This window comes from Podarcis muralis, chromosome W, assembly GCF_964188315.1.
Source record: "Podarcis muralis chromosome W, rPodMur119.hap1.1, whole genome shotgun sequence".
In the NCBI taxonomy this organism is placed as follows: Eukaryota; Metazoa; Chordata; class Lepidosauria; order Squamata; family Lacertidae; genus Podarcis; species Podarcis muralis.
Window position 1 is genome coordinate 5064495 of NC_135674.1, and position 144179 is coordinate 5208673.

Genomic DNA, 144179 nt, shown 5'->3' on the forward strand with positions numbered 1-144179 from the left:
AGTGAAGGCAGCATGCTGCGTTGGGTCATCGACTCAGGAGCCAGCCATCACCTGAACTGTGGAACTGCAGGGCTGTTTCAACTGGGAAAACAGTTGTTCTCGCTGATGGCTCACAGAGACATTTAACCTCTGTTGCAAATGTGTTTGTGTCTTTTTTACAGGCAGAGCTGGAGGTCTACGTTGTGCCAGAAATGCATTGTTGTCTTTTATCTGTATCTGCTCTTGTAAAGGAGGGTTATAAGGTTTGCTTTGAAAATGATGTCTGTTCCATTTCCAGGGGTGGGGAACAACTGGTCAGTGTTGCATGTCAGAACAACCTCTTTGTTCTGGAGACACCTCTGGAGGGTAAGAGGGATGCCGAGACAGCACAGGCGAAGTGTGCTAATGTTCCCACTCATGATTCGTGTGCTCACTTGTGGCACAGGAGAATGTCGCATAGCTGTTGGAAATATATCCAGAAGTTGCCCCAATGCACTAAAGGTTGCAAGATGAAAGCATGTGATAAATTTCTGGATTGTAGGGCATGCAAAAGAGCAAAGGTAAAAAGGTGCAGTTATCCCAGGTCGGAGAGGGTAACCACAAAGCCTTTTGAGCTTGTGCACACAGACCTTTGTGGACCCATGCCAAAGAGTCTGGGCGGGGCCAGATTTGCGCTCACGCTGACAGATGATTTTACTAGGACCGGGTGGGTCTTCTCGCTGAAACAAAAAAGCGAGGCAGCGCAACTGATCAAAGACTGGGTTGCGGCGGTGGAACTACAGTTTTCCACCAAGGTACAGAGCTTTCAGAGTGACCGAGGCGGGGAGTTTACTGGGTCTGCTCTGCAGAGTTTCTTCCACCGGAAGGGAATACGTCACAGGTTGACGGTTGCTGCTTCTCCTCAGGAGAATGGCGTAGCAGAGCGCCGGAACAGAACGCTAGCTGAGGCAGCTGACGCTTTACTGTTTCACTCTGGTTTGCCTCAGAGTTTATGGGGGGAGGCTTGGATGACGGCCAACTTCACGTTGAACAGGTCGTTCAATTCAGTGGTAGGTGACACCCCGTATTTTCTACTGCACTGGAAGAAGCCTAATGTGCATTTCTTCCGTGTGTTTGGTTGCGAAGCTTGGGTGCTTGTGCCAAAAGCTCAAGGAAAGAAAGGTGACCCGAGGTCCCGGAAAATGATCTTTTGTGGGTACGAGCCTGCAACAAAAGGGTGGAGGTTTGCCTATCCAGAAGGTGATCAGTCCAGGATTCTAGTCAGCAGAAGTGCTGAGTTCTGTGAGCAGAATGGTTGGTCAAGGATACATGCGAATCCTGACATTCTCTCAGAATGTCTGTCCAACTCTGATGAGGAGGGAGAGTTAGAAGCTGAACCTGTTGATGAGGACCAGGGTCAAGAACAGGGTTGGGCATCTCCACAGGTTGTTAAAAGAGAGCCCAAGAGTGAGCCTTCGTCTCCCGTTAGAAAAGTGCAAAAGTCCCGAAGACGCAGTAAGTCAGAGGGGGAGTCTTCTGATGTCAGAGACACACTTGCTGACCCCAGTGGGTCAGAGAGAGCACCTGAGACAGTGCTCAGACGGTCCGCACACACCACAAAGGGGGTACCACCTGAGAGGTTTGAGGTCACCAGTGTGTGGGTTGGTTTCGCGCAGTGCGAACCTGAGAGTTTTGAGGAGGTTCAACAGTTGCCTGAGACAGACGCCAGGAAGGGGCAAGAGGCAATAGGAAAGGAGTTGAACTCAATGAAGTCTATAGATGTGTGCTCGACCACGAAGCTGCCAGAGGGCAGGCAGGCCGAGAGCTGCACACAGACAGATAAACAGGTGCAAGGTTTTGCCGAAGAGCTTGGTGAGAAGTTCCGGATGTTTGACTGTGCAGGGGTCAGAACGCCCATGGAGTCCGACTCTGTGAAGGGTTGTGTTTGGGGTGAGTTGTACTCACAGTTTCCCTCAGGATGCGAGACAAGAGGGGGTGTGAGGAGAATCAGAACTTACAGGCTTAAACAGTTCTGTGTGATGTCTCACATTCTGAGGCGTGGTTATGTTCACATACGGGAATCTATCTCTCTGTGTGAGTTCTCTTTCGTTTTTGGCTGAGAGACGAAAGGATGGCTGCTCTCTCGCCGGGCTAATTTATGATGTTTTTCTACGCATTAAAGACTGTTGGAGATAAGCAAGAAGTCTGCTGTCAGTCTGAATTTATTACCCACACACGGCAACAATTTCTCCCGCTGCTGAACTCTGCTAGGACTATGCTAAGAGAGCTAAAGTGAGCTCGGCACAGAAGCGCAGTGGCGCAGCAGAAACGTGCCGGACGCCATCTTATCTGCACAATGTGGTGGCCTTGTGAGGTAATTAAAAAGTTTTGGGAAGTCATTTACAATGAATTTTAAAAAAATATTTAAATATACCTTTATAAAAAAAACCCTGAAGCCTTCCTTTTGGGGATAATTGGTGAGGAAATCAAAAAGGAAGACCAAACTTTATTCCAATATGCAACAGTAGCCTTACGAGAGATGGCGCCCCCGGGTTTCTCCGTCCTCCACCAGTCACGGACTGTGGGCCGGGGGGGGGGGAGGGGTGGCATTATTAATCCGGGAAGATTGTCCTTTCGGGGCTCTACCATCGCCATCGATCCCCGGCATTGAATGTGTTGGCCTAGTGTGGGGCTCCGAGGAGAGCTTGGCTGTCTGGCTGGTGTACCGGCCACCTAGCGCACCAGCAGCCACCCTGTCAGGCCTATTGGAAGCCGTGGCCGGCTGGGCCTTGGAGTTCCCTAACCTATTGGTATTGGGGGACTTTAACATCCATGCTGATGCCACTCCCTCCTCACAGGCTCTGGACCTGGTGTCTTCCATGGCGACACTAGGGCTCTCCCAGTTTGTTTCGGGCCCCACACATCAAGCAGGCCACACGCTGGATTTGATCTTTGGTGTAGGTATAGATGTGATCATGTTTCCTTCGATGAAGGTGCCATGGTCTGATCACTACGCTCTGAAAGCCAGGATTGACTTTCCACCCCCACCCTGCTTAGGTGGCGAGCCGATTTGGGCTCGCCCGCAGAGGCTGATGGACCCTGATAGAGTCCGCCAAGCCTTGCGGGACCTTGCTCCCCCGGGCGACTCATTGAATGAGCTTGTTGAGGGCTGGAATACCCAGCTCCTGGCAGCCATTGATGAGATTGCACCTAAGCGCCCTCTGCGACCCCGCAGAAACCGGGCTCCCTGGTTTACCGAGGAGCTCCGGAAAATGAAGCGGGACCTCAGACGGCTAGAGCGAGTATGGTGGGGTGCCCGTGACGGAGCCTCAAGAACATCTTATAGGGCTTTTATGAAAACCTACGAGATGGCGGTGAAGGCTGCTAAGAAGTCATACTTCTCGGCCTCCATTGCATCCGCTAGCTCTCGCCCAGCACAATTATTTAGTATAATCAGGTCTTTAACGTCCCTTGAGGGACAGCCAAATTTAAATAACAATTTGACACACAGCTGTGAGGCATTTGCGAGCTTTTTTGCGGAGAAGGTCTTGTTGCTCTGCCATGACCTCCCTGCCAATTTGGATACAATAAAGGAACTGGAGGCCCCTCGACTGTCCTCGGGTCCAGTATTGGACCACTTCGACCGGATATCCCCAGCCGATGTGGACAGACTCCTCCGAGCTGGAAAGCCCACCACCTGTCCTCTCGACCCATGCCCGTCTTGGCTGATTAGAGCGTGTCCAGACGAGGTGCGGGCCCTCCTGGGGGATATCATCAATTTGTCCCTTGGCACGGGGACATTCCCAGGGGAACTGAAGGAGGCAGTGGTGCGCCCGCTCTTAAAGAAAACATCATTAGATCCTCTAGATCTATCCAATTACCGCCCGGTTTCGAATCTTCCGTTCCTGGGTAAGGTGATTGAGAGAGCGGTTGCTGAACAGCTTGGTGGGTTTCTGGATGAAACATTGGCTCTGGATCCATTCCAGTCTGGCTTCCGCGCTGGTCATGGGACCGAGACGGCTCTGGTTGCTCTAACAGACGATCTTCGTAGACAGCTGGATCGAGGTGGGTCGGGGCTGCTGATTCTTCTAGATCTGTCAGCAGCTCTCGACATGGTCGATCACGAACTTCTGGACCACCGCCTTGCCGACGTGGGGATCCAGGGCACAGTCCTTCAATGGCTGCACTCGTTTCTCTCTGGTCGGGGACAGAGGGTGGCGCTTGGGGGGGAACTGTCATCGCGCCACTCCTTGGTGTGTGGAGTGCCGCAGGGTGCGATACTCTCCCCGATGCTTTTTAACATCTTTATGCGCCCCCTCGCCCAGCTTGTTCGGAGTTTTGGGCTGGGTTGCCATCAGTATGCCGATGACACCCAACTCTATCTGTTGATGGATGGCCATCCTGACTCGCCCCCAGACACACTGACCAGATGTTTGGAAGCTGTGGCTGGATGGTTACGTGGGAGCCGGTTGAAGCTAAATCCTTCGAAGACAGAGGTCCTGTGGCTGGGACAGGGCGATATGGGATTGGGGGGGCAACTCCCATCTCTTGCAGGGGCGCAATTAGTGCCAGCACCGTCCGTTAAGAGTTTGGGTGTAATCTTCGACACCTCCCTTTCCATGGAGGCGCAGATTGCAGCTACAACAAAGGCGGCATTTTTCCATCTCCGCCAAGCTAAGCAGTTGGCTCCTTACCTCTCTCGCCCTGACCTAGCCACTGTGATCCACGCGACGGTCACCTCCAGACTGGATTATTGTAACTCGCTCTACGTGGGGCTGCCCTTGAGACTGACCCAGAAACTCCAGCGGGTGCAGAATGCTGCAGCGAGACTCCTTACGAGATCTTCGCTGCGAGATCACATTCACCCGGTGCTATACCAGCTGCACTGGCTCCCGGTGGAGTACAGGATCAGGTTTAAGGTGCTGGTTTTAACCTTTAAAGCCCTATACGGCCTAGGACCCTCGTACCTACGGGACCGTCTCTCCTGGTATGCCCCACAGAGGAACTTACGGTCTTCAAATAAAAACATCTTGAAGGTCCCAGGCCACAGAGAAGCAGCAAAAACTACTGGAAAGAAGCACTCCCTGGTGGTTATCGCAAATTGATATTTTAACAACAACAACAAAAATATTGAAGGTGAAAGATGGACATATGAAGATCTGTTAGTTAAAACAGAAAAAGGATGGAAGATCAGATCATATGAAGAGATAAGGAATAAGCTAACAGGTTGGATTCAATTTCATCAAATTAACGCTTTGTGGACCGAAGACAAAAAGATTGGGATGAATGAAAAGAAAATCCAAATTCCAAATAGAAATATTGGAAGGCAAATCAAAACTTCTATCCAAAATGTACAACCAATTGCTAGAATGGGACACTAAAGATGAGGAAATAAAAGAAGTAATGGTGAAATGGGCGATAGATTTTGGATACAATATAGAGTATCATAGTTGGAGGAAACTTTGGAATAAAGGTATGAAATTTTCAGCTTGCATAACACTTAGAGAGAATATGGAAAAAATGATGTACAGGTGGTACATTACACCTGTAAAATTGGAAAAAATGTATAAAAATGGCGATAAAACATGCTGGAAATGTAAAATGAAAGGAGGCAATTTCTTACAGGGTTAAGACCTTGGAGACAATTCAGAACTTACAGGCTTAAACAGTTCTGTGTGACGTCTCACATTCTGAGGTGTGGTTATGTTCACATACGGGAATCTATCTCTCTGTGTGAGTTCTGTTTCGTTTTTGGCTGAGAGACGAAAGGATGGCTGCTCTCTCGCCGGGCTAATTTATGATGTTTTTCTACGCATTAAAGACTGTTGGAGATAAGCAAGAAGTCTGCTGTCAGTCTGAATTTATTACCCACACACGGCAACATTTTCTCCCGCTGCTGAACAGGCTTGCTGGGGAGGATCTCATCTTCAGGACCGGGTGCCAGGAGGAGCTGCTGTTACGTGAGTAGGCTCAGCCCCGGGGGAGAAGATGGCAGATGGCCAGGAGTCATTCTCCGTCCCTTTCGAAAAATTAAATGGCAAAAATTGGGAGGAGTGGTCCCGGAAGCTGAAGGCCTGGCTGGTAGCCAAGGGTCTGTGGGGGGCAGTCCAAGAGCTCCCACAGCAAGCTGCAGCCGGAGCTGGAGCAGCAGATATTGAAGCTGCCCATGCCTCACAGAGGAGGAACCAGAAAGCCCTGGGAGCTATAGTGCTCAGTTTGGAGGGCTCACAGCTACCTTTGGTGGAGGGTCTTGACAGTGCCCAGGCTGTTTGGCAGGAGCTGGAGAGGGTTTGCCGAGAAACCACAGCGGAAGCCAAAAGCCACGTCCCCAGATGCAGTACAGCCTCAAGGAGAGCTGCTAGCAAGGTTGGGGGGGGGGGCAGAGAAGACCAAAGGCAAGTTTGCAAAGTTTCCCACTGGTCGTTTGTGTGAAGAGGAGGAACGCCGTCTCAGAGAGGGCTGAGCTGGCGCAGAGAGCCCTACCAGTTGCAGAGGGGGGGGGGGCAGGCCAGCAGAAGGCACAGTTCAGGTTTTTTCCACTCGTCGCTGTTTTATCTGTCGGTCTGTTGACCATCTGCGTCGATCGTGTCCGCGGAGAGCCAGAGAGGCCGGGCAGGATGTCTCCAAGGTCGCTTCCCATGGCAGTCAGCCAGGTTTCCATGGCAGCCAGTCTAGGAGAGGAGGCCAGCGTGGGAATGCGAAGGGAGGACGTGACACAGGAAGTGAGAAGGATGGTTCTTATCACCTAGTTGCCTCTATGGCAACGCTGAGGGACAACTCCAGTGAAGGCAGCATGCTGCGTTGGGTCATCGACTCAGGAGCCAGCCATCACCTGAACTGTGGAACTGCAGGGCTGTTTCAACTGGGAAAACAGTTGTTCTCGCTGATGGCTCACAGAGACATTTAACCTCTGTTGCAAATGTGTTTGTGTCTTTTTTACAGGCAGAGCTGGAGGTCTACGTTGTGCCAGAAATGCATTGTTGTCTTTTATCTGTATCTGCTCTTGTAAAGGAGGGTTATAAGGTTTGCTTTGAAAATGATGTCTGTTCCATTTCCAGGGGTGGGGAACAACTGGTCAGTGTTGCATGTCAGAACAACCTCTTTGTTCTGGAGACACCTCTGGAGGGTAAGAGGGATGCCGAGACAGCACAGGCGAAGTGTGCTAATGTTCCCACTCATGATTCGTGTGCTCACTTGTGGCACAGGAGAATGTCGCATAGCTGTTGGAAATATATCCAGAAGTTGCCCCAATGCACTAAAGGTTGCAAGATGAAAGCATGTGATAAATTTCTGGATTGTAGGGCATGCAAAAGAGCAAAGGTAAAAAGGTGCAGTTATCCCAGGTCGGAGAGGGTAACCACAAAGCCTTTTGAGCTTGTGCACACAGACCTTTGTGGACCCATGCCAAAGAGTCTGGGCGGGGCCAGATTTGCGCTCACGCTGACAGATGATTTTACTAGGACCGGGTGGGTCTTCTCGCTGAAACAAAAAAGCGAGGCAGCGCAACTGATCAAAGACTGGGTTGCGGCGGTGGAACTACAGTTTTCCACCAAGGTACAGAGCTTTCAGAGTGACCGAGGCGGGGAGTTTACTGGGTCTGCTCTGCAGAGTTTCTTCCACCGGAAGGGAATACGTCACAGGTTGACGGTTGCTGCTTCTCCTCAGGAGAATGGCGTAGCAGAGCGCCGGAACAGAACGCTAGCTGAGGCAGCTGACGCTTTACTGTTTCACTCTGGTTTGCCTCAGAGTTTATGGGGGGAGGCTTGGATGACGGCCAACTTCACGTTGAACAGGTCGTTCAATTCAGTGGTAGGTGACACCCCGTATTTTCTACTGCACTGGAAGAAGCCTAATGTGCATTTCTTCCGTGTGTTTGGTTGCGAAGCTTGGGTGCTTGTGCCAAAAGCTCAAGGAAAGAAAGGTGACCCGAGGTCCCGGAAAATGATCTTTTGTGGGTACGAGCCTGCAACAAAAGGGTGGAGGTTTGCCTATCCAGAAGGTGATCAGTCCAGGATTCTAGTCAGCAGAAGTGCTGAGTTCTGTGAGCAGAATGGTTGGTCAAGGATACATGCGAATCCTGACATTCTCTCAGAATGTCTGTCCAACTCTGATGAGGAGGGAGAGTTAGAAGCTGAACCTGTTGATGAGGACCAGGGTCAAGAACAGGGTTGGGCATCTCCACAGGTTGTTAAAAGAGAGCCCAAGAGTGAGCCTTCGTCTCCCGTTAGAAAAGTGCAAAAGTCCCGAAGACGCAGTAAGTCAGAGGGGGAGTCTTCTGATGTCAGAGACACACTTGCTGACCCCAGTGGGTCAGAGAGAGCACCTGAGACAGTGCTCAGACGGTCCGCACACACCACAAAGGGGGTACCACCTGAGAGGTTTGAGGTCACCAGTGTGTGGGTTGGTTTCGCGCAGTGCGAACCTGAGAGTTTTGAGGAGGTTCAACAGTTGCCTGAGACAGACGCCAGGAAGGGGCAAGAGGCAATAGGAAAGGAGTTGAACTCAATGAAGTCTATAGATGTGTGCTCGACCACGAAGCTGCCAGAGGGCAGGCAGGCCGAGAGCTGCACACAGACAGATAAACAGGTGCAAGGTTTTGCCGAAGAGCTTGGTGAGAAGTTCCGGATGTTTGACTGTGCAGGGGTCAGAACGCCCATGGAGTCCGACTCTGTGAAGGGTTGTGTTTGGGGTGAGTTGTACTCACAGTTTCCCTCAGGATGCGAGACAAGAGGGGGTGTGAGGAGAATCAGAACTTACAGGCTTAAACAGTTCTGTGTGATGTCTCACATTCTGAGGCGTGGTTATGTTCACATACGGGAATCTATCTCTCTGTGTGAGTTCTCTTTCGTTTTTGGCTGAGAGACGAAAGGATGGCTGCTCTCTCGCCGGGCTAATTTATGATGTTTTTCTACGCATTAAAGACTGTTGGAGATAAGCAAGAAGTCTGCTGTCAGTCTGAATTTATTACCCACACACGGCAACAGTTTCTCCCGCTGCTGAACTCTGCTAGGACTATGCTAAGAGAGCTAAAGTGAGCTCGGCACAGAAGCGCAGTGGCGCAGCAGAAACGTGCCGGACGCCATCTTATCTGCACAATGTGGTGGCCTTGTGAGGTAATTAAAAAGTTTTGGGAAGTCATTTACAATGAATTTTAAAAAAATATTTAAATATACCTTTATAAAAAAAACCCTGAAGCCTTCCTTTTGGGGATAATTGGTGAGGAAATCAAAAAGGAAGACCAAACTTTATTCCAATATGCAACAGTAGCCTTACGAGAGATGGCGCCCCCGGGTTTCTCCGTCCTCCACCAGTCACGGACTGTGGGCCGGGGGGGGGGAGGGGTGGCATTATTAATCCGGGAAGATTGTCCTTTCGGGGCTCTACCATCGCCATCGATCCCCGGCATTGAATGTGTTGGCCTAGTGTGGGGCTCCGAGGAGAGCTTGGCTGTCTGGCTGGTGTACCGGCCACCTAGCGCACCAGCAGCCACCCTGTCAGGCCTATTGGAAGCCGTGGCCGGCTGGGCCTTGGAGTTCCCTAACCTATTGGTATTGGGGGACTTTAACATCCATGCTGATGCCACTCCCTCCTCACAGGCTCTGGACCTGGTGTCTTCCATGGCGACACTAGGGCTCTCCCAGTTTGTTTCGGGCCCCACACATCAAGCAGGCCACACGCTGGATTTGATCTTTGGTGTAGGTATAGATGTGATCATGTTTCCTTCGATGAAGGTGCCATGGTCTGATCACTACGCTCTGAAAGCCAGGATTGACTTTCCACCCCCACCCTGCTTAGGTGGCGAGCCGATTTGGGCTCGCCCGCAGAGGCTGATGGACCCTGATAGAGTCCGCCAAGCCTTGCGGGACCTTGCTCCCCCGGGCGACTCATTGAATGAGCTTGTTGAGGGCTGGAATACCCAGCTCCTGGCAGCCATTGATGAGATTGCACCTAAGCGCCCTCTGCGACCCCGCAGAAACCGGGCTCCCTGGTTTACCGAGGAGCTCCGGAAAATGAAGCGGGACCTCAGACGGCTAGAGCGAGTATGGTGGGGTGCCCGTGACGGAGCCTCAAGAACATCTTATAGGGCTTTTATGAAAACCTACGAGATGGCGGTGAAGGCTGCTAAGAAGTCATACTTCTCGGCCTCCATTGCATCCGCTAGCTCTCGCCCAGCACAATTATTTAGTATAATCAGGTCTTTAACGTCCCTTGAGGGACAGCCAAATTTAAATAACAATTTGACACACAGCTGTGAGGCATTTGCGAGCTTTTTTGCGGAGAAGGTCTTGTTGCTCTGCCATGACCTCCCTGCCAATTTGGATACAATAAAGGAACTGGAGGCCCCTCGACTGTCCTCGGGTCCAGTATTGGACCACTTCGACCGGATATCCCCAGCCGATGTGGACAGACTCCTCCGAGCTGGAAAGCCCACCACCTGTCCTCTCGACCCATGCCCGTCTTGGCTGATTAGAGCGTGTCCAGACGAGGTGCGGGCCCTCCTGGGGGATATCATCAATTTGTCCCTTGGCACGGGGACATTCCCAGGGGAACTGAAGGAGGCAGTGGTGCGCCCGCTCTTAAAGAAAACATCATTAGATCCTCTAGATCTATCCAATTACCGCCCGGTTTCGAATCTTCCGTTCCTGGGTAAGGTGATTGAGAGAGCGGTTGCTGAACAGCTTGGTGGGTTTCTGGATGAAACATTGGCTCTGGATCCATTCCAGTCCGGCTTCCGCGCTGGTCATGGGACCGAGACGGCTCTGGTTGCTCTAACAGACGATCTTCGTAGACAGCTGGATCGAGGTGGGTCGGGGCTGCTGATTCTTCTAGATCTGTCAGCAGCTCTCGACATGGTCGATCACGAACTTCTGGACCACCGCCTTGCCGACGTGGGGATCCAGGGCACAGTCCTTCAATGGCTGCACTCGTTTCTCTCTGGTCGGGGACAGAGGGTGGCGCTTGGGGGGGAACTGTCATCGCGCCACTCCTTGGTGTGTGGAGTGCCGCAGGGTGCGATACTCTCCCCGATGCTTTTTAACATCTTTATGCGCCCCCTCGCCCAGCTTGTTCGGAGTTTTGGGCTGGGTTGCCATCAGTATGCCGATGACACCCAACTCTATCTGTTGATGGATGGCCATCCTGACTCGCCCCCAGACACACTGACCAGATGTTTGGAAGCTGTGGCTGGATGGTTACGTGGGAGCCGGTTGAAGCTAAATCCTTCGAAGACAGAGGTCCTGTGGCTGGGACAGGGCGATATGGGATTGGGGGGGCAACTCCCATCTCTTGCAGGGGCGCAATTAGTGCCAGCACCGTCCGTTAAGAGTTTGGGTGTAATCTTCGACACCTCCCTTTCCATGGAGGCGCAGATTGCAGCTACAACAAAGGCGGCATTTTTCCATCTCCGCCAAGCTAAGCAGTTGGCTCCTTACCTCTCTCGCCCTGACCTAGCCACTGTGATCCACGCGACGGTCACCTCCAGACTGGATTATTGTAACTCGCTCTACGTGGGGCTGCCCTTGAGACTGACCCAGAAACTCCAGCGGGTGCAGAATGCTGCAGCGAGACTCCTTACGAGATCTTCGCTGCGAGATCACATTCACCCGGTGCTATACCAGCTGCACTGGCTCCCGGTGGAGTACAGGATCAGGTTTAAGGTGCTGGTTTTAACCTTTAAAGCCCTATACGGCCTAGGACCCTCGTACCTACGGGACCGTCTCTCCTGGTATGCCCCACAGAGGAACTTACGGTCTTCAAATAAAAACATCTTGAAGGTCCCAGGCCACAGAGAAGTTAGGCTGGCCTCAACTAGAGCCAGGGCTTTTTCGGCTGTGGCTCCGATCTGGTGGAACACTCTGTCACAAGAGACCAGGGCCCTGCGGGACTTGACATCTTTCCGCAGGGCCTGCAAGACAGAGCTGTTCCACCAGGCCTTTGGCCAGGGCACAGCCTGACTCTCTCCCTCGCCAATCTTCGCGGAGCTCTGGCGCAATGGTTACCAGAGGCTTGATTTAATTAATTTTATAATTAATGATTTTAGAATGTTGTTTATGCTGTACTTTTGTACTGTTTTATTGTTGTTAGCCGCCCTGAGCCCGGCTTCGGCTGGGGAGGGCGGGATATAAATAAAATTTATTATTATTATTATTATTAGCTGCTAGAATATTAATAGCACAAAATTGGAAGACATCAAAAATCCCAACTGTAAAAGACTGGCAAATTAAATTATTTGAATACATAGAATTGGCAAAAATGACACAAAAAAATCAGAAACACCCAAATCCTCCAAAGGAAATCTTATCACACCCAAATCCTCCAAAGGAATCTGCCAAAGTGCTTTTCCAGGCAAAAGGGGGCAGAGGGAGAGAAAACAAGAACCTCAAATTCACTAGACCAGGGATGGGGAATTGTGTGGCCCTCTAGATGTTGTTGAATTCCATCACCCCTGACCGTCGGCCATGCTGGCTGAGGCAGAAGGCCATTGGATCTGGCAATATCTGGGAGCCCACAAGATTCCCAGCCTCCGCCCTACACAAACAACCAGGCACTCAGCTGTGAGGCACGCCTCTTACCGGAGGGAGGGTCACTCCAGAGGCAGCTGTGGCATGAGGGTGCTGGATCATGCCTTTGTGGGCACATCTGAGGATTTAAGTGGAGTCCCTAGGAAGCATACTTGGAGATCTTCCTTACCACGTGGCTCTCTGGCAAAAACACAACAGTACTAAGGGCCATATGGAACCACACCTCAAAGCTGGATCAGACTTCCCAGATCCTGTAGCCTACATCAGGAGGAAGACTGGGGCAGAGGGGCCTAGAGTGGGAGTCAGAGCTGCTCTTAGGGCTGCATGTCTGAAGCATGGGCAGAAATCTTTGGGTGTGAGGTTGCATGGGGCTGTCTCTTTGTGTCTTGGTGATGCCAAGCCGCCAGCCAGCCAGAGGCAGGCAACCAACTGGCTTCAGGGGCAAGCTCCTTTGCAAAGCCATTCTGATTTCACTAAATGCAATGGCAGAGTGACCATTCGGCCCGTGTTCTGCTTCGCTGTGAAATGGCGTGTGTTCCTCAACCCAGAGAACCTCTTTTTCAACGTCAAGCTGGTCTAAGGAAGAAAAGCATAAGAGTTAGTCTTGAATCCTCACACACATGTGCTGGGAGATGCCTGCACACCACACATGTAAAGCACATCTCCTCCCACCCACACCCAAAAAGTCCTGGGAACAATGGTTTGTTAAGGGTGCTGGGAATCGTAGCACTGTGAAAGGAAAAGTAAGGTTCTTAGGATGCTTTGGAGGGGGTGGAATGTTGAATACACAGCGGCCACATGGACGGACGGACACACCCACCCACACCCACACCCACACACCCCCAGCATAGCTTCAACTTTTAGCACAAAAAGTCTTCAGCCAGATGTCATGCAACCCTTGGGCAGGGGCAACTTATCATTTTATTGATTTTCCATAACAGCAATTAAAAAGGCGGACAATCTTGCAAAGGAGTGTTGCCATTTAAACTGCTGGTGTGACGTAGGAACCCGAACAAAGAGAAGGAACAAACTACCCAGAGTCTGCTTCCGATTGCCCTTGTTCTCCACCTCCCTCTATGCTAATCAGCCGCAAACAAGAGTTCAGATTTGAAAGCCTTGTTATCACCTCATTCCCTTCAATTAGCCAGCTGCTCTGGCAGATGACATCAGTTCCTTCCCGCTCCCAGTATTCCTGCTCCTAACCTGGTTAGCCATAGCCCGGAAGCTGAATCTCAGGGGAACGCCTTTGGGCTGCGAAGGGCTCATCTTTTCTGGGCCTCTTTTCCCCCTCAGGAAGGGGTGCTTGGCTCCTGGCCTGTGAAATGTGCTCAAAATGTAAAGATGCCTTCTGTCCAGGGAGCCAAGGAAGAAGGATGGAAATTGAAATACCTCCAAACCTTCCCACTTCAGAGATGCAGGAGTTGCGTTACCTCCAACTTCCTCAGGGATGAAGCAGCTGCGAAAAACGAAACATCTCACCTGGGCACGGTTTCTGAGAGAGCAACAGCAGAAGACCCAGACTCTGGCAAGATGAGCATTTGCCCAGTGGATTCTGGCCGGTCCATGAGGGCAGACAGGGGATGGCTGCGGTGGCCGACAGCCCCTTCCCACTCCATCTCAGATACAGAACGCATTTGCTCTGCCACTCCTTGGCTCTGGTGCCACCTACTGTTGGCCTCCTTGCCTTCCACCCTCCCAGTCCCAATGAGCACCATCCACCCCTGGTCCAGAGGCGCAGAGCAGTAGTTAGGTGATCTTGAGCCCCGGCAGAACCGTCCAGATTGCGCCCCCAGCCACGGACAAGTTAGCTCTTCTTTCTGACTCTCCTTCAACCCCCCCTCCTCCACCCATTCAATTCACCCTGGAAGTACAAGTATCGAAAAGTAAAATGTTAGAGGTTTCCCCCCCCCCCCCCATAGCAATATAATTGGATTCAGCTAGCTGGTCAGTCTACGTTCGGTTTCACTCCTGGCTCCTTGTTAAATTAATACTGCATCAGAAACCTCCCAAGCAGATATCCAAAGTTCTTTGGCATTAATGAGATGTCTCTTCTAGTCCAGGGGAGTCTTTTGATCTTCTTCCAGGAAACCAAGAGTGCAACTTTAGTCTCCCTTGCTTTCCTGCTGACCTTCAGCTTAAAGACAAACTGCTCTGGAGTGAGAAAAACCCATCACACTCAAAAAGCCCAGCTGGAGGGACCTGGAAGTGTGAGGGAAAGAGCAATTTTGTAGTGGGTTTGTTGCGTGGCGAGTTCCCGCCCCCCACCAGGAAAATAAAGACACGAGACACCATAATTTAAGGTTAAATGGGCGAATTAGGCCACAACTTTATTGAATTCAGGAATGAGAGGCATTGGCTTAGGCATTGGTGCTATCGACTATCCGGCTCCAGCCCATTTGCTGGAGACACAGGGAAGGGTTAACACTATATCAGGGGAGTCTCCTGCCGAGGCACGTCGACTAGGAGCTCCCCCGGGTCACCGCTCTGGGGCGTGCCTTTGGCCCACACCTCCATAGGCTTCGGACAGGGCCACGCCCCCCGGAGTCCTTTAACGGACCACCCTTCGCTCACTGGGGGGAGGTGATGGCGTTCCTCCCCCCCCCCCACATCCTCTTAACCCCTTCCTACCAATGCCTACCGCCACACGAGCAATCGCTCGCTGCCAATATATCATGCCTGAAACCAATTTATTATCCCCTTTGCTATATCCATCAGCCAAATATCATTTCCAGCATCTGAAAGATGCACGCCATCACACCGGTAGAGGGCCTCACAGTTGAAACGTATGCCCGGGTGTCCAATGACCTTCCCACCCAGGGCTGCCACTCTACGCACCACCGCCCGATCCAAGGCTTTCGAAGCCCTATTCATGGCTATCGGGCACCTGCAATCTCTCCAGACCCACCTCTCCATCAACGAGGCCCAAATAATTGTGACATTCGGGTAAGAGGCCTTAAGCTCCTCAAAGTCACTAAATATGTGCCACTGCAAATCAACTGCCTTTCTGTAAGCCAGGTCATTCTCTCCCAATTGTATCAGTAAAGCATCTGGGGGGCCCTCCGCTGCTGCTCTGGTCTTAATTGCGGGCAGCATCTCGGCCCAGCGCATTCCCCTCCGAGACCCAGGATATAGTGATGCCGGACGGTAAGCCAAGGTGCGGCCCGAGACCGGAGTTGATGGCGCGGACCCTGGCCCAATGCACAATGCTGTACCCGATTATCCAGACGCGCACCCCCATATCTCCTGTAAGAAATTGAAAGGACAGGCCATGGTCAGTCAACCCCAGTTGAACCGTGATAAAGAACCGTCATAATTTTTTCCTAACATAGCGTTTATAAGCATCCGATTTCCAGCGGCCTAAGTCCTTAATCCTCTCAGCAGTAAGGCCCAGGTGCATTGCTGTGGTGGCCGCTCCTATCCTGAAAGAGTGCGCCGCGAAATCTGCGGGGGGGGGGGGGGGGGGAGGCCGCATGCTGCCAGTGCTAAGCGCATGACATGAGTGAACTGGTGACGCGTCAGGGGTAAGCCATCCGCATGGATCAATAGTGGCCCTGCCGAATTAGCCCTCAGTGGACTTGCCGAATTAGCCCTCAAAAATAAGAAGCGCCTGGTGTCCTTAACTAGACATGGGCCTGGTTTACCGGTAGCCAGGAGCCGGACCAGAGCCCCCCTCCCGTACTGATCTGTTTTGGAGTTGAGTATCCGCAAAACCAGATCCTCCCGTGAAAGCGTAACATCACTTAAAAGCAAACCGCGGGAGGAACCGCACTGACCCTCTTCTTCTTTTTTTTTTTTAAAGATATTTATTAAGATTTTCAAAGTATTACAAAATGAAAAAAGAAAAAAGAAAAATACAAAATAAAAATAGTTAAAAACAATTCCATCTTTCCATTACTTATCTTTCATTTGTTTTTTCCCCGGACCTCCTCACACCTCCCTTTTTTGTATTCCAGTTCAATTTGTTAGTTCAGCAAATCCTTTCCCTCTTTGTTTATCCTAGTCTTTAATCTTAAAATATTATAACATTAAATTTTTACCTGTTAATAATCCATTTTTTCATATTCCTTATAGCATTATAGCTAAAAACCACTTAACTTCTTATCCAACATCATTCTAACATTCATTAATTTTATAGTATTTATGTAAGTAGATTTTAAACTTTTTCCAATCTTCTTCCACCGACTCTTCTCCCTGGTCTCGGATTCTGCCGGTCATTTCCGCCAGTTCAATATAGTCCATCACCTTCATCTGCCATTCTTCCAGAGTGGGTAGATCTTGTGTCTTCCAACACTTTGCGGTAAGTATTCTTGCTGCTGTTGTGGCATACATAAAGAAAGTTCTATCCTTCTTTGACACCAATTGGCCGACCATGCCCAGGAGAAAGGCCTCTGGTTTCTTCAGAAAGGTATATTTAAATACCTTTTTCATTTCATTATATATCATCTCCCAGAAAGCCTTAATCCTTGGGCACGTCCACCAAAGGTGAAAGAATGTACCTTCAGTTTCTTTACATTTTCAACATTTATTATCGGGCAAATGATAGATTTTTGCAAGCTTGACTGGTGTCATGTACCACCTGTATATCATTTTCATAATATTCTCTCTTAAGGCATTACATGCCGTAAAGTTCATACCTGTAGTCCATAACTGTTCCCAGTCAGCCATCATAATGTTATGTCCAACATCCTGTGCCCATTTAATCATAACAGATTTCACTGTTTCATCCTGAGTATTCCATTTCAACATCCTTGACAAAGTCTTAGTTTTGGAATCTAACAATTCTGTTTCCAATTTTGATTTTTCCACCTGGAATCCAATTTTTTTGTCCAAGTTGTATGCCTCCATTATTTGATAATAATGAAGCCAATCTCGCACTTTGTTTTTTAGTTTTTCATAACTCTGCAATTTCAGTTTGTCTCCCACTTGTTCCAAAATTTCCCAATATTTCGGCCATTTGGCCTCCATATTGAGCTTTTTCTGAGCCTTCGCTTCCATCGGTGACAACCACCTTGGGGTTTTATTTTCAAACAAGTCCTTATATATTATCCAGACATTAAACAATGCTTTCCTGACAATATGGTTTTTAAATGCTTTATGTGCTTTGACCTTGTCATACCACACATATGCATGCCATCCAAATACATTATTAAAACCTTCCAAATCCAAGATGTCTGTATTTTCAAGAAGTAGCCATTCTCTCAACCAGCAGAACGCTGCTGATTCATAATAAAGTTTAAGGTCTGGCAGGGCAAATCCACCTCTTTCCTTTGCATCCGTTAATATTTTAAATTTTATTCTGGGCTTCTTGCCCTGCCAGACAAATCTAGAAATATCTCTCTGCCACTTCTTGAAACAATCCATTTTATCCAGAATTTGCAATGTTTGAAACAGAAATAACATTCTTGGCAATACATTCATCTTTATCGCAGCAATACGGTCTAGCAGTGAAAGCTTCAAATTTGACCAAATTTCTAAATCTTTTTTCACTTCCGACCAGCATTTTTCATAATTGTTTTTAAATAAGTTCCCATTTTTAGCTGTCATATTAATCCCCAGATATTTCACTTTCTTAACCACTGTTAAACCTGTCTCATTCTGAAACCTCTCTCTTTCAATCGCTGTTGTCAGAGACTGCCTCCAGGTCCCAGCTCACAGAGGACCAACGCTAGCCAGTAGTAATGTACAAAAGTCTTTATTGCAGTACAGTTTCCATTTTCAAGCCCTAGCGTGCGTCTCTACGTCTAGAGACTAGACCGGCGAAGCTCCGTCTGAATCTCCGCCCCCTGTACACCAGCTTAAGACTCTAACCTTGCTCCACCTCTTCCGTCTCTCCTTCCGCCTCTGGGTCCTACTACCCCCCGGGGTCCCTTCCTTCCTGGACGCTTCGGACGCGGACCCCTCTGACTCTTCCCCCTCCCTTCGGCGGGCTTTAGGACCTGGCTCCCTTTCCGGGCTGCTCACTGCGCCACCCTCTTGTACGTTTGAACTTGGCGTGCGCGCCCAGTCTCCGACCTTCCTTTTGACCGTTTCCTCGCTCTCTGATGCAGGCGTGGCCAATCCTGACTCATGTCCTTCCGCTGACGGAGAGCTGCCTGATGCCGATACCTGGGACTCCTCCCCCCTACTGCTCTTTGGTGGGGAAGCTGGTCCCGATTTCCAACTGCTGCTCTCTGAGTCCCCTCTGGCCCCTCCTTCCTGGGGTGTTCCCCTTGGCAACCCCTTTGCTCTGACCACGGGAGCCCCTTTCTGTGAATCCTCCGATTCACTGGAAAGACTTAGAGACCTAGGGCGGCTGTCATCGCTAACCTCTCCCTCGGATTCCTCCCCCTCGGTCTCTATCTCCTCCCTTTCCTGTGCCTCTGCTCCTGAACCCCTGACAGCTGTTAAATTTTTCTCTAAAACCTTTGTTTTTAATTTATTCAGTTGAAATCCTGCAACCTGACCGAAATCTTTAATCTGTTCCAAAACTCTTTTAGTACTAGATTCTGGCTCCTGTAATGTCAATACTATTTTTTCCCCCCATAGATATTTATTGAGATTTTCAAAATATTACAAAATATAAAAAGAAAAAAGAAAAATACAAAATGAAAAATACAAAATAAAAATAGTTAAAAACAATTCCATCTTCATTTACTTAACTTTCATTTGCTTGTTTCCCGGACTTCCTCACCCCTCCCTTTTTTGTATTCCAATTCAATTTGTTAATTCAGCAAATCCTTTCCCACTTTATTTATCCTAATCTTTCATTACATTACCTTAATCTATTTTCATCATTATCTTATAAAAAAACCCCTTAAAATTCAAAACTTAAATCTTATTTTTACTAACTTCTCATAACCATTGTATTCTTTCCTAATCCTTTAAACATTTCTACTAAAGCCAGGCAATTTCATTTCAAACATCGTTCTAACATTCATCAATTATGTAAGACAGTCCTAGTAACAAAATAAAGAGAAAAAGAAATAAAGCAATCCAATCTTCATCCAACGTCCCTTCCTCCTGGTCCCGGGTTTGTCAGTCCATTTTATCTCATTGAACTAGCACATTAACCTGGTAACCTTATATCCGAGGCCCTTAAGTCTCTACCATGTCCCTTCCACGATTTTTCTTCATATTCTCCTTTCACTCGTGTGAACTCCAACTTAATAATGTTTTTGTCCCTTTTCAACAAATCAGCCCCTTTTCCACAGTCCAGGCTGAACTCCATGTAGTATTTAAAAACATGTTTCAAAGTCCCTCCAAAATTGGGAGCCCCCATAACTCCAAGCCTCTCACGGCCCATTGCCAGACTCGGAAAGTCCATAGATCCCTGCTCAGGGGGGTCAATCCAACCCCCCATTTCCAAACCAGTCCAAACTTTATCTTTCCAAGTCTGATTTTTTCGAAGATCAATTGTCAAGTCCAAAAGCTCATGTTCCTGCAGGGCCGCAACTTCCTCCATCTCTGGCTCCATCTCTGGCTCCCAAGATTCAGCAGCGTCCTCTTCTTTCGTCTGTTCTGTCAGGGCAGACTCCTGGTTTGATTCCTGGGTAGGCTCCATACCTTTTCCCACTGCCTGTTCCAAATTTCCCACTGCCTGCTTAAGATTTCCAACCAAGTCAATCATCAAATTCGTTCTCTCATGTAATTCTTCCAGTAGGGCATTTGTTTTGTAAAAAGCACACAACAGCACTTCTGAATACATTGTCCTTCAAGGTCACCAGTCAATTCCCACGATTATAATCTGTAGCGGCTGGAAACTCCCTGGAAATAGTTACAATTTCACAGTCTCCCTCTAGGGGGAAAACTTCTATTGCAAATCCAACCACAAAGTTTCTTTTTTTTTGAGATACTTTGTCAATATTTGTTCCTTTAAAATGCGAAAGGAAACAGTGGAATCACAATGTTTCTCTTCTTTTAGCCATCTGTCAAAAGACTTCTGTCTATGGTCAATGAGCTTCAAACGTCAGTCCTGACACCCGCTCCAGGGTCAGGACGGTGGAAAGTTACTTTACTTTAAGCTTACTTCTGCAGGTTTAAACAGTCCAAAGAAAAGCTCCCCCTTCTCCTCCTGCTACCGAAGGGGGGGGGGGGTTCAACTATTTTAGATGATGAAATCCAGTCCTTTAATAGTGATTTTCAAGGCTCTAGTTTACTTTGTCTTTGCTTCGTTCAGTCTACAAAGAAACGGAAGGCTGACTTCCTGTTTAGACCTTCCCGTTTCAGTACCAAATTGAAGTAAATTTTAAAGACCGATTCTTTTCTGTTCCCAATTCCTTATTTAAAGTCCAATTGTTCAAAGTTTTGTTGGCTTTTTGCAGTTTGGTAGCGCTGCAGAGAGCTTGCTGGGGAGACCATGCATTAAAAAGGGACTCAAAAAGTACTTAAAGAAGGTTTTAATAAGAAAAACAAAAACTCAATTTACACTAAATACATCAACAAACCAGAACCAACCACCAACCCATCCCCCAGGGTAATGGGAGAGCTAGGTGCTGCTCCTTATATACTACACCCAAATGCTGACACACCTTAATCAAATACAACTCAGCAGCACCTGCTATGTTTCACAGCTGTAAAGCTGGGTCTCGTTATCTTGCTCTGGCCCTTGCTCTGGCCCCTTAAAGACATACACATCGGGTGGAACAATGATGAACCTTTACATTTAAAGAAACCATTCAACATTTCCCCTGCGGTTCATCATTGTGGAACAAAAACATAAAGCATACTTTGTACATGTCTTTCATCTGTAACCTTTGGAAGTGCTTTAGTAAAAATGTCCACAATTTGATTGTCACCTGGAACATATTCAAATACAATCATTTCGTCAGCAATTAGTTTCTTTACAAACTGTAAACGTAACCTTAAGACTCTAGTGCGCTGCGTATTGGTCTCTGAACACAGGATAGCAAGTCCGCTCTGGGAATCAAGGTGAACTTTTACTGGTAGTGTTACTTGCATCTGTAGGTCTGCAAATACTTGCAGATACCATTCTACATCACGAGTGCCCTGAACGCATGCACATAATTCACTCTCTGTTGTGGAGAGACAAATAATGGATTGTGTCTGGGACTTCCAATCAAATGGACAACCGTTATAAGAGAGAGCCAGTGTGGTGTAGTGGTTAAGAGCGGTAGTCTCGTAATCTGGGGAACTGGGTTCGCGTCTCCGCTCCTCCACATGCAGCTGCTGGGTGACCTTGGGCTGGTCACACTTCTCTGAAGTCTCTCAGCCCCACTCACCTCACAGAGTGTTTGTTGTGGGGGAGGAAGGGAAAGGAGAATGTTAGCCGCTTTGAGACTCCTTAAAAGGGAGTGAAAGGCGGGATATCAAATCCAAACTCTTCTTCTTCTTCTTATAACAAAACACCATGGTTTGTGTCTGGGACTTCCATTCAAATGGACAACCGTTATAACAAAACACCATACCAGACACACCCCTGCAATTATTTTGTTCCCCTGCATGAGATGCATCGCAGAAAATTTCAAAACCTTTGTCAATACTTGATGTAAACAGCAACCTATAATGTTTGGTATGTTTAAGGTACATTGCCACTCTCTTAAGAGCAGAGAAACATTGCATAGTGGGCTTTTCCACATTGTGATGCATCTTTTAACAAAAGCTTAACTGTTTCATATTTTACACTTAGTGAATAACACAAAACATAATCTTCACCTGGAATTTGTTGAAAACCCTAGCAACTATCTAGCCTTGTACCTTACAACTTCACTTTTGTCATTCTTTTTAACTCTATAAACCCATTTTGAATCAATAACTCTCATATCTGGGGTTTGTGGTACAAGAGACCAAGTGTTATGCTCTTTTAAAGAAGCTATCTCTGAGTTCATAGCTTTATACCAATTTACAGCTTGTTGCTTAGGTAATTTCTGAACATCGTTGTAGCTTTTTGGCTCAGAAACCGCCTTATTGGCATACACAGTATTAAAATGTTCATCTGCAAATCGTTGTGGCTTCTGCCTCTTTCTATCTGAACGTCTCAGTCCGGAAGGAGAGTCAGACTCCTCAGACTTAATGGGACTAAGTGAACCACTAGTTTCAGGTTGTAAATCATTGTCAGATTGAAGAGATGCCTGTAGGCTAAGATCACGGTCAGAAAAATCAAGAGAATCTAACCTCCCCTCGGGTGCCTGTGACTTTAAATCATCAAACAAATCAGATTCAACAGACTTTTTGTCTTCTTCCATTAATTCAGAAGCACCATTTCCTGCTGCTGCTGCTGCTTCCTCTTCTTCCTCAGTATTATCTATACCATCAGTATCTTGGAAGACAGCAACTCCATTCCAATTTACAGTTTGTATCATGCTTCTGGTAATATGAAATTTGCCAGTTGCTGGTATGTAAATTCTGTACGCCCCCTGCTGGTAGCCCATTAATTTTCCCTGGACACTACGTTCACCCAATTTCTGCTTAGCGGGATAATGCATAATTACATCTGAACCCCAAATGCATAGGTATTTCAGATTAGGGCATTTTTTAAGCAGCTTCTCATAGGGGGTGACATCTAAACCAGAATGATAACTGCGATTTCTAACATAACAAAATGCATTAAGCTCTTCAGCCCAAAAGTCTTTGGGCAGGTTAGCATCGTGCAGATAAGTTTTAACCCCTGCCTGTAGGTCACGCTGCACAACTTCAACAAGCCCATTTTCCCAGGGACTTTGGGGGCAAGATAACTCATGAGTAGTCCCCTGCGCTTCCAGGAAATTCTCAAAATCCTCAGAAACAAATTCCCCGCCCCGGTCAGAAAACAGGTTCTTAATTGGTTTGTTAAAGTGCGTTTTTACCCAGTTGCAAAAAACTTTGTACTTCTCAAATGCTTGGGACTTCTCAGCTATTGCATAAGTCCAACAATATCTACTATACTGGTCTATCAGAGTGAGCCAGTACTTAGAACCTCCTAATGATGGTGGGAGTGTCCCAACTAAATCACAATGTACACTCTCAAATGGCTCAGTTACTTTCCTATCTGAGCACCTACCCTTGCGTGCAACCTTAATCTTATTCTTGCAACAGGATAGACATTGCATAAAGAATTTACATGGTTTTAAGTTGAGGCCATTAACAATATTCTTTGTCTTAATTACATCAGCAAAATTCAGGTGTCCCAGAATTCTGTGTGCCTCATGGACACACCCGGAATGAGGCCTTACATTCCTCAACCCCTGGCTTGACTGTGCTGCTCTGCAGTTTATAGGCAATTGTGAGTAGGTGCGAAAATACAGTCTATAGAAACCATCAGAGTCCTGGGCATACAATAGACGTTTGTTCCCCTCAAAAAACTCACACATTGAATTTAAGAAACGCACAGTTATGCCTTGACGAGCAAAGCACCTTACTGACAATAAATTGTCCACTGACGGGCAGTAAATGCAGTTCGCTATTGTAATGTTTAAAGAGTCAAGTTTAACGGTACCCCTGCCAAGCAACTGCAAGACTTGTGAATTGGCTAAATGTACATTACCAGTTTCCTCTTCGAAAGAAATAAACAAGCTTCGATCGTTGCAAATGTGCTGGGATGCACCTGAGTCCACAATAAAAAAATTCCACTTGGCACCTTTAATTCTTTTACGATCTGTAGTCCGAGCATGAAAAGCTCGCGGCTCGTTTCTGTCTTTACGGTACGATGTCGGCTGCTGGGCTGACGACCGTGACTGACGAACAGAAACAGACTTGGGAGTATTTTGCTTTCTTTTGGCTCTGCAGTCCTTTGCAAAATGTCCTTGCTTATTGCAGAACCAACAACGCTTGGCAGCTTTAAATGCAGTCGTATCACCACAAGTTTGCATATGGCGTTCCTCATTACTTCTGGAAATAGGAGTGCTTATGGCACAAGCCTCCCTTCTATCCAACTCGCCCATTAATCTTGCCGTTACCCCTTCCACAGTTAATTGTGCTGGTGGAACGGCAGATATCTGGCTAGCTATACCATCAAAGTCCTCATTAAAGGAACATAGAATGATAAAAACATACTGAATATCAGGTATGTCCATGTCCCTTCGAATTAATTCGCCGCGTATTGCCTCCAGATGTCTCAAGTGTGCTGCCAAATCACCACCAGGCTGCAACTTCGTCTGGTACAGCTGCTTGAAAAACGTCAATGCAGATGCTGACTCTTTTCTAACATGCACTGCTGCAAGACTGTCCCACATTTCTTTGGCAGTTTTCTTATTTCTTATATAGACTGCTTGCTGGTCGCTGACTGCCAAATTAATTATCGCCCTGGCTTTTTCATCTCCTTTCGACCAAGCATTAGTCACAGGGTCAGGAGGGTCATCAGTTACATAGGTCCATACTTCTCTAGAGGTCAAAAGCGCCTCCACCCAAAAAGACCATAAACTATAGTTCTCATCTGTTAGCTGTGCGAAGACCAGAGCCTTCTCAGCTTCAGGAACCCGGTCAACCATTCTGGAACTCTTCCAGACCCACAGAACTACGCTAACAGGAGAAGGAGTTTTCAAACCTTTCTCAGAGTCCAAAAATATGCAGTCATCCACTCAGCAGCTGGGCCCATAACCAGTTGTTCAAAGTTTAAGTACTCACGGGTGATTATTTTTAAAAGCCAAATTGTCCCAAGAAGAAGGCAGCGCTCTCCGGCAACGGCTATGCGGCTTCGCTCCACGGAAAGAGCAGTTGACTCACAGCACCGCGCCACTTTCCCCTCATCGCTTCAGAGCCCGTTAGTGGGTTCCTTTGCGGGTTGGGGGGGCGATAAGGGTGCCCGCCGAGTCCCACGGTCACAGGCTTCATCCGCCTGTGATTTTTGAAGGGTCCCCGCTTCGCCGTAGCGGAAAGGACCTGTTTTGCGCGGAGCTTGTCCCTCCAGTTCAGAGGGAGTCCGCCATTGCCGATGGCGCCACCCCATTCTGTAATGTCAATACTAAATCGTCTGCAAATGCTCTCAATTTATACTGTTTAGCTCCGACTTGTATACCTTTAACCAACTGGTCCCTTCTAATAATATTCAACAAAACCTCCAGGACTGATATAAAAAGCAATGGGGAAATTGGGCAACCTTGTTGTGTTCCTTTTTCTATCTTAAATTCCTCCGTCACCTCATTGTTAACAATTAATTTGGCCTTTTGTTCAGAGCAAATTGCACTTATACCATTTCCAAATCCTTCACCCACCCCCATCCCCTGTAAGTTCTTCTTCATAAAACTCCAAGAAATATTGTCAAAAGCTTTCTCCGCGTCCACAAATATCAAAACTGCCTTAGTATTAATATTCACTTCTAGTTTTTCCAAAATGTTAATTATATTCCTCAAATTGTCAGACAAGTGTCTACCCGGAAGAAAGCCTGCTTGGTCCTTATGAATCTCTTCCACCAACACTTTTTTTAATCTTTTGGCCAAAATATCTGCAAAGATTTTGTAATCTACATTAAGTAATGATATGGGGCGGTAGTTCTTAATTTGGGGCGGTAGTTTTTAACTTGGGGCGGTAGTTCTTAAGCTGACCCTCTTCATATACCACCTCACCAATGTGCATAGCGCCGAAAAAGGCGATGGAGTATGTCGCTGAGAATAAGCGCGCCTCATACTTCGACCAGCAGACCGTTCTCAACTTTTTATGAATTTGGAAAAGGATGTCAAATGATATTGGCCTCCTCATATCGCAACTTGGGGGCTGCAGCCTACGCCAGCCCTCTAAGGTCTTCCGTATGACAAAATCGGCACATGGATCAGAGGAAAATACCACCTTGCAAAAGAATGATATTGCCGAAGCCTGTAAGTTGAGGGTTTTAGGGGCGCGGCCCAAGCGTCTCAAGTATACTAAGTAGGATAAAACCTCTTACTTGATGGGAGGGGCGTTACTTCTGGCGGCGCAGGTTTTAACGCGGAATTATAAGAAATCTGACCAAGCTCTCTTATAAGATCTTAAAGTGGAGGGCACCAATGAGGCTAATACTCCCTGAATCACTTCTGGTTCCCAAGACTCTGGTCCCCAAGACTCCACAGATGTTCCGGGAACGGCTGAGGAAGCGGCTGTGCGTCCGGTGCTAACGAGCGGAAGCGGTCCATCTGAAAACGAGACAGGGCAGGACTTCCGGGATGCCGCGGCCGCGGAAAGGAGCGCGAGGCAACCCTCCGGGGGGGTCTCGAACAATACGGAGGTCTAGAGGGGACACGAAGGCTCCGTGAACCCCGAAACCGCAGGAGGAATATCCTGGGGGACGAGGTACCCAGCGTTGCTGCGTGTGCTCGCCTGTGTTGCCGGCGTTTAACAAGGCTGGAGCCGCAGCGTGAAGGGGTAGCAACAGACTCCATATTGTGAAGCCTCAGGCTCCGAGGGAAAGCGGCGGACCTCCAACAACAGCGGAAAAGCTGGGAAATAGCTGCCAAACACTGCGGAGGAAGCAGTGGGAAACAAATGGAAAATACTGAAAAATAAAGGAGCTAAGACCAAAGGAACTATAAGATAAGAACCCAGCGGAGACCAGATATATGGCGAAAGGAGGAGGAATTCACCACTGGCGGTAAGGTGAAAATAGAGTATAACAAAAGGCTGGCAGACAGGAAGTAAGAGTAAGAAGTTTGCCGCTAAGTGAGTGTGGAGGAAAGACCTCGGACACAAAGTATAAAGAGTCGGAGGCAATGTAACAGCGAGATTTCTTAATGGACTAGAGAGAAAGGAAAGGAACTTTTCTGCTACACTGGGACGGAGAACGCTACAGCTGGCTGGGGGGTTTTGCGGACGGCTTTTCGTCCTTAATTGTTTACAAACTTTCTCAGTGTGGCGTTCAGGAGGGGAGTGGTTTAAATGGCGAGTGGAGCCTAGGCTTTCTGCTAATCCTCATTGTTAATTACGGAGGAGTAAAGGACAGAGACTGCGTGATAAAAACTTCTGCTGCAAAAACTTCTGCGTGACACTGTTATATTTGAATAGGCAGGGGAGGAAGCAAACAGCCGGGGACTCTGTTTCATCATCCTGCTTCGCAGCGCCTTTGTTTCCTCTTTCGCAACGCCTTTGTCTCCTCTTTCGTGATTTAAAGAGATACACCCAAATATTTGAACAAGGGAAGACTGAGCCCAGTTCCTAGTTTAAAAGAGCACCTCTCTGCAGGACCTTGCTCCTCCGCTTGGACGCGTTTTTTGTGGTTTGAGGCTCTCACTATACTCTTACTCCCAAGACCTTAAAGACTTAAACACGTGTCACCATTTAGTTGCAGTTAAATCGGTGTTAACATCTGGCATCTTATTCTAACACCACCCTCTGTATTTCATTAAACCAATAGAGGTAAATTTTGGACATAGATTGTAATATCTGAGAGACGCTAGTTTTGTTATTTTTATACTCTATTTCCCCGGCGCTAAAGGAGGAATCAACATCAAGTATACAAAATGACAAACGGATCGAAAAAGGGGGTGGCAACACCAGCGGAAAGGAGGTCATCGAGACAAGAAGAGGGGAAGGAAGCGAAAGAAATTAGAGACTATGACAGCTTGATGGCCGAAATAAGAAAAGAATTTAAAAATAATGAACAATATATTGAAAGAAAGCTAATAGAAGTACAAAATACCCTAGACAAGAAATTGGAGGGGGTGGTGGGGGAATTGACAGGAAAAGTTAAGGACCTATCGGTAACAGCTAAGGTTCTGGAGGATTCAATGAAAAGGGTGCAAAAAGATATGAAAGACAGTAAGAAGGAAGTGGACAGGATTAGAGTAGAAGTCAAAGAGATAGGAAAGACACAGGAAGAGTTGTTGGATAACATGGCTATGACGCAGATGAGACAAAACCAATCTAACCTGAAATTTAGAGGAATACCAGAAAATCTAAACGAGAATATTAGAGCTAAAGTGGTGAAAGAGTTGGCAATTTGGTTAGACAGGAAGGAAGAAGAGATAAATCACTACTTGGCAAATATTTTCCGAATAAGACCAAAATCGGCTAAAGCCAAAGGGGAAAAAATGCCAGGAGATGTAATAGCCATGTTTAACTCGCTGGAGATAAGAAATGAAATACTGAAACAGAATTACATTAAAAGACTATATATTGAAGGAAACTTAATCATCATTTTTAAAGAGATCCCTTCGAGATTTCTTCGAAGGAGAGATCCATATAAAAAATTAACAAATCAATTGAAGAAAAATGGGATCTTGTATAGATGGGAGTTTCTGGAAGGTATTTCATTTTATTTTAAGGAAAAAAGGTTCAAACTGTCTACCATTTCAGAACTTCAAAAATTTGCAAGGAGATACGAGAAAGATCTGGGAAAGATGGGGGGGGAGAGATGGGGGAGCAGCAAGGGGAGGAGGGCGAGGGTGAAGGGAGTGAAGAAGAAGAAAGAGGGGAGAGCTCAGTAGAAGAAAGGGAAGAAGTAGATCAAGAAGACAAGGAACAGTAGATCTCACTTAGATTTGATAAATCAACATTACACAACAGATGACTTTAAAAATACTAAATTGGAATGTGAATGGGTTGAACAATAAAAATAAAAGGAACCAGATTGCACATATACTACTGAAAAAGAACTGTGATCTAATTTGCCTACAAGAGACTCATGTAATAAACAAGCATAAGAGGGTATTGAGGAATAAGAGATTAGGAGTGGACTTTGTGACATCAGATAAAGTTAAGAAAAGAGGGGTGGTAATATATATAAAGGAAAAATTTGACCCACAATTATTGTATAAAGATGATCAAGGGAGACTGATTGTAGTTCAGATGGTGTTTCATGGAGAAAAAATAATTGTTGTTGGAATATACGCACCAAATGACAAAAAGTCAGCTTTCTATTCAGAATTAGATAATAAATTGATGGAATGGATGGACCAAAAAATGATATTGATGGGGGATTTCAACGGGGTGGTGTCCCCAAATTTGGACAAGTCAACAAAAAAGCAAGAGACGAAACAAGGTAAACTACCCCGATCTTTCTTTGATATGGTAAACAACTTGGGATTAATCGACGCATGGAGACTTAAAAACCCCACGATAAAACAATATACTTTTCTCTCAAATCCAAACCAGAGCTGGGGGAGAATAGATAGTATCTGGATATCGAAGGAATTGACACAGAATTTAACTAAGTCTGAAATTCTCCCACGAACCATATCTGATCATAACGCGGTCTCCATCGAGTTAAAGGGTAAGGATGTTAAAACAGGCAGATGGAGAATGAATGAATTTTTATTTAACGATCAGAAGATCATAAATAAGGCTATAGAAACAATCGAAGATTACTTTAAGTGGAACTTAAACGGGGAAACTGCTATAGAGATGGTATGGGATGCAGGAAAGGCAGTGATGAGGGGGTTCTTGATTCAGAAAAATAGTCAACTAAGAAAAGAAAAAGAGACAAAGAAAGAACAGGTTTTAACACAGATTATGGAAAATGAAAGAAAATTAACCATCAACCCTAGTGAGGAGACTGCAAAACAGAATATAATGATATTACAAGCCAAATTTTCTACAATAATTAACCAAGAGATAGAATGGAAAATTAAAATGATGAATCAGAAGAATTTCGAATCTGCAAATAAGATAGGAAAATATTTGGCGTGGCAAATAAGAGAAAGGAGGAAACAAAATATGATCTGTAAGATAAGGGAAGGAGAAAGGACTGTGGAAGAACCAAAAGAAATAAAAAGGATATTCCAAAAATACTATAAGGACCTATACAAAAGAGGAAAAGAAACAGAACAAGAAATAGATCGCTTTTTGCAAAAATATCACCTGAAACAAATTTTAAAAGAAGAAGACTTCCGGGTTGGTGCGAACAGCTAATGGCGGATTCTCTCCGAGCTCCGGAGGGAATCGGCTCCGCTGGGGACGGGTCTTGCCGCGACGGCGACGCGGAGACCCTCAAAAACCGCAGGCGCGGATGCCTGCGGACTTGGTGACTCGGTGGGCACCTTAAGCGCCCCCCCGACCCACGAAGAGCCTTTTTAAAGGCTACGGAGAGGGTACGGAGAGTGGCGTGGTGCTGGGAGTAGACCGCTACCCCAGCGGAGCGAAGCCGTGTGCCATGGCTGAAGAGCGCTGACTTTTTTCCTTAAATTCGGACCCGAAAAGAAGCAACCCGTGAGTAGATTGGAATTCGGACTTTAAAATATTTCCCTGTGAATTTGATACGACCGGGGGATGTGTCAAAGGGAAGTCCGCACCCCCCCTCCTGCAGACGATTTAAAGCAAGAGCAGGAGAACTAAGTTGGAGAGCCTACCCCTTTGGGGTGAGTTAAAAAGACATTAACTTTCACGATTTGACAAAAGAAGTTTTGAGCTGGAGTGTAAGAGTGGAATTTTAGAAGCTTTTCTTTTGTTGTATGTAACCCCCCCCCCCCCGGGCCCGGGAGCATCCTGTTTTTGAGCCTGCTGTAGAGGGAAGGAGTTTGACAGCTGTCAAAGCTGTCAAACGGGCAATTTAAAGTGAAAAAGCGTGTTACTTAAGATTTCCTTGGATTAAATGTGATACAATTGAATTAAAGTGGTTGGAAACAAAGAAACAAAGAACGAGGCAAAGGACTGTTGGGAAAAGATTACTAAGTAACCAGATTCCCTCTAGGGGGAACTCTGGACATTACAATGGCTGCGGATGGAAATTTACTAGTTGAAATAAAAAGAATGTTCCACTTGGTGGGAATTTTACAAGAGCAGAGTCTGGCTATGAATAAACAACTCACGACCTTGACTTCTGGAATAAGCAGCTCTGCTGAATGTGAGAAAAAATCTGCAGCTGAATTGGAAGAGATATCTCAAGAACTGAAGGAGACTAAACAAGGAAAGTAGAAAGTACAGATGGAAAGCAACAACCAGAAGCCTATACATGTGGATTATAAACAAGAAGACCCTTGGATTACATGGAATATAAATCTGCAAAAGATGCGAAAGACGAAGGAGGAGCCCCCTGGAGTACCTGGAATTCAAGAACTCAAAAGAAAGAAGAAATATGATTGGGGCCTCCATTCTGAATATGAAGGACTGGTGGAACTTTTGCAGCAGTTGTTTCTAAGTTTCCTTGTGGGAAGAAAACCTGGCTTGATTGGGATAGAACTCCTTCGAGACCCAAAGGCCAACATAAAGGACTACCAACAAAACCGGCGGAGAGGGACTGAAAGAGACTTGAAAGCCTCGGATGTCAGGAATCCAGGCTAAGAACTGTTATTGTGGACAAGTACTTGGGAAGGGACGAACCGGGGATGGGAGGGGGGGAAAAACAGAATGTTTTTTTCTTTTTTCTTTTTTCTTTTTTCAAAAATACTAATGATTTTTGGGTCTAGTCAATATGATTGATGTTTAATAAAAAATGGGAAATCGATGGAAGGGAATTTGAGTCCAACTTAGGACAGAACTATTTTTTTTTTTTTTACAAAAGATGTAATATTAACATGGTAAGGAGAGAAAACAATAACTTGCTGACATAATTATGGGAATTGGGATGTATGAAGGGGGGGTGGGGGGAAGTCAAGGACCAAAGTTAAGAAAGTAAGATTTTCGAAATTATACATGTTCTTTGTCTTTGTCTTATACGTGTGTGTTATGTCTTTATAAAATGTGAAAAAACAATAAAAATTATTTGAAAAAACAACAACAAATTTTAAAAGAAGAAAAAGAGACATTAGATCAGACAATTACACAAGAGGAGATAAAGAAAGCTATAAGAAAGATGAAAATTGGGAAAGCGCCGGGGCCGGATGGCCTTCCGGCCAAATACTATAAAACATTAAGTAATCAATTATCTCCAGTGTTAGGTGAGGTGATGAATAATATATTAAAAGAAGGAAGGATCCCGAATACCTGGAAGGAAGCATATATCACATTGATCCCTAAAAAAGATGTAGACACTCTGGAAGTGAAGAACTACAGGCCAATTTCATTATTAAATAATGATTATAAGCTATTTGCAGATGTAATGGCAGAAAGATTAAAAAAGGTTTTAAACAATAAAATACATAAAGATCAAACAGGCTTCCTTCCAGGGAGACAACTAAGGGATAATGTTAGAAATTTGATAAATATCATCGAATATTTGGATATGAAAATAGATAGACAGGCGGCCCTAGTATTTATAGATGCCGAAAAGGCATTTGACAATATTTCGTGGGACTTCCTAAGGAAAAGTTTGGAAAGGATGGGAATGGGAGAAAAATTTAGAAGAGGCATAGAAGCAATATATAAGGAACAAAAGGCAAAACTGGTAATAAATAATACCACAACAGAATATTTCAGCATACACAAAGGAACTAGACAAGGCTGCCCCTTGTCTCCTTTATTATTTATAACAGTATTGGAAATACTCAATGAGAGACTGAGGGAGGCAACAGAGGTTAAAGGGGTTAAGGTAGGAAAGAGGGAATATAAAATCAAAGCTTTTGCAGATGACATCGTATTAACCCTAGAAGACCCAAAGTATAGTGTAAAAGAAGCTTTACAAAAAATTGAAGAATTTGGAGCGGTGGCAGGACTCAGGGTAAACAAAACCAAAACCAAAATGTTGGTTAAAAATCTAACTAAGGAAGAAACGATAGATCTAGAACAAAGGGCAGAAATTATGGCAGTTAAGAAAGTGAAATATCTTGGAATATGGATTACGGCTAAAAATTTAAATCTATATAAGGATAACTACGAGGCCACCTGGAGGAACATAAAGAAAGGGACTTCCGGTTTGGATCGCCTGCGGTATGGGAGCGCGGAGAGGTTGCTCTCTGACTTCTCCGAGCTGAACGGGGCTTTTGAGGGGCAACGCAAAGGCACTGCGTCCCCCAAAACCTCAAGGGGGGCCCCCTTGAGGGAAGTGCAACCAGCAGCGTCGGAATGGCCCGAAGCTAAGTGGATTTTACCAGGAGCGACGGGACCAAGGAGACGCAACCGGTAAGCTCTGCCGACCCCGCACAGTTATGCCTCAAAGCTCCCGCTGAAAGGGCGACAAATCTCCGCAAACTTAAGAAAAGCAACCCTTGGGGCTAAATGAACTATGCTGAAATTAAAAATTGGAAAACAGAGCCCAAGGAGCGATGGATGTTTATAGATTTAATTACGGAGTCCGTTTGGTTTTGCGGGACTAAGATGGCGCTGGGACCTCAGTCAGAAGAGTGATATAAGGAAACGAGTACTAACCTGTTGTAGAGTCGCGGAAAGGGAAAGCCCTCGTCGGGAGTTTGACGAGGCGAAATAACCAACAGAAAAGCAATAAAACGGGAAAATAAAAATTCAAAAGACTTTGCATGATACAGGCGGCTAGAGAAAGATTGTGGAGAGTCTAAGGAGAATATTGAGAAGCCGGGAAGGAGGTGGTAGCCGGAAGCGGAGGAAGACAGAGGGAAGGGTGGAAAGCTGACTAGCCTGGGACATAGAAAACGAGGAGGCAGCAGCTACGAAAAGTGGTCTTTGCAGAAAGGAATATACCCTTCTCTTTCATATAACTTTGGAGGGTGGTGTTAAGAATAAAGACCAAGCTAGCCACGGCACTCCTCCCTTCAGACGCTCGCCCTCCCCCCTCCCGAAGACTACGGAGCTTTCTCGAAGTCCGCCGTTTTCGACCTCCCTCTTCCGCATATCGTGGGCAGCGGGAGGAGAGACCTTTGTAAGGATTGCGAGGTGAAGCCATTAGCTGAAATCCGATTGAAACCCACGCTACGGAGCCGGCGGTCCCCCTTCTGTTGTTTTCTGCCTCTTCGGTTTTTGCGTTGGAACTACAGTTCTTAGCGGACTATCCCTATTTTCACCGTGCCTCCGGAACTTTTACTCCTACTTGGATTTGGACTTTGCATCTCCCCTTGCTGGCATACCATACTTCTGGTTCTACTCGCCCCCCCCTGCCCTTCCCCCTTCTCTTGCCCCTTTTCTGTCTTCCCCAGCTTTGGAGGTACCCACAGAGAGTGAGTGAAAAGAGAGGCGAAATACTGCCCATAAAAGATACTTACAGACTAAGCCAAACAAGCGGCTGGAAGTCTTATAAAAGAAGGACTCTTAGTAGGTGACAATCAGAAGGAACACTCTTACCTTTTTTGACATTATCTCCCTCCTACCAATATACTTTTCTGCCCTCTTCTGTTTCCCTTTTTCTGAGCTTACTCACTTATACCTATCCTTTTCTAGGTTGTTCTTTCCCCCCTCCTCCCATTCTCTCTCCTTATTATCTTTTCAACTTTTCACCCTTCTCTCTATCTCCTTGTTTTTTCCTCACCTATCCCCTTTTTTATTGTGGATTTACATCGCAAACTCTCTCTCTAAGTACAATCTTTTTGGCAAATCTCCCTAAAAGTGGTTACAGAAAATCCCCAGAAGGTGTGAGAGAGAGTTTGGTTGTGGGAGAATAACTAATAGTAATCCCACCTGAGAGAATTAAAGCTATAGGTGGAGTATTCTCAATTAAATATACAAGATTGTGAGCCCGTTAAGGGAGAGACACAGTATTTCCAGGTGTGTAAATTGCTAAAGACAGGGGGGGGACGGGAGGAGAGAGAGGATGATGGGTAAGGATGGGAAGAAAGTAGCAGGAACGCCAGCAGATAGGAAAACTTCAAGGCAAGAGGAGATAAAAGACCTGGATGCATTATGGTTAAAAATAAAAGAAGAATTTAGACAGAATGAAACACATATGGAGAAAAAATTAGGAGAGATGCAGGAATCCTTTGACAAAAAAATGGAGGATATAGCAGGGGAATTATCAATCAAGATAAAAGACTTAGCAACCCGAACAAAATCCCTAGAAGACTCAAATAAAAGAGTGCTAAAAGAAACCAAAGACCAGAAAAAAGAGGTCGAGAAACTTAAAGAGAATTTTGGGGAGCTGAGTAAGAGCCAGGACCAAGTCTTAGACAATCTAGCCATGATAGAAATGAAACAAAAACAGTCAAATCTAAAATTTAGAGGAGTAGGGGAAGAAAGGGAGGAAGACATTAAGGGAAAAATGATCAAGGAACTGGCAACATGGCTAGCTCTGACAGAAGAGGAGGTTGCGCAAACAATAGAAAATGCCTTCAGAATTAAAATGAAAACTAAACAAAACAGATTGAAAAAGATTCCAGGAGACTGTCTAGTGATTTTCAAATCAGTAGAGATGAGGAATATAATTCTGAGAGAAAGCTATCAGAGGAGACTGATAATTGACGGAAAACCAATTATCATCTTTAAAGAAATTCCAATCAGGCTCCTTCGTAAGAGAGAGGGCTACAAACAAATAGTAAACATACTAAAAAGGAATGGTATAAAACATAGGTGGGAATTCCCAGAGGGGATTTCTTTTTTTTACAAAGGGAAGAGGTTTAAGATCACAGACAGCCAGGAAGTCAGTAAATTTTTACGCAGATATGAAAAAGATTTCGGAGAGATAGAGGAGAGAGTGGGAGGAAGGGTTGCGGAGAGAGAGAGGAGGGACGGCATAGGACTGGAGGGGAGGGGGGGGGAGGGAGGGGAGACGGGGGGAGGGGGTGGAACGGATAAAGAAGAGGAAGAGGAGGAAGAAGAAGGGGTTGAGGAAGAAGAAGAAACAGAGGACAGACTAACCCGAATCTAAACTAGTTAGAACTCTAATTGATAATTTACTGACCCAACAATGAACCTAAAAATACTAACATGGAATGTAAATGGCATGAACGAAAAAACTAAAAGGAATAAAATTGCAAATGTGTTGAAAAAGAAAAAACTGGATGTAATCTGTATGCAAGAGACCCACGTAGCCAGAAAGCATAAGCATGTTTTAGTAAATAAGAATTTGGGAACAGAATTTATAAACTCCACGATAGAGAAGAAAAAAGGGGTAGTAATGTATGTCAATGAAAAATGGGAACCCAAACTGATATATAAAGATGAAGATGGAAGGATACTGGGGGTCCAAATCAATTTCCAGGGGGAAAAGATTAACGTGGTAAACATCTATGCTCCAAACTCAAACAAAGCAGAGTTCTTCAAAAAATTAGAACAAGTGTTGCTAGAACTTGAAAATAATAAAACGGTGCTATTAGGAGACTTTAATGCTGTCCCGATATGGGAAATAGACAGACAAACGGAAAAGGGAAAACATAAACAGGGGAAATTACCGAACTCATTCCAAGACCTAGAAGAAAATATGGCCTTAATGGACGCATGGAGATACAAGCACCCAACAGAAAAACAGTTTACCTTCTTTTCGGAAGTGCATAAAAGTTGGAGTAGAATAGATCAAATATGGATCTCGAGGGATCTTTCATTAAGGACCACAAAATGCGAGATACAACCAAGAACCTTTTCGGACCACAACTCATTAGTAATAGAAATAAAAGGGACAACCCAAGGAGGCTTCAGATGGAGACTGAATGAATGGTTGTTAGATGACGATGAGGTCATTGAGAAAGCTAAAGCCACCTTAAAAGAGTACTTTGATTTTAACCTTAACAGTGGAACAAACATAGAAGTGGTGTGGGACGCCAGTAAAGCGGTCTTAAGAGGCCTCTTCATTCAGCAAAACAATTATAAGAAAAAAATAAGGCAGCAAAAGATGGAAGAAATTTTGAAACAGCTAAAGGAGAGCGAGAAAAAACTAACAGCAAACCCAAAAGATGAACAAAGTTTACAAACAATAAAATTATTACAAACACAATATTCAATGTTGACGAATCAAGAGATTGAAGGTAAAATAAAGATAATGAGGCAAAGATATTTCGAGTCAGCGAACAAAATCGGGAAATTTTTAGCGTGGCAATTAAGGAAAAAACAAAAACAGAACGTGATTAATAAGATAAGGGTAGGGGATGAACTGATCGCGGATCCGAAAAGGATACAAAAAAACTTCCTCAATTTCTATGAATCGCTGTACAAGAAAGGAGAAGAAGACCCAATCCAAATAGAACGGTATTTAGAGAAATGTAAAGGGAAGACCATAACAGAAGAAGAAAGACACCAATTAAATAAACCCATAAATATGGAGGAGATACAAAACGCGATAAAAAAGATGAAATTGAGGAAGGCACCGGGGCCGGATGGCCTATCGGCCAAATATTACAAGGTCTTGGGAAACCAAATGTTAACCGCGCTATGTAACACCATGAACAACATCCTAAGAGGAGGGAAAATTCCAGAGTCTTGGAAAGAAGCCTTTATAACATTAATTCCCAAACCAGACACAGATAAATTGAACATCAAAAACTACAGGCCAATATCCCTGCTAAATAACGACTACAAAATTTATGCTGACATCATGGCAAGTAGACTGAAAAAATACTTAACAAATTCAATTCACAAAGACCAAGCGGGGTTTTTACCTAACAGGTTTCTAAGAGATAACGTGAGGCACGTTATTGATGTAATAGAATATCTAGAAATCAAAAATGAGATACCTGCAGCGTTAATTTTTATAGACGCAGAAAAGGCGTTTGACAACGTCTCTTGGTCTTTCTTGCTAAAAACCATGGAAAGGGCAGGGATAGAGGGTGAATTCCTGAAAGGAATACAGGCGATATATTCAAACCAATCTGCCAAGCTGGTTATAAATAACAACATTACAAGTAGATTTAAAATAGAGAAAGGAACGAGGCAGGGGTGCCCTCTTTCCCCACTCTTGTTCATAATGGTTCTGGAAATTTTGGCGAATAAGATAAGAGCGAAGCCGGAGATACAAGGGATTAAAATAGGCTCAAAAGAGTATAAACTTAAAGCCTACGCGGATGATCTGATCCTATCTTTGGGAAAACCACAAGAAAGCATTAGCGGAGCCCTGGAGACATTGGAGGAATATGGGAAATTTTCGGGTTTTAAATTAAACAAAGCCAAAACAAAGATGTTGACAAAAAATTTGGATAATGATGAAAAGGAGAAATTAGAGAGAGAATTTGGAATTAAAGTGGTTAAAAAAGTAAAATACCTAGGAATTTGGCTTACATCAAAGAATATAAATTTAATTGAAGACAACTATTCGGCAACATGGAACAAAATCAAAAGAGATCTGGACGTGTGGAGCAGAATTAAACTTTCATGGCTGGGCAGGATGGAAGCTATAAAAATGAATATATTACCCAAGATGCTGTTCCTATTTCAAAACATTCCGGTTATAAGAGGATCCAAAATATTTAAAGAATGGCAAAAAACTCTCGCGAGATTCATATGGCAAGGCAGAAGGCCTAGGATCAGATTTAAATTACTTACAGATAGAAAGGAGAGAGGAGGACTTGCTGTTCCCAATTTAAGACTCTATTATGAAGCAACCTGCTTATGCTGGATTAAAGATTGGATAACTCTGGAGAATACTGACCTACTGGACCTAGAAGGAGTAGACAATAGGTACGGCTGGCATGCCTACCTTTGGCTAAACAAAGGGAAGGTACACAAAGGATTTGCGAGCCACATCATTAGAGGCTCCCTTTATGAAGTCTGGGAAAAAAACAAAAAATTGTTAGAGTGGAAAACACCTTGGTGGCTATCCCCTACAGATATTTTATCAATCAAGAAGATAAATTTGGAAGAACAAAAACTGACATATGAAGACTTATTAATAAGATCTCAGGACAACTGGAAATTAAGACCTTATGAGGAGTTGAAGGAGAAGTTGAAGGACTGGCTACAGTATCATCAGATTAATGCATTATGGACAGAAGACAAAAAATTAGGAATGAATGAAAAAAAATCCAAATTTCAAATCGAAATAATTGAGAGTAAATCCAAATTAATATCCAAAATGTATAACATCTTATTAGAATGGGACACAAAGGATGAAGAAATTAAAGAAGTCATGGTTAAATGGGCGATAGACTTGGGGCACAATATTGAATATGAAAAATGGTTTAAACTTTGGAATGAGGGAATAAAATTTACGGCAAGCGCTGCAATTAGAGAGAACCTAGAGAAAATGGTATACAGATGGTATTTAACACCGGAAAAATTAAACAGGATGTACAAGACGGGTAATAAGAAATGTTGGAGATGTAGAATAAAAGAAGGCAATTTTATACACATGTGGTGGACATGTGAGGAAGTAAAAAAGTTTTGGAACCAAATATATGAGGAATTAAAAAAAATACTAGGATACACATTTTTGAAAAAACCCGAGGCATTCTTGTTGGGGATGGTGGGAAAAGAAATACGGGACAAAGATAGAACCTTATTTCAATATTCAACAGCAGCGGCCAGAATGTTAATCGCTCAAAATTGGAAAGGAACAAATTTACCAACAGTAAAGGATTGGCAATCAAAATTATATGGCTTCATGGAATTGGCAAAGATGACACAAAGAATTAGAAATCAAAAAAAAGCAAAGTTAAAAGAGGAATGGACTAAATTTTCAGCTTATATGGAAGGCAATCTTAGAAACTTACCAACTATAGCAGGTTTATTATAAAACTTCTGATGTGCAAACCAAAAACCAACACCAGCAGTAAATTATAATGTATAAAAATAAAACCCGAAATCAATACGGAAGGAAGTAGAGGTCGTTTGTTAAGTGTAGTAGGTAATTTTCGGGTGTTTTTTCTTTTTTCTTTTTTCTTTTTGTGTTTATGACTTTTGCTATTTTTTATGTTTTGTCTTATGTACTGTATTCTGTGTATTTTCTTTTCTTTATTGTAAAATTTTTTGTTGGTGTATTGACAAAGGAAACTCAATAAAAAGATTAAAAAAAAAAAGAAAGAAAGAAAGACTTGGAAACCTGGGGAAGGTTGAAATTCTCCTTTTTGGGGAGGATAGCAGCTGTAAAAATGAACATTCTGCCCAGAATGTTGTTCCTGTTTCAAACTATCCCCGTACTCAAAGGTTTAAAACAGTGTAAAGAGTGGCAGAGAGCCCTGGCGAAATACATCTGGCAGGGGAAAAGACCACGGATAAAAATGAAAATATTGATAGATAAAAAAGAAAGAGGGGGTTTCTCTCTTCCAGATTTGAGCTTATATTATGAAGCGGCGTGCCTACTTTGGTTAAAAGACTGGATAAAATTGGAGAATAGAGACATACTGGACCTGGAAGGCTTTAATAACAGGTACGGGTGGCACTCGTACCTGTGGTACGAGAAGGTGAAGGTCCACAGGAACTTCCTAAACCATATTTTCAGGGGACCAATCTACCAGGTATGGGAGAGAAATAAAAATCTCCTCGAAAGGAAAACCCCCTGGTGGATATCACCAATAGAGGTCCTAACGACTAGGAAAACAAATTTGGAGGGGAAAAATGCCACCTATGAAGAACTTCTAAGAAAAACAGAACAAGGGCCCAAACTTAGACCCTACGAAGAGATACAAAGCCTACTCACTGGCTGGTTGCAATATCACCAGGTGAATGATTTGTTAAAAGAAGATAAAAAGAGTTTAGGTTTTGAAGATAAAAAATCAAAATTTAACGTAGAGGTTGTAGAAGCCTTCCTGCTGGGATTGACGGGTAAAGAAATTAAAAAAGAAGACAAGATAATATTTCTTTACGCCACCACTGCAGCAAGAATCATGTTGGCACAAAATTGGAAACTGGAAACCATGCCCAGCATAAGTGATTGGCAGGTCAAAATGGTAAATTACGCCGAGCTTGACAGACTAACAGGTAGAATTCGAGATCAAGATGAACAGAAATTTCAGAAAAATTGGAGTAAATATTGGAAATATATTGGAACAAATTTATAAAGTGAACTGGCGGGGTTAGAAAAACTTTATCAGCGATTAACTCTAAGATCAAAAATTAATTACGTAACTATGGAATTTATTCGATACTTACCAAAAGGGTGGAGGGGAGTCCAAGGCTCGATAGAGCCTAATATATTATGATTTCTTATGACTATTTTATTTTTCTCTTTTCGGTATAGTTTGGGGAAGGGAAACAATAATTTATGTAAATGAACTATACTTATACCTATTTCTATATTGATATAGTCATGGGTATATTTATGTTGGATCTTGAGTGTTTATATGTACTTATATTGTTACACTTTTTGTATTTTGATTTTTTTTGCTTTTTGTATAATATGAATAAAAATGTATTGAGGAAAAAAAAAATGAAAACGAGACAGGGCATCCGCAATGTCATTGTTAAAACCAGGCACAAATTTGGCGGAGAAGTGGATATTGAGTTCTAAACACCGGAGAACGAAGGAACACAGAAGGGCACCTACCCTTGGGGACTGCGCAGCCTGCCTGGAAAGGACTCCTACTACTGCCTTGTTGTCGGTGTGGAAGCAAACCCTATGGTTACAAAAGGCTTCAGACCACAAGTGCACTGCCACTACGATCGGAAAGAATTCTAGGAAGGTTAAATCTCTGGTTATGGGGCCCCCCTGCCAGGCTGCAGGCCAGCGCTGGGCACACCATTGCCCCCTAAAGTAACGTGGGGGCTGGAATGGGAACTAAGATGGCGTCGTTAGTGGTAGCTCTATTTTGTGCTCCGCGTTGATATATAGATTTATCAGTATTTATCAGCACTTTTAAAGCTTTTTTTTTTTTTTCCTCTTTTTTAACCGAGCTTAGCAGTTTTAAATTATCACTCTTTTTTATTAACTGCCAAAGGCCTATTTTTATCCAAAAGAGGCTCAGCAAGCCGCCCTATCTTCACGAAGCTGGTAATTAGCAGACGGGGGAGGCCAGCTACTCCTTTGGAAGGACGCCGAGCTTTTTATCTATAAAAAAAGGAAGGAATTGAAGCTGCTATAACCCCAAGAAACACAAGGCAAGTTCAACCCGATAATTATTCCAAGGGACTTTTGTTTTCTTTTTTCTGCTTCGTTATACTGCCTAGCTACTTTACTGGTTACGTCGTGAGGCTGTTGAATGAGGGAGAAAGACCTAGTTGAATTTTAAACGAAACAAGGCACAGTATGAAAGCTTAAGACCAGTAATATTTTCTAACATTTTAAATGACTGATACCTCACAAGCCCCGATGTAAATTGCTGGAGAAACTAACAAGTTGGAGAGGTTGGAGAGGTTTAGGAGGCAACTTCCACAAATCGGCACTTCTGCTACTGTTTACTCCAGCTTAGAACAAAAGATAAGCCGCCGTTAAGCAAGCACCCCCTACCACACATCCATATATACCCATATACCCACTATGGTCCTCACCAGGAAAAAATACAAGGACCAAGGAATTTTGCCTAATTCACCACAGAGCCCGATGGAGCGACTAAGGAGACAAAGTAAAATTACCAGCTACTTTCCTCAAAAAGACTCGAGCAAGAGAACTCAGAATGAGAGTATCCTAGATGTAGCTATGCCTTTGCCACTCACAGTGTTGGATTGGTCAACACAGCTAAAGGACTTGCAAACAAACAACAAGAGGACAAACCATCCAACAAATCTGGCCCAAGAACTTGCCATAGCAGAGAATGCTACAAAGGCTAACACAGCCAACACACCTGATGCCAATCCTCATTTGTCACCGCTGGAACTTGGAGGTAATCTTTCAACCCATTGGTTGAAAGCCAATGACTGCGGAACAGAAATGTGGGGTGATTATCTTCAGGAGCAGATATACCAGATTTCTAAGGATCTCCTTAACGTTAAAAATTTTTTAGCGATAACAAACGGGCTGCTCCTGTCCCTAGTGGATAATTTCAAACAACATGTGAGCGCTTCAGACCAGAATACAAATCCCCTAGCCAGCCCGGATCCACCACTCCCCAGCAAACCCCGGAGGAAAAAAGCTGAGCCTAAGATGAAGAAAAGCAAAAACATGAAAAACCTAAGGCGGCTTAAGACAACTCACTGTACCTGTAAAAAATATTGGCAGAAGCTCTTTAACCTTCTTCCATCCCTTTCCACAAGTGGAACAAACAAATCCAACTCGAGTGCCATCAAAGAGACACGTAAAGTAGATACACCCATAAAAGAATCTAAATCAAGTTTTGAAGAATCAACACCGAGCTGGGACAAAGGAACTAATCCATCTGCAGTTATACCGCCCCAGAGTCCTCTTATGGCCAGCACAGAATCTGTAGACAGAGGTGAGCAGGCGACCCAAACTATTGAGGGGAACCACTCCTCCCAAGTTCGACAGATGTTGTGTCCCAAAAGAGAATGGAGTTTAGTCCTAATCCCACAAAAGCTTGTCTTTGCTAATTACCCTAAACCGCCTAGATTTTATGCAGGGTTGGACCGTATAGACCACTTTTTGTCCATTATAAGTGGCATTTTACCGGGGGTAGTAAAAGCAACTGACATAGCCGCTATAGAGTATCTACATCAAGATGATTGCTCGGTACGAGCATTGATTACTTTTTTAGATCATAATCTGGCCAGTTTCATTTTTAGAGCTAAAAACCTATTCAAAAAAGAAAGAATAGTCCTATTAAGAATATTTGAAAATAGAGCACCTGCAACCTCTCTGATGGGGCCCAAGAGCATAGGAATGGAAGTTCACAAAAGGGAAAAAACCAACCACCAAAACCATCGAAATAGAAAGCATAAGTTCCAGCAGGATCATCCCCACCAAACAGCACCAAATGAAAAAAAGGAAGCCTCACATCCAACTGGCGTCGGGCCTCTCACGTGGGATAGTGAGGACTCCGCTTGGGAGGAAGAACTCTCGCTGATAAAGCGATTCTGGTCACTGCATTCTCCAGCTCAAACTGAGATCCTGAAAAGACTTGATTTACTTCGAAGCAGACTAGAAAAAAAGGATGATCAAGGTGAGACAATGAAGGACCCTTATGTGCAGCCCATATCTCCCAAATGTCTGGTGGATAAGAAGACAGTGGGAGGCACCTTTAAATGTGTAGACGTGGAATTACAATCTGAGCCCCCTGTGATGTACAATAAAGTAAGACCAAATCAAGGTGTGAAACCTCAAAGCTCCTGGCACAGCTATCTTAAATTGTCTCCGAATGAATTAGCTTCCCCCCCAACTCCAAAATCTAGCCCCAAATCACCAAGAAAAGAGGATCACTACACTCTCTCCAAGCAGTCAGCCTCGAAAAGAGCCAACGGGTGTGTTTTTTTAGACACCAAAGAATTGCTGGACATGGTGGTGACATAGATCCAGCTCCCCGAAGGGCCCGGGGCCTAAAAGTGCTGTCTTGGAATATCGCGGGTTGGCACGCCAAGAAAAATAATCAACAATTTTTGTGTTACCTTAAGCAATTTGACATCATCTTCTTTCAGGAGACATGGCAGAATGACCCTATATTTCTTAATGGGTATAACTGCCACTACCTGCCTGCCTCTCCATCTCTAAGGGGCGGCAGATCTAGTGGTGGCCTAGCTTGCTTCATTTCCACGGAGCTGGCGCATTCTCTAACAGCCCTACCCAGCTGCAATTCTTTAGCAACAGCCGCTCTACTTAGCTTCAAGAGAACTACTCTCTTGCTGGTCAATGTCTATATTCCCCCAGGCAAAAAAAACCCCGTTGTCAAGGCTACATGGGCTGAGCTAGAGGCGTTTTTAGAGCCTCTCGAATCTACTTACCCGTCTGCCCTGACTATTGTGTGTGGAGACTTCAACGCTCGTATAGGAACAGATGACAACAGTCTATACACTCATTTCAACCAATTTATGGACCCTGAAGAACAGACGGATATTGGCGCGACACGACTGTCCAAAGATAGTAGAAGTAATTTCCCAGGTCTCTGCTTAGTGCAGGCTGCCAGACGGAGGGAACTGCTGATATTAAACGGCAATATAGAGGGGGACCGCCCCGGGGAATATACCCATTTCTCCAAGGCTGGGGGAAGCGTTATAGATTATATCTTAATCTCAAGATTTGCTCACAGCTTTGTAAGGAAGTTCCAAGTGGGCCACAATACTCTGAGTGATCACCTACCTCTAATTTTAGAGCTTGCAGGTCGGCCTTTTGACTATTCTATTGCCGAGCCACAATATATACCTTCTGTAAATTTGGATATACCTGCCCCCAAAAGACTCAAATGGTCCCCAATACTGAATGAAAATCTAACCCTCCTTCTTCAGTCAGTGGAGTTAAAGCTTATTCGCTCCGCTATTGTATCAGGCAATTCAGTAGCTGCGATTATGGAACGCTTTAAATTACTTTTGGAAAGATTGAAACCCCATTTAACAACAGTGATACATAGCTCCGCTACAAAGAGGGCAAAGGACGGAGCTAGCTGGTTTGACCTGGAGTGCAGGCAAACAAGGAGACAAACGAGAACAGCCTACCGGAGATACAGGAAATCAGGGACTGCCCTCCTACTTAATGCTTATATTTATCTGAGACGGTCTTACAAACAATTACTAAGGAGAAAGAAATTGGAAGCTGAAAGAGCCGCATGGCACAGTTTGGTTAAGGCATCGCACGAGAAAGATACTACTTGCTTTTGGCGAACCATATCTGGTCTACTGGACCAGGAGCGTACTAATTCCATCTGTACAGTGGAACCAATGGAGTGGTTGCACCATTTTCAATCTTTGTTCTATGACCAGGAAGCCCAACATTACAAACTATGCATTCAATTGGAGGACCTACCTCATTGGCCACCAGTAACTGCGAAGGAAGTTGAGAATTTAATCGCACAATTAAAGAACAACAAGGCCCCAGGGAATGATTACATCCCTGCCGAACTTCTGAAGTCCAACATTGGCTGGTGGGCCCCCCTGCTGGCGTCTTTATTTTCTTGGATCGACTCAACGGGTTTACTCCCAGATGGTTGGACTGAGGCAATAATTATCCCAATCTATAAAAAAGGACCCATGACAGACCCGGCGAGTTATAGACCAATCAGCCTTCTGCCTATACCCAGCAAACTATATGCCAAACATCTTTATACCAAGCTAACTAGCTGGCTGGAAACTGAAGCTATTCTAGCGGAAGAGCAAGCGGGTTTCAGGCAAGGCAGATCCACCATAGACCATTGCTTCACCCTAGCCTATTTAATTGACAAATATGCCAAAAAATCCCGTGGGGTGTTATATGCAGCCTTTATCGATCTAAAGGCTGCTTTCGATTCAATTCCACGTGTAAGACTCTGGGATAAATTGAGCACATCAAGTATAGACAAAAGACTATTATTTCTGATCAGCTGTTTATATAAAGACACGGTGCTGCATGTAAGAACTTCGTTAAATGGCCATCTTATAGGACCAGTTCCTGTCAGTAAGGGGGTCAAGCAAGGTTGCATCCTGGCCCCAGTTCTATTCAACATCTACATCAATGATATGGTTAACTGTTTGTCATCTCCGGACTTCCACGCCCCCAAACTGGCTGACAAAGCAATATCAGTGCTTTTGTACGCTGACGATGCGATACTCCTATCTCGAACAAGAATAGGCTTAAATAGGCTCATAGGTGAATTCTCAGCATACTGTAGGAGAGAGCAACTTGCAATAAACTATCAGAAAACCAAAATTATGGTTTTTGCAAGGAAACACAGACAGTACAGCTGGAGGATGGATAACCAGACAATTGAACAAGTCAAAGCCTTCAAATATCTGGGTATCGTTTTCCAGTCGACCGGGTCCTGGGATGTCCATCAAAAATGTGCCAAAGAAAAAGCAGCTCAAAGTATCAAGATGCTGTCCCGCTTCTTCTACACGAAGGGGGGCAGATACATCCCAGCAGCCCTTGAAGTTTTTCAAGCAAAACCTCTGGCGCAGTTACTGTACGGGGCGCAAATCTGGACGGGGAACCACTGCTCCAGTCTTGAAACTGTCCAGTCTAAATTTCTAAGGCAGATATTCGGCGTCCCCTCCTGTGTTCCAAACGCAGCATTACGACTCGAGGCCTGCCTTCCATCTGTGGAAACTCGGACCTGGCAGAGAACATTCAACTATTGGCTTCGTCTTAATCTGAATCCACCTGGTCTACTGCCTCTAGTAATGCAAGACCCTCACAAAAGCAAGTGGTTCAAAACTGTGCATCAAAAACTCCTTACATGCGGTCTGCACTCACAGTCCCTACTATCAATGGGCCTCATTAAAGCAAAGAGTCTAATAGGCCAGCGCCTGAAAGACATTGAACGACAAAACAACCTGACTATCTTAAAGAAACTGTGCCCATGGTATACCTACTTTCCCCCTTCTCATTTTGACTCTCCAGCTTCATATTTGTCTAAACTAACCATCCCAAAATACAGACGTGCCTTTACATTGGCTAGATGGGATGTTCTTCCCTCTGCTGTACTCGAAGGTCGTTACCAAAAGACTCCATTTGAAAAACGACTCTGCCCATGTGGAGATGGTAACACGGAAACAGTGTCCCACGTCCTTCTTTCTTGCCCCCTATACAAAGACCTAAGGAATGAGATTATTACTCCACTCATTCTCTCCAACCCCGGCCGTTCACCAGACATTACACTGTATTTTCTATTATCTGATACGGATAGTCAGATAACAGAGAAGGTCGCGAGGTACATCGAGAGAGCTGCGAAATTGAGGGCCACCATCTGAGTGACAGACTTGTTCATCCGACGGACCTCCTTTTGCCTGTTCTTTTCTTCCTTTTATCCCTATTTTCACTTTTAACTCTTGTACAGCTGTGGCCTGTTGGCTTTGCTAATAAAGTTTTGATTTTTTGATTTTTTAACGTGGGGGCTAGCCGGCGAAAAGAGGGCGAGCCCCCTCTGCGCCGGCCCTAAATAGGGCAGGCCACGCCCCCCCAGCCAATTGGCTGGCTGGGGGGCAGACGCGGCCGGGATTCCCCTGTTCTCGTGGGGGCTGAAACCAGCCCCCCGCTCACGTGGGGGTGGGCGTGAAGCCCGCAACCCCACCTCCTGGGCAGGCCGGAAGTGGCTTTGTACAGGAGCACCAAGTTCACTAACTGGCTGATTCAGATTGAATCACATTCAAAAAGAGTGCAATGGTGTGTGTTTTAGCCAGCCATCTGGCTGCTGCAACTATTCCCTGGGTGCCACCACACTGTCCTGTGTGTTTGGAAGGGAATGGGAGCTATGCTCCCCCCGGAGACACTCCACTCCTTCTTCCTTAGCTGTGTTGCTCAACAGTTGAGGCAACCTTCACAGTTCTGGGATGCCAATGCCAAAGACCTGGAAGTGTGCTGTCAATATATTTACAGTGCAGGGGTTCCTCCGGAGGAGACGACCACTTGTTTGTTTTGCGTTCATTTCTTGCTTACCCAAAACTTACAACAGTGGTTAGACTCTACTAAGAAAATGGTCAGAGTGCTTTAATCCATTCTCATTGGAAAAGCTGAAGTTCTGGGCTGGACCTGAATCCCTCCCACAAAATACTGACAGTCTGGAAACACCCTGGGTGCAAACGTGTTTTACTGGGGAAAGGATCTTTGCCTCTTCCTCCTTCCTAACCTGCAGCAGCGCCCTGGCAAATCACAAAGTGCAGGCTCCCTTCATGGTACTCACAGCCACAGCGCTTCTAAGGTTATACAAATTTAATATATCAACAACAAATAAACACAATAAGGCTATAATGATACAATCTGAATCATTAGGGGTGCATTGCAGCAGTCATTGCAAATCTCCATGAGTCGCCTTTCAGCCAGAAGCTCTGCAGCACAGGTGGTTCTGATGATTCCCCTGTAAGGAAGGCTTACAATGTAGGAGGCTTTGGGGCTTTGCGAGAGGGGAGAAAGTGAGGACATCATAGAAGTATGCGTGATGTGGGAAAGGTGCAGAGTGATGTTTTCTCCCTCATAATATCAGAACCTGGATCTCTTTAAGAAAGAGGAATGATGGCAGATTCAGGTCAGACACAGAGTGCCTAGTGACACTGAAAATTCCTCCTTCCAGGGGCACTGAGGGGGATGGCTTTAAGAGAGGATTCATCAAATTCATGGAGGGTTAGACCATGTTGCACCTCCAGCCGCAGAGGCAGTCTACCTCTGCCTACCCATTGCGGGTGTCCCCAGTGGGGAGAGTGGGGCTGCATTTGGAGTCTGCTTGGGGCTTCCCTTGGACATCTGCTGGGCTGCTGAGAGCTGGACTAGATGGGCCTTGGTCTGATCCTGCAGGGCTGTGACAATAAGAACCTGGAGTATGGCTGCTTCGCGAGCAATTCAGGGAACAGTAGTGCAGAGTTGCATCTCCCTGGGAAGGGGCACGTGCTCAGCAAAGCTGTCTCTTGCTTCTGGTCCTAAGAGTTGGGGTGGGGACATGGAGGAAAGGGGTGCAGCCTTCTGTAGAGGCCGGAGTCTCTCCCCTGCCTTTCTCTGCCACCTCTGAGGTGCCCGAAAAGGCAGATAGCAGAGGAAGCGAACCAATAGTCACGTTCATCTGTACTGCCTCAGTATGACCTATTCTGACAGATGCTGCCTTTCATATTCACGCCCAAGAGCCTTTCTGCTCCAGAGATCTGGGGCTGAACCCGGGATCTGCACGCCAAGGCTGGAGTAAGAAAGAGCCCTTGCCAGCTGGCCACCTTGGGTGCCTGCCTGGAGAGTGGAAGCCGGGGGTTGGAGGGACATCGTGCTGCTCCTGACTGTTAGGATATTTCCGTTCCACCTTAAAAGGGAGCAGGCTGTGAGTCACAGAGTCTGCGTATTTCCTGTTGCACAGGATGTTTATGTTTTCTGTTGCTTTCGTTTTCTTCTTCGTGCCTGAACGCTGTAGCAGGCGGTCATGTCTTTTCTTTGTTCTGACCAACGTTGAATAAACTGTAAATATGCTCTCCTGCTGTGCATCTTTTGCTGTGTGAATTCTGCTGAAAGAGTGTGCACCAGCCTAAGAATGTGGCAAGCTATTTCTGAGGCTTCGTGTCGCTAATTGCTGATACTGCGTGACTGCGTGACTACGGGAGATCGATGGATCGTCCGGCAGCCGGCTTGGGGGCTCAGATGGACTTTATCTCCCTGGCAGTATCCCAACAACAGGTTATGGGCCCAGTACGCTTCCGCTGCGCCACTCTGCTTGGGTTGGTTGAAGGTTTGAACATCAAACCCTGTAAATTTCACATGAAATGTGTATCTTGTGCAGAGAACAAGGTGAAGGTTGCTCCAAAAGGCAAGGAGTCTAGCAGGCAGGCTTCCAAACCCTACCAGCTAGTGCACGCAGACCTGGTTGGTCCTCTTGCACCCTCTTTGGGAGGAGCAAGGTACTTCATGGTTCTAATTGATTCTTTTTCCAGGTACATTCATGTGTTTATGCTCGAACAGAAATCGCAAGCGTTTCCTAGGTTCAAGGCATTCTGTGCTTGGTTGGAGAATGCTCACGGTAAACGTATCGGCTGTCTGTTTACTGATCAAGGTGGGGAATTCACTTCTCAGCAGTTTGAAGCTTTCCTGACCGAGAAGGGAATCCAGCATGACTTGTCAACGCCTAGATCACCATGGATGAATGGGCTTGCGGAGCGAGCAAATCAAACGTTGCTGCAAGGACTAAAAACCTTGTTGCATGATTCAAATCTCCCTGAGAAGTTTTTGGGGGAAGCTCTGTCGACGTTTGTTTATTCTTTTAACAGGAGACTGTCATCACCTATTGGTTGTACTCCCTACGAGAAGATGTTTGGTAAGAAACTGAACGTCAAGCACATGAGAATCTTTGGTTCTGACATGTGGGTACACACCCCACAGAGCAACAAGCTTGGGAAGCGTGGGGCACATGGTTTGTTCATGGGGTACGAAAAAGGTGCATACAGGGTATGGATGACTGACTCTAAGTCCATTAAGTTCACAAGGAGTGTTGAGTACAATCCTAAGTGGGGGGAAAATGTGGGAATTTTCCAGAGTTACCCAGAGGAGGATGAAGGTGATGTGAAGAAAGCAGATCATGCTGAGAAAGCTGAGGAAACTGAGGAGGATGATGATGATGATGATGATGATCAGAGTTCGGATTCCAGTTCAGTGGGCGGCGCTGCTGGTGGTGTCAGTGACAGTGATGACACTGCAGACTACAAGAGCGCAAAGGCCTCAGTCAGACCATCTGATGCATCTGACAATGAACTGGAAGAACCACTGTTCACCATTGGTCACTTTTCTCCTAAGAAAGAGGAGATGAGTCCAGAAGACTTGCATCTAGTACATAGGTCTGAGAGAGCCACGAAGGGCAGACCTCCGAAGAGATTTGCTGATGCATTTGCTAAGACGGCAACTGCTGTTCTTAGTAGCTCAGAGAAGGTGTGGGAACCTTCAAGCTTCAAAGAGGTTCAGGAGTTAACCTCTAAAGATGCTGAGCCTTGGCTTAATGCCATGAAGGCTGAAGTTGATTCCTTGAACAGGAACCAAACTTGGGAACTGGTACCGGTAGTCCCAGGTATGAGACTGGTTGGCAGCAAATGGGTCTTCAAGGCCAAGACAGACCAGAATGGCAAGGTTGTTAGACACAAAGCCAGATTGGGTGCCAGAGGTTTTTCACAGGTACCAGGACAGGATTACCATGAGACCTACTCACCCACCGTCAAATATGAGAGCATTCGGCTGATGCTCAAGATCGCTGCGGAGGAGAAACTGCATGTTTCCCATCATGACATTAATACAGCTTTTTTGTACGGGATTTTGAACGAGGAGCTGTTTATGCTTCCACCTGACGGGATGCAGATACAGAAGGGAATGGTCTGTAAACTGCGGAAATCCTTATATGGTCTCAAGCAGAGTGCCAGGTGTTGGAAAACAAAACTCACTGAGACGTTGCTTTCTCTAGGTTTTCACCAGGGCAAAGCTGATCCGTGTGTGTTTGTCAAGGAGGAGGGGCAAAACAAACTGTATTGTTTATGTTTTGTTGATGATCTTCTGATGTTTTGGAAGAATCAGGCTTTCTACCAAAGCACCCTAGCTCAGCTGAAGGAGCACTTTGACATGAAGGATCTTGGTGAGGTATCCAACTATCTTTCTCTGCAGGTGGAGAGGGACCAAGCAGGTAATTTTCTGGTACACCAAACACAGAAAATTGCTGATGTATTAACCAGGTTGAATTTGGTTGATGCAAACCCAGCAGACACACCGATGGTGACAGGTTACCAGGTAGATAGTACTGCTGAAGCGTTTTCTGACACTACGCTGTACAGATGCATTCTAGGCAAGTTGAATTTCATTGCTAGATGCTCAAGACCTGACATAGCTGTAAGCACTAACCTGCTTAGCCGACATGCTAACAATCCTACTGTTCAGGATTGGAAAGCTCTGAAGCGCATAGCCCGCTATTTGAAAGGGACTTTGCACTACAGGCTGAGGTTCACCAGTCAGAAGACTGGAGGTCTTGAAATCTTTGCAGATGCAAGTTTTGGAAGTGACACCACGGATGGTACAAGCACTTCTGGAGTATGCTACATGTACAACCACTGCCTGTTTGACTGGTTGTGCAAAAAGCAGACGACAGTGAGCCTAAGTTCCTGTGAAGCAGAACTCAATGCTCTGTCATTTTCACTCATGGATTGTGAATGGTTGATGCAACTGTTTAAGGACATCGGGGTTTCTGTGAAATGTCCTATACAAGTGTATCAAGACAATAGATCTTGTTTGGCTTTGCTGAACTCGGAGAGTTGCAAGCAAAGGACCAAGTACTTGCAGATTAAGCTACATCGTGCAAGAGAGTGTATTCAGAAAGGACTCATTCAGGTGTCCTACATGCCAGGAAATGAAATTCCTGCTGATCTGTTGTCTAAGGTTGTTAACAGAGAACAACTTAAGGTTTACGTACAAAGGTTGCAATTGGGTTGAACCACAGGTACTACAGGTTACACGGAAAGGGGGAGGATGTTAGGATATTTCCGTTCCACCTTAAAAGGGAGCAGGCTGTGAGTCACAGAGTCTGCGTATTTCCTGTTGCACAGGATGTTTATGTTTTCTGTTGCTTTCGTTTTCTTCTTCGTGCCTGAACGCTGTAGCAGGCGGTCATGTCTTTTCTTTGTTCTGACCAACGTTGAATAAACTGTAAATATGCTCTCCTGCTGTGCATCTTTTGCTGTGTGAAGTCTGCTGAAAGAGTGTGCACCAGCCTAAGAATGTGGCAAGCTATTTCTGAGGCTTCGTGTTGCTAATTGCTGATACTGCGTGACTGCGTGACTACGGGAGATCGATGGATCGTCCGGCAGCCGGCTTGGGGGCTCAGATGGGCTTTATCTCCCTGGCAGTATCCCAACACTGACAACCCCCACCCAACCCGACGTCCTCCTCCGCCTGAATCCCGTTTCCGCTGGGACGCACTTCCCATCCTGGAGCGAATGGGGGGGAGCGCTCCCCACCCCCCTTTCCAGACCCCACTCTCGTTCTTCTTCATGCCTTGGGTGTTTTCCTGAGTGTATCTTCAGAACAACCCTCTGTGAGGGAGGCTAAGCTGGCCCAAGGACTGGCCCAAGAACTGGCCCAAGGTAGCTCAGCCAAGTTGCCAAGGCCAGCGTTTACGACCACGCACCCTTTCCCCTCGGATGAGAAAGCCGGGATGAGTCATGCTAGCAGCCTGTGGTCTTGATGGGCTTTGAGGCAGCCCAGAAGAAGAAGAAAAAGAAGAGTTTGGATTTGATATCCCGCCTTTCACTCCCCTTCAGGAGTCTCAAAGTGGCTAACATTCTCCTTTCCCTTCCTCCCCCCCAACAAACACTCTGTGAGGTGAGTGGGGCTGAGAGACTTCACAGAAGTTTGACTGGCCCAAGGTCACCCAGCAGCTGCATGTGGAGGAGCGGAGACACGAACCTCCTGGGAGGAGCAGCACTTTTCTCTTGGGACAGAAGCGCATGACTTCCCCCTCCCACTTGCCGCCCGCCCCAGTCTTTCTCCGGCGGCTCAGTTTAGCGGCTCATCCCAGGTGGGAATTCGGGTGGCGCTGCTTGCAGAAGGAGAGGTGGCTGGTACTAGCGGAACCTCCCATCTCAGGTAGGACTTCCGGGATCCAGACGAACGTTTTACCAAAAAGGATGGCTCGACTACCGATTTCCCATTTCAAGGATGGCAAAAAGACCTAAGTTTGGAGGACAGGTGAAAAAACCCACGAATTACATTTAAAGTTCTGCGAGATGCAAAGGAAAGCTTGCATTTTAAACTTGCATTTTACAGCTTGTTGCTTGGTGCGGTTAACGGAATGGGGATATTGAGAAAGAAGAGACTTGGAATTAGAAGGTTAGGATTTCACGGTTAGATGGCTTGGATATTTGTGGTAGATAAAATCAGAGAAAATGCGCACCTTGAGAACCACTGTATTAGACGTGCGTGGAGTATTAAGAATCTGAAAATAGATATAAAGTTAGTTTATACACAAAGACTCTATTTTGGGTTTCACCAGAAGACACTTTTTTTTAAAAAATAATTTTTTTATTAAAGTTTCAAAAGCTTTTTATAACAACAAAAACAAAACAAAACAATACAATATACATAACAAACAAAAAATATAAAAAACAGGTATAATTTCAACCCTTATTTTCTTATAACTTACTTCCCCGACCTCCTCATACCTCCCCTTTCTGTATTCCAATTTCTCATTAAATTTTCAGCAAATCCTTCCCTTACTTTTAACTTCATTTTAATCTTATTTTTTTCCTTTTAACTTATCCATTACCGCTAATAACCACATATTCTCTAATCCAGCGTCATTTTAACATTCATTAATTTTACAATATTTCTTTAAATAATCCTTAATTTTTTTTTCCAATCTTCTTCCGCTGTTTCTCTTCCCTGGTTTCGGATTCTGCTCATCATCTCTGCCAGTCCCATATAGTCTATCACCTTCATCTGCCATTCTTCCAAGGTGGGTAGATCTTGTGTTTTCCAATACTTTGCGATGAGTATTCTTGCTGCTGTTGTAGCGTACATAAAAAATGTTCTATCCTTCTTTGACACCACTTGGCCGACAATACCCAAGAGAAAGGCCTCTGGTTTCTTCAGGAAGGTATATTTAAATACCTTTTTCAATTCATTATAAATCATTTCCCAGAACACCTTAATCTTTGGGCACGTCCACCAAAGGTGAAAGAATGTACCTTCATTTTATTTGCATTTCCAACATTTGTTATCAGGCAAGTGATAAATTTTTGCAAGCTTGATTGGGGTCCTGTACCACCTATAAATCATTTTCATAATATTTTCTCTTAAGGCATTACATGCCATAAATTTCATCCCGGTGGTCCACAACTTTTCCCAGTCAGCAAACATGATGTTATGACCAATATCCTGTGCCCACTTAATCATTGCTGATTTAACCGTTTCATCTTGTGTATTCCATTTCAACAGCAAGTTATACATTTTTGACAGATTTTTAGTACTGGATTCTAGCAATTCAGTCTCCAATTTTGATTTTTCCACCTGGAAGCCAATTTTCCTGTCCATCTTAAAAACCTCCATTATTTGATAGTAATGAAGCCAATCTCTCACTTTTTCTTTTAGTTTCTCAAAACTCTGCAATTTCAATCTGTCCCCTTCTTGTTCCAAAATTTCCCAATATCTCGGCCATTTAGACTCCATATTAAGCTTTTTAACAGCTTTTGCCTCCATTGGCGACAACCACCTTGGAGTATTATTTTCCAACAAGTCTTTGTATCTAGTCCAGATATTATATAGTGCTTTCCTGACAATATGATTTTTAAAGCCTTTATGAGCTTTAGCCTTGTCATACCACAGATATGCATGCCACCCAAAAGTGTTGTTAAAACCTTCTAAATCCAAAATGTCTGTGTTCTCGAGAAGTAGCCAGTCTTTCAGCCAGCAGAAAGCTGCCGATTCATAATATAGTTTAAAGTCTGGCAGGGCAAATCCCCCCCTTTCCTTTGCATCAGTTAAAATCTTAAATTTTATTCTGGGCTTCTTGCCCTGCCAGACAAATTTAGAAATGTCTTTCTGCCACTTCTTGAAACAGTCCATCTTGTCCACTATTTGCAATGTTTGAAACAAAAACAACATTCTAGGCAATACATTCATCTTTATAACCGCAATTCGACCCGACAAGGAAAGCTTCAGATTTGACCAAATTTCTAAGTCTTTTTTCACTTCTGTCCAAGATTTCTCATAATTGTCTTTAAATAAGTTCACATTTTTAGCTGTCATATTTATCCCCAAATACTTCACTTTCTTAACCACAGTTAATCCTGTCTCATTCTGAAACCTTTCTTTTTCAAAAGGTGTTAAATTTTTCTCCAATACCTTAGTTTTTGACTTATTCAATTTAAATCCTGCCACTTGACCAAACTCTTGAATTAATTCCAAAACCCTTTTCGTACTAGATTCAGGCTCTTGTAGTGTAAGTACCAAGTCATCTGCAAATGCTCTCAATTTGTACTGTTTAGCTCCGACCTGCACTCCTTTAACCAACTGGTCCCTTCTGATCATGTTCAGCAAAACCTCCAGGACTGATATAAAAAGTAATGGAGAGATTGGGCATCCCTGACATGTCCCTTTTTCTATCTTAAATTCTTCCGTAACCACATTATTTACAATCAACTTTGCTTTTTGTTCAGAATATATTGCACTTATACCATTTTCAAACCCTTGGCCTACCCCCATCCCCCGGAGATTCTTCATCATAAAGCTCCAAGAAATATTGTCAAAGGCTTTCTCGGCGTCCACAAATATCAGAACTGCTTTAGCGTTTATATTCACTTCCAACTTTTCCAAAATGTCAATTATGTTCCTTACATTATCTGACAAATGCCTCCTCGGGAGAAAGCCCGCTTGATCTCTGTGAATCTCCTCCATCAAAACTATTTTCAGTCTCTTTGCTAAAATGTCAGCAAAAATTTTGTAATCCACATTTAATAGCGAGATGGGGCGGTAGTTTTTAAGTTGAGTCTTTTCAGTCTCTGTCTTCGGTATAAGTGTAATATAAGCCTCTTTCCACGTATCTGGTGCCCTTTTCCCCTCCAAAATTTCATTACAAACTTCCTTTAAAGGTTGTAATAACCACTCCTTCAAAACTTTATAGTATCTGGAAGTCAGTCCATCTGGTCCTGGAGATTTGCCCAATGCCATGTTTTGAATGGCACCTTCTATTTCTTGTTCTGTTATTTCCTGGTTCAAGATTCTTTTACTTTCCTGTGAAATCTTTTTCAGTCCATTTTTTCCAAGAAATTGTTCTATGTCCATATCTTTCTGCGGCCCTTGTGAATAAAGTTGTCTGAAGTATCTCTGGAAGCAATTCCTAATCTCAGTTGGATTATAAATGTTCTTTCCATCCACTTCTAAGTTTGTAACCGTATTCAATTTTTGTCTCTTCTTTATTTGCCAAGCCAACAATTTACCACATCTATCTGCTGATTCAAAAGTCTTTTGTCTCATTTGTTTAATTTTCCATTCTATTTCTTGATTCATCAATTCCATATATTGTGTTTGATATAACTTAATTTCTCTCAGGGTCTCATGCGATTTTGGTTTTGATCTTAATTTCCTTTCCCCATCTTTTATCTTCTCCAATTTTTTTTTCTTTCTTTTCATTTTGGCTTCTCTTCTTTATTGCATTTTGTTGTATCAAGAATCCTCTCATCACAGCTTTGCTTGCGTCCCAGATTACTCTTTTTTCTACATTAGTCTTCATATTAAATTCAAAATAGTCTTTCAAAGTTTTTTGGGCCTTTTTACAAACTTCCTCGTCTCCAAATAAGGTGTCATTCATCCTCCATCTGAAGGTGCCAGCTGTTTGCTTCATCACCATCTTTACAGCATTGTGGTCGGAGCAAGTTTTTGGGCAGATTTCAACTTTTTTTTATCTTTGGTGCCATTCCTCTAGTAACCCAAATTTGGTCAATCCTAGTCCATGTCATTTTGGCTTCAGAAAAGAAGGTTCCCTCTCTTTCAAGAGGGTGTTTTATTCTCCAAATGTCAACCAAGTCCATATTGTCAGTCATTTCAAAATAAGTTTTTGGTAGTCTTTCGTCTTTTGTGACTACCTGTCTTTGTGCTTTGTCCATATTTGTCGATACTACTCCATTCATGTCACCCATCAAAATTAAATTATAGTCCATATAATCCAACAATATCTCATGCAACTTCTTAAAAAACTCAGCTTTCCCTTCGTTTGGTGCATAAATTCCCACGATCAAAAATTTCTCTCCTTGAACTTGAATGTCAATTGCCAAAAATCTTCCTTGGTCATCTTTAAAGATTAATTTCGGCAGCAATCTTTCCTTTGCATATATCACCACTCCTCTTTTTTTTACTCTGTCAGAGGATATAAATTCTTGTCCCAATCTTTTATTAATAAGTATTTTCCTGTGTGACCTCGTCACATGCGTCTCTTGTAGACAAATCAAGTCCAATTGCTCTTTCTTTAATATGTGAAAGACACTTTTTCTCTTCCGGGGAATGTTTAGGCCATTACAGTTCCAGCTTAGAAGTTGCAGAGCCATGATGGGGCTATTTGTTTTTCCCTCCTACTGCTCCAAGTTGTTGTTCTTCTGTCGGTGGTTTTAGTCCGTATGGTAAGTTTGCTATGTCCAATATTCCTTTTCCTGAATGAACTGGTTCTTGTCCCGAATCCGCCTCCTTCTGAAGATCCTCTTCGTGTTCTCCTAAGAACTTATCTTTATCGCTCACTGTCTTTATTCTTCTTTTCCTTCCCTTGTATTTAAAAGATAGGCCTTGAGGAAATTCCCACCTGAATGGTATGTTGTTTCTTTTCAGTAGTACCACCAGATCCTTGTACTGACCTCTTGCATCCAGGATATGTTTCGGGATGTCTTTAAAAATTTCCACAAAAGAATCTTCAATTTGCAAAGTTCTTTGATAGTGCATATTCAAAATTTTGTCCCTCTCTTCCTTTGATCTTAAAGTTATCAAACAGTCTCTTGCCTTGTTCCTTCTTTGTCTTGTAAGGTAAAGGTAAAGGTACCCCTGCCCGTACGGGCCAGTCTTGACAGACTCTAGGGTTGTGCGCCCATCTCACTCTATAGGCCGGGGGCCAGCGCTGTCCGAAGACACTTCCGGGTCACGTGGCCAGCGTGACAAGCTGCATCTGGCGAGCCAGCGCAGCACACAGAAACGCCGTTTACCTTCCCGCTAGTAAGCGGTCCCTATTTATCTACTTGCACCCGGGGGTACTTTCGAACTGCTAGGTTGGCAGGCGCTGGGACCGAGCAGCGGGAGCGCACCCTGCTGTGGGGATTCGAACCACCGACCTTTCGATCGGCAAGCCCTAGGCGCTGAGGCTTTTACCCACAGCGCCACCCGCGTCCCCTCTCTTTGTCTTGTACCAAGTCTAAATGCACTCTCTATCTTGAATTCTTCCTTCTCCAAATCCTGTTGCCAAAAATCTGAAAACTCTTTTGTTAAATAGTCCACCAGGTTGTCCCCTTCACTTTCAGGTACTGATCTGATCCTTAAATTTCTCTCTTTCCTTTGCATCTCAATGATGGACAATGTCAGATCATGGTCCTCCAATTTTCTAAGGACCGGTGGGAACCTTTCCTCAGTAGCAGTTGCATTTTCTTTAGCCTCCTCAGCAATCTTTCGAGTGGTGGACGATTCCTCGAGCAATTTTCCAATTGACTCTGTATTAGAATTCACCTTGTTTCCAAGTTCAATTATGCTTCTGGTATTTAAGTCAATTTTTCCTGAGATCTCAGCTACTTTCTTGTTGGTTTCAGCAACTTGTTTACTAGTCTCTGCGCCTTGCTTTGTTAGCTGTTCTAAAGAGTCATTAATTTTCCCAAGTGCTTTTGCAAGCGCATCTTCAGAAGACATAGCTCTTGCTTTTATCTGTGGGACAGCAGCTGTTCCAGTGGCTCCGGATGTAGAAGCCCTTCTTTGTTTCAAAATATCAGTCTTATATTGTCTGCCGGATCTCAAGATTTTTTCCTGTAATTCTCCTTTCTCTTTGTCATCTGCCATAACACTATCTTACCAAGTCAAGGTCATTCCCACACTCATAAACTTGTTTCCCAATAGCTCAGCAGGCTGTAATCCAATTGTTGCTGCAACCATCCAAGTCTCCTCTAGAGGGAGAAATATCTAAATTCTCTTTGCAACTTTTAACATAAAGACGTTCTTTACAGAGAAAACAGTCCCCAAGTCTCTTAAAAGTCTCTTAAAGAGCCACAATGTTAATGTCCTTCAAAATCCATCCAAATGCAACAAAGTCTGAGTATATTCCAGGGACAATGTATCCTTCCAAACTCAGAGTTAAGTTCCCAGTTACTTTTTAACCTTAACGTACTGACAGTCTGCAGCCGGCTTCCCTTTTCCGGCAGTCCGTTCCCAGGGTTGAAATACAGCGGTGTAGAATTTAATTCCTTTCTGTAAATGCAGGCATATAATGTGCACTTTCCTTCCCCCCACTCCTGCCTGTGGGGGAGAAATCCCAGTCTCTTTAACAGTGGATTGCTTATCCAAAGGCAAAATCTTCGAAAGTTACAGCTTAACAGTCTTTTTGCTTTGATCTTACTGCAGAGCGGAAAGGCAGACTTCCTTTTTAATCCTTTTCCGTCTCAGTGCCGAAATTCTTTAAATTTAACTTCAAATTAATCTTTAAGTCTTTATCCTACTCACGGATAGTAGTTTCTTTTACATCCAATTCTCAGGAAGAAATCAGCGCTCTCCGCTAATGGCGACGCGGCTTCACTCCACAGGCTGGGTAAACGACTCTCAGCACCGCGCCACTCACCCACTGCTGTTTCGTAGCCTTTAAAAAGCAAAAGGTGCCCACCGAGTCTTCAGTTCACAGGCTTCGCACCTGTGATTTTTAAGGGTCCCCGCTTCGCCGTAGCTGCAGGATCCGAACCCGCGGAGCAGATCCCCTCAGGAGCTCCGAGGGAAATCCGCAATTAAGCGATGGCGCTGACCGGAAGTCCGACCCACCAGAAGACACTTTTTATAGACAAAAGGGTGACGGATAAAGAGAAATGGTTAATCTATTGAGAGTTCTTAAAGTGGAAACGGGGAGATTGTAAAATTTAAACAAGGGGTTTCTCTTTTACACTTAATAAAAGAGGGTTGGGGTGTTGTTTATGGGTTCTTTTTCGGGGGGGTTGCTGTTGCTGATGATAATTTTTTATCTTTTTAGTTTGGATTATATGATTTACGTGGAATCTTATTATTTATGTGGATTTTATTTCAATTTCATTGTGTACTTTTTGATATTTTGTTCATTGTTTACGACTAGTTTTGTTATGTTTGCAGTTATGGAATATTTTATTTTTTTTGTAAGCTGCCTTGCACATGGTTTGAAATTTGGAAAGGCAACATACAAATAAATAAATGATTGATTGATTGATTGATTGACTGAGAGATTCTAGTTGGAAATGAAGACTTGGGGTATGGAAATGAAGACTTAGTGGTAACATATGTGGACTAAAGAGTTAAAATATACATTGAGTTATGACTTAAAATAGACTTTTAAATATATATATATTGTCAGAGCTGCCCCAGGTCCCAGCTCACAGAGGACCAACGCCAGTCCGTTGTTATATTAAATAGTCTTTATTGAAGTTCAGTTTCTCATTTACAGCCACGGCGCGCAGCTCTACGTCTTAAACCCTAGACCGCCGAAGCTCCGTCTGAGTCTCCTCCCCCCAGACACCAGTTTAAGACCCTAGCCTTGCTCCACCTCTTCCTTTGTTCTTTCCTCCTCTGGGTCCGCCTGTCCGCCGGGGTTTTCCCCTTTCTAGACTCTTCTGACGCTGAGTCCCCCGAGTCTTCCCCCTCCCTCCGGCGGGCTTTAGGACCTGGTTCCCAATCCGGGCTTCCTGCTGTCCCGCGCGCCTGTACATTTGAAATTGGCACGCGCGCCCAGCGTGCCACCTTCCTTCTGACCGTTATACTGCTCCTGTCGCTGCTCCCCTCTTCGGGGACACTAGCTGGGCCTGACTCCTCCTCCCTGCTTGCCGGAGGAGACGCTGACTCTGACCTATGGGGCTCTTCCCCCCCACTACGCTCTGGTGGGGAAGCTGGCCCTGATTTCCAGCTACTGCTCTGGGAGTCTCCGCTGGCCCCCTGCTTCTGGTGTGTCCCCCCTGGGACCCCCCTTGCCCTGGCCATCGGCGCCCCCTTCTGGGAATCTTCTGATTCACTGGAGAGGCTCATGGAATCTCTCGGGTCACTGTCATTCTGCCCTCCGCTGCCCTCAGATTCCTCCCCCTCGCTCTCCATTTCCTCTCTCCCCTGTGCCTCTGTTCCTGAGCCCCTGACATATATATTTAAGTATTGTTGGTATCTAACTCCCGATAAGTTATTTAGAATACATGAAAACATACCAAATGTTTGTTGGAAATGTCAAGAAGATGAAGGGACATTTTCTTGTGCTTGGTGGACATGTGAAATAGCTTAAAACATGAGATACAAATACATACATTGTTTTTGAAGGTTCCTATTCAACTGTTTGGACTTACCGATATACAGAAAGCCTTTCCTGACTATAGCGCTGCAGCAGCTCCCAGCCAAGTGCTAGGAAATGTTCCCCAGCAGATGCCATGCTGGGAGGTCCTGCACCAATGGGTTTTTCAAGTATTCAGAGAAATTGTGGATTTTAGGACTTAGAAATGGGTCAGTAGCTTCATTTGGCACTGCCAGAAAAGACTGCCCCTTCAAATTCTGTTTCTGTTTAGGCTGGGTGTTCATCAGTATGCGGATGGTACCCAGCTCTACCTCTCCTTCAAGTCAGAACCAGTGAAGGCAGTGACGGTCCTGTGTGAGTGTCTGGAGACGGTTGGAGGATGGATGGTGACTAACAGATTGAAACTGAATCCTCACAAGACAGAAGTACTGTTTTGGGGGGGACAGGAGGCGGGCAGGTGTGGAGGATTCCCTTTTCCTGAACGGGGTAACTGTGCCCCTGAAGAACCAGGTTCGCAGCCTGGGAGTCATTTTGGACTCACAGCTGTCCATGGAGGCGCAGGTCAAATCCGTGTCCAGGGCAGCTGTTTGCCAGCTCCATCTGGTACGCAGACTGAGACCCTATCTGCCTGCGGACTGCCTTGCCAGAGTGGTGCATGCTCTGGTTATCTCTCGCTTGGACTACTGCAATGTGCTCTACGTGGGGCTACCTTTGAAGGTGACCCAGAAACTACAACTAATCCAGAATGCGGCAGCCAGACTGGTGACTGGGAGCGCCCGCCGAGACCATATAACATCGGTCTTGAAAGACCTACATTGGCTCCCAGTACGTTTCCGAGCACAATTCAAAGTGTTGGTGCTGACCTTCAAAGCCCTAAACGGCCTCAGTCCAGTATAGCTGAAGGAGCGTCTCCACCCCCATCGTTCTGCCCAGACACTGAGGTCCAGCACCAAGGGCCTTCTGGCGGTTCCCTCACTGCGAGAAGCCAAGTTACAGGGAACCAGGCAGAGGGCCTTTTTGGTAGTTACGCCAGCCCTGTGGAATGCCCTCCCACCAGATGTCAAAGACAACAACAACTACCAGACTTTTAGAAGACATCTGAAGGCAGCCCTGTTTATGGAAGCTTTTAATGTTTGATGTATCACAGTATTTTAATATTTTTTTGGAAGCCGCCCAGAGTGGCTGGGGAAGCCCAGCCAGATGGGCGGGGTATAAATAAAGTATTATTATTATTATTATTATTATTATTATTATTATTATTATTATTATTATTACTACAATAATTTAATACTAATAATTTTTTATTGTTTCTACCCGGCCCATCTGGCTGGGTTTCCCTAGGCACTCTGGGCGGCTTCCAGCAAAAGATTAAAAATACATTAAAACATCAGTCATCAGGATGAAACGGTGAAATCAGCTATGATTAAATGGGCACAGGATATTGGTCATGATATTATGTTTGCTGACTGGGAACAGTTGTGGACCACCGGCATTAAATTTACGGCATGTACTGCCTTGAAAGAGAACATAATGAAAATGATCTATAGGTGGTACATGACCCCAGTCAAGCTTGCAAAGATCTATCATTTGCCCAATAATAAATGTTGGAAATGTAATGAGACTGAAGGCACATTTTATCATCTTTGGTGGACCTGCCCAAAGATTAAGGCCTACTGGGAAATGATCTATAACGAAATTAAGAAAGTCCTTAAGTGGACATTTGCAAAGAAACCGGAGGCTTTTCTCTTGGGCATGGTCGGTCAACTGGTACCAAAGAGGGATAAGACATTTTTTATGTATGCAACCACAGCAGCAAGAATCCTGTTGGCAAAGTATTGGAAGACGCAAGAACTACCTACTCTGGAAGAATGGCAGACGAAGGTGACGGAATATATGGGACTGGCAGAGATGACCGGCAGAATCCGTGACCAGAGAGTGCCTGGCCCAGGGTCACCCAGTGAGCTTCAGGGCTGAGTTTGAATGCCTGCCCCCAGCATTCCTCCTCTGCAAGGCCTGCCTCCTCCCATGACAAAGTCTGCTCACACACTCTCAAGCCCCCATGGATGGCTGAGGCAGGTAAGGTTGCCTGTGTTGGAGGAGGGCAGGAGCAGGCAAGGTGAGCCATGCCCCAAAAGGAGGCAGCTGCAGCAGCCCCCTCCTCCAGGAACAGGGCGGGGAGGGACCAGCCCCCAGGAAGGACATGTTTGCCTCCCTCTGCAGTGCTCAGAACAAGAGGGGAATGAGGCCACCCAGGCCCTCTGGAGCACAGAAGGGCTCACCATCCTTGACTTTCCCCCTTCAACTGCCTTTTTACCCAATCCCTCATTTTGAGGAAGTCTCCTCTTTTGAAGTCAAATGTGACTGTTCTGGATTTCCTTAGCAATTGTCCACTTCCATACTGTGTATGTTGAGTCTGATAGCACTGTGGTCACTGTTCCCATTTGATTCAGCCACACCTACATCTTGTCAGTTGAGAGCATCAGGCAGAGCACCCAGCACCTACCGAATCCATTTTTTATTCCAGCAGGTCTTTTTAACGGAAGTCTGATGTCATCCATGTTAACTTTTTCTGCAATGTATTTCTCGTGTGTCACTTCAGAGATGATTATAGTCAAGTGGTGTATAAGCTGTTTAAATAGTAAATGGTTGAATGCAATTTTAAAAATAATAATTGTATAACAAGGGGGGAAGCATACTTGTATCTGACCATATCTTAATGGACACAGACTTTGATAAATAGCATCCTAGCCATAGGCTAATTTTGTGGAGTTTAAAGCTAAGCATGCAAGTTCTGAAAGCATGCTTTGAAAGCCATATGAACTCTAGTATGCTGTCGGGGGAAGAGGAAGGATGTGATTGGCTGAAATGAAGTCCGATCCTGTACAGATAAATCACTAATGGAAGTGCCAACAGAAACATGTACAGATTCCACACGATCATGAGGAAGCCTGAATCTGGGCAGGACCTTGTCTCTTTGCCTGTCATTTGTGGCTGCTCCACCCAGGTCTGAGATGCCTTCCGGAGTGAAACAGTGATCGGGGGGCGGGGGAGGCAAGAGGATGGAGCCGTCTAAACCCCTCTGTGGGTACTTTGAAAACAGACTCCTTTTGTCTGGATCTTCCCCGTGCAAAGATGGGTCTGTATGCATTTTGAGCAGAGGAGGAGGGTCTGTGGAACTGCCCACCACTGCGGTGTATTGTTCCCAGGATAGGTAAAGATCATTCAACAGTTTTCAAATCGAAAAACGGTGTTTCATTTTGAGACCCTTTGTAACACCATCCAGTTCATTTAACCACAACCTACGACCCTTGAGGTTTTTACTGAAGCAAAAGGATTGATTCCATCCCTGTATCAAACAGCTGTGATTTGAGGATCGTCTGTTTCATAGCAGCTCCTGTGCCCCTTCCCTCTGCTGCATTTGGCATGAAATTGCCGGTGATTTCCCCAGGAGTAAAAAGGCCTACCTACTCTGGGCTTATTCTTGGGAATTACTTTGCAACAAAGAACAAAGCTTTTCGTCTTCTGTTCTTTTCATTTTTATGTTTTCAAAATGCTTGATATCTGACACTGATTTCTGTATATTGTGTTTTCTTTGTTTTTCAAGCTTTCATAAAAAATAGCCTTTGAAACCAGCTGGTACAGTGGTCAGAAGACTTCGTGTCCACAGAATGGAGAAGAAAAGTTCGCCCAACGAATTCCTAGGTGCGACCACAGAGACCTCCGGCTCCCACCTGGCTGAGCCTTCTCATTTCCAGCTCACTTCGATGCCCTCTGTTCCCAGAGATACCACTGGAAGAGCTGCTTCCCTTAGCCAGGAAGAGTCGGGGTCCCAGCAGCCTTCCCAGCAGGCCTCCCACATTTCCTCCTCCTTGGGCAGTGCTCCATTGCAGGTCCCCGAGCAGCTTTCCAAAGAAAGGCCCCATGGCACTGGCCAAAGTGCTTCCCTCCCATCTCTGGATGAGGTTTCTTCTTCCCAGTGCACCACCCAGGGAACGGGTCACCAGCGTGCAGCGACGATCTCTAGCCTGCAGTCTGGGAGTAGCATCTCCTTTGAGAGTGCTCTCCAGGGGACCCAGGCTGTTTCCTCTACCTCTAAGTCTCCAGAGGGGTCTGTCCCAGCTCCGAGCACAGCTGATCTGGCTAAAGGCGGCCAGGGGCAAGGCCAGGTAAGTCCAGATTGAGAGGTAGGGAAAGGGCTTTGAGGCTGTAATGCCCTCCTTGAGTCTCTCCAGCTGGTTTGGACAACTGCCCCAATCCCTGACCCCTGGCCATACCGCCTGGGCCTGGTGAGAGACGGAGCCCCAGAACACCTGGAGTGCACCAGGCTGGGGAAGGATGTCGTGAGGTGGAAGGCAAAAGGAAGGCAGACAGCCCATCCCGGGGTCGGTCCTTTTCCTCCTTCTAGCTTAATGGCTCACCTGAGCCGCCATCCTTTAAACTGGGGAAGCAGCAGCGGCTCATCAGAACTCACAAGTTAGGAAGTCCTATGTTATAGTGCCCATCTTCTTGTTATGTCCTGTTGGTGGGGAGAATCGTGCCGTTTTCCTGTGGGTGGGCAGCCATCCAGCAGCAGGCTGGCAGGCGGGCCCAGGGAAATGGCTTTGTTGGGGGAGCCTCAGAACTCGTCCTCTGCATGTTTGTTCCCTGTTGCCCCAAAGTGGGAACTGTCTTGCAATTCAGGCTTGTGGCACACAGGTAGAGAAGGGAAGCCGTTTGTCTCTTCAGATGCCTGGGAGAAGAGAGCAGTGGGTGGGGGCAGCCTCTGCTCCCCCTTCTAGAAAGGAGGCCTTTGCCAACATGGGTGCAATTCTGCTCCATGTGGGGAAAGTGTTTATCCATCATGGACTTGGGGGGATGCTGCTGCCAGCCAATATGGGCTTTGAAGGATATTTTTTTTACTGTAGGCCTGTTTATTCTGCTGCATTTCAATGTTTGCCTATTTTCTGACCTAGTTGTAAAGTACCTTGAGATTCCCACATAATAGGTTGCAGGTAAATACTCTAAAAATAATAACTCCCCCCCCCATCATATCACAAAGTCAATTGACACAGAGCCTAAAATAATGCCAACGAGCTCTTCTACCTGGAAGTGCAACATCAGCCCTTCAACACATCAGCATGGTGTGCAGTTGTCACACGGCTACGACTCATAAGCCTTGAATGCAGGTCTGAATAGTGCTCCTTTGGACCCCCCACCCTCCATGCAGAAAAAGAGCATCTGCCCCTGAAATCCTTTCAGTATAAAGTGTATGAATGACAGGCAGCTAAAAAACTGTCTCCTCGGCTATTTGGCTCATGTGTCTCATAGACACTTTGTGGGAGAGCTTGCTTGCAGATAGGGATAGCGCACGGTTGGAGAGCCTTTTATTTGTAATTGCTCTGGTTTCTTAAAAGGGTAGTTGGCGGATGAAGTGAATCAAGTCAACTTTAATCATTTAACCTGCCAGAAAAAGGGCCAGTTTAAAACAGCAGCTGTCTAGTTCACAGAGTTCCTGAACAAGCATGCATGGAAACACCGGTTTCTATAATAACTGAAATGTGCTTCATTTGCAACTAAGTAGAGCCTCTCTGCTAATGCAGAGCACAATCCAAAGCTTCAGGCAAGGCCATTTATATACCCAGAATCCAGAGCAGCCTTTTCTCATACGCCTCTGAAGTACCACCACTGCAACACCAGTGCTTGGCCTTCTGGCACCTGCAGGCTAGGGAAAGAGCTCTTTAGCACCCTGGGGTGGAGCTCCTTCTCAGCAATAGCACTGTCTGCTCATTCCCAACTTCTTCAACCAGTGCCTCTGTGCCTTCTGTAAATGTCTGGAGTAAATGTCTAGCAGGAAGTGTCTGTCCTCTCCAGGATGTTGAAATACTGAAGAAGGCGCCCAATAGCCCGAAGACGGGGGCGGAGACAGTACTTAAGGATGATCAAGCATTGCCTATGAAGGTCCAGGAGCTTGAAGAAAACCTCCAGCCATTGCCTGCAATACTCCAGGATCCGCAAGGAGGAGGTATTTTTGAGAATCCTGTCTTCTCAAATTCCGGGGACATGGCCCTCCCAGTGTTAAGGTGGGGAGTTGGGGTTGGGAGTTTGCAGATAAGAGTCCAAAGTTAAAAATGTAAAGGCTAATGGAATTCTATTTAAAAATCAAAAGTCGCTGTGGTGATTCAAGTTATAGTGTGAGACAAAAGACAAGATGGAAAAGAAAAGATAAGGAAAAGAGAAAAGAGATAGAGAGAAAAAGAAGAAAGAAAGAAAAAGAAAAGGAAAACACAAAAAATCCTACTGAAAAATGGTTGGTTTGTTTGTTCAGAAAAGAGAAGGGGGGGGGGGGACCCATTGTAATAAGTAAATAGAAAAAGTGGGGAGTGGGGATGGAAAAGTAGATATATATATAGAATTCTTTAATGAGAAATTAAAAAACCTTTTTTAAAAAAAGAAGTGAATAAAAATGGATGAATAATGAGTAATAATGTATTAATAAAAAAGGGAGGGTTGTGTGTATAACTAAAGAAGAAGGAGGAGGGGGGAGAGAGAGAGAGAGAGAAGGGAACAAGAAAAGGGGGCAGTTTGAATTCTCCTGTGGGACCCCCAGGGCTTGGTGTCGGGTCCCTAGATCGGGGCTGAGGCGGCGGTTCCAGGAAATGGGCTCCAATGGTTCAGGCCGCCTACCTGGGTTCATAGGGTTTGAAAATACTGATAAGAAATGGACTGAAAATAAACTCAATAACATAAAGCATGGTTTTTGCTGTGCCCCCCTGCACTGGCAGGGGAGGGTCCACGCCGCGTTCTTCTAGCCCCCAGCCGGTCCCCGGTGCGCGGTTCCTCTGCTCTTTTGCTCCAGCCGCTGGCGATATTGGCTTGGGGTCGGACCTGGGCTAGGTGGTGCATTCCGTCCGGGCTTCCCTGTCTCTCCCGATCCCCTCCTATCATCCCCCCCCCATGTTACCTGTGGGGGCACCTTACCAATACAGTTGTACCTTGGATCCCAAACGCCTTGCGACTCGAATGATTTGGCTCCCGAACGCCACAAACCCGGAAGTGAGTGTTCCGGTTTGTGAATGTTCTTTGGAGCCCAAATGTCCGACGGGGCTTCCGCGGCTTCGGATTGAGTGCAGGAAACTCCTGCAGCCAATCGGAAGCCGCGCCTTGGTTTCCGAATGTTTTGGAAGTCAAACGGACTTCTGGAATGGATTCCGTTTGACTTCCGAGGTACCACTGTATATCTTCTTAGAGCAGGGGCAATCCCATTGCCGCCTTCAGTTCTGGTAAAGCTAAGAATTGCTTGTGCAGATCTTGATGCCTTCAAGGCCGAGGCTGTCATCTGATGAGACCCAGTACTCCTATCAGAGAAGCAAATCCTCAAATACAGTCATACCTCTTGTTCCGCTCGGTTCAGGTTACGTCTTTTCAGGTTGCGTCCCACGGCGACCCGGAAGTAACGGAACGGGTTACTTCCAGGTTTCGCTGCTCGCGCATGTGCAGACGCTCAGAATGACGGCACACGCATGCGCAGAAGCGGCAAATCGCCACACGCGCAGACGCGGGTTGCGTTCTGCTCATGATGCGAACGGGGCTCCGGAACGGATCCCGTTCGCAACCAGAGGTACCACTGTAGTTGAAATGCCTGGCTTGTTCAATGGCTTGTCCATTTAGGAGCCATCCTTTGTTCTTTTTCTCTTTGCTGTCTGATGCTAGAGAGAGAGGGAGCCATGTTGCAGTGCTCCGTGTGTGTGTTGATATGTAAATAAAGTAGATTAGCCAAAATGCTGAGTTGCTGAGGTCTGTCACGCATGATGCACAAACTCTGCGGATCCCTAAGTGTGCCAGTGTTGGTTGGCATCGGTCGCTGTGATGTTTGGGCTGAAGAAAGCTTATGAAGCTCCCAAACGATCGACCAGGAGGGAGGGAACATGCCAGTCGGGCACGTGTCTCTGCCAGGGTGCTACTCGAGTGTAGGCTGAACTCCTGACAGAAACTACGGAAGGGGAGGTTTTATTCATGGGGGTTTCACCATGCTCTGAAAAGGAAAGCAATGATTTCAACAGCAGGCCTGCACAGCAGCAATCTACTCGCCTGCGAGTCTCATCATGATCAGTGGGACTTCTTCCCGAGCCGGCGGTGCATAAGATGGGCTGCACCCCTTGCACCCAACTTGTACCTAAAACTCTGCACAAGCCTGCACCAGAGAAGAGTGGAGTTGGAAGGGACCCCTGAGGGTCATCAAGCCAACCCCCCTGGGGCAATGCAGGAATCTCAAGTAGACTATCCCTGACCGATGGCCCCCCGTCTTCTGTTTTTCCTCTCAGCCAGGACACACAACAACGGAGACTGGAGGTGGGGGGAAAGATAAATTTTGACGAAGGAAAGGCAATGGGGCAGATTTCTCAGGCACACACAGGCACAGCTTGAAGACTTAACGCAGAGAGGAACCCCACACGGGAGACACAGATACACAAGCACACAGAAGTCAGTAACCCAAGAGTGGCTTCTAAGTGGGGGGTTGGCTGAGGACAGGGTTGGGCGGAAACATGTGGAGCTTTGCAGAGGGGAGGCAGAAAGCGTTTGTCAGAGGGAAACTCACTTTCCCTTTTTAGAAACCGGCCAAGATCCCTTCTGCATTTGCAGCGCTGCCCCCAAAGTGACCCTTTCAATCCACTTGATAGTCCAGCTGTAGGCGCTGGTCTTCCAGGCAGAATGAAAGGCGCACCCACCGATCCCGCTTCCTTCCTCTCCCCTTCCTGCCCCCCTCCGTTCTTTGCTCACCTGCCTCCTTCCCGTCCTCTCCCCTGCCTGCCTCCTCCAGCCGGGAACGCCCACCCACGACCCCCAGCTTCCCAAGCCTACAGTGAATGTGCCCCCCCCCCCAGGATGACCCCCACCTTGCTCCGCCACTGCTCTGGAAGAAGCTGCTCTGCTGAGAGCAGAACATCTCTGAAGACTCGGCTGGGGTTCTGTAATCTCTGGTGATACATCCCACTGGCTGAGGTGTGGTGAGCTGCAGACTGACTCCCACAAGTCACCAGCTGAGAGGTCCATAGTCCAGATGCCACTACACCCCTAGGTGCTGAAAAGTACCAACTTGAATGGCTCTGAAAGGAAATCAGACAAATTCAACGTTGAGATTTATATGCAGTAAAACACCCCAAAATCTTTCCTGTACCGAAGCCAATTAGATTGACTGTTGAATCTTATTCCAAGTACTTTGGAAAGGACAGGAGCTTTCCCTGCAGTTGAGAGCAGTCAGCTAACGTAGGGGTACAGGCCAGGCCACAGGGCACTCCCAGCTCAATCCCCTCACCTCAGCATCGGCCGCCTGAGGCAGCTGCCTCACTCTGGCTCATCAGAGGTCCGGCCATGCTTGGGAATATGAGTGGGAGAGGGTGTTGGGATTCGCAGGATACTGGGTAAGTCTGCAGGCTTCAACAGGATGATGCAATACTCTGTGAAGTGCTGGGTCAGAGCGACTCAGCAGGAATGTGATTAATGTGATTGGCTATCACCTGTTTTAAAAAGGAAAGCCTGTTCAACAGTAACTGTGGTGGTTGTGCTGTGGTGTGGTGGTGCTGTGGTGGAGAGTATTCATTTGCCTTAAGGAGCAGGTGCCTCATTTGCCTTAAGGAGCAGGTACTCTGTATGGACTGTTTTTGTAAATACTTGTATATAGCTCACATTAAAAAGACTGCACTGAAAAGAAACCTGGGACTCTGAGCGTTTCGCTAAAAAGCACCGCGAGGAATTTGTGACAGGGTTATGGGCCCAGCACGCTCCCGCTGCGCAAGAGTACAGGTGGCAGTTATCTAGCCGTGGGTGCTGGAGGTGAGCTGCAGGGATGGAGCAGTCCAGAACTGGCGTGTTGCTGGAGAAGCTGATGGCCACGAACTACAGCACCTGGTCGGTCCGCATGCAACACTTCCTCAAGCGTGAGGGCCTGTGGAAGGTGGTGGAAACTCCACCGCAGCCCCCTGAGGAGGATGAGGACGACGATGAAAAGCTGGCACTAGCAGAGGCCCAGCTAGAAAAGGATGAGAAAGCTTTGGCTACGATTATTCTTGGAGTGGACGACAGCCAGCTAGTCTACGTAGCTGATAAGGTGACGGCAAGTGAGGCGTGGAATGTGCTCAAGGCTGTCCATGTGCGAGAGACAGCTGGCTCACTGATAACACTGACCAGGAGACTGTACCGGTGTCGGAAGAAACTGGGGGACTCCCTGGTGAACCACCTAAAATTCCTAACAGGCTCTTTCCAGGAGCTAGCCTTAAGAGGGAGGCCTGTGGGGGAAGAGGACAAAGTCTTTATAGTCCTGAGTTCCCTTGATGACAGCTATGATATGCTGGTCAATTCCCTCGAGTCTGTAGAGACTGATAAGCTGACTCTGGAATACGTTACTGGACGGTTGTATGCAGAGGAGGACAGGCGTGCAGAGCAAAAGATGACCTCAGCCCAGCTGTTGGAGCATCCCAGAGGGAACAACAGCCCGGAAGAGCAGAGGTGTCGTGAGCCGGAGAAACAGCCAGGAGGAGCTGCTGCAGACCAGCCGGTGGTCAACAAAGTAAAAAGGTGTTTTTGCTGCAAGTCCAGTGGACATCTGCTGCGGGACTGCCCGAGAAAACAACAAAAACAGCAGAAGCACAGGAGGCAGCAGAGAGAGTCTACCGCTTGGGTGTCTGCAGATGGTCAAGAAAATGAAGAGCTGTCGATTCTGGACAGTGGAGCTTCTCAAACCTTTTGTAAAAGAAAAGGATTGCTAACTGATGCTAGGGCTTCAAACAAAAAACATGTAAGTCTTGCTACGGGCCAGAAAGCTAATGTGGTTTGTGAGGGGGAGGTTGTGTTCCCACAGCTGGGACACACATTCAGGAATGTGTTGTGTGTGCCTAGTTTGCAAAACAATCTCCTGAGTATTCCAGACTTGGCAAAAGCAGGCTTTGAAGTAAACTTTGTGGGAGATCAGTGCCAGATAAAGAAAAATGGGCAGTGTTGGCAAATGCTAACCTTAGAACTAATATGTATGTACTGCAGTGTGAGTCTAAGGTTGCGAATGTGCAAAATGTCCCAACCCATGATATGTGTATTCATCTCCTGCACAGGCGTCTGGCTCATGCTAGCTTTAAGGTGCTGAACAAAACATTGGAGTTGTGTGGGGGGATGAAAAACATTAAAAGTTGTGATAATTACTTAGACTGTAATATCTGCAAGGAGGTTAAAAGCAGGGCTTGCCCAGTAGCAAGAGCAAGCCAGAGAGAAACCAAAAAACCACTGGAGTTGATTCATGCTAATGTAACTGGTCCTTTTCCACCAAGTGTCTCCCATAACAAGTACTGTTTGATCCTAGTGGATGACTATTCTAGATTTGGCTGGGTCTATCCATTAAAGCAAAAGTCTGACGTTGCCCAAACTTTGAAGTTCTGGGTAAGAAGGGTAGAAAGGCAACTTGGCGAAAAGGTGTGCTCTGTTCAGACAGACAGGGGAGGAGAGTTTATGGCAAGCTCCCTAAGAAACTGGTTGCGTTCCCAAGGGATTAAACATAGGCTTACCAATGTGGCGACGCCTCAGGAGAACGGAGTAGCAGAGCGTAGGGGAGGTGTCTTGAAGACACAAATGAAAGCATTGTTAGCAGATGCAAATCTTCCAATTAAGTACTGGGCTGAGAGTATTAAGACTGCGAATTATATTGGGAATCGCTTGTGGTCAAGGGTACTAGATGACATACCCTATAAAATTCTCTATAACAAAAGTCCCAGTTTGCAACATTTGAGAATCTTTGGGACAAAGGCATGGGTTGACATACCTGTAAAGAAGCGAAGAAAAGGTGGGAAAAGGGCACAGCAGTTGCTAATTCTTGGGTATGAAAGTGGTACGAAAGCCTACAGGTTTGAAGATGATAAAAATCTTTTGAGTTATAGTCAGTCAGCCAGCTTTAATGAGCAAAGAAATTGGCCCAAGATACATGCAAACCTGCTGCCAGAAAAGTTTTACTGCCGAGCGTACCTGATAAGGCAGTTGAAACAAAGCTAAGAATTGGCAGCTCTCCCAGAGAAATTGAAAGGGAGGAGGTAAAGGTTGAGCATTTTTCTCCAGCTGCTAGCATGGAGCAGGGGAGAGAAGAAAGTGCAACAGGGACAGGAGGAGGTAGAAGTAATAAAGGTCAACCTCCAGACCGTAATGGGTTCCCAGCCACCATAAACCAGGTTTGTGTAACTGAGCCAGAAAACTTTGAAGAAGTGCAAGAGTTACCTACTCTAGAGAAAGAGGCGTGGTTAAAGGCAATGCAGACAGAGTATAACTCTCTGCTAAACAACAAAGTGTTTGTACCTGCAGAATTGCCTGAAGGTAAAAAGCCCATAAGCTGTAAGTGGGTTTTTAAAGTGAAAAAACTGGATGATTGTAGTTGTAAGAGGAAAGCCAGGCTGGTTGCAAGGGGCTTTACACAAAGAAAAATGATACATTATGATGAAGTGTTTGCCCCAACAGCAAAGGCTGAAACAGTAAAATCAGTTTTAGCAATGGCAAGTCTGAGAGGGTTAAAAGTTAATCATTTTGATGTTGCCTCAGCATATTTAAATGCTCCTATTGACGCCGAGGTGTATTTACAGCAAATACCAGGTTATGAGCTGGAAAAAGACAGCATGGTGTTAAAGCTGCAAAGGGCACTATACGGTTTACACCAAAGTGCACGTCTATGGCATGAATGCATAGACACAACTTTGAAAAAGATGGGTCTCAAACAAAGCCTGGCTGATTCCTGTTTATATTCAGCAATGGTGCAAGCAAGTGTTTGTTATTTACTTTTGTATGTTGATGATATCTGTCTAATAACAACTGCACAAAAGCAAGTGTCTTGGTTTATAAACAGCCTAGGTAACAAATACAAACTAAAGTATTTGGGAGAGATTCAGAATTACTTAGGAGTAGAGGTTCAGAGAAATGAAGAGGGCGTCTACTCTCTGAGTCAGAAGGAAAAAATCGAAAAGTTACTGAAGACATTCCCATAACTACCCAGTACAAAAATGAACCAGAAGGACAAAAATGTGAGAATGCAACAGCATTTCATTCTCTGTTAGGTTCTCTGTTATATTTAAGTTGTTGGACAAGACCCAACATAACATTGGCAGTGCACATGTTAAGCCAAAGAAGTGCAGACCCGGCTCAGAGAGATTGGGTAGCACTTAAAAGAATCCTAAGGTATCTGAAAGGCACAAAAGATTACAAACTGATGCTGGATACAGGATATGATCAGCAAGTGTATGCATACGCTGATGCCAGCTGGGGGGACAGAGAAAATGGAAAGTCTACCACTGGCTATGCCATATATATTGGAAATGCCCTGGTTCAGTGGAAATCCCAGAAACAAACATTTGTTGCCACAAGTACTTGTGAAGCAGAGTACTCAGCCATAAGCGAATGTGTGTCACAAATAGAGTGGTTTGCTTGCCTAACAAAAGAGCTTGGAATACCTTCTAAAATGCCAATCACTGTGCTAAGTGACAACATGGCTGCACAACAGCTTGCTAACCAACAGAACTTTAAGAGCAAGAGTAAACATATTGCTATAAGATACGGAGAAGACACTGATGCTGGGAAAGATGGAGGGCACAAGGAGAAGGGGGCGACAGAGGACGAGATGGTTGGACAGTGTTTTCGAGGTTACCAGCATGAGTTTGGCCAAACTGCGGGAGGTAGTGGAGGACAGAGGTGCCTGGCGTGCTCTGGTCCATGGGGTCACGAAGAGTCGGACACGACTAAACAACAACAACAACATAAGATACGGAAATGTGAAAAATGCTTTGGAAAGAAATGTGTTAAAGGTACAGCACTGTAACACAAAATGTAATGTGGCGGATTTGTATACAAAATGTTTGGATGCTCCTAAATTTCGAGACTTAAGAGAATTATTAGGTCTCAAGCCTTTGACTTAAGGAGGAGTGTTGGGATTCGCAGGATACTGAGTAAGTCTGCAGGCTTCAACAGGATGATGCAATACTCTGTGAAGTGCTGGGTCAGAGTGACTCAGCAGGAGTGTGATTAATGTGATTGGCTATCACCTGTTTTAAAAAGGAAAGCCTGTTCAACAGTAACTGTGGTGGTTGTGCTGTGGTGTGGTGGTGGAGAGTATTCATTTGCCTTAAGGAGCAGGTACTCTGTATGGACTGTTTTTGTAAATACTTGTATATAGCTCACATTAAAAAGGCTGCACTGAAAAGAAACCTGGGACTCTGAGCGTTTCGCTAAAAAGCGCCACGAGGAATTTGCGACAGAGGGCCATTGCACTCAGGTCCTGCTTATGGGCTTGTTGTGAGCCTCTGCTGGGCAACTATGGGGAACAAGGTGCTGGACTAGATCATCCATTGGTCTAATCCAGAAGGACTGTTCTTACATCCGGGCTGGACTGGAGGCAACTCCAACTTGCAAAAAGCCCTGGAACACCAAGAATTGCAGACTCCCACACTCGCAAGCAAATGAGCTATTGCTTCGCTTCTTAAACCAAAAGAAAAAAAACAAACCCACGTCCAGTAGCAAACAGACCAATGAAAGTTGCATTTTTGCGTGGGTAGGAAGGGTGTCATTTTCCTTTGGCTGATTTAGGTCCTCGGCTTTTAGACTCCAGAACTGGCACAAACAGGGATGGAACTCTGCTTCAGTTCAAAGGGAGGTATGATTGGCAGGCAAGGTGACACAGCCAGTTATGTGGAAGGGAGGAGGGTGGGGAGGTCACAAGGGAGGAAAGAGCTCTGCACCTCAGCTCGGAATTGTTTTGGAAGAGTGGAGGGGAACAGAGGAAACCTTTCTTCCCTTTCAGTCTCTTCTCTCCCCCTCCCCCTTTTTCCTTTTTTTCCTTTTTTAAGAATATGCTATACGGAATTTCCGAGGGGGAAATTCGCTACGGATCTCGCCTTCCCCAGAAACCCCTCCACATAGCTAGGGCGCGAGACAATGAGCTCAAGAAAGCCCTTTCCTTCCCCTGTCGCACCAAGCACCACATCTTTTTTTATGAATAAAAGACCCTGCTTCCCTCTTTCTGGTATGAAAGCGTATCAATATGAACGGGGACTTGGGGATGAACTCTGTATTTACATACTACTGCATATAGACCAATCAAAAGCATCGGATTTGGACAGCTAGCCAATAGCGCTTAGTGGATAGCGGCCTCTAGTGGACAGAATCTTTCTTGTGCCGCTGCCTGTTTCCGTTTTGCAGAGCAGCGGAGCTTCGCCAGCTTGACTGAGCTCCTGAGTGGCCGCCTGCTGAGAGAACAATGGACTCAGTCCATCAAAAGCCCATTAACTGGTTTCTATTGCAAAAAGTGATCCTTTGTTGCAAGAAATCTGTCAAGCCACTTCCCTTACGGACTGCCAGTTTAGGAAAAGCCCCTCACTTCAGAAAATCCTCGAAAATCAACCCCCTGCATCAATTTCCTCCATTCCAACGCCATTCTTGCTCTTAAGGAAAGGACTCTTTCCCCCTCTATCTCCCGCCATAATCCCTCAAGCGTGAGGACACGTGTACACCCCGCCCCCCACCCCACCCCACCCAGGGAAGTGCCCAAAGGTGACACTTACTGAGCAGTTAGTTGGCCAAAGAAACCAAGAGCCCATCCCCAGACTTGCCCCAGGGTATGGATGTGCAGGAGGGACGCGGGTGGCGCTGTGGTCTAAACCTGGCGCTGTGATCTGTTGGTGAAAACAGTACCAGGAGACTCTTTCAGGTGGTTCATAGTCTAACAGAACCACCTTTGCCATCAGGGTCTAATACAGAGTCCAAGCTCTCCTGTAATGACTCCTGTAATGAGTTTTTTTGCAGATAAAATTGCTCAGGTTTGGAAAGAGGTAGACTCCACCAAGGTAGGAGGGTGCCAGAGCTCTGCCTAGTCAGAGACATAGGATGGCTTGCCAGTTCCTGGGGCCACGTGGAGGAGGGGGTAGGAGGAAGGGAAACAGACGGAGTATGCATGCGCATTCGACTGCCTAATGGCATCCACATCACCCAGGGGATCACAGCCACAGAGATAAGAAAAGAAGAGCCATCCCATTGTCTGGAGAGGTCACTTACCTGATCGCATGGACAAGCTGTTGTCATCGGACCCCAGTGATGGAAGCGTGCAGCTGTATTGAGGCAGCACCAGGTGCTGAAATTGTGCACCTCTAACAATTTTGTGCCTGGGGCAACTGCCCCTGTGCCCCCACAGCCCACTACGCCACTGGGTCTAGTCAAGTTGGATGGGATCCATTACAACCTGTTGCCTCTGAGGATGTGAACAGACTTGAACGAGTGAAACCTACCACCTGAAGAAGTGATTGTTCAACTGCTTATTAAAAAGACATATTTGGACCTGGCCATTATGTCCAATTATTGTCCAGTCTCAAACTTTCCATTCCTGGGCAAGGTGATTGAACAGATGGTCACTGAACAACTCCAGGCATGTCTGGAGAATAATGCAAAATATAGATGTCTTGGTAAAATCTCAGGATATACTATGTAGTGGTTTGGAGTTACTCGTGCGTAAACCGACCCCATTTAGGTGCTTGGTTGCCTGGTTAAACCCTTCGGACTGCACAGCCCATCTCCGCTTGACTGCCTCAGTCACTGACAGAATCTGTCTGTGGGCATTTCTTAAACCTCTGCCAGCATAAAAGCTGTTTGACACCTAATCGTCTCCGCCTCTCATTGCGCGGGAATCTCCTGCGCAGGGTGGGCGTGGGTAGCGGAGTGCCTGGGCTCTCTTCACTGACTTCCAGGGAAGAATCCCGGAGCCCTTCCACCTCCTCTTCCCCTTGCTCTCCTGGACTCTTGGTGTAACGCGTATGTCAGAGCTGCCTCAGGTCCCAGCTCACAGAGGACCAACGCCAGTCCGTTGTTATATAAAATAGTCTTTATTGAAGTTCAGTTTCTCTTTTACAGCCACGGCGCGCAGCTCTACGTCTTAAACCCTAGACCGCCGAAGCTCCGTCTGAGTCTCCTCCCCCCAGACACCAGTTTAAGACCCTAGCCTTGCTCCACCTCTTCCTCTGCTCCCTCCTCCTCTGGGTCCGCTTGTCCGCCGAGGTCCTGCCCTTCCTAGACTCTTCTGACGCTGAGTCCCCTGAGTCTTCCTCCTCCCTCCGGCGAGCTTTAGGACCTGGTTCCCAATCCGGGCTTTCTGCTGTCCCGCGCGCCTGTACATTTGAACTTGGTGCGCGCGCCCAGCCTGCCACCTTCCTTCTGACCGTTATACTGCTCCTGTCGCTGCTTCCCTCTTCGGGGATGCTAGCTGGGTCTGACTCCTCCTCCCTGCTTGCCGGAGGAGACGCTGACTCTGACCTATGGGGCTCTTCCCCCCCACTACGCTCTGGTGGGGAAGCTGGTCCTGATTTCCAGCTACTGCTTTGGGAGTCTCCGCTGGCACCCTGCTTCTGGTGTGTCCCCCCTTGCCCTGGCCATCGGCGCCCCCTTCTGGGAATCTTCTGATTCACTGGAGAGGCTTATGGACTCTCTCGGGTCACTGTCATTCTGCCCTCCGCTGCCCTCAGATTCTTCCCCTTCGCTCTCCATTTCCTCTCTCCCCTGCGCCTCTGCTCCTGAGCCCCTGACAGCGTATTTCCTTCCCCTTCCACCGAGCTGAGTCTCCCCCTTGTGCTAGGACCTTCACCTGCAGAATCTGAGACCCTCTCCTTCTCCCGTGTCTCTGATGTCAGTTCCCTGACATCCACCTCCCCCCCAGGGCCCCCTTCACTCCCCGTTCGACTGGTGGGCTCTCTCTCTTCCTCTTCTCCAGTCGGTGAGACAGGAAAACCCCGGAAGGAGCTGTCCTCCTCCTCCGTGGGTGCGAAAACCTCTTCCCACCTGCCGAGGTTCCCACCCATGGGGTGACCCTCCCAGTCCGATTCTTGCTCGGATTCTGAAAACCCTTCGAAGCTCTCTTCTTCATCTGTGGTGCCAAATTGTTCCTCCCAGAACCTCTCTAAGGGTTTGGGCTTATCCGGGAACCTGCGGTGGAACACTTCCACCATATGCTCGTCACCCACTGCTCCCGCTGGCACCCACGTGTTTTCCGACCAGGGCTCTCCTTCCCACGCCACCAAATACTCCACTTGCCGACCTCTCCACCTTGAGTCCACTATTTCTGCGGCCGAGTTTTGGTGTTCCCTTTCTTCTACCTGTGGTTGTGGCATGACTTCTACTTCTCGCCCCACGAACTCCCTCCCCTCTCTGTGTGGTGAGAGCAAGGACCTGTGGAACACAGGATGTATTTTCATACTCTCGGGCAACCTGAGCTTGAATGCCACGGGGTTTATCTGTTGTGTGACTTCAAATGGCCCCAGCCGTCTAGGCTGCAACTTCTTGCACCCTCCCTTAAAGGGTAACCCTTGAGTGGATAGCCACACTCGATCCCCCACCCGTATGGTTTCCCCTTCCCTGCGGTGCTTATCTGCTTGCTTCTTGTAATTCTCCTTGGCCCGCTCTAGGTTCATCTTAAGTTGTTGGTGTATAGCTTCCATTTCTTCCACAAACTGTTCAGCAGCGGGCACACTCCAGTTTTGTCCCTCACTCCCCGGAAATGCCCTGGGATGACACCCATAGTTGGCCATAAACGGACTCATTCCCGTGGACACATGTTCAGCGTTATTGTATGCAAATTCCGCTAACGCTAGTTTTTCTACCCAATCATTCTGCCTCTCGCTTATGTAACAGCGCAAGTATTGCTGGAGTATGCTGTTTGCCCTTTCTGCTTGCCCATTGGTTTCTGGGTGTCTCGCTGTCGAGAAACTCACCTCGACTTGAAGCAGACTCATGAGCTTCCTCCAGAACCGGGAAGTAAATTGTTTCCCGCGGTCGGAGATAACCCTCAAGGGGGCGCCATGCAACCTAAAAATGTGCTCTACAAACAACCGTGCCGTTTCTTCTGCCGTCACCGCGTGTGAGCAGGCTATGAAATGGCACATTTTGGTTAGCAAGTCGACTACTACCATTACTGCTGTTTTTCCCCTTGATTTGGGCAAATCCGTCATAAAATCAATAGACACCACCTCCCAGGGTTTGTTTGGTGTGGGTAAGGGTTCCAGCAACCCCGCTGGTACCGTGCGTTCCCCTTTGGCCCTTTGGCATCGGTCGCACCCCCGTACATATTCTCGTACATCTTCCCTCACCTGTGGCCACCAGAATTGCCTGGTCAACAACATCATAGTTTTGTGTTGTCCAAAGTGTCCCGCTGTGGGGGTGTCATGTAGTTGTTTGAGTACCCTTCTTCTTAGAACTTCCCCTGGTACGTACATTGCCCCCCTATAGTACAACACCCCTTCCTTCTCTTCAAACCCTTCTGGTGCTCCCCGCCCATCTCGGAGTTCCCTGATTTTTGTTTGGGCGAATTCATCGTTCCTAGTGAGCCCTGCCAGTTCTCTCGTGCCCACCAGAGTTCCCACACACACCCATCGGTCCTCCGGTATGACGTGTTGTGTCTCCGGCGGCCCCTCTCCTTCGAAGTACTCTGGTTTCCGCGAAAGAGCGTCTGCTCTCACGTTTTGCTCCCCTGGCACATACCGGATTTCAAAAGAAAACTTGGAGAATTCCTGCACCCAGCGAATTTGTCTCTGGTTGAGCACTCGTGCTGTCCTCCAGTATTCCAAGTTCTTGTGATCTGTGCAAACCTGGATCTTGCGCTGCGCCCCTATCAGCAGATGGCGCCACCGACGGAAGGCAGCGTAGATTGCGAGCAGTTCTCGGTCGTACACAGTGTAGTTTTGCTCCGACTTGCTCAGCTTCCTCGAGAAAAAGGCACACGGTTTCCATTCTTGCTTGCCCAGTCCTGGCTGCAAAAGAACAGCTCCGATGGCTCTGTCTGATGTGTCCGTCTCCAACCTCAGTGGTTTCTCCAAATCCAAGTGTAATAGTTGCTCTTCCGACGCGAACGCCTTCTTCAAGCTTTCAAAGGACCGCTGGGCTTCCTCCGTCCACACAAACTTCCTTTTACTACTGAGACAGTCCGTGATTGGTGCTGTCAAGTGGGCAAAGTTCTTGATGAACTTCCTGTAGAAATTGCTGAAACCTAGAAACCTCTGTACGTCCTTCCGTGTCTTGGGGGGTTTCCACTCCAATACTGCTTGCACCTTGCTTGGGTCCATCGCTAGGCCTTTGTCAGACAACTTGTACCCCAGGAACTCCACCTCTCGGGCATGAAACTGACATTTCTCTAGCTTGACCCACAACTGGTGTTTCTGCAATCGTTGTAGCACTTCCCTGACATCTCGCACATGTTGCTCCTCGTTTTCCGAATAAATCAAGACGTCGTCCAGGAATGCTACACAGTTCTTGTAAAGCAGAGACTCCAACACGTGGTGCATGAAACCTTGAAAACAGGCGGAGCCTGATTGTAATCCAAAAGGCATAACTAGATATTCAAAGGCCCCCAGGGGTGTGAACATTGTGGTCTTCCATTCATCCCCCTCCCTCATCCTGATCAAGTTGTAAGCCCCTCTTAGGTCGAGTTTGGTGAAAATCTTTCCCTTCCTCACTCTCGTCAGAATGTCGTCAATTCTGGGCATAGGGAAAGTCACGGGTTCAGACACCAAATTGACGGCCCGAAAGTCCACTACGAGCCTGGGCCTATCTGAGTCTTTCTTGTCCACAAAAAATACTGGACTGCCCCCCACTGCCTTTGATTCTCTTATAAATCCTCTCTTTAGGTTCTTGTCGATAAATTCCCGTAACTCCTTCATCTCCCTGTCTGACATGGCATACAGCTTACCCACCGGCAGCTGCGCCCCAGGGAGTAAATTGATTTGGCAGTCAAACGGTCTGTGGGGGGGCAGCCTATCTGCCTCTTTCTCACTAAAAACCTCCTTTAGATCAGCATATTGTGGCGGCACCTCCCCTCTCCGTTCCACTGCCATGCTTGCCACTCTGGCTACACTCATCCTTGGCGTTTCCCCTCCTAGGCAGTGCTGCAGGCAGTAGTCTGACCCAAAGCTGACTGTCCTCTGGTACCACGCCACCACAGGATCATGTTGCGCTAGCCAGCTCATTCCTAATATTATTGGGGGACCCGCTAATGAGGCAACGTGAAAGGCGATCGTCTCTGAGTGCCTAGACACTCTCATTCTCATCGGAGGGGTCTGGTGGGTCACTTCTCCCCCAATCAGTTCCCTCCCATCAATTGTGGTAACTGCAAGGGGTGCATCCAAAGGTAGCAGGTGAAGCTGATGCTCTAAGGCAAAGTCCTTGCTGAAAAAGTTGCATGAACTCCCCGAGTCCAGCATTGCCTGCACCTTGACTGGGTGGCCATTCGGGAGTTCTAGCACCACCTCTATGGCGATGGCTGCTCTTGGAGAATCTGGTTTGGGCACGTTCACTGGTTGTTGGCCTGGCTGCTGTGCCCGCTGATTGGCAGCCAAGCGTTTCCGTTTCCCTGCTCCTGGGTCGGTTGCTCCTCCTCCTCTCCCCCCACGGCCCCCACCATTCCTTGCCAGGCCTTTCTTTGTGGGCAGACTCTGGCAAAATGTCCTGGCCGCTGGCAAAGGAAACATTTCTTGGTCGCTTTTACATCCTTTCCCTCCCTTTTGCGACCCTCGCTGGAGTTTGAAACCTCCTGGGCGCGCGCACCCCCTATTTCCATTGGCTCCGCCGCCGGGGAAGGTTGCCTAGGCATCTTAGGAATGCGGTAGTCATGGCAACGCTGCTCTCTCCCTTCCTGCCTCTCTTGAGCCCGCGCTTCTTGCCTTACACCTATCGCAAGGGCAGCTTTGGTCAGCAAATCCATAGACTGTGGGCGGGGCGCGCGCGAAAGCTCATCTTTGACCGTTGGAGACAGGCCTTCCTCAAATAACATTTGTATGGGTTCCGATTCCAGCTGCCACCCCAGACGGTGAACTATCATTGAAAAACTTGACCAATAGTCTCTAACTGACCCGTCTCCCTGCTTACAGTTCATCAGTTCTCTTTTGGTCACACTTTGTTGCACATCACTAGAGAACATCGCGTCCATGGCCTGGAAGAATTTCGGGAGATCCTTCATGGCATCATTTTGCGTCGCCATGAGCGGCCGGATCCACTCTCTAGCCCCGTCCTGCAGGTGCCCCACAATATAAGCAACCCACGCTGCATCATTTTCAAAATCGTGCTGCTGCAGCTTCAAGGCATATTCTATTTCTGTTCTAAACGCCCCATAATCTTGAGGCTTCCCCCCAAACTTGTGCACCAGTCCCGGTACCTTCCTTGCTATGGGGGTGGGTTTCCCCTGAGCATCTAAAGACCGTCGTTCGTCTAGCCTCGCCGTCAGGATGGCTATATGCTCTTCCAAGTCGCGGTTTCTCTCCTCCAGCGATTGGCCTCCAGCCGCTCCTTGCGTGGCTCCGACTTCTCCGGTCTTACTCATGATGCCTCCTGCTTGTTGTGCACGAGCAACTTTCGATGTCAGACAGATTGCTGTAGTGGTTTGGAGTTACTCGTGCGTAAACCGACCCCGTTTGGGTGCTTGGTTGCCTGGTTAAACCCTTCGGACTGCACAGCCCATCTCCGCTTGACTGCCTCAGTCACTGGCAGAATCTGTCTGTGGGCGTTTCTTAAACCTCTGCCAGCATAAAAGCTGTTTGACACCTAATCGTCTCCGCCTCTCATTGCGCGGGAGTCTCCTGCGCAGGGTGGGCGTGGGTAGCGGAGTGCCTGGGCTTCCAGGGAAGAATCCCGGAGCCCTTCCACCTCCTCTTCCCCTTGCTCTCCTGGACTCTTGGTGTCACGCGTATTTCCTTCCCCTTCCACCAAGCTGAGTCTCCCCCTTGTGCTGGGACCTTCACCTGCAGAATCTGAGACCCTCTCCTTCTCCCGTGTCTCTGATGTCAGTTCCCTGACATTCTATAAATAGGTCCAAATCAGAATTGATGTTATTAGGAAATATATATTTTTGTTCAACTGTTTAAATAATACCAATTTCATACTTGTACATAAAATGTTAATTATCTGGGCACATTACTACCATGAGATTTATCAGCAAAGTATTCCCCTCAGCTCCTCCTCCTGACTAGGCGGCTTCTGTGGGAGAAGAGAGCTGTCACGTGCCTTGCCCGCTACCTTTCTAACAACCCAGCTGACCTCAGTGCATTTTGTCCTTTCCCTCAGGCAGCAAAATGTCTTAGGCTGGCCTTGGGCATAAGTACTCGCCAAGTTGCAATGTTTTGTTTCAGAACCCACTTGCATAAATTAAAAAAGGAAAAGAAGGGAATGCTTTTTTTAAAAAATGATGTGCCCAGAACTCCTTTCTCTGATCAGTGAATAAGCCCAAACAGCTCCCACACATCTGGCCTTAGGAATTCCAGAGCGGATGTGTGATCCCAAGTTATTGTTTGACATGCCATATTTTTTGTTTCAGAATTGGAGCGCTGTTGCAGAGACTGTCCCTTTGTTCAGAAGGTCACAGGCCCAGAGTGAAAAACTGACACTCCTAATTTCAAGCTCAGGCCCTCCAGGTGTTTCTGGACTCCAGATCCTATAATTCCAGACCATTGGTCATGATGGGGATGGGCATTGGAGACCAGCAAAATCTGGAGGGACACAGATCAACTCTGAGCCAAAAGTTTGGCTTTTGCTATTTTTTGACCCCCTTCATGGATCACTGCCTTGCCGTGGCGAAGGGGCTTGAAGAACTCAGAGAAGCTATGAACTACGCCGAGCAGGGCACACAAGATGAACAGGTCATAGTGGAGAGTTTCGACCAAACGTGATCCACCTGGAGGAGGAACCGGCAAGCCACTCCAGTATCCTTGCCAAGAAAACTCCATGGACAAAGACAACAGGCATATAAAAGTTATGAGGCTGGAAGATGAGCCCCTCAGGTCGGAAGGCGTCCAACATGCTACTGGGGAAGAGCGGAGGGCAAGTACAAGTAGATCCAGAGCTGATGAAGCGGCTGGGCCAAAGCCGAAAGGACGCTCAGTTGCGGATATGCCTGGAAGCGAAAGGAAAGTCCAATGCTGTAAAGAAAAATATTGCATAGGAACCTGGAATGTAAGAACCATGAACCTGGGTAAGTTGGAGGTGGTCAAAAATGAGATGGCAAGAATAAATATTGACATCCTGGGCATCAGTGAACTAAAATGGATGGGAATGGGCGAATTCAGTTTGGATGACCATCACATCTACTACTGTGGGCAAGAAACCCGTAAAAGAAATGGAGTGGCCCTCATAGTCAACAAAAGAGTGGCGAAAGCTGTACTGGGATGCAATCTCAAAAATGATAGAATGATCTCAATACGAATCCAAGGCAGACCTTTTAACATCACAGTAATCCAAATTTATGCACCAACTACTGGTGCTGAAGAAACTGAAATTGACCAATTCTATGAAGACTTACAACACCTTATAGAAGTGACACCAAAGAAGGATGTTCTTCTCATTATAGGGGATTGGAATGCTAAAGTAGGGAGGCAAGAGATAAAAGGAACAACTGGCAAGTTTGGCCTTGGAGATCAAAACGAAGCAGGGCAAAGGCTAGTAGAGTTCTGTCAAGAGAACAAGCTGGTCATCACAAACACGCTTTTCCAACAACACAAGAGACGACTCTACACATGGACATCACCAGATGGGCAGCATTGAAATCAGATTGATTATATTCTCTGCAGCCAAAGATGGAGAAGCTCTATACAGTCAGCAAAAACAAGACCTGGAGCTGACTGTGGCTCAGATCATCAGCTTCTTATAGCAAAATTCAAGCTTAAACTGAAGAAAGTAGGAAAAACCACTGGGCCGGTAAGATACAATCTAAACCAAATCCCTTATGAATACACAGTGGAAGTGAGGAACAGGTTTAAGGATTTAGATTTGGTGGACAGAGTGCCTGAAGAACTATGGATGGAGGCTCGTAACATTATACAGAAGGCAGCAACGAAAACCATCCCAATGAAAAGGAAATGCAAGAAAGCAAAGTGGCTGTCCAATGAGGCCTTACAAATAGCGGAGGAGAGAAGGCAAGCAAAATGCGAGGGAGATAGTGAAAGATACAGGAGATTGAATGCAGATTTCCAAAGAATAGCAAGGAGAGACAAGAAGGCCTTCTTAAACGAGCAATGCAAACAAATAGAGGAAAACAACAGAATGGGAAGAACCAGAGATCTGTTCAAGAAAATTGGAGATATGAAAGGAACATTTCGTACAAAGATTACCATAATAAAGGACAAAAGTGGTAAGGACCTAACAGAAGCAGAAGACATCAAGAAGAGGTGGCAAGAATACACAGAAGAATTATACCAGAAAGATATGGATGTCTCGTACACCCCAGGTAGTATGGTTGCTGACCTTGAGCCAGACATCCTGGAGAGTGAAGTCAAATGGGCCTTAGAAAGCACTGCTAATAACAAGGCCAGTGGAAGTGATGGTATTCCAGCTGAACTATTTAAAATTTTAAAAGATGATGCTGTTAAGGTGCTACACTCAATATGCCAGCAAATTTGGAAAACTCAGCAGTGGCCAGAAGATTGGAGAAGATCAGTCTACATCCCAGTCCCAAAGAAGGGTAGTGCCAAAGAATGCTCCAACTACCGCACAATTGCACTCATTTCACACGCTAGCAAGGTTATGCTTAAAATTCTACAAGGAAGGCTTAAGCAGTATGTGGATCGAGAACTCCCAGAAGTGCAAGCTGGATTTAGAAGAGGCAGAGGAACCAGAGACCAAATTGCAAACATGCGCTGGATTATGGAGAAAGCTAGAGAGTTCCAGAAAGACATCTACTTCTGCTTCATTGACTATGCAAAAGCCTTTGACTGTGTCGACCACAGCAAACTATGGCAAGTTCTTAAAGAAATGGGAGTGCCTGATCACCTCATCTGTCTCCTGAGAAATCTCTATGTGGGACAAGAAGCTACAGTTAGAACTGGATATGGAACAACTGATTGGTTCAAAATTGGGAAAGGAGTACGACAAGGCTGTATTTTGTCTCCCTGCTTATTTAATTTATATGCAGAATACATCATGCGAAAGGCTGGGCTGGATGAATCCCAAGCTGGAATTAAGATTGCCGGAAGAAATATCAACAACCTCAGATATGCAGATGACACAACCTTGATGGCAGAAAGTGAGGAGGAATTAAAGAACCTTTTAATGAGGGTGAAAGAGGAGAGCGCAAAATATGGTCTGAAGCTCAACATCAAAAAAACGAAGATCATGGCCACTGGTCCCATCACCTCCTGGCAAATAGAAGGGGAAGAAATGGAGGCAGTGAGAGATTTTACTTTCTTGGGCTCCATGATCACTGCAGATGGTGACAGCAGCCACGAAATTAAAAGACACCTCCTTCTTGGGAGAAGGGCAATGACAGGCCTAGACAGCATCTTGAGAAGTAGAGACGTCACCTTGCCAACAAAGGTCCGTATAGTTAAAGCCATGGTTTTCCCAGTAGTGATGTATGGAAGTGAGAGCTGGACCATAAAGAAGGCTGATCGCCGAAGAATTGATGCTTTTGAATTATGGTGCTGGAGAAGACTCTTGAGAGTCCCATGGACTGCAAGAAGATCAAACGCATCCATTCTGAAGGAAATCAGCCCTGAGTGCTCACTGGAAGGACAGATCGTGAAGTTGAGGCTCCAGTACTTTGGCCACCTCATGAGAAGAGAAGACTCCCTGGAGAAGACACTGATGCTGGGAAAGATGGAGGGCACAAGGAGAAGGGGGCGACAGAGGACGAGATGGTTGGATAGTGTTTTCGAGGTTACCAGCATGAGTCTGACCAAACTGCGGGAAGTAGTGGAGGACAGAGGTGCCTGGCATGCTCTGGTCCATGGGGTCACGAAGAGTCGGACACGACTAAACGACTAAACAACAACAATTTTTTGACACCCTTGGTCATGAGCCAAGTGTGATTCTCGAACTCTGAATGCTGACTTTGCCAAATCCATACAGGCCCTTTTCATCTCTCATGCTCCGCAAGTAGCAGCCACAGCTCGGGGAAAACTCAAGACTTTTAATCTTGTCTTATTTTTATGCAAATTGGGTGGTCCAAAAGAAGGAGACTTATATCTGCACCCTCTCTTTAGCACAGATGGCCTGCAGGAGAATTTCCTGTCCTTAAAAGTAAAACTGAACTTTTTTGGCAGTGCAACTGCAGGGAAGGCATTGTCTGCCACATTTGCAGTTGAAGACAGAGCTGGGGGGGGGGGGCAGGAATGTTCAGCAGAGGGCAACCAAAATTATCAAGGGGCTGGAGCAACTCCCAGATGAGAAGCTAAAACATTTGGGGCTTTCCAGGTTAAGGTGGAAATGAGTAAGGGAGGACACGGTCAGGGGTACACGCATAGTGTAGAGAAAGTGGAATGCGGTAAGTTTTTCATCCCTCCATAATTCCAGAACCCAATGGGGCCATCCAATTGTGGGTTACTGGATGGTGGTTGTTTTGATTTTGATTACAGTCGTACCTTTGAAGTTGAATGGAATCAGTTCCGGGAGCCAAAACGTTCAAGAACTAAGCTGTTTGAAAACGAAGGTACAAGAGCAAAAAAAGAGGACAGCCTGAGGCACTGCCAGCCCGAGCTGGGAAAAGAGGTGTGCGGGGTCGCCACTGCCATGCCCCTTTCCCCAGCTCGGGCTGGTAGGGGCCATGAGGGGCAGAGCAGCCCAACCCCGAGCCACCTGAGCCTGAGACCCCAACAACTCCCCCTCAACCTGGACATTTCCTTTAAAATGTAAAAAATCGCCCAGATAGGCATGGTGGTCCCCAAGAAGAGGACATGTCCGGGTTTCCCCAGACATATGGCAACCCTAAATTGTGGTGGAAGATGACCCTGAAAATACTGGCAAAGCCTTGTATGGTACGGCATGGAAAGGGGAACTAGAATAAAGGACTGAAGGGGCTGCATTAGTGAGGTTGTTAGAGCAAGTTTCCTTGGAATGAGGCTCAGCAGAGACTGTGGTGTCTTTATGATATATGGTTTATTCACACACATATACAACCTGAACCGAAGATGGAGAGGCTCACAGCATTAATGCCCCAGAAGGTCTTGCTTCTTCCAGTTAAAGCCTTCGGATCAAGAAGAAATCAGGCATGGCTCTCTCTCTGTGACTTCTGCCAACTTCCAGCCCAGCTCTCTCACACAACGCTGACCTTTTCCTTTCTCATTCCCAGCCAGGCGAGGGAGGAGGCCCACCCTCATTTGCCCTCTGGCACAGAGCAACCACAAGGTACATAGGTGGCAACTATGGCCCTTGCTTGGTTAATTCAACAATGGAATCCTCCATTAGATTTTCACCCTTGCAGACTAGCTCCTAAACTCACAAGTCTGAGGGACTAGGCAAGACCAAGGCTATTTCAAAACCAGTTTTTAGCTTTGTGTTCTATAGCTTTTTGCCCAATATTGATTGATGGGGAATGGAGGCTTATTTTGGGATGGTTTGTGGTGCAGAGCCCTGTCTTGTCTTGTCCTCATGAGTGTGTGTGTGTGTTTCAAGGGCTTTTTGCTTGTTCACCGGGATCCTTCAGAAGGAAGAGACAAAAGAGTAGTGGCATTTTAGGACAACATAACAAAAACATATGCAGGCATAGCCTATTTCATCAGAAGCATAAAGGAGACTGAGGAGGTTGATTGATAGTTTGAGGTATTGGTTGAGGCTAAGGCACCTGAAAAATCATATCACCCCTTATATACCCAATGGATGGCTCTGCTCTGCAGATGACGGCTTCCTGCAGGTAAAACACTGGAGCAGTCTGGCCAAGCAAGGAATTGCACACGTAACCACAATTCCTTACACACCACAGCAGAATGCCACAGCTGAGAGAAAGTTTAGGTCCATTATGGACATGACAAGGTGCATGCTAAAGGATGCATGTTTGCCACAGAAGCTGTGGGCCGAAGGAGTATACACGTCGGTCTATTTGCAGAATAGACTGCCAACAAAAGGGGGCAGAGCACACACCATTTGAAATTTGGCATGGGAAAGCTCCCAATCTGTCGCACATACGTGTGTTTGGAAGTCCGTGTTACTTCCACGTGCCCAAGGAACACATAACCAAACTTGACTCCAGGGTAAAAGCAGGTATCCTGGTGGGATACGCCTTTGGAGGCAAAGGATACAGAATTATCGACTTACAAACTGGTAAGACAGATGCACACCATGCGGTTTATGTTGACGAATATGGAAAAGTAGACACTAAGAACACTGTTGTGGATTCTTCCGATGAGTCAGAAAGGACTCAAGAGTTTGTATATTTCCCGTCTGACTTCCGGGTTGGTGCCTCCGGTAATGGCGGAATTCCTCTGATCGGGAGGAATTTGCTCCGTGGGAATCTGGGTCTGGCCGCCACGGCGAAGGCGGAGACCTGCAAAAAATCACAGGCGGGAGAAGCCTGTGAGCGTGGGATTCGGCGGGCACCTTTTGTGCCTCCCCCACTCGCGGGGAAACCCGATTTCGGGGATCCGGAGCGACGTGGGGTGAGCGGCGTGGTGCTTCGAATCATCTGCTTCTTCCACGGAGCGAAGCCGCATAGCTGTTGTCGGAGAGCGCTGACTTTTTCCTGTGGACAATTTGACTCTAAAGTAACTACCCGTGAGTAGAGCTTAATCGGGAAAATTGGATTTTTAAAAAACGTTTAATTTGGCATCGAAACGGGGAAGGTTCAATACAGGAAGTCCGCCTTCCCCTTTTGTAAATAGACGGAAGCAATGGAGGCTGCAAGCTGAAGTCTTGGAAAGCCTTTTGTAAAGACTAAATTTCCATAAGTAAAGAATATAATCTCCCCCCCCCCCTTGGAGGCAGGAGAAGAGGGGGAGGAAGTTGTGGACTGAGTTTGCCTGCGGAAGAGATCAAGAGAGGCAAAATACCACCGCTCAGACCCCGGGAATGGGCTGCTAGTAGGTCCGACGTTTGGTGGGATGTTTATTGACAGCATTTGGATCGTTCATTGACAGCTAGTATAAGAGAAGATACATTGTTTCCACTGTCTCCAGCAGTGAAAGTAACTCTGAAATTAGTTTTGGGTTGTTTGAACTGTGCCTATAAGAGGATATTATGTATCAACACAAATAGAAACTGTTTCCCTCTAGTGGAAGTTCTTGAAACTGGCAGCTACATAAGATCTGGGCTGGGAATTTCCAACGGGAAGATAATACCCGTGAGACTGTGAGATTGACCTTGAATTTATTGAGTGTTATGGCAGATGTGAAAGACGGAATGTCGCCAGAAGAGGCCTTAGCAGTTGTATTAGTGAAAATAAATGACTCGCTGGAACAACTTCACAAGAAAATGGACGTGATAAATATGAAAGTGGATGTTGTGAATACTAATATAGAAACTGTTGTATTTGCAGAGTCCTGAACACAGCGGAATGATGAGCAGTACGTGCCACATGCTTAATTTTGCTTTATTTACACTTCAATGCTGAGAGATTACAAACAGGCATCTTGCCTCTGCGAGAGCAGAGAATCAACCTCCTTCTCCTCGGAGCACCGAGAGAAAAGAGACGAACAGGAAACCAGTGTACGTCACATCCAGTCTCCTGTTCCCGTGGGAAACCCAACAGTACTCTGACTGTGGAATGCAAAACATTGTCCCGTGACAAGCACTTCGCTGCACAGTGAAGAGAGCAGAAACCAACAGAAACCACCCAGAAATCGATACAGGAATTTATCCTGATACGGCAAACTGTGGATGAAGTTAAGGAGAAAACCCTTGCTGCTGAAGTTAAAATTCAACTGGAGAGAGTCCCATCCATTCAAGGACAAATTTATGAATTCAAGCCGACACTGGTTATGACTGAACTTAAAGAGAAACAGATGAAATTGAGGATCAGAGCCCTACCCGAGGAAAATGTGAATTTCTTCAAGGGCAATTGTGAAGGACGTTGGCTTGAAGAGAAGGGGGATTTGGAAACAGGGTTAAACTGGAAGTGGTTATTGTCGGGCCGAGTTGTTGTGGTGGGGATGAGGGTTGCTGTGATGTTGGGGATGTTGTTTTTGTTTCAAATATTGCAAGCTTTGGATGGGAGGGATTGTTTCAGGAGGTGGCAGAGGGACGTCTCTAGATTTGTTTGGCAGGGCAGGAAGCCCCAAGTAAAACTTAAGATATTAACGGATTCTAAAGAAGGAGGTGGACTTGCCCTGCCAGACCCCTAGGTTTTCTTGTGAATCATCTGCTTTTTGCTGGCTGAGAGAATCGGCAGAATCCGAGACCAGGGAGAAGAGCTGGTGGAAGAAGACTGGAAGTTTAAAGACTATAGAAATATTGTAAAATTAATGAATGTTAGAATACAGTTGGAATGAAGTTATATGGCTTTAGCAGAAACGCTATAAGGAATTAAGTATAAATAGATCAATAGAGTATTAAAGGGAACAAAATAAGGTTAGAATGTGTTAAGATAATTATAGGATAGAAAACAGGGGAAGATGGAAAGGAATTGCTGAAATAATTAATTGATGAGGAATACTAAAAGGGAGGTGTGAGGAAGTCGTGAAAATAAGCGAACGAAAGATATGACATTGAAATTGTTTAATAGGTTTTAAATGGTTTTTGTTTTGTTTTTATCTGTCTTATGTGTTAGTTCTGTAGTGTTTTTGTATGATATTGTGTTGTTTTTTGTTTGTTTGTTTCTTCTTTTTTCTGTTTTTTGTTTGTTTGTAGTGTTTAAATTTAAATTTTTGGAAACTCAATAAATATTATTATTATTTTTTTTAAAAAAAGGAACTTCGCTCACTTGACAGCGCCCATAACGGATTGTCTTAGTAGCAAAAAGAAGTTTGCGTGGACAGAGGGAGCGCAACAATCCTTTGAAAAACTGAAGAGGGCGTTTGCCTCGGAAGAACAGCTCCTGCACGTGGATCCGGAGAAGCCCATGAGGCTGGAGACGGACGCGTCCGACCACGCCATTGGAGCGGTCCTTTGGCAGCCCGGGGACAAGCAGAACTGGATGCCGTGTGCCTTTTTTTCAAGGAAGCTGAGCAAGTCAGAACAAAACTACACAGTGTATGACCGCGAACTGCTTGACATCTATGCGGCATTTCGGCAATGGAGACATCTGTTGATAGGGGCGCGGCACAAGATCCAGGTCAGAACTGACCACAAGAACTTGGAATACTGGCGGACCGCGCGAGTGCTCAACCAGAGACAGATCAGATGGTCCCAGGAGTTCGCCACGTTTTTCTTCGAGATCCGATATGTGCCGGGAGAGGAAAACGTAAGGGCAGATGCTCTCTCCCGGAAATCGGAGTACATGGAAGGAGAGGGGCCCCCAGAGACCAGGCACGTGTTCCCCGAGGATCGGTGTGTGGGGGGGGGGGAGCGTTGGTTGGGAAACGGGAACTGGCAGGGCTCACCAGGCATTATGAGTTTGCTCAGGCGAAAATCAGGGAACTCAGGGACGGAAGGGGAGTCAATGGAGGGTTCGAGGAAAAGGAAGGGCTATTGTACTATAAGGGGGCGCTGTATGTACCGGGGGAGACTTTGAGGGGGAAGGTACTTAAACAACTCCACAACAACCCAACAGCTGGGCACTTTGGACAGCACAAGACCATGTTACTTGTCACCAGGCAGTTCTGGTGGCCAAAGGTGAGGGAAGACGTAAGAGAATATGTACGGGGGTGCGACCGATGCTAGAGGGCAAAGGGGGAAAGGGCTGCCCCCCCCCCCCGGGTTACTGGAACACTTACCCACACCGGAAAGGCCCTGGGAGGTGGTGTCCATTGATTTTATGACGGATCTGCCCAAGTCGAGGGGAAAGACAGCGGTCATGGTAGTAGTCGATCTACTGACAAAAACGTGCCATTTCGTAGCGTGCTCACATGCAACGGCAGAGGAGACAGCCAGACTGTTTGTGGATCACATTTTCAGACTGCATGGGGCTCCCTTGAGGGTAATCTCGGATCGCGGGAAGCAATTTACTTCCCGGTTCTGGCGGAAACTCATGAGCTTGCTACAAGTCGAGGTGAGCTTCTCGACGGCGAGGCACCCGGAAACCAACGGACAAGCCGAAAGAGCGAACGGCATACTCCAGCAATACCTACGCTGCTATGTCAGCGAGAGACAGAACGATTGGGTAGAGAAATTAGCTTTGGCTGAATTTGCGTACAATAACGCTGAACATGTGTCCACGGGAACGAGCCCTTTCATGGCCAATTACAGGTGTCACCCCAGGGCATTCCCGGGGCGGGGGGAGGAAGGATGGAGCGTACCTGCGGCTGAGCAATTTGTGGAGGAAATGGAGGCCTTACACCAGCAACTCAGGCTGAACTTAGAGCGGGCCAAGGAAGTTTACAAGAGGCAGGCGGACAGGCACCGTCGGGAGGGGGAGGCTATATGGGTGGGAGACAGGGTGTGGTTATCATCCCAAGGGTTGCCCCTAAAGGGAGGGTGCAAGAAGTTGCAGCCTAGGCAGCTGGGGCCTTTTGAGGTAATGCAGCAGGTGAACCCAGTGGCATTTAAACTCAAGTTGCCTGACAGCATGAAGATACATCCGGTGTTCCACAGGTCCCTACTTTCACCGTACAGGGAGGGGCGGGAATTCCCGGGACGGGAGCAAGGGGTCACCACCCACCCGCGGGTCGAGGAGAGGGAACACTGTAATGAAGCCACGGAAATACTCGGTTCAAGGTGGCGAGGTCGCCAGGTAGAGTACTTGGTAGCCTGGGAGGGGGAACCCCGGTCGGAAAACACGTGGGTCCCAGCTGAATCAATCACTGACAAGTATCTGGTGAAAGAATTCCACAGTTTGTTCCCGGATAAGCCCAAACCATTAGCTAGATTTTGGGAGGAAAAATTTGGACCCACAGACAACGAAGGGGACTTTGTGGGTTTTCCTGCCTCAGAAGAGGAGGGAGAGGAGGTGTCCGAGGGAGAAGAATCAGACTGGGAAGTTCAACCAGTGGGAAGAGATCCCAGCGGATGGGTGGCTGGTTTTGAATCCTCAGAAGAGGATGATAGCTCTTTCAGGGGGTTCCCCGCATCGTCAGCCGAGGAGAGAGAGGAGGTTGTGTCGGAAAATGGTGCCGGGGGTGGGAGGGGTCCTGAGGAGGAGGTGGATATCAGGGAACTGCCATCAGTGCCAGAGGGAGAGAGAGGGCTCCAGAGGGATCCCAGAGAGCGTCCCGGGATTGGGAGAGGCGGCCCATCTTCTGGGGAAGGGAATCAGCTCAGCTCCAGTGGAGAAGGGGGGCAGATGGGGGAATCTGAGAGGGAGTCACATGACTCCTTGCCGGGGACCAGCGGGGGGAGGAAAGGTCCTCCGCTGCCTACGCCTTCCTTGCGCAGAAGGCTTCCGCGCAGGGAAAGTAGGAGGAGACTGGGCGTGAAAAAACTTCTTTGCTGGAAGAAGTTTAAGAAACGCCCACTGACGGATTCTGCCAGCGATTGAGACAGCCACGGGTGAGTGGCTGTCCGGACAGAAAAGGTTCACTTAGGCAACCCAGCCAGGTTTGGGCACCGGCTTACGCACGAGCAACCCCATGAACCACTACAATATCATTTTCAAAAAAAAAAGAAAAAAATGAGTTTGTATATGTCAGGGGTTCAGGGACAGAGGCACAGGTGAGGGAGGAGACAGAGAGCGAGGGGGAAGAATCCCAGGGCAGCGAGGAAGAGGATGACGATGACTTGAGGGATTCCGTGAGTCTTTCAAGTGAATCGGAGGATTCCCAGAAGGGGGCGCCTGTGGTCAGGCCAAGGGGAGTCACAGGGGGGACTCGTCAGGAGCAGGGGACCAGCGGGGGAACCCAAAGTGGGAGCTGGGAGTCGGGACCGGCTTCTCCGCCAGAGCGCAGTGAAGGGGGTGGAGATTCCAGTGTGACAGGGGAAGCAGGTCCGAAAGCAGAGAGGGAGGGAAGATCAGAGCACGACATCCTCCCGGAAAGGGAGGGGAGTAGTGCAGGGAGTAGTGTAACTGTCAAGAGGAAGGTTAGCGGTTGCGAACGCGCACCAAGTTCAAATGTGGAGGCGCGCGGAAGAACAGGGAGCCCGGAGGAGGAGCCAGGTCCCAAAGCATGCAGGAGGGGGGAAGAGCTGTCTGGGGATTCCGCGTCAGGGGAATCCAGGAGGGGCAAAACCCCAGGGGGCAGGAAGACCCTGCGGAAAAGGAAGGAAAGGAAGAGGTGGAGCAGCACAGCCCTCTTAAACTGGTGCAGAGGAGGGACTGACTCAGAGGGGACTTCAGCGGTCTAAGCGTAACAGACGTGGGGCTGCGCGCCTCGGCTGTGGAGCGTACAATGAACTTCAATAAACATTTTTGTATATAAACTGGACTTGGCGTTGGTCTCTTGTGAGCTGGGACCTGAGGCAGCCCTGACAGTATATTTCCCTTTTGAGACCCCACAAAGTAATAATCTGCCTTCGAGTGTTACAGCGCCCCCTACAGGCGACGCACCAGAAGACGCAGAGGACCAGAACCCTGGCGGCACCAGAGACGAAGAGGAGGATTCAGATGGGGACATGCCTGTGTTGGAGGAGGATGAGGAAGCTGATGCGGTCACAGAACCAGAGGTCACGCGCTCGTCCAGAACCAACAGAGGTGTCCCACCATTACGGTTGTTCTACTTTGCAGGGTCAGCGTTTCCACAGGAACCTTCCACTTGGGAAGAGATACAGGAGATGCCAGCTGCTGAAGCCAGTCTCTGGAGGAAGGCCGCACAGGAGGAGATGGATGCACTGCATCAAAACAAGACCTGGACACTCACTGAGCTGCCTCCCGGTAAGAAGGCCATTGGCAGTAAATGGGTTTTCAAGGTTAAGAAGGGGTCAGAAGGAGAAGTGCAGCGCTACAAAGCTAGACTTGTAGCACAGGGATTTTCACAGCGTTTTGGTGAAGACTATGATGAAGTTTTTGCACCAACCGTGAGGTACAGCAGCGTAAGAATGCTTTTGAGCATTGCAGCCTCCAAGAAAATGAGAGTGAAACACATAGACATTGCTACCGCTTTTCTACTTGGGCAGATTTCTGAGGAAATTTATATGAAGCAGCCTAAAGGTTTTGTAAAACCACATGAGGCACATTTAGTGTGCAAACTCCAGAAAGGACTTTATGGACTTAAACAGGCTGCTAGAGCCTGGAACCAGAAGTTGCATAAAATGCTGACGTAACTTGGGTACAAGCAAGGCGACGCTGACAAGTGCTTGTACAGTAAGTCAAATAATGGACAATTCTCATATATCTTAGCTTTTGTCGATGACCTGATTATTGCCACAGCAAGTGAGAAAGACTATACACAGATAGTAAAGCACCTTAGCAAAGAGGTGGAGGTCAAGGAGCTAGGAGATGTCCAGTACTACCTCGGGATCCAGGTGGAAAGAGAAGAGGATGGCTCATTTCTTCTCAGCCAAAGACAGAAGATCCACAAGCTAATTGAGCACTTGCAGATGCAAGACGCACATCCAGTTGCTACACTGATGGCCACTGACTTCCTGAAGAATCAGCAGGATTCGAAGCAGTTGCCAGACAACAATGACAACAGGTCGGCGATTGGTAAACTTTTGTATTTAGTTGCCACATGTAGACCTGACTTAGCTAATGCTGTGGGGATTCTTAGCAGAAAAGTGAATTCTCCCACTGAGCATGATTGGGCAGGTGTAAAGAGGGTGGTGCGATATTTGAAGGGTACCATGAATTGTAAATTAAGGTTACCAGCCGTCAGAGACCCTAAGTTGGTTGGGTATACTGATGCAGATTGTGTCAGTATATGGAAACATCACAGCTGCAGACAGCCAGATTGTTGACATCACATGATGCGCCTATTTGTGGGAAAGAAGAATTTCCCAGGAAGTTCACAGGCTGGAAAAGTCTCTGTGAAGAGTGTAATTTGAAACCTTCCGTGTGCGCATGTACAGGAAGTTTGTCAGACTTGCTAGAAGAACTGAACTGAAATGTCGTGTTTCTCTCTAGTGCTGTAGACAGAAATAAAATAATGTAAATAGACGTTTCTGTCTGTCTCCTTTTCCCTGCTAGGGAAGAAGCAGGAGGAGGTTACCAGTAAGCAAGCTTCGAGGACAGTGAGAGGGGCCAGCCTCTGTGGAGGGGGCATGCAAACCAACAATTGGTAGCGGAGCCCGATGGTTGCTACAACAAGTGCTTAAGAAGGCTGAGCACCAGGTGGGAGACGTTGTTTTTTGCTGATAAGCAGCGATCCACGTACCTCTGCTATGCTGATTTATGGCTGGATGCTGAATGCGAATTGAAAACTTCTTCGGTTCATGGTGAAAAAAAGCTCCTGTTTTGGATAAAACAGAGCGGAGAGCAGCCACATACTTCACATTCCAGAGCTGATAAGAGCTGCCGTTGCTTGGAGACGGAATCGTGAGTACTTTTTGAGCTAAATTTATGAGCTGGTTAGCTTAAAAAGCAAAGAGAGAAAAGAAGCTTCAAAAGCGAAAGCAAGGCTGGGTTTTTCAGCGATGCTTGTTGTAAACAAACTGTTGGAAAGGGACTTTCCAAGCAAAGAGTTGTTGGATTGCAGTGAAGGCTTGTTGTTTACAGATTCTCGGAAGGGAAAATTCCAGGCAGCTGGGCTGACTGCCAAGTGCAAGCAGCTTGTAAACAGCACAATAGACTATTGGATTTTCCAGCTTGCTGCTAGAAAGCTGCAGTTTGGGATTAAAGATGGCTCTGTTCTCTCAGAAACTGAATAGCCAAAACTGGCTAGAATGGTCATTTGCAATGGAATTCTTGCTGGTGGGAGAGCAATTATGGGACTTAGTACAAACCCCACAGCCTGTTGCTGTACAAGCACAGGGGGAGAAGGCTGCAGTTCAAAGTGAATTGAAGCAGCGTGTGATGAGAATTTTGGCTGAAAATGTGGACGCTTATCTTGAGCCAGTCCTACAGGGTGCAGAAGAACCAAGGGTCACTTGGGAGTCACTCCGCAAAGCTTGTGAAGCTGGGGTGGGAAGCAAGGACCGAGAGTTGGTTGCACCAAAGGGGGAGAGCCAAGATGAAGCTAGCCAAATTCTTGAGAGCTCATCGAAAGCTGGGAGGAGCTTTGAGCCACAACAGGGAAGTGAAAAGACTGTTGCTGCAGTTGCTGATGATGATCCTAGCATTGCTGCAATGGCTGTTGCTGATGGGGGGAATGAAGCTCGGGAATCAAGCACCCCCACTACTATTGCTACAGAGGAGAAAGCTGTAGCTCAGAACGCTGTTCGTCAGGAGACACCACGTCAGGAGAAAGGAGCTAGAGGGAGCTCTGTAAAGCCTGAGGCTTCAAGCAAAGGTCGTACCCAGTCCCAGGCAAAACCAGATATGGCTTTGATGTCACTAAAAGCCACATCATCCGTGGAGAACGCATTAAGTGTAGACACAGGTTGCACGCAACACATGTCATCACGTCAAGAACTGTTTTCTACGTTCGAGAAGCAACGCTTCACTGTGAAACTGGCCAATGGTCAGGAAATGGAAGCAACCGGGATCGGAACTGTGTATCTAGGAAGCCTGAACTTGACTATAAACAATGTTTATTTTGTTCCAGATTTAAAGTACAATTTGCTGAGTGTTTCTCAAATAACTAAGAAGAAATTGGTGTTATCCTATGATGAGTAAAGTTGCAGAATCTACAAAGATGGAGAGCTGTATCTTTCTGCCAGAGAGAAAGACGGACTGTATCTGTTAACTTTTGATAAAAATGATTATGAAATGTGCACAGCATGTGAATCTAAAATGCTTTCTCTTGCAGGTATCTCGAAAGAAGACACGAGAGGAAAGGCAACAAAGATTAACAAAGTTTTTCAGCGAGTGTATGCTGATTTGATTGGTCCTTTACCACCATCTAGAGGCAATGCAAAATACTATCTTGTATTTGTTGATCATTTTTGTCAATATGTATGGATGTGATGGCCTGGGAATCCGATTCAGAGGATGAACCGGAGGAATCCCAGCCTGCATAGGAGTTGCAGAACGCAAGATAAGATCTTTACAAACAATGCTAGATTCAATGCTAAGTGATTCTGGCCTATCCAGGAAGTATTGGGGAGAAGGAATTCTGTGTGCTAACTACATACAGAACAGATTGTTTCATTCTACCATAAACAACACCCCTCATTTTTTGCTTTATGGAAAAAAACCCTTTTTGGACCATGTTAAAACTTTTGGTTGCTGGGCTTGGGTTCACATCCCAAAAGGACAGAGAAGGAAAGGAGAGCCCAAGGCAAAGAAACTTAGGTTTGTTGGCTATCAAACTTGGTCAAAGGGGTATCGTTTTGCACTAGGGCGTGGCAGAGTTGTAATATCAAGACATGCAGAGTTTTGTGAGCAAGATGGTTGGGTTCGTTTACATGGAAATTCAGAAGTTGTGTTATCTTCTGATGATACAGATAAATTTGTGAAATCTGAGGAAGAAAAGCCACAAATTAAAGAAGGTTCTGAAAGTGACAGTGATGAGGATTCAGGGGATGAGGATCCCAGTACACAATCTCCTAAAGCTGAACCAATTTCTCCTGAGCAGGATGAATCAGAAGGGGAAGATAGTTCAGAGGGGAAGAGTGTTCAAGTTAGAAGGTCACAAAGAAGCAATAAGGGGGTACCTCCAGAAAGGTTTACTATACAAGAAGCTAAAACTGTTGATGTGAAAAAGGAACCTCGTGATTATGAGGAAGTTTTAAAGTTACCACACCAGGAAATAGTAAGGTGGAAAAATGCAATGAAAGCAGAAATGAAATCTTTAGCAGAACACAATGTCTTTACCATTGAGCCATTGCCAGAAGGAAAAAAGGCAGTGGGCTGTAGATGGGTGTATAAAATAAAACATTTGGCAGATGGTGATGTTAAGTACAAAGCCAGACTGGTAGCACGAGGCTTTACTCAAAGAAAAGGTGAAAGCTTTGATGAAACCTTTTCTCCTACTGCAAGGAGTGAAAGTGTACGCTTATTGCTAGCTCTTGCAGCACAACGTGGGTTTAAGGTAAACCATTTTGATATTGAAACAGCTTATCTTAACGCAAATCTGCAAGAAGAAATTTTTATGAATCAAGCGCCAGGTTTTGAGGCAGGAGAACAGAATTCTGTATATAGGCTGAACAAAGCAATTTATGGGCTCAAACAGTCAGCTAGAAATTGGAACGAGTGTCTTGATAATGCTTTAAAAAATATTGGTTTTAAAAGAAGCTTAGCTGATAACTGCTTGTACACTAAAGGAAAGGGTGATAAACAAGAATTGTGTTTGTGTTATGTTGATGATTTGCTTTACTCTACAAAAAGTGACAAGCAAGTGGAAAAATTTGCAGAACAACTAAGAAAGGAATTTAAAGTAAGAGATTTGGGTCCAGTAAAAAATTATCTCGGTTTAGAAATTCAAAAAACATGCACGACTGGTAGCAAAGTTGGGAGTTGCTGTGTGTGATATGTAAATATGTTCTGTTCTGTTTAAAATACTATTGTTTCTGTTTGAATGAGAGGGGGTGTTAGAGGACATTCGGCACAGAAACATGTGTGTATACCTTTAAGAAGTTTCTGGGATTAATTGGCTGCAGGTGACCGTTGCTATAAAGGAAAAAAGCTGAGTTTTGTTGCCTGCCTGCAGGAATAACATCCACCAGAGTTTGTGTTTATTTGCTTAGTAATAAAGTCTTCGTTTTAGTTTGGGTTTTTACACCTATGTCTCCTGGAGTCACTCTGTCCTCTGCCACCGGCTGGAAATCCCCCTCCAACATTCCCAGACCCATGTTCCCATGCTCAGTCCGAGATGCTAGCAGCCGCACCCACTGAGGAGGCTGCATCCACACTCCCAGCCGAGTACCGGGACTACCAAGACGTGTTCGAGGAACGGGGGGCAGACCAGCTGCCACCGCATCGGTCTTTTGACTGCGGCATAGACCTCCAGCCCGGAGCGCCCCTACCGGTGAGTCGCTTATACTCTCTAACAGAGCCAGAGCGCGAAGCTTTGCAGAACTTCCTGCGCAAGAATCTGGAGCGTGGTTTCATTAGGCCTTCTACCTCGCCCACCGCTGCGCCAGTGCTCTTCGTTAAGAAGAAATGTGGGGAGCTTCGCCTTTGCCATGATTACCGGGCCCTGAACAAAATTGCCATCCCAGACCGGTATCCCTTGCCCCTTATTTCGGAGTTGCTGGAGCGGGTGCAAGGGGCGCAGGTGTTCACCAGGCTAGACCTCCGGGGGCCTACAATTTAATTCGGATTCAAGCCGGTGATGAGTGGAAGACAGCATTCGGGACCCGGTACGGGTAGTTCGAATACCTGGTTATGCCCTTCGGATTATGCAACGCGCCCGATGTGTTCCAACGGTACATCAACCACGTGTTCCAGGACTTGCTAGACAAGTACGTGGTGGTGTACTTGGTTGATATTTTGGTTTTCTCCCGTGACCCGGCTCACCACGAGGGTCATGTTCGGACCGTGCTGCAGCGCTTGCGGGAGCACCGCCTGTATGCGAAGCTCAGCAAGTGCGAGTTCCATCAGCGGTCAGTGGACTTCCTTGGTCACCGACTCTCTCCAGATGGGGTGCAGATGGATCCTGGGAAGGTGGCAGCGGTTCGGGAATGGGCGGCACCTCGGAACCGCAAGGACCTACAGCATTTCCTGGGGTTCGCCAACTATTACCGGGCCTTCATTGCGGATTATGCTCATCGCACCACGCCGTTGACCCGGCTACTGCGCCCCAAGACGCCGTTTTCCTGGGACAAGGAGGCAGAGGAGGCGTTTCAGGGGTTGAAGGCCTGTTTCCAGAGAGCGCCGATCTTGCAACATCCTGATTCCTCTCTACCCTTTGTGGTAGAGACCGACGCCTCCAGTACGGCTCTCGGTGCCGTCTTGTCTCAGCAGTACGGACCTGATGCACCACTCTTACCCTGCGCCTTCTATTCCCGCCAGCTCCTTCCAGCGGAGCGTAACTATACTGTATGGGAGCGGGAACTACTGGCCATCAAGGTGGCCTTTGAGGTCTGGCGCCACCATCTTGAGGGGGCACGACACCCGGTGGAGGTGAGAACCGACCACCGGAAGCTGGAGTACCTCCAGACGACCCACAAGCTGAACCAAAGGCAGATCCGGTGGGCGTTGTTCTTTTCCCAGTTCCAGTTCCGAATCCGCTACATCCCTAGCTCCCAAAACCAGAAGGCGGATGCCCTGTCCCGGAAACCTGAAGACAACGCACACACGGTACAGCAGGCAGTACCCACCACGATCCTACCACCGGCTGCATTCCTGGCCACCCAAGAGGCGGAGCCACTGCAGGCTCGGGTGCGGAAACAGCAGCGGGTCGACGCGTGGGCCCAGGATCGACTCCGGGAACTGGCCGAAGGGTCATGCCCTCAGTATCCGGGGCTAGTCTTGCATCAGGGCCTTCTGCTGCACCACGGTCGCCTGTACATCCCGCCAGGGCCACTGCGGGCTGAGGTTCTCCAGATGACCCATGATGCTCCAGCAGCGGGGCACTTTGGGCGGTATTGGACCACCCATCTGGTAAGCCGTGAGTTTTGCTGGTCCTGCCTGAAGGCTGACGTGGCTCGCTACGTCGCTGGTTGTGATGTCTGCTGGCAGGCCAAGGGCCCTACCGGGCGACCCCCCGGCCTACTTCAGCCATTGCCAGTTCCACCACGTCCTTAGCACACGGTTTCGCTGGACTTTGTAGTGGACTTACCCCCATCTCGTGGCTGTATCTGCCTTCTACTTTTCTCCCACCATTTCACTAAGATGGTGCACTGTGCCCCCTGCCCATCCGTACTCACAGCTAAGGAAACCGCTCAGCTGTACCTTCAGCATATCTCCCGCCTGCATGGCCTACCTGAGCGTGTGGTGTCCGACCGAGGCGTTCAGTTCATATCCCGGTTCTGGCGAGCATTGCACCAGACCCTCGGGACAGAGGTCTGTCTCTCGTCAGCCTACCACCCACAGACCGATGGCCAGATGGAACGGGCGAACGCGGTGCTGGAGCAGTACCTCCAGTGTTACTGCAGCTACCAGCAGGATGACTGGGTCGACCACCTAGCATTGGCAGAGTTCGCCTACAACAACGTGGTGAATGCGTCCACCCAGCAGACCCCATTACAGGCCAGTTACAGTTATCATCCACGGCTGTTTCCAGATGTGCTGCCGACATCCGCGGTCCCTGCGGTGACAGAGTGGCTTCAGGAGCTCCAGTCCCAGCAACAGCTATTGATGGAGCAACTGCGCCAGGCCAAGGAGGCGTACAAGGCCCAGGCCGACCGCCACCGCCAGGTGGTGCCGGAACTCCACGTCAGTGACCTGGTATGGCTCTCCACTCGCCACCTCCACCCCTCTCGACCTTCGTGGAAGTTGGACACCCGTTTCACCGGCCCGTTTCCTATCGTGGACCAAGTCTCACCTGTGGCATTCCGTCTCCGGTTGCCCGCAACCCTGAAGGTTCATCCGGTCTTCCCTTCTGAGTCCGGTGGCCCCACCCGACGAGTTCCACCCGAACCGTCCCCGACCGCAGCCAGTTTTGGTCCAGGGGGAGCCTGAGTACGAGGTGGAATGCATTCTGGACTCCCGATACCGCAGGGGAAAGCTACAGTATCTCATAGACTGGAAGGGGTATGGACCGGAGGACCATTCCTGGGAACCAGCAGCCAACGTCCACACGCCTGCCTGCCTCCGAGATTTCCATGCGGCGTACCCCAGCAAGCCGGGTCCAGACCCTCGATTGAGGGGGGGTGCCTGGGAGGGGGGATGGTGTGATGGCCTGGGAATCCAATTCAGAGGATGAACCGGAGGAATCCCAGCCTGCACAGGAGTCCCCGCCTCCAGGGCCAGCTGAACTGGGGCAGGGCCTTGATTCTGAGGTGCCTGCACCTGTGCCGGATCCTCAGGAGCAGGCACCAGGTGAATCCATTCTGGCTCCAGAGGTAGTTGAGGACTCAGTGCCTACAGGTGAGTCTCCCCCTGGGCCCAGTAACCCTTCAGCCTCTCCTGAACTGCAGAGGCTCAGGGCAGAGAGGCGAAGGGAACTGGTTTCTCCCAGGAGGAGTGCTCGCCTTAAGGCCAGGAGAGGCGGGTCTCCTGGGGGCCGGGACCGCCCCTGGCCTCAGAGAAGATAAAGGCCAGTCAGCCCGGTCCCAGGTTGCGGGAGCAATGTCGTCGTTGAGTACCTGCTCCTGTCCGGACCCAGACCTGACCCTCCAGTGTTCCTGTCCCCGCTCGGCTTCCTGCTTCAGACTTCGCCCCGCTCCTTGCGAACTGTTTCCAGGATAGTGACCCAGGACCGGACTTCGACTACGTTAACGGTAACCTTCCCCCCGGGACCAGCACAATGGATTTACATTTTGCAGAATCCCAGAGAAACCTTAGAAAGGTTTAAGGAGCTTTGTGATAAGGTTAAGAATGTTCATGATGCTAATATTGATGTTCTTTTCACTGATGAAAAGACAATTTTTCTTTCACAGGATTTTCAGGATTTCCTTGAGAAGCAAGGGATAGAGCACAAAGTTGCTGTTTCAGAAGCTGCATGGAACAAAACTGTGTGTGTAAAAGTGAACAAAGAGTTGCAGAATGGCATGAAGGCACAATTGCTGAGTTCACACTTGCCACATCAGTTTTGGGCTGAATCTTTATCTTGTTTTTGTTACACTTGGGTGAGAAAGGTTTCAAAAGGTATGGAATGTTCTCTTTTTGAGAGGCTATTCCATAGAAAACCTTCAGTTGCACATTTTAAGGTTTTTGGATCTCACGTAAAGACAGAAGCTCCAGGTGGAGTAAAGAATGCCAGAGGCATTTTTGTGGGTTATGAAAAGGGTCTCTACAGAGTAATTTTGTCTGAATCTGGTCAGGTGATTCTCACAAAATTTCTAGAGAGTGCTCCTGGACAGGAGAGAGTAATTTTTCACACATTTCCCACTACTGATGACAATTCAGATGATGAATTTGATTATTCTGATTATAGTGGTACTGAAAGTGACACAGAAAGCTCAGAGAGTTCTGTTGACACAGTTATTGAGAAAGGTTCACACACGATGACTAGATCTTCACAGATTAAGGATGAACCACTGTTTACTATTGGAACTGGTTCTCCGAAAAGTCCTGAGACTGAACCAGTCAGCAAGGAGGATCAGCACCTCATATGCAGGTCTGAGAGAATAACAAAGGGCGTACCACCCAAGAGGTATTCTCAAGAGTTTGCTAGTTCAGCTGTTGCATGTATTGCTATTGTTGACAACTCAAGCCAGGTTAAGGGTATGTCTAAGTCAGAGACAAAGACACAACAGGGAGTTGCTAAGCATAACACTACATTTCCTAACCAAGGTAATGCAGATGCACTCATTCCTTGAAAAACAGACAACCAGAGTGTTACATTGGTGAAACCAGTGGCGGGTAGTTCCAAGGGTGGAACTGAAACAACAGGGGATTGTTACATGAATAATAACTGTTTGTTTTCTTCTCTGGACCAAGCTTTGTCCGCAGCTAACGATGATTCATATGGGGGAGGATTTCAGTATATGGAAACATCACAGCTGCAGACAGCCAGATTGTTGACATCACATGATGCACCTATCTGTGGGAAAGAAGAATTTCCTAGGAAGTTCATAGGCTGGAAAGTCTCTGTGAAGAGTGTAATTTGAAACCTTCCGTGTGTGCATGTACAGGAAGTTTGTCAGACTTGCTAGAAGAACTGAACTGAAAGGTCGTGTTTTTCTCTAGTGCTGTAGACAGAAATAAAATAATGTAAATAGACGTTTCTGTCTGTCTCCTTTTCCCTGCTAGGGAAGAAGCAGGAGGAGGGGGTGTGCATTTTTACCCACTCTTGGGAAAATGTCACCTATCAATATTTCCCTGGTCTGTCCGGGAAGTCAGCCAGAGGAGGTTACCGGTAAGCAAGCTCCGAGGACAGTGAGAGGGGCCAGCCTCTGTGGAGGGGGCATGCAAACCAACAGATTGGGCTGGGGATAATGCTGATTATAAATCAACAAGTGGTCATGTTTTTATGTTTGGGGATGGACCTGTCGCATGGGGCAGTTATAAACAGAGCTTTGTAGCAATATCTTCCACAGAATCAGAATACGTTGCAGCAACAGAAGCCTGCAGAGAGATCGCCTGGCTTGATCAACTCATAAAGGACTTTGGGTTGGTGAGAAAAGGGCCTGTCAGCTTGCTAGAGGACAATCAAAGTTGCCTGAAGCTGACGCAGAGTGAGAAGTTCCTGGCCAGAACAAAACACATTGGGGTTAGATACCACTACATACGCCAGATGATCCAGGATGGACTTGTGGAACTATCCTACTGCAGCACCCAAGAGATGACTGCTGACATCCTGACGAAACCCCTACCAAGAGAGAGTTTCCAGAATCTACGTGTCAAGCTGGGACTCTGGGAATAAAGTTGTTTATGTTTTGTATATGTTGTATTGCCTGAGGAGGGGTATGTGGGATGTAAAACACTGGAGCAGTCAATGACAACATTCCTAGAGTGTACATGTTAGAACATGGGGAGTGATGTCTGTCCAGCAAGCAGGTAAACTTCCTGGGGACGGACTTCCTCCGCATGTGACCAGAGGTGGGTGTGGCCTCACCTGTGCAGCTAAATGATAAAAGCACAGGGCAGGCAGCCATTCTCTCTCTCTCTCATCTCCATCTTTCGAAGAAGCAGGATGCGCTCTTGGCTCTCAGCCAAGAGAGGAGGAAAGGACTATCTTGCTATTAGATTCTGAATGTATGTAACCTTTTTAAGACTGTCTGCCTTCTGGGATCATATTGTGAACAGAACGTGAGTAAACTCTTTTATACTTTTATAAAGACTGTGTTGTGTCTTGTATTTAAGAGGGAACAAAAGGGGGAATTGTTGCAGGATTTAAGTTGAATAAGTTAAAAACTAAGGTTTTAGAAAAAAATCTAACAGCGATAGAAATATGGTCAAATTTGAAGCTTTCACTGCTAGGCCGTATAGCTGTGATAAAAATGAATGTATTGCCAAGAATGTTGTTTTTGTTTCAAACACTGCAAATTTTGGATAAAATGGATTGTTTCAAGAAGTGGCAGAGAGATATTTCTAGATTTGTCTGGCAGGGCAAGAAGCCTAGAATAAAATTTAAAATACTAACGGATGCAAAAGAAAGAGGTGGATTTGCCCTGCCAGACCTTAAACTTTACTATGAGTCGGCCGCATTTTGCTGGCTGAGAGATTGGCTGCTTCTTGAAAACACAGACATTTTGGATTTAAAAGGTTTTAACAATGTATTTGGGTGGCATGCATATCTGTGGTATGATAAGGTCAAAGCACATAAAGCATTTAAAAACCATATTGTCAGGAAAGCATTGTTTAATGTCTGGATAAGATATAAGGACTTACTTGAAAATAAAACCCCAAGGTGGCTGTCACCGATGGAAGCGAAGGCTCAGAAAAAGCTCAATATGGAGGCCAAATGGCCGAAATATTGGGAAATTTTGGAACAAGAGGGAGATAAATTGAAATTGCAGAGCTTTGAAAAACTAAAAAATAAAGTGCGAGATTGGCTTCATTATTATCAAATAATGGAGGCATACAATGCAGATAAGAAAATTGGCTTCCAGGTGGAAAAATCAAAATTGGAAACAGAACTGTTAGATCCCGAAACTAAGACTTTGTCAAGAATGTATAACTTGCTGTTGAAATGGAATACTCAGGATGAAACGGTGAAATCTGCGACTTCCGGTTCAGCGCGACTCTAACGCAGGCGGGGATTTCTTCACTGCGGAGAATCCCGAGCTTTCTGGAGGAAAATAGGGGTTCCACAGGGCGCAGTGGTCCCCTGAAAAGTATCTGGAGGGTGTTCAGATACATTGGATCCCGCGAAGCCAAAACGTGGTCTCCCCGGCCGTCAGGTAACTCTGGTTTTTCGGAGCGAAGAGTACGGCGGGGGGGAGAAGCGGGCTGAGGGAAGCCATAGCTGCTTCCGGGAAAGTGAAGCCCCGAGTCTGCAGGAGAAGCACTGGATTCTCAAAAAAACGAATTCGAGCCTAAATAAGAACTGAAATAATTTGAAGTAGTATTCAAGGAAAGATTCGAACAGAAGGAAGCCAAATAAGAGCTCAATTTTTTATCTGGAATCACTACGGACGCAAAGAGCCAAACAAAGCGGAGTAAAATGTGAGTGACGCTGGCGGTGAACGGTTTTCTCCCCCTCTTTAATTTTCTCTGTTCATAATTGAAGATACAAATCAACTGGCAAAAGAGGAATTTGGAGGGGGAGCAAAGAGGTAATATTTTGCTACTTTTTGATATCCCTAATCCTCTGTACGGCGGCAGGAAGGAAACGAAACTTAGTTTCATTTTTGAAGTTCGGCACAACGGAAGACACCATTAAGTTACCGCCCGGACTCCATTACTGTTTGGATTCTATTATTTAGCCTCAGTTGATGTGTTCTGGGAGAGGAAGGAGGGAAGGTATTTTTCTCTTCTCTTTTTTTTTTTTCTTTTGGAAGCGGACTGTATAAAAATTTTGAAACAACTTTCCCAACTTTAATAACTTTACACCAGGCTTGTTCTGTTTCAAGTCTCCTTGCTGGGCGGCGGACCCCCAGCGGCTGGGGGAGAAATTACAACTTGTTTTTCCTTTTTCTTTTGTATCTCCTTTTTGTACCCCTTTGGTAATGGTTGGACTTACTGAGTGGATTTGGCATTTTTGAAGGGGGGACCTTCACTTTTGGGGAAAGAGGAACTGAGATCGGTCCAAAGCTGTTGGATACCTTCTTGTTGGCCTGAGAACTCCGGGCATTCTGGGATTTAGCCCAATTGAGGGCAAGAAGACTAAGAGTATACTTTATTGTTTAGATGATCTTATGAGGAATAGCCCAACTGGGGCACGAAGAACTAAGAATCGTTTATTGGGATAAACTGCTTAATTTAACTAATTGACTACCTAACGGACCCAAACTGTTGGGTGTCTCTGGAAGGACTACAACTTAAACCATATAAGTGCCTCTGGAAGGATTATAACTTAAATTACTTTCTCCTTTGTTTCTTTTTGGCTCTTCCCTTCCATTTTTGGACTAATTTAGTTGGTGGACTAGCCTAATTGGTAGTAATAAGACGAAGTTACTAAAACATCATTTAATCTCAGTGAGGACTACTTCAAATAATCTATTAGAAGCTTAAATATACTGAGTATTAGTGGTCCAAAAGGGGCCTAAGGGATTAGAATTTGTGTTAAGCTGGGTAGAACATTGGGTAAATGACATATATTATTTGATCTATATTGTCTGATTGAGGATTGGCGATTAGAATATTGAATATTGGAATAGGTTCACCAACATATTATTAACTTATCGAATTGGGGTAATAAGATATTTTTGCTTAAAATGCCTCATGTGCCAAAGAAAGGTGGGAATGGGGGACTCCGGCAGAGAGAAAGGGGTCCAAGCAAGAATCAGATTTTAGATCTGAAATATTAAAGATGTTTGCGGAAATTAGACAAAGTGAAAAGAATTTGGAAACAAAAATAGAACAGGTGGACTCAAAGATTGGGAAAATGGACAAGAAAATAGATGAAACAGTAAACGAACTTAAGGGACAAATTAAAGAAGTATCCAAAAGAACTCATGCCTTAGAGGAAGGAATGAAAAGGACGAAATTGGAAATGAAGGATTTGAAGCGGGAAGAGGACAAAATTAGGATAGGACTCCTGGAAACTAATAAAGCTCAAGAAGAAATGTGGGGTGCCATCTCCATGAACGAGCTTCGGCAACGGGAAGCTAATTTGAGGTTGAGGGGGATACCAGAGAGTCAAGGTGAGAATATCAGACAAAAAGTTGTAAAAGAATTAGCACAATGGTTGGAGCTCCAAGTAGAGGAGGTGGCAAATACGGTTCAGAACATTTTTAGAATGAAAGTGAGGACAACTAAGCCAAGGAAATTTCCAGGGGACTGCCTTATAACATTTAAGGATAGAGACATGAGAAATTTGGTACTTCAAAAAAACAGAGAAAAAAGATTATTTATTGATGGCAGTTACATAATCATCTTTAAAGATATTCCAATTAGACTGTTGAAACGGAGAGACCCTTATAAACCACAGGTACAAATCCTCAAAAAGAATAATATAGAATTTAAATGGGAGTTTCCGGAAGGTATCTCTTTTACCTACAAAAACAAAAGGCACAGATTGACTAGTCTGGAAGAAATAGGTAAATTCCAGAGAAAATACAAAGAATTATTGACAGAGGAAGAGGAAGAAGTCAAAGGTGCAACAGGAGGAGTGGAGGTAAAAGGACAGAAGGTTGGGGGAGAGAGGACAAAGGTTGGAGAAAAGCGGGAGGAAGAGGAAGAAGAAGAAGAGGAGGAGGAGGAGAGAGAGGAAGAAGAGGAAAGATTATAACTAAACTAATTAGAGGAAAAATTATTTTTAATAATAGGAAACAAGATGGCACTAAAATTATGGAATTGGAATATTAATGGACTGAATGATAAAAAAACGGAACAAGGTGGAACAATTTCTAAAGAAAAAAAAGTTAGATATAATCTGTTTGCAGGAAACACACGTGGCAAAAAGGCATAGGAAGATCTTGATAAACAAAAGACTTGGGAACGAATTTATTTCCTCAGATAAAGAAAAGAAAAGAGGAGTGATTCTGTATATAAAAAATAAGATAGAAGCCCAACAAATTTTCAAGGATGAAGAAGGGAGAATTATTGGGGTTCAAATAAATTGGCAAGGTGAAAAAATAATAATTGTCGGGATCTATGCACCTAATGGAAATAAAACTGATTTCTATAAAAAATTGGAAGAAAGATTGTTGGAATATGTAGATCAAAAGATAATTCTGATGGGAGATATGAACGGGGTGGTCTCAATAGAAATGGACAGACTAAGGGAGGGTGGAACAAAAGAAGGAAAGCTACCTAAAACATTTTTTGAGTTGGTTAAAAATTGCAACTTAATAGACATTTGGAGGTTAAGAAATCCACTGGGAAAACAATTTACATTTTATTCAGAACCTAATCAGTCGATGTCCAGGATCGACCAAATTTGGATCTCAGGCGAACTAATCCCAAGAATTCTCCAAGTGGAAATTGAACCAAGAGTAATCTCAGATCATAGTCCGATTAAATTGGAAATTAAAAGTTTTGAAGAAAGAACATTCAGATGGAGATTGAACGATTATCTATTTGATGATCAAAAATTTGTACAAGTGGCTCAGAAGAAACTGAACGAATATTTTGTGGACAATTGTAATAAGGGGACGAAAATAAGTACAGTGTGGGATGCAGGCAAGGCGGTGATGAGAGGCTTTTGTATACAACAAAACTCAATTAAAAAGAAGAATAGAGAGAAAGAAAAGAATGAGATTTTAAAACAAATTATGGAAAATGAACAAAAATTAATCAAAAAACCAAACAATATGAAAATTAGACAGAGTATAAGGGTCTTGCAAACTCAATTTGCAATGATAATTAACAAGGAGGTAGAATGGAACATCAAGAATCTGAGACAAAAGAACTTTGAATTTGCAAATAAATCAGGAAAATGGCTTGCCTGGCAGATCAAGAAAAGGAAGGAACAAAGGACAATATACAAAATTAAAGTGAAAGAAGAAGAAATAATCAGCCCAAAAGGTATTAGAAAAGGATTTCTGGACTTTTATAGCCTACTGTATAGGAATAAGGAAAAGAATAATACGAGGAAAATAGAGAGGTATTTGAAAGAGAAAGAGGTGCAAAAGATTCCGACAGAAGCAAGGGAGAGGCTGAACACTCCGATAGACAGTGAGGAGATTAAGGTGGTGATAACAGAATTGAAGAATGGGAAAGCTCCGGGACCAGATGGTTTCACAGTAAGGTATTACAAAGAGCTGAGACAAACCCTGACGCTACCGTTAAAAGAAGTAATGAACAATATATTAAAAGAGAGAGAGTTGCCAGAGACTTGGAAGGAAGCATTTATAACCTTTATTCCAAAAGAGGAGGTGGACCCAACACAAGTGAAGAACTACAGACCAATTTCTTTATTAAATACAGATTATAAAATCTTTGCAGGAATATTGGCTAAGAGACTAAAAAAGGTCCTACAAGAAATCATTCATGAGGATCAAGCGGGCTTCCTTCCTGGCAGACAGATGAGAGATAATATGAGGAAAATAATAAACATTTTGGAGTTTCTTTCAGCCAGGAATGAGAGGCGTGCAATGCTAATGTTTGTAGATGCCGAAAAGGCATTTGACAACATATCATGGGACTTTATGTTGAAAAATATGGAATATATGGAGATGGGGAATGACTTCTTCAATGGAATAAAGGCAATATATACAGAACAAAGAGCAAAGCTGATAATAAACAACGTAATAACAGAAGAAATTAAAATATCAAAAGGTACTAGACAGGGCTGCCCGCTCTCACCTTTACTGTTCATAATGGTCCTAGAGACCCTTCTGAATTCAATTAGGAAAAATGAAAGAATAAAGGGAGTGAGAGTAGGCCAAAATGAATACAAAGTTAAAGCCTTTGCCGACGATGTGGTCATAACGGTGGAAGACCCGCTGAATAACGCAACGGAAGTGTTAGAAGAAATTGAAAAATTTGGCGAGGTGGCAGGCTTTATATTAAATAAGAAAAAAACTAAGATCTTAATTAAAAATATGGATCAAACAATGATGGAGGCGTTGCAACAGGAATTGAGTATTGAAATTGTTAAAAAGGTCAAATACTTGGGAATATGGCTAACATCGAAAAACATCGATTTGTTTCAGAACAACTATGTCCCGGTGTGGAATAGAATTAAGAAAGATCTGGAGGGATGGGGAAGGTTAAAACTATCCTTCTGGGGTAGAATAGCAATGATTAAGATGAACGTACTACCTCGGATGCTATTTTTGTTTCAGATGATCCCAGTATTAAGAGGAGTAAGAATTTTTAAGGAATGGCAAAGAGTGATTTCAAGATATATCTGGTAGGGCAAAAAACCGAGAATTAAATATAAGTTGTTAACGGATACAAAAGAAAGAGGAGGATTTGCCCTGCCAGATATGAAAATATATTATGAGGCACCGTGTCTTTGCTGGCTAAGAGAATGGATAAAACTTTAAAATACAAAACTATTGGACTTAGAGGGATTCGATCTTAGATTCAGGTGGCACGCTTATCTATGGCAATAGAAGAAAAAGGGTCATAAATCGTTTGAAAATCTTATTGTCAGGGCTGCCTCAGGTCCCAGCTCACAGAGGACCAACGCCAGTCCGTTGTTATATTAAATAGTCTTTATTGAAGTTCAGTTTCTCATTTACAGCCACGGTAAATAAAACCAGCAGATAAGGGCGGAGCCATAGTTATTATGAATACTCAGGATTATACCGCAGAGGTAAATAGACAATTGCAAAATAGCAATTTTTATAAACCACTGCCCAAGGACCCTACCGACGATGTATCCAGAATAATCAGGACCACCTTATCAGAAGGCATATCTTTTGGATACCTCGACAAAAAAACAACTGAATTTTTATTCAACAAATATCCACGTACCCCAGTATTTTACATACTTCCAAAAATTCACAAATCACTCAATGCTCCACCAGGTAGACCGATTGTCTCAGGTAATGACTCTCTTTTGGAACCCCTTTGTCAGTATATGGAATATTATCTGCATCCATTCGCCATCGACACTCCGTCTTATATTTTGGATACGAAAACATTTATTGGACACGTCGAGAATACCACTATACCAAAGGAGGCCTCCCTTGTCACCCTGGATGTCGAGTCTCTGTATACAAATGTCCCGTTACCTGAAGTCAGGACGATTATAGAAACACTTTTGGATTCCAGACCCACGAGAGAACCTCCAACACATTTTTTGCTCGACATTCTGGATATCATTTTGGATTATAACTTTTTTCGTTACTTAAAACAGTTCTATCTGCAAATCAAAGGCGTAGCAATGGGCTCCTCCTGTGCCCCTTCTATTGCGAATATTTATATGATACACTTTGAAAAAACTTTCATCCTTCATGACAACAATCCTTTCAGATCTAAAATAATCAAGTATTATCGGTTTATAGATGATTTATTCTTTGTCATACAGGATCAAGACACAGCAACACAATTCCTCCAATGGATCAATGACCAAGATCCAAATATACGACTGTCTGGTACCATTCATGATACATCAGTTAATTTTCTGGATGTCACAGTCTTTAAAGATCACTCTCAACAACTTAAGATCCGCCCATACCATAAACCAACCGATCGAAATTCATTATTACACGCTTCATCCTTTCACGCTCCACATTTATTGAATAACTTACCGTATGGACAGTACTTAAGACTAAAAAGAAATGCATCGTTCCAACATGACTATAAAATAGCGGCCTATCAACTCACACAGTCCTTATTACAACGAGGATACACATCACGGACTCTTACTGCAGCTCAAGATAGAGCGGAAGTGAAAAACAGGAAAGACCTTCTTGCTAGAAAAACCTCGGATAAACTCAGAGAAGATCGTATTTGTCATTCTTTGCAGAATATACACGTTTTTTTCTTTTCAACTCTTGAGTAGTAATTAATGCTTACATTGAAACTTGTGGCCAGAGTTCTTGGTTTATCCTTTTCAGGTCATCTGGATCCGGCCAGCTCGTAATAGGCTCGTCGACGTCGATCTCCTCTGCTTCCATCTCTCTGCAGCTGTGCTCGAATGCAGGATCCTCCCCCAACCCGTCCATGTCCATCTCTCCCCCTGGCACCTCGGGCGAGGTTGCGTGTAAGAGTCCCCTGCTCCACCAAACTTCCGGTTGATTGTCCCACCAATAAGAGCGGTCCGTGCCAAACCCCGAGAGCGATCCCTCTGGGGAGCTTGTGTCTGGCGTCGGTTCCTCCGCTGATGAGAACCCCTGGAACGTGCTGGCGGAGAGTGTGGGTGTGAAAAGCCAGTCGTCGAAAAAATCTGCCGGCATAGGTCTGTGAGGGAAGAGTGCATGGAACTCGTCTTTGAGGTATCGCTCCTCCAAGGCATAGTCCGGTACCCACCTGTTGGCGCTGGCCGGGGTACCTTCCTCGGCGAGGAGATATTCAACTCCCTCTTCCCCCCATCTCAAGTCCAAAATCTCCGTGACCTCGTTGAGTGGTGCCGCCCTCGGTGACCCCTCCCCTGTTGGTGATTTGCTGAGTGGGTCTGGTGCGGCCCTTGGGGTCTGAAACCTGTGGGGTTCCTTGTAGGGTGTGAGCACCGACCTGTGAAAGACCGGGTGCATTCTGGAACCCTCCGGGAGCGTCAACCGGAATGCCACTGGATTGATCTGCGCCTCGACTTGGTAAGGCCCTAGCTGCTTGTGTCTAAGCTTCTTCTTAGCTAACGTTCTGGCTGGCACTGCCTGGGCTGCTAACCATACCCAGTCCCCCACCTGGATGTCTTCCCCGACTCTCCTGTGCCTGTCTGCCTGCACTTTGTAGGCGTGTTTTGCTAGTTCTAAGTTCCTTCGGAGTTGCTCGTGGACCTCCTGCAACTCCGCTGCCAAGTGCTCTGCCCCCTGTGGCTCTCCCTCCCCCTTCGTCTCTAATCCCGGGAAGGTTCTGGGATGCCGCCCATTGTTGGCGAAGAACGGCGTCACCCCTGTAGACGCGTGCTTCGTGTTGTTGTAGGCAAACTCGGCCAGCGGTAGGTAGTCCACCCAGGTCGAGGGTTGTTGGTTCGCGTAGCATCGCAGGTACTGCTGCATGATGGCGTTGACCCTCTCCGCTTGTCCGTTGGTCTACGGGTGTCGTGCCGACGCTAAGTTGATCTTGACGTTCAGGATGCCCAGCAGCTTCTGCCAGAAACTCGAGATGAACTGGCGCCCCTGGTCGGATAGGATGGACCTCGGCAAGCCGTGAACTCTGAACACGTGGTCTATGAACAGCTTGGCGGTTTGTTCCGCCGTGGCCACCTTCGCGCAAGGAATGAAGTGCGCCATCTTGGTGAACAGGTCTACGACCACGAGCACCGCTGTTTTGCCTCTCGAGCTGGGCAGATCTGTGACAAAGTCCAGGGCCACTCTCTCCCACGGTTCAAACGGCGTCTGAAGCGGTTCCAGCAGTCCCGCCGGCGCCCTGTGTACTGGTTTGGCCCTTTGGCACGTGTCACACCGAGCGACGTAATCCTCAACTTCACCCTTCATCTTGGGCCACCAAAAGTCTCTGGCTACTAATTCCGCTGTCTTGTCCTTGCCGAAGTGCCCAGCGCTGGGCGCGTCGTGTAACTGCTGCAGGACTTTCGCGCGGAGGTCGTCCCCCGGCACGTAGAGCGCCCCTCTGCGGAGGAGTAGTCCGTCGCGTATCTGGAACTCTCCGTCCTTCGCTGTGCCTCTTTGCACCTCCTCCATCTTGGATCGTGCGAACGAGTCTGTCTGCAGCGCGCGACGCACCGCGTCCAGGTCCACTGTGGCTGAAGCACACGCCCACGCTTTCGGTGCGAAAATGTGCTTGGCCGACACCGGTGCCGCTTCCTCGAGATACTGCGGCTTCCTGGATAGTGCATCCGCCATGACGTTGCTGTCTCCCGGGATGTATTCTATCCAGAAGTCGAAATCCGCAAAGAACCCCGCCCAGCGTATGTGTCTCTGGTTCAGGAACCGCGCCGTGCGCCAGTACTCCAGGTTCTTATGGTCCGTGCGGACCTGCACTGTGTTTCTGGCTCCGATGAGGAAGTGCCGCCACGCTTTGAAGGCTGCTTGAATGGCCAGCAACTCCCTGTCCCAGATGGTGTAGTTCTGTTCCGACTTGCTGAGTTTCCTGGAGTAGAATGCGCACGGCCTCCAATCCCCCTGCGGGTCTTGCTGCAACAGGACCGCCCCCACCGCTCTGTCCGAGGCGTCCGTTTCAACCCGCATTGGTTTGCTGGGGTTTACGTGCAGCAACTGTTCTTCGGACGCGAAGAGCTGCTTGAGTTTCCGAAAGGACTGCTCCGCCTGATCCGTCCAGGTGAACTTCTTCTTCTTGGAGCTGAGGGTGTCCGTGATGGCCGCCGTTTCCATCGCGAACCCTTTGATGAACTTGCGATAGAAGTTGGCGAAGCTGACGAACTTCTGGACCTCCTTCCTATTGCGCGGGCTCTTCCAGTCCAACACCGAACGGACCTTGGCGCTGTCCATGGCGAGCCCCTTGTCGGATAGCTTGTAGCCCAGGAAATCCACCTCCGTCATGTCAAACTGGCACTTCTCCAGCTTGGCGTAAAGTCTGTGCTCCCGTAGTCTCTGCAGGACCTCCTTGACGTCTCCCTCGTGAGCTTCCTGCGATTCCGAGAAGATCAGGATGTCGTCCAGGAAGCAGACGCACTTCTTGTAGAGGAGTCCCGCTAACACGTGGTGCATAAAAGCTTGGAAGCAGTGAGAGCCGTTTTGGAGACCAAATGGCATAACTCGATATTCATAGGTGCCCAAAGGTGTAAACATGGCCGTCTTCCACTCATCGCCTTCCCTCATACGTATAAGATTGTACGCGCCTCGTAAATCCAACTTGGTGAAGATCCGTCCCTTCCTCACCGTCGCGAGCAGGTCGTCTATCTTGGGCATGGGGAAAGCTGTGGGCTTTGTCTTGGAATTTATGATTCTGTAATCAACTATCAGCCTTTTGGGGGGCGTGTCCTTTTATTTGACGAAAAACACGGGACTGCCCCCCACTGCTTTGGATTCTTGGATGAATCCCCGCTTCAGGTTGTGATCTATGAACTCCCTGAGTTCTTGTAGTTCGTCTTCAGACATGGAATACAGTTTCCCAGTAGGCAGCGTCACCCCTGGCAGGAGGTCAATCTTGCAGTCGTAGGGCCTGTGGGGCGGCAGCTTGTCCGCTTCCTTCTCGCAGAAGACCTCCAAAAACGCCTTGTACTTGTTCGGTACTGCTTGCACCATGCCTAGGTGTAGCTGTGGTTCATCCTCCTGCCCCTCCCCTGCCTGGCTGGGCTGGATGCAATGTTCCGCGCAGTAGGAGGAGCCGAAGGTCAATTGACGCTGGTACCATGCCAATGCCGGGCTGTGCCTATGCAGCCAACTCATGCCCAACACTATGGGTGTGTCCGACAGGTGGGTGACGTTGAAGCTTATGACTTCGCGGTGATTTCCAATTTGCATCACCATAGGGGGCGTTTGTTGTGCCACCTGTCCTCCCAGTAGCTCCCTGCCATCGACCGTGACTACGTTCAGGGGCATTGTGGCTGGTAAGAGCGCTATGCGATGTTGCCGGATAAAGTCCACTCCTATAAAGTCTGCATTACTGCCAGAGTCAATGGTAATAGGAACTTCCAGGGTGAGTCCATTTGGCAGTTGGAGCGATGCGGTGAGTTGCACCACTGGTTTGGGTGGGAGGGGATCTGTGGGCTGTAAAATCTCTGGGGACTGCTTCACTGACTTGCCTGGCTGGGCCCCAGCGCCTCTCCCTCCAACCAGGCTTTGTCGTTTCCCTGTAGCTGTTCCTCCTGTTGATCTGCCCTCCTTACTGTTGCTGAGGCTGCAGTGTGCTTCTGGATCCTCTGGGGACACTCTTTGGCCATGTGCTGCGCACTGTCGCAGATGTAGCACTTCCTGTTCCCTCTAGGAGTCTTCGCCTTGACTGCTCCTGGTGTTTGGGCTCTGGTTGCTGTCTGAGCCCTAGCACCGCCTATCTCCATTGGTTCTTCTCCCCTCCCCAATGGAGGCGTGGTTTCCGCGCGTCCCTTCTCTCTGGGTAGGAAAGGAGTTGTCCTGGCTTGTGTGCGCCCTAAACCTCCCTCATTCCTGTTCCAAGGGCGTTCTTCCAGGCGCACGCCTACCGCTAGGGCTCTTTGTATGACCTCCGTGGTGGTGGTGGGTCTCTCCCCCCTTGCCAGCTCGTCTTTCACAGCCCCATTTAGTCCTTCCCAGAACAGATCTCTCACGGCAGCGGAATTCTTCTCCCACCCGAGCACATTTACCAATCCAAAAAAGTGGGAGTGATATTGTCTTACAGTGCTTTTGCCCTGTTTCAACCCATGCATTTCCCTCCTGGCGACATCCGCATCTACCGTCGATTTAAAACAAGCGTCCATAGCTTTGAGAAATGCGTCTGAATCATTGAGGGCGGGGTCATTTTCGCGCCATAAAGTGCGCAGCCACGATTTAGCTTCCCCATGCAGATGAGTTATTATGAAGCCCACTTTCTCCTCCTCATCTCTAAAGTCTTTCCGAAGCAATTTGAGCGCGAAAACTATGTCTGCTCTGAAGTTAGGATACTGCTGCAGGTTCCCGTCAAAATGGGCTACGATGCTGCCCCCCCTCTTCCCGAGGCCAACTCCCTCCGGTTTGGGTCCTGGCAGCCCCTCCTTGCCCAATTTTTCCCACCTGGTCCGCAGATCCTCGCAGAACGCTGCTGCTTCTTGCTCTCTCTTCCTGGAAACTTCCACTTGTTCGTAAAGTGTATGAACTGCTTGTTCCAGCTCTTTCACCTTCTCCTCCGTAGTCATTTTTCCCTCTCTTCGTGAGCTCGCAAAACACCAAGCTTTGCCCCTCGCTGCGCCAACTTGCGCTGCGAGGGTTTAATTGTCGAGACGGAGCTTACTGTCAGGGCTGCCTCAGGTCCCAGCTCACAGAGGACCAACGCCAGTCCGTTGTTATATTAAATAGTCTTTATTGAAGTTCAGTTTCTCATTTACAGCCACGGCGCGCAGCTCTACGTCTTAAACCTTAGACCGCCGAAGCTCCGTCTGAGTCTCCTCCCCCCAGACACCAGTTTAAGACCCTAGCCTTGCTCCACCTCTTCCTCTGCTCTTTCCTCCTCTGGGTCCGCCTGTCCGCCGGGGTTTTCCCCTTTCTAGACTCTTCTGACGCTGAGTCCCCCGAGTCTTTCCCCTCCCTCCGGCGGGCTTTAGGACCTGGTTCCCAATCCGGGCTTCCTGCTGTCCCGCGCACCTGTACATTTGAACTTGGCGCGCGCGCCCAGCCTGCCACCTTCCTTCTGACCGTTATACTGCTCCTGTCACTGCTCCCCTCTTCGGGAATGCTAGCTGGGCTTGACTCCTCCTCCCTGCTTGCTGGAGGAGACGCTGGCCCTGACCTATGGGACTCTTCCCCCCCACTACGCTCCGGTGGGGAAGCTGGTCCTGATTTCCAGCTACTGCTCTGGGAGTCTCCGCTGGCCCCCTGCTTCTGGTGTGTCCCCCCTGGGACCCCCCTTGCCCTGGCCATCGGCGCCCCCTTCTGGGAATCTTCTGATTCACTGGAGAGGCTCATGGAATCTCTCGGGTCACTGTCATTCTGCCCTCCGCTGCCCTCAGATTCCTCCCCCTCGCTCTCCATTTCCTCTCTCCCCTGTGCCTCTGCTCCTGAGCCCCTGACACATATATTTCGGAAATCGCTAATTGAAGTATGGGACAGATACAAAAACATATTGGAAAGGGGGGTACCACATTGGCTATCCCCATTAGAGGTTATGGGAGTAAAGAAAATTAATATGAGAAGCAACTGGACCACATACGGAGACGGCTGCTGCTGCTGCTTGTGTGAGTGTTGGGAAGACTGCTCCCTCCTCTGCCATCTCCATCCGGCCTAGGGGGCAGGACCTGCACTCACTGCCAGGGCCTCCATCAAGGCCTCCGGGACACGGCTGCTGTTGCTGTTTGCGTGAGTGTGGGGAGGACCGCTCCCTCTTTTGCCAACTCCATCTGGCCTAGGGGGCGGGGCCTGCACTCACCGTCACAGCATAAGAGGCCTGAGAGAGGCCTCTGGGACACGGCTGCTGCTGCTGCTTGTGTGAGTGTTGGGAAGACTGCTCCCTCCTCTGCCATCTCCATCCGGCCTAAGGGGCAGGACCTGCACTCACTGCCAGGGCCTCCATCAAGGCCTCCGGGACACGGCTGCTGTTACTGCTCATGTGAGTGTTGGGAGGACCGCTCCCTCTTCTACCAACTCCATCTGGCCTAGGGGGCGGGGCCTGCACTCACCGTCACAGCATAAGAGGCCTGAGAGAGGCCTCCGGGACACGGCTGCTGTTGCTGCTTGTGTGAGTGTTGGGAAGACTGCTCCTTCCTCTGCCAACTCCATCTGGCCTAGGGGGCGGGGCATGCACTACCACTACAGTTTAGAGGCCTGAGCAGCTACCGGCAGCAATGGACAAAATGGTTTTAAATGTTTTAATTGTTTTTAATTTGCAGCACCTTAAATGGTTGTTGTTTTTTATAATATTATATTATTTTACTATTTTATTTTTGCTTGGGGAGGGATAAGCATTTAGTCAGCGCTATTGTTTCTTGTTTTATTTTGTTCTGTTTTGTTTTATTATTATTATTATTATTATTATTATTATTCTGTTAAATTATTATATAATTTGTATTTTGCTTTTTAAGGGGTGGGGTCAGGGCTGCCTGGGAGTGGGTCCCAGCAAACAAAATGGCTGGGGCATGTTCCACAGGGGGGGATGCACTGGGACAACCGATCTCAGTGATCATGGGTAGGAGGAGGAGTTACGCTAAGACCAGACCATGTCATTACCGAGGAGGCAGGTTTAGTCGTTGTCTGAGGACTATTCCTGCCTCCAGGTCTGGTCCTGACCGGAAGGATACTGGAATCAGCAAGGGAAACCCACATGACCTGAAAGTGTTGCTGTGCAATGCCAGGTCAATGATGAATAAAACCACTGCCATCCACGACCTGATTGTGGATGGAGGATTTGACCTGGCATGTGTGACAGAGACCTGGTTGGATGAAGCAGATGGGCCTGTCCTTGCCGCTGCTTGCCCACCAGGCTTCTCTTACGCACAGCAACCCAGGTCATGTGGGCGGGGAGGGGGGGTTGCAGTGATTTTTAGGAAGTCATTAGTCTGCACCAGGCGTCCTATTGGGAAGACCCAGTTCTCTGAGTGCATGTTCTGGAAGTTGGGCAATAGGGGCAGTACAGGATTCCTACTGGTGTACCAACCTCCCCGCTGCACCAAGGATTCCCTGCCCGAGCTGCTTCAGGTCGTGGCAGATATGCTCCTGGAGAAACCTAGCTTGGCTGTCCTGGGGGATTTTAACATCCATGCCGACACGACCTTACAAGGGGCCGCTCGGGACTTCGTGGAAAGCATGGCCTCCATGGGGCTGTCCCTGAATAAGTTTGGCCTAACTCATAGCCATGGACATGCCTTAGACTTGGTGTTCACCTCTATGGATGTTGGTGATCTGACACTAACTAAAAGCGAAACAAAAGAAGTGCCATGGTCAGATCACTTCCTGGTGCAACTGGACTTCTCCGCAACCCTTCCCCTCTGCAGGGAGGTGGGACCGATTCGGATGGTCCGCCCCCGCCACTTAATGGATCCAATTGGCTTCCAGAGAGTGGTAGGGGATGCTTTATCCCAAGTTGATGGCCTTTCAGCTGATTCCCTGGTGGCACGCTGGAATGCGGAGTTAACCAGGGCTATTGACTGTCTGGCTCCGAAGCGCCCTCTCCGATTGCATGGAGCCCGGACAGCCCCGTGGTTTTCCCCGGAGCTGAGGGTGATGAAACAATCGTTGAGACGGCTAGAGCGCCGGTGGCGGAAAACTCATTCTGAATCAGACCGGACACGGGTTAGAGCTCAACGTCGAGCCTACCAAGTGGCAATGGCGACGGCGAAGAGGGCCTTCTTCGCCGCCTCCATTGCATCTGCAGAAAACAGCAGCAGGAGACTTTTTCAGGTGGTTCGCAATCTATCGGAACCACCTGTACCACCGGGGCCTGGTAGGGACCCCAAGATCTCCTGCAATGCTTTTGCAACGTTTTTTGCAGATAAAATCGCTCAGATTCAGAAGGAGGTAGACTCCACCGTGGGAGCAGGGCCAGGGCGGGAGAGTGCTAGAGTTCTGTCTGGTCCTGTTACATGGGATCAATTCCAGTCTGTTACCTCCGAGGATGTGGACAGGCTGCTTGGAAAAGTGAAACCGACCACCTGTCTCCTTGATCCTTGCCCATCCTGGCTGATAAAAGCGAGCCGGGAAGGGCTGGGCGATGGGCTCTGCGGGGTGGTGAATGCTTCCCTCTGTGAGGGAGCCTTCCCAGACCCGCTGAAAGAGGCGGTCATTAAACCGCTTCTTAAAAAAACATCTTTAGACCCGGCCAATTTGGCCAACTATCGCCCAGTCTCAAATCTGCCATTCTTGGGCAAGGTGATTGAGCGGGTGGTTGCTGAACAACTCCAAGCACGCCTGGAGGAAACGGACCATTTGGATCCCTTCCAATCGGGATTCAGGTCTCACCATGGGACTGAAACTGCCTTGGTCGCACTGGTTGATGATCTCTGGCGGGCTAGGGACAAAGGTGAGAGCTGTTTCTTAGTTCTGCTGGATCTCTCAGCGGCCTTTGACACCATCGACCATAACATCCTTCTGGACCGTCTAGAGGGGTTGGGAGCTGGGGGCACTGTCATACAGTGGTTCCGCTCCTTCCTCCTGGGCCGTGTCCAGAAAGTGGTGGGGGGGGGATGAATGTTCAGACCCCTGGGCTCTCACTTGTGGGGTGCCTCAGGGTTCTGTCCTCTCCCCCATGCTTTTTAATATCTATATGAAGCCGCTGGGAGAGATCATCAGGGGGTTTGGACTGGGTGTTCATCAGTACGCAGATGACACCCAGCTCTACCTCTCCTTTAAATCAGAACCAGTGAAGTGCGGTGAAGGTCCTATGTGAGTGCCTGGAGGCGGTTGGAGGATGGATGGCGGCTAACAGACTGAGGTTGAATCCTGACAAGACAGAAGTACTGTTTTTGGGGGACAGGGAGCGGGTTGGTGTGGGGGATTCCCTGGTCTTGAATGGGGTAACTGTGCCCCTAAAGGACCAGGTGCGTAACCTGGGAGTCATTTTGGACTCACAGCTGTCCATGGAGGCGCAGGTTAACTCTGTGTCCAGGGCAGCTGTCTACCAGCTCCACCTGGTACGCAGGCTAAGACCCTACCTACCCGCGAACTGTCTCGCCAGAGTGGTGCATGCTCTAGTTATCTCACGCTTGGACTACTGCAACGCGCTCTACGTGGGGCTACCTTTGAAGGTGACCCGGAAACTGCAATTAATCCAGAATGCGGCAGCTAGACTGGTGACTGGGAGTGGCCGCCGGGACCATATAACACCGGTTCTGAGAGACCTGCATTGGCTCCCAGTACGTTTCCGAGCACGATTCAAAGTGTTGGTGCTGACCTTTAAAGCCCTAAACGGCCTCGGTCCTGTATACCTGAAGGAGCGTCTCCACCCCCATCATTCAGCCCGGACACTGAGATCCAGCGCCGAGGGCCTTCTGGCGGTTCCCTCATTGCGAGAAGTGAGGCTACAGGGAACCAGACAGAGGGCCTTCTCGGTAGTGGCGCCCGCCCTGTGGAACGCCCTCCCATTAGATGTCAAAGAAATAAATAATTACCTGATATTCAGAAGACATCTTAAGGCAGCCCTGTTCAGGGAAGTTTTTAATATGTAACACTGTACTGTTTTTAACACTGATTGGGAGCCGCCCAGAGTGGCTGGGGAAACTCAGCCAGATGGGCGGGGTATAAATAATAAATTATTATTATTATTATTATTATTATTATTTGGTGATGAAGGAAGGGGAGAATTGGAGAGTAAAGCCATATGAGCAAGTAAAAGAACATGTATTTGACTGGCTGCACTACCATCAGATATGTAATATGTTTAAAAAGGAGTTGAAAGAAAAAGGGTACAATGAAAGGGATTCGAAGTTTCAAACAGAAATCGTTAATAATGACTGTAAAATTATATCTAAAATGTACAAAATGTTATTAGAATGGCATGCTGTCAGGGGCTCAGGAGCAGAGGGACAGGAAAGGGAGGAATTAGAGACCGAGGGGGAGGAATCCGAGGAGGAAGTGAGCGATGAGAGCCGCCCGAGGTCTCTAAGTCTCTCCAGCGAATCGGAGGATTCACAGAAAGGGGCTCCCGTGGTCAGAGCTAGGGGGTTGCCAGAGGGAACACCTCAGGAAGGAGGGGCCAGAGGGGACTCAGAGAGCAGCAGCTGGAAATCGGGACCAGCTTCCCCACCGGAGAGCAGTAGGGGGGAGGAGTCCCAGGCATCGGCATCAGGCAGCCTTCCGTCAGCGGAAGGACATGAGTCAGGGTTAGCCACACCTGCATCAGAGAGCGAGGAAACGGTCAAAAGGAAGGTCGGAGGCAGCGCGCGCGCGCCAAGTTCAAATGTACAAGAGGGTGGCGCAATGAGCAGCCCGGATAGGGAGCCAGGTCCTAAAGCCCGCCGAAGGGAGGGGGAAGAGTCCGAGGGGTCCGCCTCCGAAGCGTCCAGGAAGGAAGGGACCCCGGGGAGTGGTAGGACCCAGAGGCGGAAGGAGAGACGGAAAAGTTGGAGTAAGGCTAGAGTCTTAAGCTGGTGTACAGGGGGCGGAGACTCAGACGGAGCTTCGCCGGTCTAGTGTCCAGACGTAGAGACGCACGCTAGGGTTTGAAAATGGATAATGTACTTTAATAAAGACTTTTGTATATTACCGCTGGCTAGCGTTGGTCCTCTGTGAGCTGGGACCTGGAGGCAGTCTCTGACAGTAAGCTCCGTCTCCAATTTCATCAGTTTTCTTCACCGAAGGAGTCGCTGCGTGAGTATACGCAGCGTGGGAAGAAGACTGGTGCCTCGCGAGCTCACAAGAGTCAGGCGAAATGACTACCGAACAGCAAATAGCTGCCTTGCAAAATGCGGTGACACAACTCAACGCGGAGGTAATCGCATCCAGGAAGAGAGAAGACGAAGCGGCTGCTGCCTGCAGAGATCTCCAAGCCAGGTTGGAAGTGCTTGCGAAGCAGGGGCAACCGGGACCCAGATCCGAGGGGATTGGGTTGGGGAAGAGAGGAGGCAGCCTTGTATCTCAGTTCGATGGGAATTTACAGCACTACCCCAATTTCCGAGCAGACGTGCAGTTTGCGCTGAAACTGCTGGAAAAAGACTTTAGAGATGAGCAAGAGAAGGTGGGGTTTATCTTGTCCCATTTGCAAGGGGACGCGAAAGCATGGCTGCGCAATCTGTGGAGAGATAAGGATCCAGCGCTCCGAAGCGCAGATGCATTCATTAAAGCAATGGATTCCTGCTTTTTATCAAACATTGACATTGACATTGCCCGGAAGGACATATTTGGGCTAAGACAAGGGAAAGCCAGCGTAAGGCAGTTTCATTCCCGCTTTTTTGCATTAGTCAACGTCCTGGGTTGGGATAAGGATTCTCCGCCTGTTAGAGACCTCTTTTGGGAGGGATTGAACCCGCAGGTCAAGGATGAGATCGCAAGGGGGGAGAGACCCAAAAGCACTCAGCAAGTGGTTGAAAGAGCGCTAACAGTGGGTGTGCGGCTGGAAGAACGCCCATGGAGCAAAGAAGAAGGGCGTTGGGGACGCACACCAGCGAGAGGGCCCCCCCTCTTGCCCAGGGATGTCGCGCGTGCGCAATCCACGCCTCCACAGGGAGGGGGCGAAGAGCCGATGGAGATTGGCGGTGCTAGGGCTCACTCAGCAACCAGAGCCTTAACACCGGGAGCAGTCAAAACGAAGCCGCCTAGAGGGAACAGGAAGTGCTATATCTGCGACAGTGGACAGCACATGGCGAAAGAGTGTCCCCAGAGGCTCCACAAGCACACTGCAGCTTCATTGACAGTAATGGAAGCAACTCAGCAGAGAGGACCACAGCAGGGAAACGACGGAGTCTGGCTGGAAACGGAGGCACTGGGGCCCAGCCAGACGAGTCAATGAAGAAGTCCCCAGAGATTTTGCAGCCCACAGACCCCCTCCCGCCCAAACCAGTGGTGCAGCTCACCGCATCGCTCCAGCTGCCCAATGGACTCACCTTAGAAGTGCCTATTACGATTGACTCTGGCAGTAATGCGGACTTTATAGGACTGGAGTTTATTCAGCAACACAACATAGCGCTACTGCCAGCCATGCTGCCCCTGAAGGTGGTCACAGTAGATGGCAGGGAACTGCTGGGGGGGCAGGTGGTACAGCAGACACCACCTATGGTGATGCAAATTGGGAATCACCGGGAAGTCATCAGCTTCAATGTCACCCAATTGTCGGACACACCCGTAGTTTTGGGCATGAGTTGGCTGCACAGGCACAGCCCAGCATTGGCTTGGTACCAACGCCAACTGACTTTTGGCTCCTCCTACTGTGCGGAACATTGCATCCTACCTAGCCCAGAAGGGGAAGAGGATGACCCGCAGCTACATTTGGGCACGCTGCAAGCAGTGCCTCTCAAGTATGCGGAATTTTTGGAGGTATTCTGTGAGAAGGAGGCGGACAAGCTACCTCCGCACAGACCCTATGACTGCAAGATTGACCTCCTGCCGGGGGCGACGCTGCCAACCGGGAAACTGTATTCCATGTCTGAGGATGAACTGCAGGAACTCAGGGAGTTCATAGATCACAATTTGAAGCGCGGGTTCATCCGGGAGTCGAAAGCGGTGGGAGGCAGCCCAGTATTCTTTGTGAAGAAGCGGGATACGCCCCAAAAAAGACTGGTGGTGGACTATAGAATTTTGAACTCGAAAACCAAGCCCTCGGCCTTCCCCATGCCCAAGATAGACGACCTGCTCGCGACGGTGAGGAAAGGACGCGTTTTTACCAAGTTGGATCTGCGAGGGGCGTACAACCTGATTCGCATGCGGGAGGGCGACGAGTGGAAGACGGCCATGTTCACGCCACTGGGCACCTACGAATACAGAGTTATGCCCTTCGGATTACAAAATGGCTCTCACTGTTTTCAAGCCTTCATGCATCACGTGTTAGCGGGACTCCTTTACAAGAAGTGCGTATGCTTCCTGGACGACATCCTGATATTTTCTGAGTCGCGAGAGGCGCACGAGAGGGATGTCAGGGAAGTTCTGCAGAGACTGAAGGAGCACAGGCTGTACGCCAAGCTGGAGAAGTGCCAGTTCGACGTGACGGAGGTGGATTTCCTGGGCTACAAACTGTCGGACAAGGGGCTCGCCATGGACAGCGCCAAGGTTCGCTCAGTATTGGACTGGAAAAGCCCGCGCAATCGGAAGGAAGTCCAGCGGTTTGTCGGCTTTGCCAACTTTTACCGCAAGTTCATCAAGGGGTTCGCTATGCAGACGGCGGCCATCACCGACACGCTCAGCTCCAAGAAGAAGAAATTCATCTGGACGGAGCAAGCGGAGCAGTCCTTTCAGAAACTCAAGCGCCTCTTCGCGTCCGAAGAGCAGCTGCTGCATGTGAATCCCAGCAGACCGATGAGGGTGGAGACAGATGCCTCAGACAGAGCCGTGGGAGCCGTCCTGTTGCAACAAGACCAGCAGGGGGACTGGAGGCCGTGCGCCTTCTACTCGAGGAAGCTCAGCAAGTCGGAGCAGAATTACACCATCTGGGACAGGGAGTTGCTAGCCATCCATGCAGCGTTCAAGGCTTGGCGGCACTTCCTTATCGGAGCCAGACACACAGTGCAGGTCCGCACAGACCACAAGAATCTAGAGTACTGGCGCACGGCGAGGTTCCTGAACCAGAGGCACATTAGATGGGCGGAGTTCTTCGCGGACTTCGACTTCAAGATAGAGTACATCCCGGGCGACAACAACGTAATGGCGGATGCATTGTCCAGAAAGCCGCAATACCTCGAGGAGGCGGTACCGTCGGCGGCCAAGCACATTTTCGCACCGGAAGCATGGGCATGCGCTTCGGCAACCGTGGACCTGGACGCCGTACGTCAAGCGCTGCAGGAGGACCCCTTCGCACGAGCCAAGATGGAGGAGGTGCACAAGGGCACGGCGAAGGACGACGAGTTCCAGATAAGAGACGGGTTACTCATCTGCAAGGGAGCGCTCTACGTGCCGGGAGACGACCTCCGTGCAAGGGTACTGCAGCAGCTACACGACGCTCCCACCGCCGGGCACTTTGGCAAAGAAAAGACGGTAGAATTAGTGGCCAGAGACTTTTGGTGGCCCAAGATGCGGGGGGGAGTAGCGGATTACGTCTCGAGATGCGACACCTGCCAGAGGGCCAAGTCAGTTCACAAACCGCCGGCGGGACTGCTGGAACCGCTACAGACACCATCGGAACCGTGGGAGAGGGTGGCCCTGGACTTTGTCACGGACCTGCCCAGTTCGAGGGGAAAGACAGCAGTGCTAGTGGTGGTGGACATGTTTACCAAAATGGCACACTTCATTCCGTGTGCGAAGGTGGCCACGGCGGAACAGACCGCCAAACTGTTCATAGACCACGTGTTTAAAGTCCACGGTCTGCCACGGTCTATTCTCTCCGACCGGGGGCGACAGTTCATCTCGAACTTCTGGCAGAAGCTGATGGGCATCCTGAACGTCAAGGTCAACCTAGCGTCGGCGAGACACCCACAGACCAACGGGCAAGCGGAGAGGGTCAACGCCATCATGCAGCAGTACCTGAGATGTTACGCCAATCAGCAGCCTACGACATGGGTAGACTACCTGCCCCTCGCAGAGTTCGCTTACAACAATACGAAGCACGTGTCGACAGGGGTGACGCCGTTCTTCGCCAACAACGGGAGGCATCCCAGAACCTTCCCGGGTTTAGAGAGAGTGGGGGAGGGGACTTCCGGTGGAGCGCGGAACCCGCTACAGGCAAGGGCTTTTTCTGATGGGAGAGCCCTAGCTTTTTGGCCGGAAAAAAGGAGGTTTTTGGGGCGCAAAACCTCTGGTTTTACCTCTGGAGGGTGTCTAGGGGTTCAGGTTCCCGGCGGTGCCTGAAAACTGCTGTTTTGGCCGCCAGGTAGCCTCCGTAAAAAGAGGTGAAGAGTGCGGCGGAACGAGCAGTGGCGATCGGGAGACCATTGCAACGGCTAATAAGCAAAGCCCCGAGCCTGGGGGGGATAGCGCTCCGCTCTCAAGACAAAGAAATTCGGACACAAAAATCTTTAAAATAGCTGGAGTTAAGGAGCGGTAAGAACAAGGAAGTTTCCGAATTAAAAAGAGAAGAGCTCGAGTTCAGCGGACGTCTGTCTTCGTTAAAAGACACAGGCTGTATGCAAAGCCGAAAATGAAAGTAAGTTGCCGCTAGCGGTTACTGTTTTTGTCTCCCCTGCAACAAATTAACTTTGTGGACTTTGGCATGGAGAAATAACTCTCTTCAAAGAAGAAAGGGGAGCAGAAACCTCTGTGATTGAAGTGGGGCCCCAGTGTGGGTGAGCATAGGAAAGATAAAGAGAGCGGTATGAATATATCCCTGTGAACTCTGTGAGACGTTAAGAAAATCTGTGAGTGACTACCATACTAAGAAAACCTCAGACGCCATATTTAGGAGGGCTCTAATGTTATAACTAAAAGATTTTCTAAGATATTTGCTTTACGTTTTTCCCTTTGATAAAGAAGAAAAAAGAAGGCTGGCCCTGGGTGATCAGCTAAATGACTATTTGTATCTATTTTTATATTTGTTTGGGATTGTAAATTGGTGAAAATTGAAAATTGAACTCTAAAGAGAATTGCCGGAGTAAAAGGAGCCATTTTAGGGCTTTCTCTTCCTGTTTCTTCAAGAACTCTCTCCACGACCTGATAGAATTAGGCTCCCTCTAGGGGTCTAAACTAAACATCACTATTTAAAGTACTAAAGCAGGAAATCTGTGTGGAAGCAATTTAAGACTGCAAAATTGAAGAAGATTGTCTTTAAGACTTCTCTAGCATCTAAAGGAAAATCCTTCTGGAATTATTGAGTATAGAGACCTACTTTAAGGGCCAAATTTATTCCTAAGGTGAATTAAAGATACTTTGAAATTTGGAGGCGAAATTTGAATACATCTGGAATCATAACTTGACTTTATACCCAATATCTTTACTTTTTGAAGCTGGGGATCTGCCTGTTTTACTTTTATCTTCTGAAAAGTTGGGAACTTGCCTCTTTTATTTTCATCGTTCATCTTTCATCCTCTGGAGTATCTTTGAATTATCTTTGGACTATCAAACTAAAGGGATATTATTTTGTGCCTCCTTTGGAGTGCTCTTGGACCCTTAAACCAAAAATAGACTATTCAAAGATCTGATTGGATTAGCCCGAACGGGGGCAAGAAGATTACGGATTGGATTAGCCCGAATGGGGGCAGGAAGATTACAGATCAACAACTAATACTCTTTTAAATTCCAGTGGAGACGTAACAAAACTTTTCATGTGACTCTGAGGGTAAACTGTTAAATCATCTGTAATTTATAACTTACCTCTCTGTGGTGTATTGTTAACCTGCAACGGATATCCCAAATAGCATTTAAAGATAATAACAATTGTAATTGCAAATATTTAGGAATTGTTTAGAAATTGTATAACTTAATTTGTTTTTTTGTTGTTTTTTTTTATATCTGATATTTGATATTTGGGGGAATGTCGCATACACAAAAAAAGGGGATGGAGGGGGGGACCCCAACAGATAGAAGAGCTTCAAAACAGGAAGCAGAGTTCAAAACAGAAATATTGAAGATGTTTGCAGAAATCAAACAGAGTGAAAAAAATCTGGAGACAAAATTAGAACAGGTTGATAATAAAATTGAGAAAATGGATAAAAAGATTGAGGAGACAGTTAGTGAACTAAAGGGACAAATTAAAGAGGTTTCTAAGAGAGTGGATGAAGGTCTTAAAAAAACAAAACAAGAAATAAAAGAGATGAAACGGGAAGAAGAGAAGATGAAAAACGAGATTGTAGACTTAAACAAAGTACAGGAAGAAATAAAGGACTCTATCGCAATGAATGAACTAAAACAGAGAGAAGTGAATTTGAGATTGAGGCAAATACCGGAAGTACAAAATGAAAATATAAAAGAAAGATTGATAAAAGAGATTGCACAGTGGATGGGGTTATCGGAGGAAGAAGTGGGGAGAACAGTACAAAATGCATTTAGAATGAAAATAAGATCAAGTAAAGCAAAAAAATTCCCTGGTGACTGCCTAATAACATTCAAAGATAGAGAGATGAGAAATCAGATTTTACAAAGAAACAGAGTGAAAAGATTATATATTGATGGGAACTATATAATCATATTTAAAGATATTCCAATAAGACTGCTGAAACGAAGAGAGACTTATAAACCATTGGTGCAACTGCTTAAGAAAAATAAGATCGACTTCAGATGGGAGTTCCCAGAAGGAGTCTCGTTTTTCTATAAAGGGGTCAAAAGAAGATTGAGTAGTCCGGAAGAGATAGGGAAATTCACAAGGAGATATAAAGAGCTTCAAGTAGAGGAGGAAGAGGTTGAAGGGGCAGTAGGAGGACTAAATTTAAGGGAGGAATTTGAATCAAGAGAAGAAGAGGAACAGGTAGAGAGAGAATCAGAAGAAGAGGAAGAAGACGAGGGAAGAGAAGAGATAGAAAGACTATAAGGTAAACTCAAAGCCAAATAGTGACAAGAAAAATGGCGTTAAGACTATGGAACTGGAATGTGAATGGGATGAACGATAAGAGAAAACGGAATAGGATTGAACATATGTTAAAAAAGAAAAATTTAGATATCATATGTCTACAAGAAACCCACGTGATTAAAAAACATAGGAAAATTTTAATAAATAAAAGGTTGGGAAATGAATTTGTATCCTCGGATAAAGAGAAAAAAAGAGGTGTTGTACTTTACATTAAAAATAAAATTGAATCTCACCAATTATTTAAGGATGAAGAAGGTAGAATTATAATGGTTCAAATTAAGTGGCAAGGTGAAAAGTTGATAATTGTTGGGATCTACTCACCAAATGGGAATAAGAGGGAATTCTTTAGATTAATGGAGGAGAAATTACTTGAATATATGGACCAAAAAATTATAATAATGGGGGATATGAACGGGGTGGTTTCATTAGAGATGGATAGACTGAGGAAAACGAAAAATAAGGAAGGAAAACTGCCTAAAACGTTCTTTGAAATGACGAAGAACTGTAACTTAGTAGATATTTGGAGGCTCAGACATCCCTTGGAGAAGCAATTCACATACCACTCAGAACCAAATCAAACAATGTCAAGAATAGATCAAATATGGGTATCAAAGGAGTTAACTCCTAGAATTCAAAAAATAGAAATACAGGCTAAGGTGATCTCAGACCACAACCCAATAGAAATGGAGTTAAAAGGCTTTGAAGAGCGAACCTTCAGGTGGAGGTTGAATGACAACATATGGGACGATCAAAAATTTGTAGAAAAAGCACAAAAAACTTATCTAATTACTTTAGAGACAACATGGATAAGGGGACAAAAATGAGTGTGGTATGGGATGCAAGTAAGGCGGTGATGAGGGGCCTTTGTATCCAACAGAATGCATGGAAAAGAAATAACAAAGAAAAAAAGACAAAGGAGATTTTGGAACAGATCATGAGTAAGGAACAAAAACTGATCAAAAAACCCAATAACGAGAAGATAATACAGGAAATAAAGATTCTCCAAACCCAGTTTGCGATGCTAATAAATAAAGAGGTTGAGTGGAACATTAAAAGGTTAAGACAAAAAAATTTCGAGTTTGCTAATAAATCAGGGAAATGGCTTGCTTGGCAAGCTAAGAGGAGAAAAGAACAAAACACAATCAGCAAAATTGAAGTGAATGGAGAAGAAATAACAGATCCGAAAGGAATTAGGAAAGGATTTGTCGACTTTTATAAACAATTATATAGGAATAAAGAAAGGAACAACAAGAAGAAAATAGAAAGGTATTTGAAAGAGAAGATGGTGAAGAAGATCCCAACAGATCAAAAAGAACAGTTGAATGCACCAATTTGCAAAGAAGAAGTAGAAGAAATCATAAAAGAACTAAAAAGAGGGAAAGCACCGGGCCCGGATGGGTTCACCTCAAGTTACTATAAAGAAATGAAAGATACGTTGACGACCCCGTTAATTAAAGTAATGAACAATATCTTAAAAGAAAAGGATATCCCAGGGACATGGAAAGAGGCATTTATCACAATAATACCAAAACAGGATTCGGATTTGACCCAAATTAAGAACTACAGACCTATATCGCTTTTAAATACAGACTATAAAATCTTTACAGGAATCTTAGCAAAGAGATTAAAAAAGATATTAGTGAAAATTATACATAAAGACCAACAAGGCTTCCTACCGGGCAGGCAATTAAGGAATAATATAAGAAATATAGTCAATGTTATAGAGTACCTGTCCGATAGGTATGACAAACCAGCAAGTTTAATATTCATAGACGCGGAGAAAGCCTTCGATAATGTGATCTGGGAATTTATGTTGAGAAATTTGGAGGTTATGGAGGTGGGTCAAGAATTCTTTAATGGTATTGAAGCAATATACACAGAACAGAAGGCAAGGTTAATTATAAATAACATCATCACTGAAGATATAAAAATATCCAAAGGAACAAGGCAGGGTTGTCCGCTTTCGCCATTGTTGTTTATAGTGGTCCTGGAAGTTCTATTAAATGCCATAAGACAAAATAAGCAAATTAAAGGGGTGACATTAGGTATTAATGAATACAAAGTAAAGGCCTTTGCGGATGATGTGGTGGTGACTTTGGAAGAACCGACAGAAAGTACAAAAGAAATTTTGGAAGAGATGGAACAATTTGGGAAATTATCAGGATTCAGATTGAATAAGACGAAGACTAAAATGATAGTGAAAAATATGGACCAAGATAAAATTGAAATACTAAAGCAACAAACGGAAATTGAGGTAGTTAAAAAGATTAAGTATTTGGGAATTTGGCTCTCAGATAAGAATATAGATTTATACCAATATAATTACATTCCTATGTGGAAAGAAATAAAGAAAGATTTGGAGGTCTGGAATAGACTGAAACTAACACTATGGGGAAGAATATCAATGGTAAAAATGATGGTGCTACCTAAGTTGTTATTTTTATTCCAAACTTTACCCATATTAAAGGGTACAAAATCTTTTGGGGAATGGCAAAAGGTGATATCAAGATATGTCTGGGAAGGAAAGAAGCCCAGAATTAAATTTAAGTTATTGACAGACACAAAGGAGAGAGGAGGCTTCGGTCTTCCAGACATGAGATTGTATTACGAGGCAGCATGCCTATGTTGGCTGAAAGATTGGGTAAAATTGGAAGATAAAGAACTACTAGACTTGGAAGGGTTTAATAACAAATTCGGGTGGCACGCATACCTATGGTGTGATAAAAAGAGGCAACATAAGGGATTTGGGGACCATATCTTTAGAGGAGCATTAATAGAAGTTTGGGATAGATATAAAAACATACTAGAACCAAAAGTCCCACATTGGCTATCCCCGTTAGAAATAATGTGTGTTAAGAAAATCAATATGAGAGGAAAGTGGGGAACATATGGAGGAATGGTCATCAATGAAGGAGGGAAGTGGAAAATGAAGCCGTATGACCAAGTCAAAACGTTAACATATGACTGGCTACATTACTTCCAAATTAACGAAATGTTTAAAAAAGAGCTGAAGGAAAGGGGGTATGTAGAAAAAGAATCAATCTTTCAAAAAGAGATAATAAATAGTGAATTTAAAAATCTATCAAAAATGTATAAAATAATGTTAGGATGGTATACAAAGGATGAGGAGGTGAAGTCGGTGATGGTGCAATGGGCAAAGGATTTGGGATACAATATTCAACTGGAGGACTGGGAAAGGCTGTGGAAAGAGAATATAAAATTTACTGCCTGTATGACATTGAAAGAAAACATGATGAAAATGCTCTACAGATGGTATTTATCTCCTGTGAGACTGGCAAAGATGTACAGAGTAGATAACAAATGCTGGAAATGTAAACTTAAAGAAGGCACATTCTTCCACCAGTGGTGGGAGTGTAAGAAAGTTAAAAGCTTCTGGGAAGAGATCTATAACGAGATGAAAAAGATATTGAGGTATACCTTTGTGAAGAGACCAGAGGCTTTCTTATTAGGTATTGTAGGGAAGGACATCAGAAGGAAAGATCATAAACTTTTCCAGTATGCTGCAACAGCTGCCAGAATGGTATTGGCTCAGAGGTGGAAGCAGGAGGAAATTCCAAAGGTAGAGGAATGGAGAGCAAAATTAATAGAGTATGCAGAATTGGATAGATTAACAGGGAAGATTAGATATAAAAAAGATCAAAAATTTATAAAGGACTGGGAGAAATTTACGTGTTATCTGGAAAATAATTATGGTGTAAATACAACGCTGGTGGGGTTTAAAGAGGCTTTGTAAAGAACTAATGAATATTGTTTACTAAAAATATAGGAGGAAAGGAGGTGTAAATGGCAATATGGAAGAATGGAATGTGTATCAAAAGAATAACTATGAAAGAATGTCAGCGACGTTGAAGGAAGTCGAAAATGGATATGATTTGTTGTAAAATGGATAAAATGTATAATGAGTTGGATTTAATAAAAGCATTAAAAAAAAAAAAAAAAGAGAGAGAGTGGGGGAGGGGGAGCCACAGGCAGCGGAAGCCTTAGCGTCGGAGTTGCAGGAAGTCCACGAACAGCTCAGGAGGCAGTTAGAACTAGCAAAGCACGCATACAAACTGCAAGCTGACAGACACAGAAGAGTTGGGGAAGACATACAGGTGGGAGACTGGGTCTGGTTAGCAGCGCAAGCAGTGCCGACCAGATCGTTAGCGAAGAAGAAGCTAGGGCATAAGCAGCTAGGGCCTTACCAAGTCCAGGCACAGGTCAATCCAGTGGCCTTCCGGTTAGCACTTCCGGAGGGTTCCAGAATGCATCCGGTGTTCCATAGATCGGTGCTCACGCCCTACAAAGCACCTCATAGATTTCAGGAGCCAGGCACAGCGCCAGACCCGCTAAGAGAAGGGCCCAGAAAGGGAGGGTCGCCAAGAGGGGGGCACATCAACGAGGTCACAGAGATTTTAGACTCGAGATGGGGGGAAGAGGGAGTAGAATATCTCCTAGCCAGAGAGGGTACCCCGGCCAGTGCCAACAGTTGGGTGCCGGACTATGCCTTGGAGGAGCCTCTGCTCAAGGAAGAATTTCATGCCCTCTTCCCACACAGGCCCATGCCAGCCGAGTATTTCGACGACTGGCTCTTCACACCCACACTTTCAGCCAGCACGTTCCAGGGGTTCGCCTCGGACGAGGAACCAGCACCAGACACACGCTCCCCGGAGGGCTCACCCTCGGGGTCTGCCTCAGACCGCTCTTATTGGTGGGACGATCGACCAGAGGAGCAGTGGCGCAGGAAGTGGCTGGGGGGTCCTTGGCAGACATCACCCTCAGAGGGGAACGGGGGCGAGACGGACATGGACGTGTGGGGGGAGGACGTGGGGTTCGAACACGAAGGCAGAGACATGGAAGCAGAGGAGATCGACGTCAACGAGTGCACGGAGAACGAGCCGGACCTAGCCGGTTTGATGTACGACACGGGGGACGAACTGTATCCGGCACTCACCCCCGCTACGACGGAGCACCCAGTACCCACACCGGAAGGAGGGGAGGGGGGAAGGGGGGGCTTCGAGGGGGGGGATGGATGTCAGGGGCTCAGGAGCAGAGGGACAGGAAAGGGAGGAATTAGAGACCGAGGGGGAGGAATCCGAGGGGGAAGTGAGCGATGAGAGCCGCCCGAGGTCTCTAAGTCTCTCCAGCGAATCGGAGGATTCACAGAAAGGGGCTCCCGTGGTCAGAGCTAGGGGGTTGCCAGAGGGAACACCTCAGGAAGGAGGGGCCAGAGGGGACTCAGAGAGCAGCAGCTGGAAATCGGGACCAGCTTCCCCACCGGAGAGCAGTAGGGGGGAGGAGTCCCAGGCATCGGCATCAGGCAGCCTTCCGTCAGCGGAAGGACATGAGTCAGGGTTAGCCACGCCTGCATCAGAGAGCGAGGAAACGGTCAAAAGGAAGGTCGGAGGCAGCGCGCGCGCGCCAAGTTCAAATGTACAAGAGGGTGGCGCAATGAGCAGCCTGGATAGGGAGCCAGGTCCTAAAGCCCGCCGAAGGGAGGGGGAAGAGTCCGAGGGGTCCGCCTCCGAAGCGTCCAGGAAGGAAGGGACCCCGGGGGGTGGTAGGACCCAGAGGCGGAAGGAGAGACGGAAAAGGTGGAGTAAGGCTAGAGTCTTAAGCTGGTGTACAGGGGGCGGAGACTCAGACGGAGCTTCGCCGGTCTAGTGTCCAGACGTAGAGACGCACGCTAGGGTTTGAAAATGGATAATGTACTTTAATAAAGACTTTTGTATATTACCGCTGGCTAGCGTTGGTCCTCTGTGAGCTGGGACCTGGAGGCAGTCTCTGACACATACGATGGATGAGGAAGTGAAGGAGGTAATGATTCATTGGGCTAGAGATCTAGGGTACAGTATAGAGCTGGAAGAGTGGTACAAAATATGGAATGAAAATCTGAGGTTTACAGCATGTATTACGTTAAAAGAAAATGCCATGAAAATGGTATACAGATGGTATATGACACCGGCTAAATTGGCAAAGATGTATAAAACCTGTAATAAGTGCTGGAGATGTAGAGAGAAAGAGGGTACATTCATGCACATGTGGTGGGAATGTAAGATAGTGAAGGGATTATGGGAAACAATATATAATGAGTTAAAGAAAATGTTGAGGTACAGTTTTGTAAAGAAACCAGAGACCTTCTTACTAGGGATAACTAGAAAGGAAATAAATAGGAGGGACTTTAAACTCTTTCAGTATGCTACAACCGCAGCGAGAATGCTGATAGCCCAAAGATGGAAGCAAGAACAAGCACCGACTTTGGAAGAATGGAGAACAAAACTAACAGACTATGCGGAACTGGATAAACTAACTGGAAAAATCAGATTTCAGAGAGATCATAAGTTCTTGGAGGACTGGGGAAAATTTAGAGAGTATTTGAAAACTGTATGTGAGGAGAATACAACGCTAGTATGTTTTAAAGAGGCTTTGTGAAAAATAACGAATATTGCAAGAAGGTAAATGAGGATACAAATTCTATTTAAAGGCGATATTACAATTAAGAAATGTGTAGATAGGAGAGTAATTATGGATGATTTCAGAGGAGTTGAGGGAGGTTCAACAAACTAAAATATGCAATGTGGGAAAATGATGACTGGAGATTTTATGGGGAAAAAAATAATAAAAATATTAATAAAAAAAAAAGAAATGGTGAAATCTGCTATGATCAAATGGGCACAAGATGTTGGACATAACATTATGATGGCTGACTGGGAACAGTTATGGACCACAGGCATGAAGTTCACGGCATGTAATTCCTTAAGAGAGAATATTATGAAAATGATATACAGGTGGTACATGACACCAGTCAAGCTTGCAAAAATCTATCATTTGCCCGATAATAAATGTTGGAAATGTAAAGAAACTGAAGGTACATTCTTTCACCTTTGGTGGACGTGCCCAAGGATTAAGGCTTTCTGGGAGATGATCTATAATGAAATGAAAAAGGTATTTAAATATACCTTTCTGAAGAAACCAGAGGCCTTTCTCCTGGGCATTGTCGGCCAATTGGTGCCAAAGAAGGATAGAACTTTCTTTATGTATGCCACAGCAGCAGCGAGAATACTTATTGCAAAGTATTGGAAGACACAAGATCTACCCACACTGGAAGAATGGCAGATGAAGGTGATGGACTATATGGAACTGGCGGTGATGACTGGCAGAATCCGAGACCAGGGAGAAGAGTCGGTGGAAGAAGATTGGAAAAAATTTAAAGACTATCTACAGAAATACTGCAAAATTAATGAATGTTAGAATGATGTTGGAATGAAGTTAAGTGGTTTTAGCAGCAATGTTATTAAGGTCTATGTGTAATTGGATTGTTAATAGATGTGAACTTGAAGTAATAATATACTAAGATAAAGGATTAAGATAAGAACAAAGAGGGAAAGGATTTGCTGAATTAACTAACTGAACTGGAATGCAAAAAAGGGAGGTGTGAGGAGGTCAGGGAAACAAGTGAATGAAAGACAAGATATGGAAAGACTGATTTGTTTTTAATTGTTATTCTACTTTTTCTGTTTTTTGTATTTTTTCTTTTTTTTACTTTTCTTGTATTATTGTAATTTTGTTTGAAACTTTAATAAATATTATTATTATTTTTTTAAAAGGGGAAATTACCAGAGTAATTATTATAGAGGTTCTAGCGAACCTGTGCACACGTTACCGTTGCGAACTTAAAGGGGAATGTTATAAACTCTGCTGATATTTTGGGAACTTGTTAGCACAAGTTGGACTAGGATATAATTAGTCAATATATCCTCTCCTGCACCCCTGAACATTCCCACACCATCTTTTCGGGGGTCCCTTCTCTGCTATCTTTTCAATGCCTACTTCCTCTTCCTCTTTCAAGAAGCCTTCTAAGGAGAGATTTTTCTTAGTCTGCTTCTGTGTAGGAACTGTTTTTGGATGTTTTGGTTGTTTAACTGTTGTGTGTTTGCTGCCCTGGACTCCTTTGGGAGGAAGGGTGGGATATAAGGATGCCGAGTAGTGCCTCCTGCCCATACCTGAAGGTTTTGTGGAGGCGCCATAGCCTCAGTGTGTCAGCACCTGCATTGCATGCAGAAGGTCCCAGGTGCAGTCCCTAGCACCTGCAGTTAGAAGCTCAATGTAGGTAGGAGCCTCTCTCTGCCCAAGACCTTGGAGAGCTTCTGCCACTCAGGATGGAAGTGGGCAATACTGGGCTAAATGGATCAAGAAGGTTTAGGATCAGGGACTTCCTTCTCTTAAATGAGCTACCTTCCCAGGTGGATGAGCCCCACTGCTCGTCACTTCCCTCTACAGCACGGGCAGAAACCACCTTCTTGACTGTTGGACCCCTTAGTGGTCTCATCTGCTCAATTGGCCGGAGCCTGGCTGTCAGGGCTGATTCAGCTGCAGTTCAGCATCAAAACTCAGAGATGAGCAGTAAGGTGGACTCTTTCTTCAGAGAGACAAAATCCGACAGAGAAACTCCACAGGCAGGACTAGCCCCAGTTGCCAGAACAGAGGATCTTAGCCTCCTCCTAAGGCAGGGCTATCATACATCAACAGCTTCTGGGTCTTCCTTTAAGATGCTCAACAATTTGGGGGTCTTCCTAAAAATAGCTCCACAGCTTTCGGGGTGTCTTGGTTTCTACTTTTAGAAATATGGCAACCCTATCCTAAGGCTCCTCCCCAGTCGGCTGACTTCCCAACAGTCGTGGAGGGGCTCTCTGTGCCTTTTGTTCTGCTCCATGTAATGCCTCCCTTGTTCCTGGGGACAGAGGAGGAGGGGAGAAGGGAACAGTGGACATGGCAGGTGCCTGGGGATCTGTTGTAGCCTCAGCCGCCACCACCTCCTCCTCCTCCTCAGCTGCCTCAGTCTCCCTTAAACCTGTTGCTTGTTTAGCCTCCAAGCCATCTGCTCCCCCTTCTTCTTCTTCTTCTGACCTGTCTCCTGCATCCCACCAGCAGTCTCCTGGCTTGGGGCCTTCCCACTTTGATGCTTCCCTGGGGGGTTCCCTGGCTGTAGCCTCCTGCCATTCCTCCTCCTCTAGCCAGTACCCGACCCTAGCTTTGCATGCAGGGGAAGCCCCTAACTCACTGAGGGTTTGAGACCCATCAACTCCCCTCACCTTGTTAGCCCGCCAGTTGAAGCCATTCCTGGGGTGTGGCTGCTGCTTCAGGCTGACAGTTTCTAAGAGCCGCAGGTGAGAGCTGTAGTGACCAAAGGTGGACAAACTACCCCAGAAGGAGCACAATGTGCCCCCCACCAGAGGTACTACCCCTCCCCTCGCACCCTTGAGTCATGAAGGACAGAGAGTGGAGAGTTGAATGTGTGTAGAAACCAGCCTCCCTTAGGAAAACAAAGTTTACATTCATCACTCCACCCACTTTCACCTGTGGCCCCTCCCACCACAGGCACACGGCCCCTGGAAGGCTTCCCAGAGGAGAATATGGCCCTTAAGACTGAAAAAGAGTCCCCAACTCCAAACTAGTGACGAACTGCCATTGATGGCTCCAGCTGGATGTTGAAATCTCCCTCTAAGCTCCTTCTTAGATCCATGTTCCCTTTCAACAACTGGCTTCCTCTTGCAGGTCAAACAGTCCCCTCAGTTCAAGGACCCATTGTTTCTCCATGTGCATTTTCAGCAGCCTCCCATGTGACTGCCAGTGATATCATTTTTCCCATCCTAAGATTTTGCCCCACCCCCGGCAGCCTAAAATTCTCATCAGCTTATA

The 144179-nt window shown here is 46.6% G+C and overlaps 1 pseudogene; it reads right to left on the bottom strand.

The window, feature by feature from the left end:
• Nucleotides 1–15786: 15786 nt before the first annotated feature.
• On the bottom strand, nucleotides 15787–82482 carry LOC144326449 (uncharacterized; annotated as a pseudogene).
• Nucleotides 82483–144179: the final 61697 nt, after the last annotated feature.